This window comes from Salvelinus namaycush, chromosome 19 (assembly GCF_016432855.1).
Source record: "Salvelinus namaycush isolate Seneca chromosome 19, SaNama_1.0, whole genome shotgun sequence".
NCBI classification, from domain to species: domain Eukaryota; kingdom Metazoa; phylum Chordata; class Actinopteri; order Salmoniformes; family Salmonidae; genus Salvelinus; species Salvelinus namaycush.
In genome coordinates, this window is record NC_052325.1 from 4,523,480 (window position 1) to 4,667,658 (window position 144,179).

General features: G+C 43.8%; 6 protein-coding genes and 1 pseudogene across 15 annotated transcripts; 3 read left to right on the forward strand and 4 right to left on the reverse strand.

Annotated features, from left to right (window-relative positions):
* The first annotated feature begins 7,231 nt into the window (after positions 1–7,231).
* LOC120063714 lies at positions 7,232–10,610 on the forward strand. Its single transcript, XM_039014009.1, has 3 exons — positions 7,232–7,280; positions 7,426–7,939; positions 9,645–10,610. The coding sequence occupies exons 2-3, from the start codon at positions 7,493–7,495 to the stop codon at positions 10,356–10,358; spliced, it is 1,161 nt and encodes a 386-aa protein (XP_038869937.1). The 5' UTR covers positions 7,232–7,280; positions 7,426–7,492; the 3' UTR covers positions 10,359–10,610.
* Positions 10,493–15,645, reverse strand: LOC120063713 (potassium/sodium hyperpolarization-activated cyclic nucleotide-gated channel 1-like). Its single transcript, XM_039014008.1, has 10 exons — positions 15,303–15,645; positions 14,868–15,054; positions 14,057–14,161; positions 13,796–13,939; positions 13,431–13,592; positions 13,252–13,345; positions 12,963–13,090; positions 12,651–12,797; positions 11,343–11,580; positions 10,493–11,032 (listed from the first exon to the last, which is right to left on the reverse strand). The coding sequence occupies exons 1-10, from the start codon at positions 15,485–15,487 to the stop codon at positions 10,857–10,859; spliced, it is 1,566 nt and encodes a 521-aa protein (XP_038869936.1). The 5' UTR covers positions 15,488–15,645; the 3' UTR covers positions 10,493–10,856.
* Positions 15,646–24,599: 8,954 nt separating this feature from the next.
* On the forward strand, positions 24,600–35,056 carry LOC120063715 (annotated as a pseudogene).
* Positions 35,057–38,498: 3,442 nt separating this feature from the next.
* Positions 38,499–43,933, forward strand: LOC120064077 (popeye domain-containing 2-like). The gene is made up of 4 exons (XM_039014416.1): positions 38,499–39,380; positions 41,129–41,237; positions 41,339–41,959; positions 43,492–43,933. Exons 1-3 carry the CDS (start codon positions 38,884–38,886, stop codon positions 41,909–41,911), a joined length of 1,179 nt encoding a protein of 392 aa, XP_038870344.1. The 5' UTR covers positions 38,499–38,883; the 3' UTR covers positions 41,912–41,959; positions 43,492–43,933.
* On the reverse strand, positions 43,861–52,001 carry LOC120064076 (phospholipase A1 member A-like). Of its 6 annotated transcripts, none has more exons than XM_039014413.1 (14): positions 51,870–52,001; positions 51,576–51,740; positions 50,347–51,433; positions 49,876–49,948; positions 49,422–49,635; positions 49,075–49,252; positions 48,844–48,952; positions 47,732–47,833; positions 47,411–47,503; positions 46,448–46,633; positions 45,898–45,987; positions 45,605–45,713; positions 45,308–45,463; positions 43,861–45,083 (listed from the first exon to the last, which is right to left on the reverse strand). In XM_039014413.1, exons 4-14 carry the CDS (start codon positions 49,943–49,945, stop codon positions 44,993–44,995), a joined length of 1,398 nt encoding a protein of 465 aa, XP_038870341.1. In that variant the 5' UTR covers positions 49,946–49,948; positions 50,347–51,433; positions 51,576–51,740; positions 51,870–52,001; the 3' UTR covers positions 43,861–44,992. The 6 variants fall into 6 exon arrangements, with proteins under 6 accessions (XP_038870341.1, XP_038870339.1, XP_038870342.1 ...); XM_039014411.1 differs by having other exon boundaries at positions 49,422–49,638; XM_039014414.1 differs by having other exon boundaries at positions 46,448–46,615; positions 50,339–51,433.
* A 2,490-nt stretch (positions 52,002–54,491) lies between these two features.
* LOC120064078 (kelch-like protein 9) lies at positions 54,492–66,127 on the reverse strand. Of its 2 annotated transcripts, none has more exons than XM_039014418.1 (9): positions 65,996–66,061; positions 65,175–65,251; positions 64,635–64,974; positions 58,537–58,669; positions 58,012–58,208; positions 57,032–57,854; positions 56,812–56,925; positions 55,529–55,737; positions 54,492–55,255 (listed from the first exon to the last, which is right to left on the reverse strand). In XM_039014418.1, exons 2-9 carry the CDS (start codon positions 65,240–65,242, stop codon positions 54,968–54,970), a joined length of 2,172 nt encoding a protein of 723 aa, XP_038870346.1. In that variant the 5' UTR covers positions 65,243–65,251; positions 65,996–66,061; the 3' UTR covers positions 54,492–54,967. The 2 variants fall into 2 exon arrangements, with proteins under 2 accessions (XP_038870346.1, XP_038870345.1); XM_039014417.1 differs by having other exon boundaries at positions 54,589–55,255; positions 65,175–65,228; positions 65,996–66,127.
* A 6,270-nt stretch (positions 66,128–72,397) lies between these two features.
* Positions 72,398–77,401, reverse strand: LOC120064079 (hydroxyacid oxidase 2-like). Of its 4 annotated transcripts, none has more exons than XM_039014421.1 (8): positions 77,271–77,401; positions 75,129–75,281; positions 74,844–74,995; positions 74,290–74,573; positions 73,737–73,961; positions 72,942–73,100; positions 72,784–72,853; positions 72,398–72,651 (listed from the first exon to the last, which is right to left on the reverse strand). In XM_039014421.1, exons 2-8 carry the CDS (start codon positions 75,257–75,259, stop codon positions 72,596–72,598), a joined length of 1,077 nt encoding a protein of 358 aa, XP_038870349.1. In that variant the 5' UTR covers positions 75,260–75,281; positions 77,271–77,401; the 3' UTR covers positions 72,398–72,595. The 4 variants fall into 4 exon arrangements, with proteins under 4 accessions (XP_038870349.1, XP_038870350.1, XP_038870347.1 ...); XM_039014422.1 differs by having other exon boundaries at positions 75,129–75,299; positions 77,271–77,380; XM_039014419.1 differs by lacking the exon at positions 77,271–77,401 and adding an exon at positions 77,119–77,229.
* Between the last annotated feature and the right edge of the window lie 66,778 nt (positions 77,402–144,179).

The window sequence follows — 144,179 nt, forward strand, 5'->3', positions numbered from 1 at the left end:
GATCCTTGATGAAGTCCTGAGCACTCTGGGGCAGGTTCTCAGACTGGGGCGAAGGTTCACCTTCCAACAGGACAACGACCCTAAGCACACAGCCAAGACAACGCACGAGTGGCTTCGGGACAAGCCTCTGAATGTCTTTTAGTGGCCCAGCCAGAGCCCGGACTTCTCTGGAGACCTGAAAATAGCTGTGCGGTGACGCTCCATATCCAACCTGACAGAGCTTGAGAGGATCTACAGAGAATAAAATAAACTCCCCAAATACAGGTGTGCCAAGCTTGTAGCGTCATATCCAAGAAGACTCAAGGCTGTAATCGCTGCCAAAGGTGCTTCAACAAAGTACTGAGTAAAGGTTCTGAATATTTATGTAAAGAAGGTATTTCAGTTTTTTATTTTAACCTGTTTTCGCTTTGTCATTGTGGGGTATTGTGTGTTGATGAGGAAAACAAATAATTTAATCAATTTTATAATAAGGCTGTAATGTAACAACAAAAAGTCAAGGCCTACTCAAAGGATGGTCAGTAAATGGGACCTCACTCAGTAGTGTCGAGTCATTTGGGAGGTTTATGGTAGGGAATGTCATTGTAATTCCGATCAGGTATGGGCCTGTGACAGGATTTTATACATGGCGCTGGTACCTACTCCCTGCACATGCTCCAGCCTCTTCAGCTCAGTCAGACACAGGAAGAACATGGGGGCTTTGGTGCCCACCCCCGTGATCCTCTTCAGCTCCTCCATCAGAAACCCTGCAGGGCCTGCATTATCACCTGAGGCAACAGAGTCCCAAAATACATTGCTGTGGCACTGTTGATCTTCTGAATGGCCTGGTTGAGACTGGACAGAGGAATCTGTCTCACGTAACTTGGAATACTTCTTGTCACCATGGCCAGACACCGCCCTGGAGGGAAGACTTTCTGACACCATGGCCTGACACAGCCCTGAGAGAAGACTGACACCATAGCCAGACACCGCCCTGGAGGGAAGACTTTGGGCCCTGGAGGAATGACAAAAAGAGAGCAGAGGTTTGACTAGTAAATAAATCTATTGGAATTGGTAATGGTGTAACTCTTTTTAGGATATGTTATTAATAAATCTATTCTACTTTCTTGTTGGCATTATTAGAGTTTACCTGTTCTTCCCTGTTGCTGTGTGGAGGATTGAAGGTATGTAGTGTGGCTGAACTACTGCTGTGGGGAGTTTCTTGCTCTGGGAAATGAGCTGTGAGATGAAAGACACAACCCATCATCAGAACCAGTCAGCACAGAAGGTAAAATCACATCTCTCTAAAAGCCCACTTGGTAGTACAGACACTGAAGCCCTTTCACCCCTATCTGTGCACAGGAAAGGCAGTTCCCACATCGTCTACTCCACACTGACTTCCACAAGTCTCCAGTGCACTCACCTTAAAAAGGTCCTGTGTGACAGAGCTTAGGTCCGGCATCTCGGGAGTGAATGGCTCGGGGTAATCCCCTCACCCGCAGGGTACCCAGGTTGAATGCCTGGGTGGAACCATCCGGCTCCAGGACTGAGGGGGCTTTACTGCCCCATGCTCTGCTCCCCACGGGCTCCACCACCACCCCTCTACAGTCAGGGAGAGAAGAGACAGCGAGGCAAAATAGATACTCAAACGTAACTATTACTATAAGTAAGCACTCAGGTGACTTTATAGCAGTTTCAGCTTACAAAGGGCAAAGAGTTGCCCAGAAAGGACTCTAGGCTTGGCATCTCTGGTGTAGATTTTTTCCACTGTACATCCAATGATCGAGATCTCTGGCACATTATATAACCAGGCTTGATTGGCACCTCTATTGGAGGTTGGAAGTTCCAAGTGATCTTGTTCTTCATCTGCCTGTGTGTGTCTCACCCTGCAACATGACAGTTACTCACTATATTTGAGTGCAATTTGTAGTTTTGTCTATGGTCCATGCCTCCATAAATACATAAACAGACATGTTGACAGACTGACAGTAATACACATCTTTCTGGTGCTAAGGAGCCTGTTGATGTACGGGATCTCAAATACTGGGACCTCAGTGTGGCTTGGGTCACTCTCTCCCTGCAGAAAAGGGGACGTGGACAGACTTTGATCTTCAGACCTGGGGTGAAATAAAATGTATTCACATGCTTATTACAAACGGACAAAAATGTCACATAAAAATGGTCCCAGGCAGTGTCAACATCGGGAATCAGACTTACTCTATCAATACTATGGTGCAGATCATGTAAGAACGCTTGCTCATCAAACTGTCTAAAATGTATTTTAAAAATATAACAGGGTTTGGCGTTGGTAATTTTTCTATTTCTAACACAAGCTTTTGCACAGCGATCACTCACATCATTACAGAATATCCCAGTCGATGTGTATTTGTGAGGGCTATTCGTTAGAATGGCCAATAGTGTTAATTTTTTAGGTGCTCTGGGATTCGGTCTTGTAGGAGCATTAATTAATTGTGCGAGAGTCACACAGTTCTGTAAAAGAGTCCGATACAGATGTAAGCATGGTTCAGTTCAAATCTCATAAAATAATGAATTCAGAGTCATTTAGCTTCTGTAGGACAGAGTTTAGTGCGTCTCCCGAAGCCGAGGGCGGTCTGTAGCATCCGACTACAGTGATGTGGTAGTCCATATATACAGTTGAAGTCGAAAGTTTACATACACTTAGGTTGGAGTCATTAAAACTCGTTTTTCAACCACTCCACAAATTTCTTGTTAACAAACTATAGTTTTGGCAAGTCGGTTAGGACATCTACTTTGCGCATGACAAGTCATTTTTCCAACAATTGTTTACAGACAGATTATTTCACTTATCATTCACTGTATCACAATTCCAGTGGGTCAGAAGTTTACATACACTAAGTTGACTGTGCCTTTAAACAGCTTGAAAAATTCCAGAAAATGATGTCATGGCTATAGAAGCTTCTGATAGGCTGATTGACATCATTTGAATCAATTGGAGGTGTACCTGTATATGTATTTCAAAGCCTACCTTCAAACTCAGTTCCTCTTTGCTTGACATTATGGGAAAATCAAAAGAAATCAACCAAGACCTCAGAAAAAAATTGGAGACCTCCACAAGTCTGGTTCATCCTTGGGAGCAATTTCCAAACGCCTAAAGGTACCACGTTCATCTGTACAAACAATAGTACGCAAGTATAAACACCATGGGACCACGCAGCCGTCATACCGCTCAGGAAGGAGATGCGTTCTGTCTCCTAGAGATGAACGTACTTTGGTGCGAAAAGTGCAAATCAGTCCCAGAACAACAGCAAAGGACCTTGTGAAGATGCTGGAGGAAACAGGTACAAAAGTATCTATATCCACAGTAAAATGAGTCCTATATCGACATAACCTTTTAGGCTGCTCAGCAAGGAAGAAGCCACTGCTTCTAAACCGCCATAAAAAAGCCAGACTACGGTTTGCAACTGCACATGGGGACAAAGATCGTACTTTTTGGAGAAATGTCCTCTGGTCTGATGAAACAAAAATAGAACTGTTTGGCTATAGTGACCATCGTTATTTTTGGAGGAAAAAGGGGGAGGCTTGCAAGCCGAAAAACACCATCCCAACTGTGAAGCACGGGGGTGGCAGCATCATGTTGTGGGGCTGCTTTGCTGCAGGAGGGACTGGTGCACTTCACAAAATAGATGGCATCATAAGGGCGGAAAATTATGTGGATATATTGAAGCAACATCTCAAGACATCAGTCAGGAAGTTAAAGCTTGGTCGCAAATGGGTCTTCCAAATGGACAATGACCCCAAGCATACTTCCAAAATTGTGGCAAAATGGCCTAAGGACAACAAAGTCAAGGTATTGGAGTGGCCATCACAAAGCCCTGACCTCAATCCTATAGAACAGTTGTGGGCAGAACTGAAAAAGCGTGTGCGAGCAAGGAGGTCTACAAACCTGACTCAGTTACACCAGCTCTGTCAGGAGGAATGGGCCAAAATTCACCCAACTTATTGTGGGAAGCTTGTGGAAGGCTACCTGAAACATTTGACCCAAGTTAAAACAATTTAAAGGCAATGCTACCAAAAACGAATTGAGTGTATGTAAACTTCTGACCCACTGGGAATGTGATGAAAGAAATAAAAGCTGAAATAAATCATTATCTCTACTATTATTCTGACATTTCACATTCTTAAAATAAAGTGTTGATCCTAACTGACCTAAGACAGGGAATTTGTACTAGGATTAAATGTCAGGAATTGTAAAAAAAATGGAGTTTAAATGTATTTGGTTAAGGTGTATGTAAACTTCCGACTTTAACTGTACGTTCACTTTAACCGCAAGCAATTCAAAATGTTTGGCTTTGGTCATCGAGAGAATTTCAGGTGTTAAACTTGGATTTGACAAATTGCGACCCCTCCTCCTCTACTCATCCGATCTAAAAATTGTGTACCCATCAATAGAAATCGAGTTATGACACAGATTTCCATAGCCAAGTTTCTGATAAAACCATTGTCTGCATTTGTCGTATTGGCCCATATTCTAAATCATGTCTATTTTTGGAAATAGACTTCTGACATTAACATGCAAGAGGCCAAAACCTGCTCTCTTTTTAAAATCCTAGGGAGCCGGTAGAGATTGCATGGTATATACCGGCCCAGGGTTTGGTCCCACACTACAAGAGATCAATAATAAAAGCATAACAATATATCTCAGTTGTCCAATGCGTGAGGACTTGGTGGAACCAGCACCATTGTCCATTTTTTGAGATTTGGAAGTATGCCATCAAGTGTAGGTCCACTTGTGTTTGAGAGTGGTGCAATTGCAGAGAGAGATCAAGTTCCTGGTGTTAGCAAATTGTTGGGCATAAGGCGAAGATAATTCACTCACCCATTGATCATTCAGTCTAATTAATCCAGGATGGCATTGAGTAAAGAGCAGGCACAGTAACAGATACATAATGCTGGTTTTTAGAGGTCTTTCAGCACAGGTGTACAACGATCAGTAGACGTTGTGTAGAACGACAGATTTTCCCACGGCACCATCCGGTTTTCCAATCTGGCAACCGCTTCTCCGTAGCAGGCCTTGCGAGCATACAAACGTTCCTGACTCGGCCCGCTCCAACTCCAAAAAAGTGTCGTCTACAGTTTACGAGAGGCCCGAGGCTTTCTCAATGCAGCCTTCTCAGTCAAAATTCTTTGTACAAGAAATTTTTGTAAGATAAAGATCTCAAAATAAGTTATATACAGCATCCACATTCACATCAAAAGTTTGCTTCTGTAAACAGGTTCAGGGTCATTATAACATAACTCTTAACTCTGATCTCAAGGATCAGACTGACTGATTGGCTGCCATCTTGGTGTTTTGGGCATGGCCAGGACCAGAGAGGCCGGAGGGAGGGTCATCATGGGCGTGGGGGCCTCAGCGCTGGAAAACACTGCTACAAATCAGTGTAAAGTTCTAATGTACCCTCTTCAGGTGGATCTCCGACAGGTCGAAGTTAAGAGAGCTGGGAGATGCGCATGGGGTCAATGGAGGGCGGAGGAGGTATCTTCAAAGGGGTCACTGAGGGGAGGTGTCCCTCCTTTCCTGCCTCTTGGTCCTCCTCTACTCCCTAGGTGTCATCCTCTTTCTCTGAAGCTTCTGCCTCCTGGCGGTTCGGCTCTGAGCGAGAAACAAAATCTCCAGATAAACCAGCGGCGTTCAGGAGGGGAACATTTTAGATATAAAGTTAACCAAATACTGAATAGTTTGGACTAAGTGAAGTGTTAAATAGATACTTTTTTACCTGTCTGTTTCTGTGTGTTCTTAGGTGCTTTGTAGACATATTTTTCATAGTGTCTCTGTATATCCTCTGTGGTCCTCTGGTTCAGCACCATACACATCTTTATGAAGCTCATCACCTCATTCTCCTTTTTTTTTTAAACCTTTAACTAGGCAAGTCAGTTAAGAACAAATTCAATGACGGCCTAGGAACAGTGCCAACTGCCTTGTTCAGGGGCAAAACAACACATTTTTACCTTGTCAGTTCGGGGATTCGACCAACGCTCTAACCACTAGGCTACCTGCCACTGCCTGTTGGCGCATCAGCTGCTCCTTCACCTGGCCCTGGGCATGCACAACAAGCCAGGTATGTAAATCATTCTCTAAATATGTATACCAATGAATCACATAGTTATTATTAACTACAAGCAGATCATCAGGTGCCACATTGAGGGTTACATTGAGGCCGCTGACCTCCGAGTGCAGCTCATGCAGAACTCGCACTGCACCCTCAGTGCTATGATCTTAAACAGTTTTACAGAACGTTACACAACAAAGTGACAATACGGTAGAGGTGGACTGACTCTTCTTCTGCCATACACCTATCAAAATGGTTCTGATCCTACATTTGGCCTCACCTCTAACCAGTGGAACATTCATATAAATTAACTTACATCTAGTTTCAAAGGTCTTTTGGCAGACCGCCTGCTTATCGGAGACCAATCTCGTCATTATATAGCTACTGTATTTTTGGTGGAAGTCTGTTTCATACATTCTTCGTCGTAGTTCTGGTGTGCCTGCTAAAGACCGGCAGTTTCTATCTTCACGGCTAGGTTTCGCAGCGGAAAAATTGCCTACGAGTCAATTTGTTAGCAGATGTGTTTCTAAATGTAGTATGGTTATCTTGAACTGCAATTTAAACAACTTTCGCTGGCTGTTTACATTCATACAAGTTGGCACAGGAATTTGGCGCCACTTCCGGAAGTAGTTTAAGTATTTACTATTCAGGACTTTCACCACCGAAGAAGAGAATGCATCTCGAGCTAAATGCAAAACTGCCACCTACCGGCTTCACGATTAAATACATTTAGTTACAGAATCAAATCAAATCAAAGTTTATTTGTCACGTGCGCCGAATACAACAGGTGTAGACATTACAGTGAAATGCTTAGTTACAGGCTCTAACCAACAGTGCAAAATTGTATTAGGTGAACAATAAGTAAAGAAATAAAAACAACAGTAAAAAGACAGTGAAAAATTAGAAATGAGCAAGATAATTTTTTAAGAGTTCTGTGGTGGACTGACAATATCATCATGAAGAAAAACTTTAAAGGCAAGAGTTCATAACACACTTCAATATGAACATTTGTAACATTCATGAAAAAATGTCTATCCATCTATTCATTTGCAATAAACTCACTTCCTTTACTTATAACCCTCTTTAGCATGAGGACGATTAATAGAGCTAGGAGGTGGAGGAACCTTATCAGATCGCTGATTATGCTGGAGAGTGTATAAATACTGAGGAAACAGTGAAGGTCACCACAGACCTGACGAATAAACATTCTGACTGGTGAGTAATGGTATACGCAAGTTTACATGTTAATCTGAATAGCATAAGTATTTACAGAAGATTATGGTTGGTAGATATTGGCTTTCTGTATTGACTACACTGGCGTATTGGCCTATAATGAGATCTATTTCTCTTGATTCCTCAGCACCAGAATCAGCCGGCTATTTCACACTTAACAGATATTTAGTAAATAAAACCATTTAGTTGTAGCGATGGCAATGTTTGGCAAGGTGCTGGAGCCGGTGGGCTACATGCAGACCATGAGGACCCTGGTGGAGGGCATCTGTACCTACCTGGGTGGCAGTGCCTCAGCTGAAGAGACAGACCTGGCCAGGAAGAACCTGGACTACATAGACCAGGAGCTGGCTGCTGCAGGGCCGGGCCTGCTGACCGACCAGGAGGTCCATCGGCTGGAGGATGATCTGGCCGTGGTCTATTACCAGCTGGGCGCGGTCGTCAGGGCCCAGTCTGAGTTCACCAAACGGGAGACAGAGGTGTTTCTCCAGTATGTTCAGGAGCACCGGCTGGAGAGGCAGCTGACGGCACTCCACAGCCGGCTGATGGGGGTGTCGATCCTGACAGACCAGCCGACCCTGCTGGAAGAGCTGGTCCAGAGCCGCAAGCCCAAACGCTGGGAGATGAGGGAGTTCTGTGTCAAGGTCAGTGGGGGTCAGGGAGTGGTCAGCCATCAACACACAATGCCCAACAGGCAACAGAGGTCATCATGTTACATTCTAAATTTCTCTAACAAATCACATTCTTTGGTTTACCAAAATTACCCATGAAGTTCAAAGAACAAAATTGCTTGCCTGGGCACCATGCCTTATCTGACTGTCAGACTAAAAAAGTTTGTAAATAGACATGAAGCTAATGCTTTTCTACACTCTTAGAAAAAAGGGTTCCAAAAGGGTTCTTCGGCTGTCCCCATAGGATAACCCTTTTTGGTTCAGGGTAGAACGCTTTTTTGGTTCCAGGTAGGACTATTTTGGGTTCCATGTGGAACCCTCTGTGTAAAGGGTTCAACATGGAACTGAAGAGTTCTACCTGGAACCAAAAAGTGTTATTTAAAGGGTTATCCTATGGGGACAGCCAAAGAACCCTTTTAGGTTCTAGATGGCACCTTTTTTTCTAAGAGTGTAGCCTACTTCCAGATCTGGCACTCAGCCAAATGATTTTACCCCTAAACATTTTACACTAAAATAGTCAAAGTTATTGGTTGTGTGTTTATTCAAAATAGATAGTGATAATTGTAATGCAGTTGCATATACAAAGTTCACCCCTATCTTTTCCAACACTTGGTACGTCACACTGAAAAATGTATTCCTCTGCTAGTGAGCAGAAAATGTATGTGGAGAGACAACCTTATTTCACCTTGCGAGAAATACAAACACATCTGTTATGTTAACCTTGGATAACTTATCAGTCACAAACATTGCAGCAAAATGTATGATGTATGAGACTGATTAAATACAAGCTATTTTGGGCACTGTGTGATCTTGAAGGATTGTCCCAGCCCCTGCTGTTGAAGCAGATTTTTTCAATCATATACATTATCGTGAATATTGATGAGTGAGAAAGTTAGACACAAAAATATCATATCCCCCCGCCCCCCAGTGTAACCTCCCCTTTTATTGTAATGGTGAAAGGTCTTGGGGGAATGATGTGTGCGTCTAACTTTCTCACTCAACATTAGTCACAAATTCATTCAGAATTATCTGTAATCATGGTAGCATCCACATTAATGTACAAGTGTTTAGAAACATTGTAATCTTCTTTACAATAAAAGTGACACAAAACATTATTTACCGTTAATTTCTATTGGGCACAAAATAATCTGAAACACAATCAAATCAAACTGCAAATGCGTCCAACAAATTGAGAGTCACAAGCTTGAAGTGGTCATTGCGGTCTCTGAATATGGGATCAAACACTTAAAGTAGTGAAAAGTTAATACACAAGTGAATTTGTCCCAATATCTTCGGTCCCCTAAAATGGGGTGGCTATGTACAAAAAGTGCTGTAATTTCTAAACGGTTTACCCGATATCGATAAAAATACCCTCAAATTAAAGCTGTCAGTCTGCACTTTAACCTCAGTCAGTGTATGATGTCAAATCCAAAGTGCTAGAGTAGAGAGCAACACAAATGTGTCTCTGTCCCAATACTTTTGGAGCTCACTGTGTATAACTCTTTGCTATGCCTCTCCAAATGCTGATTCTTCAAGATGCAGTCTGTTCAGCAAAGTAGACCACCAGTTATCTAAGGGGAGCAACACTACTATTATTTAATCTCCTGAACATGAGTCACATAGTCATAGCATAGAACTTGGGTTTTGTTATATCAGCCTCTCTTCCTTCCTCTTGCAGGTGAATTTTGTTCTAGGCACGGGTCTGCTGTGCCTCTTCACCCAGGCCTTCCTTACGGGCCGAGATCAGGCCCTGCTGATGAAGACCTGGTCTGAGCGCATGGGTGCCCTCTACAGGAAGATGAAGACCACTGGGGGTCGCTGTTCGGGCTACTTCCTACAGCAGGCGGAGGAGGACGTGCGTCAGCAGCTGCAGGAGGCCATGCAAAGCCGTTCAGCCCCCGAGGAGGCGGCAGCCGGCATCCTAAAGACACTGGAGAAGAACTACGACTGGCTGCGCTGGGCCGTCATGGTGCACCCTGCCATGGGGCCCTTGGAGGAGGATGGGGGGGAGGGCCGGGGGAACACACTACAGCCCAACCACTTCTTGTCCGTGTCATCTGAGGCACCATGCCCTCATGTGGTGGCCTGCTACCGTGACACGCCCACATCGCTGAACAAGAGCCACATCCACCAGCTGATCGTGGACCTGGAGTGGAAGATCCCCAACCCACCTCCAGAGGTGTACGCCGCCATCGAGGAGGACCCAGGGAAGGCCCGACGCTACCTGGCCTCTCGCATGCTGAAGAAGCTGCAGGAGGGGCTGGGCTCAGCGGTGGCCGTCCATGTGGTGCCGGGCAAGATGGAGATGAAGTGTAACTTCCCCCAAGCCTCCTACTACCTGTACGAGTACAAACATAGGCTGGCCTCAGGCACCTTGTGTGTGTTTGGATAAGAGAGAGGGGGCTGGCTAGTCATGCAGGCTTAGGTTCAGCTGCTGCATCTGCTGGGGCTGGGCACACAAGAATGAATTCACTACTTTAAAAAAACTCCAGATGTTCAGTCAACTGAAACTATGTTTCCCTTTTTATTTCAGCTGTTTCATAACCAAATAGACCTTGTTTTATGTAACTGACAGTTCTTCACAATAAACGATTAGAAAAACAAAACAACTATTTTAATCATTGCCTGTCCTGAAATACACTCTCAGTTAAAGCAACAATATTGTGTGGCATTTGGGATCCACCCAGATCTAGAGTATAACTATTAGTAATCCAGACTATGGGTTGTATGATGCACGGCTAAACATGTATATGTGGATTTGCTAAATTTGAACAAATAAATATTCATAAAATCTTTATACATAAAGTATAATACAATTTTAGACCAATCTACACAGTACCAAGTCTGAGCTACACTATACATAAGTGGTCACATAAATGGGCGCACTGCACTAGAGATGTATCACATCTTCCTTGTCCTGTTGTGCAAACTTTTCCATGTCCCTCCTTATGTCAGGGAAGCTCTGTAGAACCCTCTGGAAGCGGTCTGAGGACAGGGAGAAGAGCTGGCACGTGGTCAGAGCTCGCACCGTGGCCAAGCGCTTTCCTTTGGTCATGAGGCAGGTCTCTGTAAACCAGTAAGGCACAGAACACAATATGCATTTATTAAAATGCATATCAGATATGCCCACTGTTCCTTGTCATATCCTGCATAGTCCCAGGGATGTAATCAGCACAACCATATAGAACAGGAGAATAAGAATAACTTGTGTTGGGGGTTGGGTCTTTTTCAATTATGTAAGAAATGGATGAAGGATGAGGTTTGACTATCAGAATTTCAAGATTACCCAATCTCTTGTGTGATGGCCTGAATAGAATGATAGTCTGAACAAATGAATGACTGATGCTGAAATGAGCTACTCGAATGTGAGCCTGACCTCCAAAGTAGTCGCCGTCAGCCAGCTCCTGCGGGAAGGAGTCTGTTTCCACCAGGACCTGGCCGTGCTCGATGAAGAACATGCGGTCTCCGGGCGCGTTCTGGTGGAAGATGACATCATCCTCCTGGAAGACCTCGTGCTGAAACTGGAGGAGGACGGTGTTCAGGAAGTTGACATCTCGGTTCTGGAACATGGGTACGTTGTTCAGCAGGCTCGAACACATCACCGTCAGAATCTCCTGTATAACACACACACAAAGCTTTTCTTCAGATTGTTTCATAATAAAGTTGCACAACTAGACAGACAGATTCCACTATTAAACACAGCTGTAATAACCTAAGGAAATCACAGGTAAGTAGAATGTAGTTATGTACTTCATGTAGTTACGTACTTATACTTTCACAGAACAAAAATATAAACGCAACATGTATCAAGATTTTACTAAGTTACAGTTCATATAAGGTAATCAGTCAATTGAAATAAATAAATTAGGCCCTAATCAATGGATTTCAATGGGAATACAGATATGCATCAGTTGATCACAGATACCTTAAAAAAAGGTAGGGACGTGGTTCAGAAAACCAGTCCGTATCTGGTGTGACCACCATTTGCCTCATGCAGCGCGACACATATCTTTTGCATAGAGTTGATCATGCTGTTGATTGTGGCCTGTGGAATGCTGTCCTACTCCTCTTCAATGGCTGCGTGAAGTTTCTGGATAATGGTGGAAACTGGAACACACCGTGGTACGCGGCAATCTAGAGCATCTCAAACATGCTCAATGGTTGACATGTCTGGTGAGTATGCAGACCATGGAAGAACTGGGAAATGTTTTAGCTTCCAGGAATTGTGTACAGATCCTTGCGATATGGGGCTGTGCATTATCATGCTGAAACATGAAGTGATGGTGGCGGATGAATGGCATGACAATGGGCCTCAGGATGCATTCAAATTGCCATTGATAAAATGCAATTGTGTTCATTGTCCGTAGCTTATGCTTGCCCATACCATAACCCCACCACCACCATGGGGCACTCTATTCACAACATTGAGATGTAAACAAATCTGTGTACAAAATTTGAGAGAAATACGTTTTTGGTGCATATGGAACATTTCCGAGACTTTTATTTCAGCTCATGAAACATGGGACCAACACTTTACGTGTTGCGTTTATATTTTTGTTCAGTGTATATATTTTTTTTACATTTGTACATTATTATATAAGGACTGCCTAATGTAAAGTGGGACCTAAAGACACAGTCAATACAGAGAAGTTGTATAAAATAGAATAGAATATGACTGAAGTACCTCTCTCAAAGCTGAGGAGACTGAAATTAGAAAGTTCTTCTCGTCAAACCATCTCCCCCCATAGCGGGCCCCGTAGTACTTGTTGATGCGAAGCCGAAGGTCATTAGGAAGCTTCAAGAAAGTCATGTAGTCGTCTAGATGATTCATCTGTAGATTATCAGACATTATGGCCTTTGAATGACATGCCATTACAGTTAAAAGTGACATATCAATAGAGTTCCTTTCTTATGTGATCAAGTTTGAACCTGAGTCATCTGTGTTAGCTTTATGAGCTAAAGCACAGGCATTAAATCTCCATTACACTTAGAATACCTTGTTCTTGTAGGCCTTTGCTGCTTGGTCTACGTTGGTTATTATGGCAGCAGCGTTGGCCACCAGTACAGTGTACATTAGAGCCCCAGACAGCATACTGGTCATGACCACCCACAGCTCCACCTCATCTAGGGAGCAGAAAACCCAGTACACACAAATACAGTGTAATACTTGGCTATTAAACTCCACACACTCCAGTCTTGGAGTAGCATCAGTCTAATATATGAGTACGTATGAAAGACAATCTATTGTGAGAACAGAATATCATCAGATTATGAACAGTCCTTACTTGTTGGTGACTCTGTGGAGCCATAGGATATTTGAATCATATGAGAGAGAGCCCGAAACACTCCAAAGGAATACTTCTCACCAACCGTGGCATTCTGGAAAATACCACATTGTTTAGATAGGGTGAATTAACCCTTTCAATGCAGCTGAGACCTACATTTCAGTAGATGTGGGGCTTACCATCAGTTTCTCTCGTCTGACCCAGCAGTCTGATGGGAACTCCTCCAGCATCGGGACAAAGTACTGGATACAGCCGTTCCAGTGGCACAGCAGGAACATCATCATAAACAAAGACAGTATGCGGAAGAACAGCTGAACATACTCCAAGTTGGCATTTGAAACCTATCGAGAAAGAAACAAAGGAAAATTATTAAACATGATGCCACTAAAAATATTGCTTGGACTGCAAAGATAATCTAGATGTGTATGTGTATGCCAATCAAAAGCACTACCCCTGTACATGTTTGTATTGCTTCTTGGCCAAATGTATTTGTAGTACACGGTTTGACTTTGTGGGGATGTGCAGCATACATATCAGAACTTACCTTCTCAACTTCATTGAAGAAGCGGACAAGCCTGGAGACTCTGAGGAGCCTGACGAGGCTGATGATTCGGACAAACATGAGAATCCGGACCATTCTACTGGCTTTGGAACCTGAGGTGGAGGTGTCACTGTGGGATTGTAACTCCTGGGACAATAAAAATACACAAATACAAATACATATTTTAATTCCATGATCTTACATTAGACTGGAACTACTGTATAACAGCGTGATGCTGGAACAGTTGGAGTAATTTATCATTACCGCAATTAATAATATGTAGCCAATTGGGAATGCTGCAATCACATCTGGTATGAACCAACTCTTTAGGTAAATCACACTGATCTTTTTGATATCCAGGATAGCCACCTGTGGAATTGAATAACAGATAGTAGATGTTCAGGTGATTGATATTAATGATTGGCAGCATGCTTCAGACAAATTAATCATTCAACCATTCAACGGAAGCTAAATGTTTTGGGATTCTGGCCAAAATGAAAGGAGACAGTGATGCCATCCAGAATGTACGTCAGAAGCTATTAATAGAGAAGTGCATTAATATAAACTTGACAGGGTCGTCAATTGGCCAAACTTTCACATTAATATTTTAAACCAACTTGGCCTGAAACTGAAACAGCATAATGCACTAACTGGTTCTTGATCAGCCCCCTTATTTGCCCATTTCCTTTTTATCAAATAACAATGATCCACAGCCATGTTTCATTATGTTTCATCATCGGTGCACTCCTACTAAGCATCTTGGTCCTAAGTAAAGTTTGTGCCTGTTATTTTCTTGAGAGAATTTAAGATAAAAGGAAACCTAATCTATAAATAGTTATCTGTAAATTAATCTACTTCTCAGAATCTTTATCTTCCAAATTTGGAAAATTCCCTCTTGCAAATAACAGCTGCAGGCTTAGCACATGCGCCAGGGGTTCAGTTAATCTGGCCCCTTCTGTGTATTGAAACTAATACAGATAGGGCAAATTGGGATTGCATGCTCGTGGAAGGGGATTATAAAACTATCACAGATTGGGACTGGTCTGAAAATACAGTAAAGTCAGAGCCACGTTACCTCACTGTCCTCAGAGATGATACCCATTCGAAAATTCAGAGCCACATCCATCAGAAACAAAGTGTCTGAGAAGACATTGAAACCTTCCCAGCCCACTCCACTGTACCCGTCTAAGAAAGCTATCTCCATGGGGATCCCAATCAAGTTCAGGAATGTGATGGAAACCATACACATGATGTAGTAACTCCTACAAGACACAATAACAAAGGGTTTGCATATTAAAGACATGCAGACACGCAGTTCTTAGAAACACTGTTAGAAACACCCTTTAGTGTTTTCTTTGGCATATACCTAAGCTCTTTGCTGTCTTTGCAAACTTTGCTGTGTTGTGCTTTGACAGGCAAACAAAATGCCAAGACATACCCAAGGTCTAACTTGTTGTTCTAGGACAGACAAAATGCCAAGGCACCACAAACAGTAGTTAGAGAAGAATACCTTATGGGGCTGAATGGGTGGATGACCCAGACTCCACTCTGCAGCTGGCGTATACATTCCTTCTCCACAGCTATCTCGCTACCGTACACAGATAGAGATTGCCTGTTCAGCTGAGGCAGAAAGACACCTCTCCAACCACAGGTGCTGGCTGTGCGTCTGCCGACAGGGGCTTGGGAGTTCTCCATCCCAGAAGGAGCACACAGTTCCTCTGTTCAGCCGACCGCGCTGGCCATCCTTCCCTGGGCTGCTGAAGAGTCACGTCTAACTCTGTCTTTTTGGTCACAGGGTAATTTTCCATCACAGCTCCTGTGGCCGTGGCTTATTGAGGTGGTGTAGTGGGAGGAGAGTGGATGCCAGACCCCTCCCTCCCTCCCTCCATGGGAAACATATGTTTATATTGCCAAAGCAAGTGAAATAGATAAACAAAAGTTAAATATTTTTTTACAGTAAACATTACACTTACAAAAGTTCCAAAATAATACAGTTATTTCAAGTGTCATATTATGTCTATATGCAGTGTTGTAATGATGTACAAATAGTTAAAGTACAAAAAGGGAAAATAAATAAATATTGGTTGTATTTACAATGGTGTTTGTTCTTCAGTGGTTGCCCTTTTCTTGTGGCAACAGGTCACACATCTTGCTGCTGTGATTGCACACTGTGGTATTTCACTCAATAGCTATGGGAGTTCATAAACATTGGATTTGTTTTCGAATTCTTTGTGGGACATTTTTTTCTCTTCAGTATTAACCTTTCTCTTTCCAACACAAACCGAAGAGATGAAATAAGAAGATCATGACAATTTTTGTAAAGATAATATATACAGTATATATCTGATAATTACAGAGGCATAAATATCATACCACCCCAAAAATGTGAAATTACCCTGTTATTGTAATGGTGAGAGGTTTGCATGTCTTGGGGGTGTGATATTTGTGCGTCTAACTTTCTCACTCATCAATATTCACGATTCATTGAGGACTATCCGTAATCATGGTAGCATTCACATTAATGTAGAAGTGTTTAGAAACATATATTCTTATTTAGAATAAAAGTGACTACAAAATGACACAATACATTATTTACCATTCATTTCTATAGGGCACAACATAATCTGAAACACAACCAAAACAAATAGCAAATGCATCCAACAAGTTGTAGAATCACACACGCCAGGTAAAAACATGGACATTAGATTAAATTATCTATAATCATTAAAAAAAACATCAACACGGGAGGGGACAACTTGGTGGGGAGGTCTGGGGGTCCTCACATTTTTGGGGGCATCTAGGGCTCATTTCCTGCTTTTATACACAATCTAATATGACCCATTGCCCTTCTAGCCATCTCTATTTAGAACAACAAAAAGTAAGCAAAAATGCCCACAGTCATCAAGCTAAGTAAGAGATCGTTATTAAATATGTTTAAGTGATTGATGACAGAACTATATTTTTGTTCAGTGTAATTCCTATCATAGGCCTAATAGTACTGTAGACCTCTTTTTACTTGCACACAATATAGCTGGGTCATCCCGTCTTGCCTCTAGGGGTCCATTGCCCTGCAGCGCCCCAACCCAACACACCCCACTCAGCTTTAGGATCTTAGGGAAACATTCATTATTGGTTTCAGGTGTGTTAGGCCAAGGCCAGAGTGACAACCAACAGTGCGGCAGACCCCCAGGGCCAGGAATGAGCAGCCCAGCAGCTAAGGATTGCCTAACAGTCTCCACTATCAACATTTCCAAGCAAACAAAAACAGGGAGAAGGGAGAATCTTAGGACATGCTGAGATAAAAGAACATACTCTTTGTCAGAATTCAGCCAGCGTTCACAAGACCATAAAATATGCAAATAATGCCCCTTTTGTGTTTTAAATAAAATTAAATAAAATGTATTTATATAGCCCTTCTTACATCAGCTGATATCTCAAAGTGCTGTACAGAAAACCAGCCTAAAACCCCAAACAGCAAGCAATGCAGGTGTAGAAGCACGGTGGCTAGGAAAAACTCCCTAGAAAGGCCAAAACCTAGGAAGAAACCTAGAGAGGAACCAGGCTATGAGGGGTGGCCAGTCCTCTTCTGGCTGTGCCGGGTGGAGATTATAACAGAACATGGCCAAGATGTTCAAATGTTCATAAATGACCAGCATGGTCAAATAATAATAATCACAGTAGTTGTCGAGGGTGCAACAAGTCAGCACCTCAGGAGTAAATGTCAGTTGGCTTTTCATAGCCGATCATTAAGAGTATCTCTACCGCTCCTGCTGTCTCTAGAGAGTTGAAAACAGCAGGTCTGGGACAGGTAGCACGTCCGGTGAACAGGTCAGGGTTCCATAGCCGCAGGCAGAACAGTTGAAACTGGAGCAGCAGCACGGCCAGGTGGACTGGGGACAGCAAGGAGTCATCATGCCAGGTAGTCCTGAGGCATGGTCCTAGGGCTCAGGTCCTCCGAGAGAGAGAAAGAAAGAGAGAATTAGAGAGAGCATACTTAAATTCACACAGGACACCGGATAAGACAGGAGAAGTACTCCAGATATAACAGACTGACCCTAGCCCCCGACACATAAACTACTGCAGCATAAATACTGGAGGCTGAGACAGGAGGGGTCAGGATACACTGTGGCCCCATCCGATGATACCCCCGGACAGGGCCAAATAGGCAGGATATAACCCCACCCACTTTGCCAAAGCACAGCCTCCACACCACTAGAGGGATATCTTCAACCACCAACTTACAATCCTGAGACAAGGCCGAGTATAGCCCACAAAGATCTCCGCCACGGCACAACCCAAGGGGGGGCGCCAACCCAGACAGAAAGATCACGTCAGTGACTCAACCCACTCAAGTGACGTATCCCTAATAGGGACGGCATGGAAGAGCACCAGTAAGCCAGTGACTCAGCCCCTGTAATAGGGTTAGAGGCAGAGAATCCCAGTGGAGAGAGGAGAACCGGCCAGGCAGAGACAGCAAGGGCGGTTCATTGCTCCAGAGCCTTTCCGTTCACCTTCACACTCCTGGGCCAGACTACACTCAATCATATGACCCACTGAAGAGATGAGTCTTCAGTAAAGACTTAAAAGTTGAGACCGAGTCTGCGTCTCTCACATGGATAGGCAGACCATTCCATAAAATTGGAGCACTATAGGAGAAAGCCCTGCCTCCAGCTGTTTGCTTAGAAATTCTAGGGACAATTAGGAGGCCTGCGTCTTGTGACCGTAACGTACGTGTAGGTATGTACGGCAGGACCAAATCGGAAAGATAGGTAGGAGTAAGCCCATGTAATGCTTTGTAGGTTAGCAGTAAAAGCTTGAAATCAGCCCTTGCCTTAAAACTTCTTATAGCTGCAATCCCGGTAACGGGATCGATATGACAACAGCCAGTGAAAGTGCAGGGCGCCAAATTCAAACAACAGAAATCTCATAATTAAAATTCCTCAAACATACATGTGTCTTATATCATTTTAAAGGTAATCTTGTTGTTAATCCCACCAAAGTGTCCGATTTCAAATATGCTTTTCAGCGAAAGCATTACAAACGATTATGTTAGGTCACCACCGAACCACAATAAGCACAGCCATTTTTCCAGCGAAAGATAGCAGTCACAATAAGCAGAAATAGAGATAAAATGAATCACTAACCTTTGATGATCTTCATCAGATGACACTCATAGGACTTCATGTTACACAATACATGCATGTTTTGTTTGATAAAGTTCTTATTTATAACAAAAAATCTGAGTTTACATTGGCGCGTTACATTCACTAGTTCCTAAAACATCAGGTGATTTTGCATAGCCACATCATTTCAACAGAAATACTCATCATAAATGTAGATGATAATACAAGTTATACACATGGAATTATAGATATACCTCTCCTTAATGCAACCGCTGTGTCAGATTTCAAAAAAACTTTACGGAAAAAGCAAACCATGCAATAATCTGAGACGGCGCTCAGAACAATAGCCAAATTAGCCGCCATGTTGGAGTCAACAGAAATCAGAAAATACATGATAAATGTTTCCTTACCTTTGATGAACTTCATCAGAATGCAGTCCTAGGAATCCCAGGTCCACAATAAATGCTTGATTTGTTCGATAATGTCAGTTATTTATGTCCAAGCTACTGTTAGCTACAGAAACCCAGCCTAAAACCCCAAACAGCAAGCAATGCAGGTGTAGAAGCACGGTGGCTAGGAAAAACTCCCTAGAAAGGCCAAAACCTAGGAAGAAACCTAGAGAGGAACCAGGCTATGAGGGGTGGCCAGTCCTCTTCTGGCTGTGCCGGGTGGAGATTATAACAGAACTATGCCAAGATTTTCAAAATGTTCATAAGTGACAAGCATGGTCAAATAATAATCATGAATAATTTTCAGTTGGCTTTTCATAGCCGATCATTAAGAGTTGAAAACAGCAGGTCTGGGACAGGTGGCAGTTCCATAACCACAGGCAGAACAGTTGAAACTGGAATAGCAGCAAGGCCAGGCGGACTGGGGACAGCAAGGAGTCATCATGCCCGGTAGTCCTGACGTATGGTCCTAGGGCTCAGGTCCTCCGAGAGAGAGAAAGAAAGAGAGAAGGAGAGAATTAGAGAGAGCCAAGATTTTCAAAATGTTCATAAGTGACAAGCATGGTCAAATAATAATCAGGAATAAATGTCAGTTGGCTTTTCATAGCCGATCATTAAGAGTTGAAAACAGCAGGTCTGGGACAGGTAGGGGTTCCGTAACCGCAGGCAGAACAGTTGAAACTGGAATAGCATCAAGGCCAGGCGGACTGGGGACAGCAAGGAGTCATCATGCCCGGTAGTCCTGACGTATGGTCCTAGGGCTCAGGTCCTCCGAGAGAGAGAAAGAAAGAGAGAAGGAGAGAATTAGAGAGAGCCAAGATTTTCAAAATGTTCATAAATGACAAGCATGGTCAAATAATAATCAGGAATAAAAGTCAGTTGGCTTTTCATAGCCGATCATTAAGAGTTGAAAGCAGCAGGTCTGGGACAGGTAGGGGTTCCATAACCGCAGGCAGAGCAGTTGAAACTGAAACAGCAGCAAGGCCAGCAAGGCCAGTCCAAGGCTATGCCATTGCTTTCTTCTCATTGGTTCAAATTACAACTGTGTCAAAGAACTATAAACTCGTTCATAATTATCAATTACTCAATTTACCTTAAAATCAGTATCACAAATGACCTTAAATTCATTATCCAAATGGCCCTCCCATGAGGCTGATCAGACCACAAAGGAAAGCCAGGATAGAGGTCAATTGTCCTACCACCCTTACACAGTGGTGTTTCTTACTATATTAGACAAATTAAAGAAAAAACATCAAACATTTTCTACATGTTGTATCCCAGGTTCCCAGAACATTCCCTTTATCTAAAGAATTCACGTGTTTAATTAAAACTCATAAAATAAACCTTCTAATATTCCATATGCGTGTACCCCTTTAAGACATCGTCTCTAGGAAACAAGGAAATCTCCTCAAACCCAAAGGCTAAAAACAAACAAAACATTACATTTCCCGGCCTTTTCAATTTGGTAGAAACATGCCTCTATCTCAATCGCTCCCTTCAAGATTACAGCCCCAGAAAACATTCCAAAGAAAACATTTCCAAAGAGAGACAATGAAGCCTTCTTTTCCCAGGAAAACCACTTTGTCAGCATTCTAATTCCATTGTACTCCCTCCAATCATTAGTTTTAAATTTCCTCAATGGTCATATGTACTTAATTGAGCATGCACTACCCTTGGATACAATTCTTTACTTTAAATCTATGAAATTCCTACTACCTGACTAGTTTAGCCCAAGTTTGCTTTGCAGCATTAAAACCCGTTCGGTCTGTCTGCAAACCATCTCTCAAAATGCTTGATATGAATACCCTGCCATTAGACACCCACAACTGTGATTAACGTGCACTGTCCCTTTAAAATAAAATTAACTCAACCTGCAATCCCCTTTACCGACCTGACATGGTTCCACGTAATGGAAACAGATTATAATGTTTAGAATACATTAACTTCCTGTTCAAATTCACTGGTGTTACCTAAACAATCAAACCAAAAATCAATAACCGGGAACTATCACAAAACTTTTACGATTCAACTATTCAGACCTGAATCTCTTACAGCCAAATATAGCCCAGTGAGCGCGACTAACTGTCCTCTTCTTACCCGTGGACAAAAATATAACTTCTCTTCCAACAACGTTCTGCCTTACCGCTATCCTACTATTTAAAACCAAACTTTACAACTGTCCCTTCTTTCAGCTAAACCCTTATGAATTGTTCCAGCCTTAAAAGTAATATGTAACTCACCAAAATGTATAACCTACATCAGTCAATCCATAAGAATAAAAACACATTTCGATAGGCACAACTCTATCGCAATTATCTCTCCGTTATTATTTAGAATTCATTAGATTTAGGTAACTGTCTCTTTTATGATTCATTAATTTAAATACGAGGAGATCTGCATGGAGGAATGGGCCAAAATACCAGCAACAGTGTGTGAAAACCTTGTGAAGACTTACAGAAAACGTTTGACCTCTGTCATTGCCAACAAAGGGTATATAACAAAGTATTGAGATAAACTTTTGTTATTGACCAAATACTTATTTTCCACCATAATTTGCAAATAAATAAATAAAAAATCCTACAATGTGATTTTCTGGATTTTTTTTTCTCATTTTGTCTGTCATAGTTGAAGTGTACCTATGATGAAAATTACAGGCCTCTCTCATCTTTTTAAGTGGGAGAACTTGCACAATTGGTGGCAGACTAAATACTTTTTCCCCCCACTGTATATACTGTACTCTATACCATCTACTGCATCTTGCCTATGCCGTTCGGCCATCGCTCATCCATATATTTATATGTACATATTCTTATTCATTCCTTCACACTTGTGTGTTAAAGGTAGTTGTTGTTTATTTGTTAGATTACTTGTTAGATATTACTGCATGGTCGGAACTAGAAGCACAAGCATTTCGCTACACTCGCATTAACATCTGCTAACCATGTGTATGTGACCAATAAAATTTGATTTGATTTTGAATTTGTATACCACCCCAATAGATCCACAGACAATGCAATCGCCTGCACACTGCCCTATCCCATCTGGACAAGAGGAATAGCTATGTAAGAATGCTGTTCATTGACTATAGCTCAGCCTTCAACACCATAGTACCCTCCAAGCTCATCATTAAGCTTGGGGCCCTGGGTCTGAACCCCACCCTGTGCAACTGGGTCCTGGACTTCCGAATGGGTCGCCCCCAGGTGGTGAAGATAGGAAACAACACCTTCATTTCACTGATCCTCATCACAGAGGCCCCACAAGGGTGCATGGTCAGCCCCCTCATGTAGTCCCTGTTCACCCATGACTGCGTGACAACGCAGACCCCCAAATCAATTATTAAGTTTGCAGACAACACAACCGTAGTAGGCCTGAAGATCAACAATGACGAGACAGCCTACAGGGAGTAGGTGAGGGCCCTGGTGGAGTGGTGGCAGGAAAATAACCTCTCACTCAACGTCAACAAAACAAAGGAGCTGATCGTGGACTTCAGGAGACAGCAGAGAGAGCACGCCCCTATACACATCGACGGGACCGCAGTGGAGGAGGTGAAAAGCTTCAAGTTCATCGGCGTACACATCACTGACAATCTGAAATGGTCCACCCTCAACAGCGACTCTTCAACATCATGAGTCTGAAGAAATTTGGCTTGACCCCTAAGACCCTCACAAACTTTTACAGATGCACAATTGAGAGCATCCTGTCGGGCTGTATCACCGCCTGGTACGGCAACTGCAGTGCCCGCAACTGCAGAGCTCTCCAGAGGGTGGTGCGGTCTGCCCAATGCACACTGCCTGCCCTCCAGGACACCTACAGCACCCGATGTCACAGGAAGGCCAAAAAGATCATCAAGGATATCAACCGCCCGAGCCACGGCCTGTTCACCCCACTACCATCCAGAAGGCTAGGTCAGTACAGGTGCATCAAAGCTGGGACCGAGAGACTCAAAAACAGCTTCTGTGTCAAGGCCATCAGACTGTTAAATAGCCATCATTAGCCGGCTACCACCCGTTTACTCAACCCTACCCCATATACATAGACATGGTATAACTGGTCACTTTAATAATGGCTCACTAGTCACTTTAATAATGTTTATATACCGTACTGCTTTACTCATTTCTATGTATATACTGTATTCTATTCTACTGTAATGCCACTCTGACATTGCTCGTCCTAATATTTATATATTTCCTAATTCCATTATTTTACTTTAGATTTGTGTGTATTGTTGTAAATTGTTAGATACTACTGTACTGTTGGAGCTAGGAACACAAGCATTTCGCTACACCCACAGTAACATCTGCTAACCATGTGTATGTGACCAATAACATTTGATTTGATGGTCCTAAAGCACACGGGTGCTGCGTTGTGTATCACAGTGCAATGATAAAACTGGGGGGGACAAATATGCAATTTCACCTCCCGGTGAAAGTTGCGCCCCTGGTAGAAGCAAAGATGAGTGGAATGACTTACACTTGTCAATTTGTTGCAGCTTGGAAATTAAAATGTAATGTCCCAGAAATCTTAGCGTAACCATCAAAAACATACCTGGCTACGCCGTGTTGTATAAGGAAGGACACACATAAATCGGCATCCATGCGCATGAAGGCATAACAGCTAGCTAGCTAAGTATGTTACATAAGGATTATTTTCGCTAGTGTGTTGTTAAATATCTTCTCTACTGAATGTTTAATTGTGCTCTGCTCTTAAATAATCCAGTACGAGTGATCTTGACATACAGTATTACAAGCTAATGTTTTTCGAAAATATAGCTTTGTATGTTAGCTAACGTTAGCTAGATAACTAGCCTAGACATATAGTTTTGGTTCTAGCAGATGGCTAACTATGGGTTTGCAAGTTGAATTTCTACGTGATATTAAGTTGCCTATAATGTGACATCAGCTATAGGAAACTGTGTTTGTCTTTAGTTAAATAACTACCTACAATCACGATGTTGCCATCAATTTGGGAAGCTAGCAAATATATTAGGAACTGTTACTTTGTAACACATGTAACGTTAGCAGAGTATCTTCTCGTGTAAAGTTGGCCCCATTTTCACTCTGCATTCTATGATGGTCCGTTCTATCCGGGATCCTTGGGACATCCCTACCCAATTTTGAAGTTGACGCTTAATATGGTTAGGGGTAGGGACGTTCCAAGGATACGAGAGAACATTGACCGTTTTATGATGATGCCATGCAGCTAATCGCTTACACTGTTTATTTTACAGGCTGAAAAATGTCCTCCATGTCTGCTGCCAGCGTCGGGCCAATGAGGGCACAGAGAAGAAACCACTGAAACCCTGTTGTGCGTGCCCTGAGACGAAGAAAGTCAGGGATGTTTGGTAGGTTTACATGTATTGGAACTTGAATTGCATTATACTTGTAAAGTGAAAGTTTCTCGTGGACTGTCTTCTCTGGAGTATGCAGTTCAGTGGCGGTCTGTGCCGTTTATGATGAGGGAGGACGATTTTGTTTTTACACGAGCATGGGATTATTTCTATTACATCATGTTGGATGACTGTCATTCATATTCCATTCACCCAGTTCAATGTAACATCAATAGGTTTAGGCAACTACATGATACTCAAATTTTCCCTATACCCATCATGAGGTTGCTACAACCTGGCTTATGAAGGAAAGTTTACAACGTACACCGGTTGAGAGAGAAATTTGAGATGATAGTGACACACGGACAGACAGTGACACATTCAATACCGCCTTGCACACTCTTGCCTGCTTCTAGATTATCTAGGGTGTAATCATTAGTCCAACAGTTGCAAACAAGAGTTTCTATTGGACAAATGAGTATTTTTATCCCTGTTTCGTTTTCTTTTCCGTTTAAGAAACGTTTTTCAAAAGAATCAGAGGAATGAATACACCCCTGATCACGCATAAACACAGTTCACTTTCATAGCAGCCACGTTGTATTCATTCTTGCCTCTATGTACTCTACTCCTATCACCTTTTCCCTTCGTTTGTGAACTTCAATGAACAACACATCAGCTGTATGTGACCAGGTGAAAAAACATTTACAAGCCAAACCATGTCATAACCGCTACGTGCAGCCTACATCGTTGTCCCCATATTAGCTAAAGTAAAGTCCTAGTCAACATAGCTAATAGACCTAATGCGTTACTAAACCCTCTACAATCATGCAGTAACGTTAGTGTATAGTCAGTAAGCAGTTACACTGGCGGACCCCGGTGGCAATAAATTAATAAAACCAAGAACAGCTCTACTTGGTAGACTTCCAGTGTTGTGTTGGATAGTCATAGCCAGCTAGCTAACATGGCATTTGCTTGCTAAGTAAGTGAAACTGAAAGTGATAAAAAAAACTCCTTCATTTTTGAAGAAACACATTTGTTAACTCAAAAATTGTATTTCTCTCTCTTTGAGTCAACTACTCACCACATTTTGTGCACTGCAGTGCTAGCTAGCTGTAGCTTATGCTTTCAGTACTAGATTTTTTCTCTGATCCTTTGATTGGGTGGACAACATGTCAGTTCATGCTGCAAGAGCTCTGATTGGTTGGAGGACATCCTCTGGAAGTTGTCATAATTACTGTGTAAGTCTATGGAGGGGGGTGAGAACCAATAGCCTCCTAGGTTTTGTATTGAAGTCAATGTATCCAGAGGAGGACGGAAGCTAGCTGTCCTCCGGCTACACCATGGTGCTACCCTACAGAGTGCTGTTGAGGCTACTGTAGACCTTCATTGCAAAACAGTGTGTTTTAATCTATTATTTGGTGACGTTAATATAATTAGTATAGTTTTATCTAAAAAGGATAACTTTTTCAATATTTTACAATTTTTATGAAATTCACTGAGGAGGATGGTCCTCCCCTTCCTTCTCTGAGGAGCTTCCACTGATGCAGTTGCTGATGACAATTTCCTCTGTTTCAGCATCATTGAGAAGGGTGAAGAAAGTTGCACAGATCTCATCGAGGCACATAAGGATTGTATGAGGGCGCTTGGATTCAAGATTTAATATAACTCCATATAATAAGTGGTCGGTGAGTCTCAAATATGTCTATTGATCTTGCATGTCGTGACGCACAGCTCGAGTATTAATTTAGCCTCACTTGTAGTGCCTATGTTGTGAAAATAACATTCTGCCCGAGATGTGTCCCGTATCCTCAAAATGGCTCAAACGTCCTAGAAATCCTGTTAAAGCCAGTTTTCAGACAAGAACAACTCTGAGTAGATTTTAGGATGATGTTAAAACACTGCTCAGACACAAACTGAGCCAGGAATAAATCAACTCCCAAAACTTTCTCAGCTGGTAATCACAACAGTTTGAGTAAGGTACAACAAAGGAAAGCTGGTGATGATGCTCATTGACCAAGTGGCAAATGATGGGGAATAACCAATGATGAACAGTGCCTTCGGAAAGTATTCAGACCCTTTGATTTTTTCCACATTTTGTTACGTTACAGCCTTAATCTAAAATGGATTTTTTTTAAATACAAAAAATCCTCAGCAATCTACACACACTAGCCCATAATGACAAAGTGAAAACAGCTTTTTAGACATTTTTGCAAATGGATAAATATTTTTTTAAAGATACCTTATTTACAAAAGTATTCAGACTCTTTGCTATGAGACTCAAAATTGAGCTCAGGTGCATCCTGTTTCCATTGATCATCCTTGATGTTTCTACAACTTGATTGGAGTCTACCTGTGGTAAATTCAATTGATTGAACATGATTTGGAAAGGCACCCACCTTTCTATATAATGTCCCACAGTTGACCGTGCATGTCAGAGCAAAAACCAAGCCATAAGGTCGAAAGAATTGTCTGTAGAGCTCCGTGACAGGATTGTGTCGAGGCACAGATCTGGGGAAGAGTACCAAAACAGTTCTGCAGCATTGACGGTCCCCAAGCACAAAGTGGCCTCCATCATTCTTAAATGGAAGAAGTTTGGAACCACCAAGACTCTTCTTAGAGCTCGCCACCTGGCCAAACTGTGCAATTGGGGGAGGGTCTTGGTCATGGTCGCTCTGACAGAGCCCTAGAGTTCCTCTGTGGAGATGGGAGAACCTTCCAGAAGGACAACCTTCTTTGCAGCACTCCACCAATCAGGCCTTTATGGTTGAGTGGCCAGACGGAAGCCACTCCTCAGTAAAAGGCACATGACAGCCCGCTTGGAGTTTGCCAAAAAGCACCTAAAGGACTCTGAGCCATGAGAAACAAGATTCTCTGGTCTGATGAAACCAAGATGGAACACTTTGGCCTGAATGCCAAGCGTCACATCTTGAGGAAACCAGGCACCTTCCCTACGGTGAAGCATGGTGGTGGCAGCATCATGCTGTGGGGATGTTTTTCAGCGGCAGGGACTGGGAGACTAGTCAGGTCTGAGGCAAAGATGAACGGAATAAAGTACAGAGAGATCCTTGATAAAAACCTGCTCCAGAGCGCTCAGGACCTCAGACTTGGGTGAAGGTTCACCTTCCAACAGGAAAACGACCTTAAGCACACAGCCAAGACAACGCAGGAGTGGCTTTGGGACAAATCTCAATGTCCTTAAGTGGCCTAGCCAGAGCCTGGACTTGAACCCGATCGAACATCTCTGAAGAGACCCTGAAAATAGCTGTGCAGCGACACTCCCCATCCACCCTTCAGAGCTTGAGAGGATCTGCAGAGAAGAATGGGAGAAACTCCCCAAATACAGGTGTGCCAAGCTTGTAGCATCATACCCAAGAAGACTTGAGACTGTAACCTTACATAATGGGGAAAAAGTCAAGGGGTCTGAACTTTCAGAAGGCACTGTATATAAACCCCGGATTGCTGATTCTATGTATTGGCCATTTAGAGGCATTGAAGCCACTGGTCGGCCATATGACACTCCACAGTAGGGGCATAGGAATGAATGGAATTCTACAGTATTTCAATTAATTATTTCATGCACAAAGTTTTCACGTATTTTTGTTGTTGTAGTGGGCACAGTAACATTAGTAGTCTCCAAAAGTTATACTAAAAGGGGGGAAAGAAATAATCTCACAATATAATTTAAAAGTATGTATTAAACCTGTGTCTGTAATACAATTAATATTGCACAAACGAATGTAGACATTAATACATGCATTTATATAGCTTCCACTTTTTTTTTTTTTTTTTTTTTTTACAGTGGTGGGTGATTGCCAAGATGGAGACATGGTGGCATCAACACAGCAACCCCCCCCCATCAGTCATCTAGTGGGTATATACAGTGCATCCGGATATGCATATTCAGACCCCTTGATTTTCCCCACATTTTGTTACGTTATAGCCTTATTCTAAAATGGATTATTCTTTTTCCTTATCAATCTACACACAATACCCACAATACCCCATAATGACAAAGCAAAAATGGATTTTTAGAAATTGTTGCTAATTTATTAGAAATTAAAAAGTCAAATCACATTTACATACCTTCACTCTGCGGTCCATATCATCCCAAACCATCTCAGTTGGGTTGAGGTCGGGTGATTGTGGCCAATTCATCTGATGCAGCACTCCATCACTCTCCTTCTTGGTCAAATAGCCCTTACACAGCCTGGAGGTGTGTTGGGTCATTGTCCTGTTGAAAAATTAATGGTAGTCCCACCAAGCGCAAACCAGATGGGATGGCGTATCGCTGCAGAATGCTGTGGTAGCCATGCTGTATAAGTGTGCGTTGAATTCTAAATAAATCTCTCAGTGTCACCAGCAAAGCACCATCACACCACCACCTCCATGCTTCATGGTGGGAACCACAAATGCGGATATCATCCGTTCACCTACTCTGCGTCTCACAAAGACACGGCAGTTGGAACCAAAAATCATCAGACCAAAAGACAGATGTCCATTGCTCATGTTTCATAGCTCAAGCACGTCTTTTTTCTTATGGGTGTCCTTTAGTAGTGGGTTCTTTGCAGAAATTCGACCATGAAGGCCGATTTATGCAGTCTCCTCTGAACAGTTGGTGTTGAGATGTCTGTTACTCTGTGACGCATTTATTTGGGCTGCAATTTCTGAGGATGGTAACTCTAATGAACTTATTCTCTGCAGCAGAGGTAACTCTGGGTCTTCCTTTCCTGTGGTAGTCCTCATGAGAGCCAGTTTCATCATAGCGACGTGATGGTTTTTGCAACTGCACTTGAAATGTTCTGTATTGACTGAACTTCATGTCTTAAAGTTTCTCTCTGCTTTTTATTTTTTTTATTTTTTTTACGCCCCTTTTCTCCCCATCCAATTGTTAGAAGTTACTGTCTTGTCTCATCTCTACAACTCCCGTACGGGCTCGGGAGAGACGAAGGTCGAGAGCCATGCGTCCTCCGAAACACAATCCAAGCTTCTTAACACAGCGTGTATCCAACCCGGAAGCCAGCCACACCAATGTGTCGGAGGAAACACCGTACACCTAGCGACCTGGTCAGCGTGCACTGCGCCCAGCCCGCCACAGGAGTCCCTAGTGCGCGATGAGACAATGATATCCCTACCGGCCAAACCCTCCCTAACCCGGACGACGCTAGGCCAATTGTGCGTTGCCCCATGGACCTCCCGGTCGTGGCCGGCTGCGACAGAGCCTGGGCTCGAACCCAGAGTCTCTGGTGGCACAGCGATGCAGTGCCTTAGACCACTGCGCCACCCAGGAGTCCTCTCTTTGCTTTTTTGAGCTGTTCTTGCTATAATATGAACTTGTTCTTTTACCAAATAGGGCTATCTTCTGTATACCCCCCTACCTTGTCACAACACAACTAATTGGCTCAAACGCATTAAGAAGTAAAGAAATGCATTCCATGTGACTAGCTCATGAAGCGGGCTGAGAGAATGCCAAGAGTGTGCAAAGCTGTCATCAGGGCAAAGGGTGGCTTCTTTGAAGAATCTAAAATATTAAATATACACTGCTCAAAAAAATAAAGGGAACACTTAAACAACACAATGTAACTCCAAGTCAATCACACTTCTGTGAAATCAAACTGTCCACTTAGGAAGCAACACTGATTGACAATAAATTTCACATGCTGTTGTGCAAATGGAATAGACAAAAGGTGGAAATTATAGGCAATTAGCAAGACACCCCCAATAAAGGAGTGCTTCTGCAGGTGGTGACCACAGGCCACTTCTCAGTTCCTATGCTTCCTGGCTGATGTTTTGGTCACTTTTGAATGCTGGCGGTGCTTTCACTCTAGTGGTAGCATGAGACGGAGTCTACAACCCACACAAGTGGCTCAGGTAGTGCAGCTCATCCAGGATGGCACATCAATGCGAGCTGTGGCAAGAAGGTTTGCTGTGTCTATCAGCGTAGTGTCCAGAGCTACGCTGTGGAATTATTTCCTCCGACTCTTCAATGGCTGTGCGAAGTTGCTGGATATTGTCGGGAACTGGAACACGCTTTCTTACACGTCGATCCAGAGCATCTCAAACATGCTCAATGGGTCACATGTCTGGTGAGTATGCAGGCCATGGAATAACTGGGACATTTTCTGCATCCAGGAATTGTGTACAGATCCTTGCGAAATGGGGGCGTGCATTATCCTGCTGAAACATGAGGTGAATGCGGCGGGTGAATGGCACGACAATGGGCCTCAGGATTTGGTCACACTATCTCTGTTCATTCCAATTGCCATTGATAAAATAAAATAGTGTTCGTTGTCTGTAGCTTATGCCTACCTTCCCATACAATAACCTCACCGCCACCATACGGCAGTCTGTTCGCAACGTTGACATCAGCAAACCGCTCGCCCACACAACACCATACACGTGGTCTGTGAGGCCGGTTGGACATACTGCCAAATTCTCTAAAAATACGTTCTAATGATAAGCTGCAGACCACATTACCTACCGGGAGAGTTCTCATCTATATTCTTTGTAGGTGTTTACATACCACCACAGTCAGAGGCTGGCACCAAGATAGCATTGAATGATCTGTTTCCATCATAAGCAAACAAGAAAACGCTCACCCAGAGGCGGCGCTCCTAGTAGCCGGGGACTTTAATGCAGGGAAACTTAAATCAGTTTTACCTAATTTCTATCAACATGTTAAATGTGCAACCAGAGGGAAATTAACTCTGGACCACCTATACTCCACACACAGATATGCATACAAAGCTTTCCCTTGCCCTCCATTTGGCAAATCTGACTACAATTCTATCCTCCTGATTCCTGCTTACAAGCAAAAATTAAAGCAGGAAGCACCAGTGACTCGATCAATTAAAAAGGGGTCAGATGACGCAGATGCTAAGCTCCAGGACAGTTTTGCTAGCACAGACTGGAATATGTTCCGGGATTCCTCCAATGGCATTGAGGAGTACACCACATCTGTCATTGGCTTCATCAATAAGTGCATCGACGACATCGTCGACACAGTGACCGTGCGTACATACCCCATCCAGAAACCATGGATTACAGGCAGCATCCGCACTGAGCTAAAGGCTAGAGCTGCCACTTTCAAGGAGCGTTATACAAACAGGCAACGTGTCAATACAGGACTAAGATCGAGTTATTACTACACCGGCTCTGACACTCGTCGGATATGGCAGGGCCTGCAAACCATGACAGAATACAAAGGGAAGCACAGCTGAGAGCTTCTCAGTGACACGAGCCTACCGGACGAGCTAAACTACTTCTATGCTCGCTTCGAGGCAAATAACACTGAAACATGCATGAGAGCACCAGCTGTACCGGAAGACTGTGTGATTATGCTCTCCGCAGCCGATGTAAGACCTTTAGACAGGTCAACATTCACAAGGCCGCAGGGCCAGACGGATTACCAGGATGTGTACTGCGAGCATGCGCTGACCAACTAGAAGTATCTTCACTGACATGTTCAACCTCTCCCTGTCCGAGTCTGTAATACCAACATGTTTTTAGCAAACCACCATAGTGCCTGTGCCCAAGAACAGTAAGGTAACCTGCCTAAATGACTACCGACCCGTAGCACTCATGTCTGTAGCCATGAAGTGCTTTGAAAGGCTGGTCATGGCTCACATCAACACCATCATCCCAGAAACCCTAGACCCACTCCAATTTGCATACCTCCCCAACAGATCCACAGATGATGCAGTCTGTATTGCACTCCACACTGCCCTTTCCCGCCTGGACAGAAGGAACACCTATGTGAGAATACTATTAATTGACTACAGCTCAGCGTTCAACACCATAGTGCCCACGAAGCTCATCATTAAGCTAAGGACCCTGGGACGAAGCTCATCATTAAGCTAAGGACCCTGGGACGAAGCTCATCATTAAGCTAAGGACCCTGGGACTAAACTCCTCCCTCTGCAACTGGATCCTGGACTTCCTGACGGGCCGCTCCCAGGTGGTAAGGGTAGGTAACAACAAGCCACGCTGATCCTCAACACAGGAGCCCCTCGGGTGCGTGCTCAGCCCCCTCCTGTTCACTCTTGACTGCACGACTCCAACACCATCATTAAATTTGCCGATGACACAACAGTGGTAGACCTGATCACTGACAACAACGAGACAACCTATAGGGAGGTCAGAGACCTGGCCGTGTGGTGCCAGGACAACAACCTCTCCCTCAACGTGATCAAGACAAAGGAGATGATTGTGGACTACAGGAAAAAGAGGACCGAGCACGGCCCATTCTCATCGACAGGGCTGCAGTGGAGCAGGTTGAAAGCTTCCAGTTCCTTGGTGTCCACATCACCAGCAAACTAACATGGTCCAAGCACACCATGACAGTCATGACTCGGGCGGAACAAAACCTATTCCCACTCAGAAGACTGAAAAGATTTGGCATGGGTCCTCAGATCCTCAAAGGTTCTACAGCTGCACCATCGAGAACATCCTGACTGGTATGGCAACTGCTCGGCCTCCGACCGCAAGGCACTACAGAGGGTAGTGCGAACGGCCCAGTACATCACTGGGGCCAAGCTTCCTGCCATCCAGGATCTATACCAGGTGGTGTCAGAGGAAGGCCCTGAAAATTGTCAAAGATTCCAGCCATCCTAGTCATAGACTGTTCTCTCTGCTACCACACAGCAAGCAGTACCGGAGCGCCAAGTCTAGGTCCATTTACATACTACCTCAACTAACCGGTGCCCCTGCACATTGACTCTGTACCAGCACCCCCCTGTATATATTATTTTTTACTGCTCCTCTTTAATTACTTGTTACTTTTATCTCTTATCCGTATTTTTTGAAACTGCACTGTCGGTTAGGGTCTTGTAAGTGTTTCACTGTAAGGTCTACACCTGTTGTATTCGGCGCATGTGACTAGTAAAATTAGATTTGATCAGCCAGAGCAGTCCGGGCTCAGGTTTGGAATATCCATTGCAGTGTGTAGTGCAGACTAGTTTTATTTACACCATCCCAGCAGCTATCTTAGAAATATAACTTTGCTCTGTGCTTCTCCGCACATGTACTTCGTAGCCTGTAGGCTATGTATCATTTGATTTAGACCACACTAAATAGACTGTAGACTCACTTGATATTGCGTGCCCAGTGGAGAATCAGAGATGAGGGGCGGCATTGAGCACACATCGATAAACAGTACATCTATCTATCTATCTATCTATCTATCTATCTATCTATCTATCTATCTATCTATCTATCTATCTATCTATCTATCTATCTATCTCATCTTCTAATAAGCAATACATTCTAAAACACTGAGAAATATACATTTCATCAATTACGAATTACATGACCCTCCCCTGGACTAGATTAAAAAAACAAAATACTAAACCCTCCAGTTGACTGAAATTTAATGACCTTCCCACATTTTCCTCCAGGTACCAATTCTGTGAATTTCGATCCATCCCTATTCAGTAATAAACACTCCTGCTATTAGGTCATTTTAATCTACATTAAAATAAAGTTAAAGGTACAATATTCCGAAATCCATCTGCCATTTCCTGTTTGCCTAATTTCACTTTGACAAAACAAGTGTAGGTAGTCATTGAACCGTCTAAACCGCTGTGAAATATATTTTCAATAACCACAAATATAGTATTTTCAGCTGTTTTTTAAGCTGGTGTACAAAAGTAAAAGATGCAAAAACGAAACTTAAGGGAAGTATAGAAATAGCGCTCATGGAACAGATCTACCGATTTTTAGACCTGCTTTCAATGAGAATGACAGTTCTATAACTAACAAATTTTCTACTCTGAGATGCTTTGTGGATAAGGCCCCTAACTTCTGCAGGTTTTGCAGTGTCCTCTGTAAGTTAGCATTTTCTGCCTTTTTTCTGCTCAAGTTGATCAAGCTGCTGATGTCAACAGCTGTAGTGTTTGTGTATGTATAAGAGCAAATAACCTTTGGTGGTGCAGGGCTTGTTTCTCTTGGATTGACTTAAAGCAGATCAATTGGATTACATGTGATTTATTAAATGATGCTCGCAAGCAGTGATGGGGACAAGCTTGCATATTGGTAGTGTTGTTCTTTATTTTGATCAGAGTATTCATAACCTTGTCACATTGGATTTACAACATTTCAGATGGTCTGACTGCTATATGAATTGGTTTATATGTGCTGAAGTTGACGCTCCTCTGTTCTCCTTTTGCAGTGTGTCGTTGGTGGCCGGCTGTCCGGAAGGAGACCTGGGATATTTCTCTTGTTTGTATTTATACTGCAACCTGAATGAAAGATGTGATCGCTGCAAGGATGGTGTTCCACTGAGTGAAATGTGTTGGCTTAATGCTCAGATTTTCTGAATGATGTGAATCTTGTTCTGCTGATTAGAATTAAATATATGTCCTATGCAAAATGACTTTGTTTTTATATGGCAGGAGGAAACACAATTAAATTAATTGTATAGGTAGTGTTAAAGGGGCAATCTGCAGTGGTTACATCCATTTTTATACTTATAAATTAATCATATGTACCCATTGATTCTTGAAGAATATACAGTTGAAGTCAGAAGTTTACATACACCTTAGCCAAGTACATTTAAACTCAGAATAATAGTAGATTTATTTCAGATTTAATTTCTTTCATCACATTCCCAATGGGTCAGAAGTTTACATACACTCAATTAGTATTTGGTAGCATTGCCTTTAACTTGGGTTAAATGTTTCAAGTAGCCTTCCACAAGCTTCCCACAATAAGTTGAGTGAATTTTGGCCCATTCCTCCTGACAGAGCTGGTGTAACTGAGTCAGGTTTGTAGGCCTCTTTGCTTGCACACACTTTTTCAGTTCTGCCCACAGATTTTCTATAGGATTGAGGTCAGGGCTTTGTGATGGCCACTCCAATACCTTGACTTTGTTGTCCTTAGGCCATTTTGCCACAACTTTGGAAGTATGCTTGGGGTCATTGTCCATTTGGAAGACCCATTTGCGACCAAGCTTTAACTTCCTGACTGATGTCTTGAGATGTTGCTTCAATATAGCCACAATTTTCCATCCTCATGATGCTGTCTATTTTGTGACGTGCACCAGTCCCTCCTGCAGCAAAGCACCCCCGCAACATGATGCTGCCACCCCCGTGCTTCACGGTTGGGATGATTTGCACTTTTCGCACCAAAGTGTGGTTATCTCTAGGAGACAGAACACGTCTTCTTCCTGAGCGGTATGATGGCTGCGTGGTCCCATGGTGTTTATACTTGCATATTATTGTTTGTACATATGAACGTGGTACCTTCGGCGTTTGGAAATTGCTCCCAAGGATGAACCAGACTTGTGGAGGTCTACAGTTTCTTCCTGAGGTCTTGGCTGATTTCTTTTGATTTTCACTTGATGTCAAGCAAAGAGGCAGTGAGTTTGAAGGTAGGCCTTGAAATACATCCACAGGTACACCTCCAATTGACTCAAATGATGTCAATTAGCCTATCAGAAGCTTCTAAAGCCATGACATAATTTTCTGGAATTTTCCAAGCTGTTTAAAGGCACAGTCAACTTAGTGTATGTTAACTTCTGACCCACTGGAATTGTGATACAGTGAATTATAAGTGAAATAATCTGTCTGTAAACAATTGTTGGAAAAACTTGTGTCATGCACAAAGTAGATCTAACCGACTTGCCAAAACTATAGTTTGTTAACAAGAAATTTGTGGAGTGGTTGAAAACAAGTTATAATGACTCCAACCTGAGTGTATGTAAACTTCAACTATAAATGCCCCCTGAGCTTAGTTGAAATGTACCCAACCAGAAACCAAAATATAAGATTGTTTACAAACATTGGAATAAAAACAAAGTAAATGTAAACCCTATATAGCCTCAACATGGTTAAAACACATTTTTATATCATGAATGGTCAGTCCTTGCGTACATAGTTCTAACTACATTTAAGAGTGATTACATTTTTCCAGCCCCATCCCTCAGCATTTTAGTGAAATGGGGACGAGATAAAAGCTTTGCTTCAACTGGGGATTGCCGTTTAAGGATGCAATACTGTCCTAATTTCATGCTGAACCATACCAACGCCATAACTATATACACATAGGCAGACTTTACTTCCTGTCACCCTCCAAAAACTTCCTGGTTTGAATGTCCTTTGATATTCTCCTTCCTGTTTGAGGCTGGCTTGTGACAGCTGCTCTCTCTGGTATGCACTTTGGCTTAAAATAACTTCTGCTCAAGTCAACACTTGGCATATCTGAATTCTTCTCACAACAAGGGCTGCGTTTACACAGAGCCCAATTCTGATCTTTTGCCCAATTATAAGCAAAAGAGCTGATCTGATTGGTCAAAAGACCAGTTAGTGAAAAAAAATATACAGTATATCTTAATTGGGCTCCCTGTGTAAACACAGCCCCAGGTGCCACTGTTCTGTGAAGTGCTGAGTACCTTGCAGTTTAGAAGCCTGCTTGCTAGCAATGGACTTGAAGTTGTAAGACCTGATGCTTGCTAAATATGCGAACATAATGAGCAGTGATATGGAGGTCATTCAATGGCCTATGCGCTGCAAAGGAGCCAAGTGCTTAATGGAAATGTAATGAGCGTTGCCAGTGTCCCAAATTCTGCAAATAGATTGACGTAGGTATTTTAGGCAGTTAACAACCTGGAATGTACCAACTGCAGAAATCTTCCCAGCACAATTTGTTTCTTGGTAGTTTAGGACAAGTATCTGTGATACATCTTGTTTTTGTGTCCTGCAGAAGAATGTCATTGTAATATACTAGCAGAGAGAACACTGAGAACACTGAGGCACCCTTTCCCTGGCCCAATGCCTTGTATGGACTTCATGCCATGCCAGGGAACCAGCCCTACACTGTGACCTTTCCAACTTATCTGCTGCTGCAGAGGGCGGGAGCTACTCAGGACTGCCATGTGAACAGCCGTTGCTTGACTGATGTCTTTGATAAACACTAGTAAAGGAGATAGTATGTGTACAGTACGAGAAAGATGTGAGTGGGGGCATAGCCTACACACCTTGTATAGAGTCATTAGACAAGTCTATATGATTCAAAGCACCTGTGCTTTTGAAGCAAATGTAACTTTCAGTCCAAATTTTTTGTGAATCTCTAAGACAACACACACACACACCAGAATCATGTGTGGCTTTGAATATATCCCAAGTGGTATGATATCAAAGCCACTCACTTCACCCTGACCTCTATTCCAGTGACACAGTCCCCTTAGAACAGTGTCTGACTGGTGGGGCATGGTGAATCTTTGAAACCCGACCTACACTGTAATTCTACTATTTCAGTATTTCTAAATATGCACCCAGCAGACCCACTCTCTTGGCACCACATTGAACCAGAGGTTTAGGGGCCAAATAAGTATTCTGTTAAAAGATGGTTCCGTTTTGGCAGAAGGGAGAGTTTTTATTGGTGTGACTTACCTGGAGGCATGACTATAGCCTCTCTCTCTCAATTCAATTCAAGGGTCTCTCTCTCTCGCTCTCTCTCTCTCTGTCACTTGTTATCATCTCGCTCCTCCCTCTCTATTTTTCTCTCTCTCCCCAGCAGTGTTATGATAAGTAGTTGGTCTGCTTTCTGTCTGTGGCTTTCTACTCCTTGGGTTTCAATTCCAAACATGGTTATCCTACTAGGGGTCTGTCTCCCCTCTCCCTCTCTCTCCCCTCTCCCTCTCTCTCCCCTCTCCCTCTCGCTCCCCTCTCCCTCCCTCTCTCTCTCTCTCTCTCTCTCTGCTGCCAACTGTGAGCTCTCCAGAGTAAGCAAATGGCTGAGGGAAATAGAGAGAAAATCAAGAGACAGACACAGCAAAACATAGACGGGGAAAAGAAGGGATGAGAGGGTGGGAGAGACGCACAATGTGAGGAGAAATCCATTCCAATCATGTTTATGGTGTAATAACTGAAGCAGGACAAAGAAAATCTGTAGTCCGGCTGTACGTAAGAGGGCAACAGAGCAACTTTTGACAATTCATACTATTTTTTGCAACGTTTTCTCTGTTTTGACAATACCTTGATTGAACTTTTAAGAAATAGACCAACTACAGTGACAACTTTTCAGACTCACTGGTAAAGCAACAACAACAACTTGAGGCTTGAGTGGAGGACAAACTTTTTCTTCCAGCTTTGACCTCAGGTAGCGTAGTAAACTTTGGAATATTCTGAGTGTAACTGTTTTTTTGGAACTTATTGAACAACTAGACAGTTTTGTTTGGAATAACAGCCTCCCTCCACCATGAGTGCAGACAACTCCACCCTGTTGGAGACAGTTTTCTACGGCCATCCACCATGTGATGGCTGGACCAACAACACAGAGGGAGCCTTCTACCACCTGGGCAACACCGTCTTGTTCCTGGGGTACATGGGGGGCAGCAGCGCCTACGGCTCCCTGTTCATCTTTGGTTTCATGACGCCTGCCTTCACCTGCCTGGCCCTGTGGGGCTGGATGACCATGTGTGGGGTGGACGTGTTCACCTGGAACCTGCTGCTGCTGGTGGCCTGCGTGTTCCAGATTTGCCACCTCATATACAGGCTGCAACAGGATGGCTTGGCCAACGAGGAGCTGTCGGCCCTCTACTCAGCCATCTACCTGCCCCTGGACGTGCCCGTACAGGTGTTCAAAGACATTGTGGGGGCCTGTGAGAACAAGGTGCTGGCCCTAAGAGTAGAGGAGACGTATGCAGTGGAGGGCAAGACGCCCATCAACCAGCTATCCTTTCTGCTGTCAGGGAGGTGAGCGAGAGGAGGGTGTCAGTTCTAATGTCCGTATCATACCACTTAGAATGCATGATCAATAGTACATTACTTAATTCGTTCTTGGTAGTATGTTACTGGAGATATTGGAACAGACCTGAGTCTTGTTTTAGTTGAGTTGCTGGAGGAACATGGCCAACTGCAGTTTAGTTACATTGCTGTAGGTAGATTGCAATTGTCAAGAAGTAGAGTTAGTGTTCCCAGTGAATGTTCTTCTCTTAGCATTTTATCTCTTGATCTGTCTGTCCAAAAAAAACAATGGCTTAGACTAGAGCTTATGGAAACCTGAGTGAGATATATCACTTACCAACAATATAATTAAACACAGAACACTTTCAAGAGGTCATGTGTCCTTAGCAGTGTTGGGGAAGCTACTCTGAAAATATAGTTTTATTACCTCACACTGGAAGAAGATAAGCTACACTGAAGCTACCCTTAAGAAAAACATATCTTACTTAACTGAAGTTACTAGTTCACTACATCCAAACTACTTCCTGAAAAATGATCATATCTAAATCTGAAATGTCATAGACTACAAATTGCAAGAACAGATCACTCTGGAGTCAGATGTTAACATAATGTCTAATTTAGCCTATTAAACACAAAAAGTTAAAATTAGGCACAAAGTGTTTCAAGTGAGAATTAGGCATGTCTGATGATGAAAAAGAACGGACATTCTTGACTACTTCACCCACATTTTATTTTAGCTAAAATAAAGTACTGTGTAATTCCAGTAGTTAGCTACACCACTACATGGCAAAAAATGTATTACCTACTGAAAACACTACCAAGATTTTAATTTAGTTCAACTACCACCATGCTCCTGCAAAATGTAATGCAATTACTAGTTGAACTAAATGTAATTCACTACTCCCCAACACTGGTCCTCAGCAGTGACTCCATCACTTCTTTGCTTTTTGGCTAATATCAGGTTTAGTGTGTGTATCAAGTGTGTTGGGATTGGGAGGGTATGGTTAAAATGTCAGAGCCCCAGACGTTGTAAAACACAGAGTATTTGTGTCACTGACTCACTGTAGTGTACTTGCTCCCCTTAGCGGCAGACAGCTGGGTCAAATACATAATGTCAAAAACTTTATTTTCAAGTATTTGAGGTGTGCTTGATTTAGCTCATGTGTGACTATTCCATTGATTCCATTGTACCGGGCAAATTAAATCAAGTGCTGTTCAAGAATTTGGAAGTATATGATGTATTTGACCCAGGTCTGGCGTCTGCTAAAGTGTTGTGATATTCTAAATATTTTTTGCTCTCCTTAGGTTGTGTACCAACACAGTTAACTAACTCCTCCTATACGGCCTCTAAAATGAATGGTTCATTAAAGGTACTGACAGCTATGTGAGTGCAAGTCAAGTTTATAACTTCAGGATAGCTAATTATTATCATATGCAAATAACATTTGGTGTCATAAGATGACATCTGTTGATTGATTCAAATGAATACCATCAACATTAATCAGACATGAAAGAGCACTGTTGGAATGTCTGTGATTTATAAACCAAGAATAGATGTTTTCCTCTGTCTATGTTTAACTTGGATTACTTCCCTGAGTGTTGAGGTTAAGGACATAGATATTCATGTTAACTTGTTTCAAGGTTTTGGATCATACCTAGTGATGTGTGTATTCTCTTTCTTCTCTCATTATCACCTATCCATACTTTTCCCCCTCTCCTCTCTTACTAACCTTGCCCTTTCCTGCTCTCCCTGGTAGGATCCGTGTGTCTCTAGAAGGACAGTTCCTCCATTACATCTTCCCACTCCAGTTCCTGGACTCTCCTGAGTGGGAGTCTCTCAGACCCAATGAAGAGGGGAACTTTCAGGTACTGGATGGATTCTCGTTAATTCATTCATTCATTAATTTCTGAAGCTTTAGCCTTTTCCTTCACACTTACCCCTGACTTTTGACATTCCTAACCACCAGGTGACCCTGACGGCGGAGACGGACTGCCGCTACATCTCGTGGCGCCGGCGCCGCCTTTACATGCTGCTGTCCAAGGATCGCTACATCACCCGCCTCTTCTCCGTCATGCTGGGCAGCGACATTGCCAACAAGCTCTACTCACTCAATGATAAGCTCTTCGCCAAGAGTGGTGTGCGCCTCGACATCCGCCTGCCCAGTCTCTACCATGTCCTGGCCCCCTCACCCCCGGGCAGCGAGGGTGAGGTCTGTAGCGGCAGTGGTAGTGCAAGGGACCGGGTAGACCCAGTGGAGCAGCAGGAGGCAGCAGTGGTGGATGTGGACCCGGTGCCAGCCTACCAGAAGTCAGAGCCTCCAACACCCCCGACCCCACGGCTGCAGATCCAAGAAAAGTCCCCCAACCCATCAACTGCAAGCCCCCGCCAACCCCAGGGCCCACACCCCCAGCGCCAGCCCTGGCCCTCAGACATGGAGATGCTCTCTGGTGAGGACTCCACCAGCCTGGTCCTGGAGGACTTCGCTGATATGACCGGGTCCTTAATGGATTATGGGAGTGAGAGGGATTATTTGAGGTAGAGGGCAGGGTGCTGGAGCTAACACACTGGGCCACTACTTAAGCTACATGTAAGTACACCTGTGTGCAGTGAGAGGGTGGGCTGGGGGGGTTTGTGTGTTTTGCTTGCTGTGTCCACACTCTCACTAATCCAGTGTTAAAATGGCAATGCCCTGTGTTAAAGAACCTCATTTCAACTTTGCAATTATTTAAGTGATTTTCTGTTTGTTTTCACACATATTCCATCTATCTTATGCAGAGGCTATGCACTGCTTGCGCCTTCGCTTTTGAAAATGATATGAATGTTTAGAGAGTGAGTTAGTAAACTTAATACATTTTTTGGTCAAAATGAATGAGCCTGAAGGGAAGAACATTAGATTGACCAAAGAGTTGGCAGAACTGGGACACCTCGCCTCTTGGGTACCCACTCAAGTCTCTGAGGATTGTTGTTATAAAGTTTACCTCCACTCCATCTCAATGGAAATCTGAAGCCTCAGGAGCTCTACCCCCAAAACTCTTGCTGGTCTTATTCTCTACGTTATACTGTATATGTATGTACAGTATATTACAGCCTCTCCACCACTCCTCTTCCGGTATGTGGCATGCCCTCTTGGTAGCTGGATGTACTGTAGAGTGTGTATGGAGAGTGTGTTTGTTTAGCTAGGTTAGTTAGACTGTACTTTCTGTCTGGATTCCAAAGCTTGGCCAGATGAAAGACAGTGTTGTACACAACAGTTTACCTGAGGGTGACCCTGATAGCTTATGTTGGTTCAAACAGATGGGGGTACCATCTGTATATATGTTGGAGGTTTGTAGTTTGGACCAGGATGTGGAGACAGCAGGGTGGGAGGCTGGCAATCATCTGTGTGTTTTTCTCTGACAGAGACAATGATTAGAGCCTGCTGGAAACTGGGGATATCCTGGCAGTCAGAGATCCAGTGCCATGCCATTAATCCACATGCCTACCCACTACCCCCTCCCTTTCCCCCCTATCCCAAAATCCTCCCTGACCCAACCGGGGGCAGATCGTGCTTCGGGCGGAGGAGGGAGAGGGGGGCAGGAGGGGTGTTGGATTCCAGGACAGCTGCTGGGTGCTTGGTGGAGGGCTCTGGCTCTGCTGTCATTGTAAAGGCTGCTGCTGACCTTCAGATGCAGGCTATGGTCAGTTAGACAGTGGCTACGGCAAGCAGGGGAATGAGAGGGGTGAGGGTTTGACAGGGGTAAGGGATGAGAGAAGGGCGAGGGATGTGGGTCATGTGAAAGCAGAGACCAGCCAGGCTCAGAGAACAGCCTATCACTCCAATGTCATTGTGACATCACAGGTCAGTAGTTCCTCCATCTCTCACTGTTAACCAGTTGTCAGGAATGTGAGGACTATGCCGGTGTAATTCGACCAATGGGAACGTTTGTTGTGAGATCATGTTGCAACCTTACACTATACTATATGTTCAGCTGTAATGCGTGATACATATCATTTAGGCGAAAATTAAATACTCTCTGTACTTGGACAAGGTGAATATGATCTGCTTGCCTGCCATAAGGAAGGTTGTCGTAGTAACAGTTATGCTTGTTTTTTGACAGATGTTCTCTGTTTATTCCACAGGAGGGGAAACCGCTGGGACTCTACCAATGCGATACCAGAGAGGAAGAGCTCCTCTGGCTCCCACTGACACCCCTAAGCTGTGATAGTTTTACCAAAAGTGCAAACAGTTCCAGGTTGTCTTTATTACAGTCATGCTGTGCAGCTTATAACACTATCACAGAATGTTTATGCATATCTATAGCATTTTCCTGAGAAGACCAGTGGAACTGCAGGAAAGACAACCTGGGATATAACTATCACCACTGTCCTGGGTGGAGTCAGGCCCACCCAACACCACATCCCAGTCTCTCACCTAACATTATCTCACTCCTGCAATGTCATCTGTGCATGACAATAAAGGAGAGAGTGAGACTCTGGACACTGAACATAATTATGTTATAAACTGAATTTATTAGTTAATGTCACAGAAAAGAATGGTATTCTCTTTTTATTATGCCACACATCTCCCATTCATCTGGATGGAAAGCCGTTTGAAGTGGAGATAGGATTATGCTATTATGATTCCACATTAAACTAATCATGTGCATTAGATTTTTTAACAGCCGGGGTTGGGTTGGCTAGCTAGGGGCATGTTAATCTTGTTTGTTTGTGCAGACATAATCTGAGAGAATAATGTTTGACTGAGAGCATGCTAAAAGGGTTTTCTCTTCATACATACATATTTTCAAATCATGATTCCAAATTTAACAGGCAGACACACACTTCTGCATTTTGTCTACATGCTTGTAAACGTGAGATGTCTCACACATTGTACATTTAGTCAGAAAACATAGAACAGGAGTATTTTGTTTTTGTTGTTTCCCCCCCAAAATGTGGGCCTACATATACATAATGTGATAAACATGTATTTTCATGGGGCCAATCTTTCTCCATAAAGTTCTTGGTGAAAATGCATTGACTGTCATTTTTTCATCTATGTCTCCTCTCTCCTCCATCCTCAGTCAGAATAAGATTGAGTCTTCAAGTTTATCATGACGAGGTATTCAAACTCATCACAATTTGAACACATTGCTCACCTCTGCTTCTGAGAACTGTTTTGCTTCAACAGAAGCTCTTATTAAGAAAGTAACATTCAGCTGCATCGGAATGATTATGTACAGCAATACTAATGCTATTAGAAAATACAGAAGAAATGTAACAATAAGAAAATTGTAGCATAGTCTAGCTGTAGGTGGTCCATCAGTAACATATGAGTGTGTGAGTGTGTTTGTATGTATATTTCCAACAGGAGCTATTGGCTGCATGTGTGTGTGTTTCTGTGTGAGCTGGAAACAGGCTGCGTCCCAGTAAAACTCTCCTAATTTCCTTTCCTTCATGCCTAATGATAAGGACAGGATAGGCTTCCTCCTTACTGCTTAGACCTATCAAAGCATTCCACATCATTGATGACAAAGGAAAGGAGACGAAGAGAGGATGCCAATTCAGAACTATTGGGATGTTGACACAGTGAAAGAAACACATGTTGGTGCATAGGTTGTGTGTGTTCAGGACATAAGGGTTCTCAGTCATTCCCACACAGCTGCACAAAATCATGGTTCCACGGAGATCCTCGTCTAATGTCAATCTTCTTCACACACAACGACCCCACTTCTCTGAAAGAGCAACAGACGAGAAACAGTGTCATATGCACGCACAGGTACGCACACACAGACGTGTGTGTGTGTTGTGTTGTGTTGTGTTGTGTTGTGTGTGTGTGTGTGTGTGTGTGTGTGTGTGTGTGTGTGTGTGTGTGTGTGTGTGTGTGTGTGTGTGTGTGTGTGTGTGTGTGTGTGTGTGTGTGCGCGCGCGTGTGTTAAATAGATGAAAGGACATATACCCGACAGAGGGGAACTCTGATATACAGACAGACACAAAGTGGATGTCTCCCTGTCTGTAGAAGCGTGCTCCAGTGTTCTTCAGCTGAATGGAGTCTATCTCACACAGTGGCACCAGGTGGGCTATCACCCTCCTGTAAACTGTACCGTCTGTCTCTCTGGAATACACACACACAGCATGACTGTTACTGAGAATATAATCCATGTTTACGTATCATAAAGTGAACAGCTGTGATTCATGCTGCTGTCAAAATATTTGTTTTGTCTCTAACTTTGAGGTTAGAGGTTGTTATACCTACAGCCTGAGTCTGTGCTCTGTTTCAGGAAGTCCCCTGGTTCTTAGGGTCACCTGCACCTCAGCAGTCTTGTCCAGGGGGGATACCTCCAGCTGCACCAGGATGTGATGGGCTGAGGGGGAGAGGGTGGCGGAGGGGGACGGAAAATAAGTTTAGCATCATCACTTCAAATATTGCTTTATTTAAGCATTCAACTGTGGGGTGAAAGTAGTGGTGATGTGTCATGAAAATTCAACAATCTTCTGCTGGACAGTCAGTCTGAGATCACGAGAGGTAGGCTAGATGCAGCTACTCACCACAGAAAGGAGGTGCAGAGGTTGTCAGGAGGAAAAGCTTCTCTTGTTGAGGAAGAGGAGAGGCTGTTATACCGCTGTTCTCCAATAACCCTGAAACACACAAGGACACATGGATGTACAAAAGACAGAGAGAGTGAGATGTAAAGTAGCCCTTCCTATCGCATCTATGACAGATGAAAGGTCTCCAGACTACATTAACCTCTTTGTCTGTATACTGTACGTCTGTAACTGTATCTGCAGTGCCAGTGGCCACAGTGATACTGTAAGTGGACACCAGACCAGACGTGACACTAGCTAGGTCAGACAGAAGCCCTATCTCTCATTGAGTGAAACCTGATTAAGGTGAAAATGGAAAGTGTGCTGGGAACTTTTAATATGATTAGGCCTATTCAAAATATCAAAATATGAACATGATGAAAATCATTTACATATAGCCTACTATACATGTATGAAGTGGCTATTTATATGTTTTACATTCCCATGATCAAAGTACTCACAGACAACAGGTTGGTTAAGTTTTCAGGAAATTGTGTCATGTTGATAACCCTACCTATTTGTGGACATGTGCCATTGAAGACACCTTGGCAGCCTAAACAGCGCCCCTTGAGGAATTCCTCATAGCTGGAACAAGGGATGCCAGTCAGTGGGCAGGTCCCGTTCAGTGCGCTTATGTAGACGTGGAGCGCCCTCATGTGGTCACAGATCACATAGCCATACACTGGAAAGTAGACAAGAACTGACAACAAACGAAGAGGCTCAGGTAGCCATCAGCTTACCACCAAATATATCAGCTTGCTAGCAGTGAATGTTAGTGCTTAGTTGACAATGACATGTCTGAAGTTTATGTAGGCATATCATACTATCATACACATGACCAGGGGCATCATGGACGTTGTATAATATAGCATTTTTCAAACACCTGAAACAGATTTTTCCTGCAATTCAGAGACATAATTGTTATAATTGATTCTATATGAAAAAATATATGTCTATTTTTTTGCATATCTAAGCATACCTCTTGAGGTGTTTGTATCCATCTGACTGGTGGTTCTTATTTTTTAAGAAACTAAATATACTTCTCTTCATCTCTGCTAAAATCTGGGTAAAAGATTGAAAGGAATGTGAGTCTTAGTCAGTACATTTAGTTATTTATTGCTTTTCTAAAGTCTACCAACCTTGCCAGCAGGCATGCCAGCTAAGATAGTTAGACACGCTAGCTACTCTAACTTGATTGATAGCCTGAAATGGCTTCTCGATAGCTAGTTATCAGGTTGGGAGATTGTGAACCTATCTGGTCTAGCTAAATCCAACTTCATAAAATTGCTAGGTGGGCTAGTAGTATTACAAAAAAATAAAAAAATAAAGGAGAAATCTGAGGGAACATGTGCCCCTGTGCCTCCTATGGGTATGACGCCTCTGCACAGGCTTCTTTGCCAATTGTAGTAGGATGTGCTCCTCAATTTAAATAATATTACACCAATTAAACATTTTGTCGGCAAAAGCACACACTTACTTGACTCAAACCTTGAGCGTGCACAACCTGCCTGGTCCATCCCGCCATTCAGGAAGAAGTCAGCATGGCCAACAGGGATGGAGATACCGAAGTCTGAGAGAAAATATAGACAAATGGCTGATATCAGGAGATTGTCAGGTAAGCAGTGTTGTTGGGGTGCAGCCAACCTTTGTGTAGTGACTATGACAGAATTTCCGAGGAACTAGACCTACAACAAAACAGAACACACTAGCATCCAAGCTAGCCCAATAACCAGCAAACGAGGTGGAAAGATAATAGCAGAAATCTCTTTGCAATAACATTGTTTGTGTGTTCTCTTACAGTCAGAGTCTGTGTGGATGGCCTCCACAAACAGTGCATCTGAGGGGTCAAGACGGTCAAACGTGTCGGCTCCCTTAAACATGGGTCCAGCTGGGTCCAGACCTACAGGAGGAGATACAGACAGAGCAGTGAATGACTGAGATGAGTGAGTGATAGGCTACAGCAGAGATGGGAAACTTTGATGGGGTTGGGGTTCACAAAAAATCTGAACTCATCGTGAGGGGCTGCGGTGGCTCGTAGGTCTGCGTACGCACATTCATACAGAGCCATGCAAGTAAAACATTTAAGCGGTCCTCCTCTTGCTAGCGGTTTTAGAGTTAATTTCCTGCAATTCTACTCATTTTGCCATGGGGCAGTTTTACAGCAAAAAGAGGGTGCATATGGCACACACACACAGTCTTGTACAGCTAACTTTATTGGGACATAATTCAATCCCATTCAAAATCATATGTTCTCTAACCCCTAACCCTAACCCTAACCTTAACACAAAAACCTAACCTTAACCCTAAACCTAGCTCTTAACCCTAACCCTAGCACCAATTCTAACCTTAATCCTAATCCCCCTAGAAATAGCATTTGACCTCATGGGGACAAACAAAATGTCCCCAGTTGGTCAAATTGTTGTTTGTTCACTATTCTTGTGGGCACGCACGCACGCACGCACGCACGCACGCACGCACGCACGCACGCACGCACGCACGCACGCACGCACACACACACACACACACACACACGGCTGTGAATTACTGCACCTAAACATTCAGACTACTTCACATCACAAGGCTGAATGCCTCTACTCAGACAAAAACACCAGAGATAATGTGAAGACAGCAATTGTATGCATTGTTGTGCCATTGTGTGTCCTCAGAAGGGTAACGTCTCCATCGTTCACAAATTCAGAGCAGCGCTTTTCAGTGTCTGCTGTTGTTGTTTTCTGAAGCGTGCTCTCTCTTTCTCTGAAAGCCTCATTCATTCCAATTGGCAGAGATGAAAGGGTGAGTGACTGCCCTGCTTTGTGGTGACCAGTCGTTGTCTGGCCCTGTAGAGCCTTGTTCTGCAGACAGTAGGGGCCCTGTGCAACTGTTACTGGGTCAGACACAGATGGAGCTCACCTGTGATTCTCCCTATCTCCCCCTTGAACAGGGTCCCCACGAATCCAGACACGTGTGCCCCAAGGCTAACCCCAATGAAGTGAAATGACTCCAGTTTGCATCCATGGTTCTGTGAGACAGACATCAGTTCTACGTTATTTTCATTACTTTTAAATTAATTTGCTGTTGGTCAGTGAACATTGAGATTGCATTTATTAGTATGTAAACATAAACAAATGAGTAGGCCCTGACCTGGAGCTGGTTGATGAGGACAGATATCTGGACGGCCACCTCCTTGTAGTTCTCCACCACCAGGTTGTAGGCGAAGGAGGCCCCATAGACCCAGTCCACCACCACCACATTGGCATCCTGCGCCCGCAGCAGAGCCTGGGCCAGCTGTTTCACCCAGGACGGCTTACTGCCCAGAGCCCTGGGAGGGGGGAAGGGGGGAGCGAGATAGCTTATACGTTTTATATGTAGATCTCCTTGCACTTTATATGTGCCCATCAGCATAACTTCTCTCTCTATCTCTCTCACCTCTGTAAAGAGAGTATGAAATTACTGTGTCAAGTTTTTGACCTCCCTCCCCTTCTCCTCACCTGTATCCATGGACAATGATCTTGGTGGGTAGGGAGGAGTTGAAGTAGGAGGCGTTGTTGCTGAGGGACTCCTGACTGAAGAGGCTGGCACAGTCTGTATTCTTGCGTGTCAGGAGTAGGTATTGCACCTGTAGCTTGCTGCCCGGCTGACGGTACTCCAGCCAGGTCGTGTTGTTGAAGTCAGCACATTCTGATCTGGACTCCTCATCCTCCCCTGCTGGTTCAGAGGAGAAATGTCCATAAAGAACCTTGATGAAAACAACACCACCAACAACAACAACAACAATGACAGATGCACCATTTGCACAAAAAATAATGTTTCACAACAGAGTTATTTACATACAGTGAAGTGGCATATGCTATAATAAATATGCTTAGAGCAAGGATAGTGTTTATTCATTACATGAAAATGTATTAGGAAGAAGCTTCTGCAATAGAGATGAGTGGTACTTACCTACTGTGGACGTGATGTAGAATGCTAAAATACTGAGAAAAGTTTCCGCTGTTTTCAGTTTCCAGCCCATTCTCTTGAAAGAAGAATGTCACGAATGGTAAACTGTTCTGTAGCTTTACCGCTTAGGTTGGTGAACTGTGCCTCAGATCCTTAGCTTTGGAAAAACTATTTTCCCTACCAACAGTGCTTGAAGTTATGCAATGACTATTTAATAGTACTGTAGTTCACTTTGGATCTAGAAATGCCATTTAATCCTCTACTGGTCAACAGTAACCTCAAACAGGGCAGGAATCTCCTTAAGAGAATTAAGTCGAACAAAATACGTTATTTCACAATGCCTGCCATTGAAATATTAAGTTACAACATCTGATTACAGTACAGAGATGGGGGGTTGGAGGAATTTCCTTCCCTGCTTTCTCGTAAAGCTCAGCTGGCACAGTAAACTAGGCTTATGAAAACATACCCACATACCCATGTACCCCTCCTGCTCCAGTCGTTGGTCGGTGTTTTGCTTAGGACCCAGTGCTTGGTCAAGTGCTTAGTCTGTATGGGGTTGGGGGGGGGGGCACTGGACGAGGATCCATGACCTCACCGATGATCAATGCCTGTTTGTTTTCATGCTGGACTCTGGCCATCTGGGGGTGACACTCACTGTGTTACATGGTGATAAGCTACATTTCAGCAATGGATGACCAATTCTACCGTTATACTAGTCCATGTGAACATAGAGATGGACCTGCAAATGTAATCTGTCACACAACTTTAACATACACATTTACAGACCACTGTAATAATGATTATAAGCATGGACCAGGGGATGGTCAGCTATAGGAACAGTCTTACAGGCAGGGCCTTGGGCAGTTATTTAGCCTTTATTCACTTTCTTCTTTGGGTAACTGGGATGCCAACCAATCCATGGTCCACTTGCGTACCTCCTCCCAGCTATACCGGGGGACGTACCCCATGTCCCTCTGAGACCTCCGATAGGTGAAGCTAAAGGGCATGTTCAGCATGTTGAGGAGCTGCCGGTTTATGGGCGGGTACCTGAAGCCCAACGGCGACAATACAACACGGTTAAAGTCAAAATAGCTGATGGGCGGCGTGTCGTCTGAGATGTAGTAGAAGTTCCCTCCGATGGAGCCCCTCCGCTGGGGGTCTCGCAGGGCGGGCGCGGGCGGCCTGGAGGTGGGCCAGTGCTGCGTTCCCCACGTACACATGGTTCACCTGTGCCTCCGGGTGGGAGGTACGGTACAATACGTCCCTGTTCGGAATCCCGTCGCTCATGTGGTCCAGCAGGAATCGTCAGCACTCTCCGTAGATGTACATTGGTCTGAGGGTGCAGGTGGAGCCCCTCGCCCTGGGCTTGTAGTGTGACCCACTCAGCTTTCTTTTTGGTCCTGCAGTAGGGGGAACTTTATGGAGCACGTGTAGGGGGTGTTCTCATCAACGCTGATGATGGGGTCTCCGTTGGCATTGGGGCCGGCCACCTCAATGCTGCTGGTGTAGATGAAGGACGCCACGTTTTCCTGGATGTACGTCTACAGAAGGACCTGGGTTCCTGAGGAAGAAATTAGATTAATGAGTATATTAGCAGGGTCAATTCAGTTTTCAAGTGCAGTTCAAGTATTTGAAAGTATTGGACATTTCACTCAGGACTGCTGCCAATCCCAACCCAATATTTCAGTGAAACTCGACCATACCTTTGACGTTGACTCCGTGGATCTTGCTGTAGTCCACCTTCTCGATGACATCTATGAGGGACGCAGTGTGGTAGACCTGCGATGCTCCCTTACACGCTGTCCTCAGCAACTCACTGTCCCTGATGCCCCCCTCAAACACACTCACCACAATGTCACCTCTGACCTCTAACAACAAACAGAGAAGAAAAAAACGAATCAGAGAAGAAACAAACCAAATAAAAATGTTAAAATATCAATATTTACACCAACCCTGGTAGGAACGGAGAACAAAAGGAGAGCTGGTACAGTATTTACCTTCCAGAGACTGTATGAGTTGTGGTCGGACATGCTCCGGACTTGGTCCCCACTCCAAACCAATCACCCCACTCTATTATCCCCCTCTGCGACAACCTCTTTTTCTAGCCTGCGGGAATGTGCTGGAAGTGACGGTAACTCTGCCACTCTGGGGCGAGAAGTGAGGCAAGTTCTAGAGGCAGGCAGACGCGAGAGAGGGAGAGAGCAGGGACATTTTATTCAACCAGTATCTGCCAGGGATGGCCACCAAGGCTGCTGGCCCCAGACCAGCCAAGGAAAACAGTTTGCAATGACTTGAAAGTCAAGACGACGTCTGCCAGATGACTAACGATTCGCTTTGCTCTCCCATTGACACAGTGATGAACTGATTCTGGTCAGAGTAGAGTCAATACGCTGCAGATTTAGTGGCTGGGTTTATTTTGACAGGCTTGGCCACTGATTATTAATGTGGTCTATAAAGCATCTGCAGTATATTCACCCTAACAGTGTCATTTATTCTATATCTGAGTAGCATATGTTGAAGTGGTTTCATCCTCTCAGAAACTGCCAAATGTATGTGATTGCAGCTGGTTTTGTAGGGTTTTGAACATATTAAGATTCCAGGGTTACACACTGGACATGTCTTATAATGAGAGGCTACAATATCAATGATGTATATAAACCCCGGATTGTTAACAGTATGTATTGGCCATTGAGAGGCTTTGAAGCCACTGTCCGGCCATATTGGCACTCCCAAGTAGGCACAGTCCTCCATAGGAATTAATGGAATTTCAATTAAATGTTTCAAAGATAAAATTACATGATTGTTGTAGTGTGGAAAGTAACAGTACTAAAAAAATACTTTAAGGAAAATGTTTTTATATATACAGTGCCTTCGGAAAATGTACAAACCCCTTGACTTTTCCCACATTTTGTTACGTTACAGCCTTATTCTAAAATGGATAAAATTATATTTTATTAAAAATAAAAAACAGAAACAGAAACACCTTATTTACATAAATATTTAGACCGTTTGCCCCGCCCCAGAACTTTGGGCAAACAATCACACCGCTCCAATGGAAAGGAACTGTTGTCAAGTCCCGAAACCTCGGAAAAGCTTACGTTTAAATCGCATGAAAGCAAGTGAGGACTATGGCAAAAACTGAGTTTTCTTTAAAAAATAAATATTGAAATGGCTAAATAATTTAACAGTGCACCAGGAGAACTTGCTACTGTGATTCCTGAAATACAGAGCCTGTTGATGAAATTATACTTTTGTTACATCGTTTGCTAGCTCAGCTGTTTAGCTAGCTTTCAGTCTCATTGGCCACCAAACGTTGCTAACGCTAGCTAGCCATTTAATATAACTTGGCTGCAGTCCAAACTCAAAGTAGACAGCCCTCAGCCCTTGAATTGCCTTTTACATCGTCACCGCCGAGTGTACCTTACTAAATGTCCCTTGCCCAAGCGATGATCGGAGAGGCAACATCCTTGGTGCTTAAACACAACCAACCTAAAGTTATTAATGTACCGAGCAAGCTACAGTTAATCATAGCTGGCTAATTAGTTTAATAGTTTGGTCATTTATTCCAATAAATGTTATAATTCCCCAAAATATGTTTATGAAGCTAGTTATGTATTATAGGCTCCTCACTATGAGACTAAGCCAATTTCCCAACTCTAAAATCAATGTCATCTATATCTTTTAGCAAGCTAGTATCATCAAATTAACTGACATCCTGAAAATGCAGCTCTGTTGATTAAATTTGACACTTCGCGGCCACCGGAGTTTGACACGTGACTACAGTTTGCATTGAATGGTGGGTCATATCAACACCAAAAATGATCAAAGTTCTTCACTTCTTCAAGCTAAATCGAGGGGGCAACTTTTGTGAATTGGACCATAACTTAATATTGTAGTCGAACTGCATCTGGTTTCGATGGGGATTGCCTATAGGGAAAGTGACAGGCAAGAGGGCTGAGTGGGTAAAACATTATGTTTGGACTGCAGCACTTGTTTTCTCAAAATGTGTTTGCTAGCTAAGTTAGCAATGTTATGAATACAACACCCATCTGCTCTAGACATCAGGATGTGATTTGAGAGCACCAGTTGGCTCCAAAAGTGGTTATGGCTTTGACTGCCTGCTGGCAGTGAATTCAGAGCCATTCAGCCATTCAGTGTAAGATCTTAATTTGAGCCAGTTTGCTACAGCAACAGGAAATGTGAATTAATATGTGAATTCTAATTAATGGATTTATTTTGTAGGGGTTGATACATTTTTTGTTAGGGCAAATCAAGTCTGTCATTTGAAAGTGGAAATTACAAACTTTAAAAGCCTTTTTAAACCTCAAACACACTACAAGTTTGCATTAGCTGCTGTACAGTAAAATTATTAGCAATAAAAGAGTGATCAATTTAAGATCCTACATCGGTAGTTATATTACAAACATAATTGTACCATGTTCCCATGAAGCAATTGTAATGACAGTCCACCACAACATACCTAAGAGTTTCCTGGTTAGCTATGGGTAGTCTGAGTTCAATTCCAGTGTGTATTAGAAACACAGTTTGAGATCATTGTGAGAGGATTTTGCCAGTGGTTGAATGGGGAATTGGGCTTCCCGGGAAAAGGTTGTCAGAGGTTGCAACAGTAACCAAGAAGGGCAGAGACCCTAGACTAGTAAGTGGGTTGACTTGTTAGATTGTGTGGTGTCTGTTTAGTATTGAAAAGTATGATGATTAATAGTATGCATTTTATTTTCATTATTCATTCATATACAATACAAAATACTCTTCCAGCAATAAAACATAATTCAAGCCATAACTTATAGTTTGAAAATACATTGTCAAAGTAAAAAACATATTCTCCATGAAAAGGAGCTTTTTGAGAGGTGTTTCACATTAAAGAGCAAAGCAGAAGTCATTCAGATATGAAAATAATTCCAACACAAAAGACACAAAGATTACAAAAGAACAGTCAGTCAACCAAATGTACGGATATATTAGAGAAATGCTACTGCAGACGTTCGTTCCACTTCTCCCACAGTTCAAGCTTGCAAAAAGGTCAAATTTTTCAGCATCACAAACACAGAGAGGCTAAAGCCATATGTCCTTGCTCTCAGTTCTTGGCAGTGTCCAGTGGGCACTCATGCATCTGTCCGTCGTCCACGGCACCCTCAGGTAGGTGCACAGTCATGGTGCAGGCCCGGATCCCGCCCAGTGGTTCTAGCACGTTGAACACCCGGTCCCACTCGTCCTTCTCTGGGTCGTAGCGCTGCACAATGTCCACCATGCATCGGCTGTTCCAGGAATAGCCCCCCACTACATAGATCTGGCCCTGGAACACGGCCACCCCCACATCACTCTGGCCCCATGGCATGGCTGCCACCACCGTCCACTGGTCCACCTGGGGGAAGATATAAAACACAGGTCTTTGTTTTGGGACAACATCATAATAAGATCTGAGCTCTGATTGGCTAGCTGCCTCACAGAATTCCGCTTTTCTCCCCTAATTTAATTTGTTCCTTGTTTGGTCATCATTTTCGCCCAAGCCAGAAAGCTCCTGTGACATGTGACCATCAAAGTCAGAACAGTTAGGATAAGGGTAAGGTATCAAGAAAGTGGTCAAATTGCTTATCATATTGTTGGGACCAAAACTAAGGCCTGTGCCATGCCTTACCTCGGGGCTGTAGAACTCACAGTCCAGTACGTCATCGTAGTCACTGCTGCCCCGGAAGTGGTTCCCTCCCATCACGTAGAGCCGGTCGCCCACCGTGCACATGCAGTGAAGGCCACGCAGTTCCATCATGTCGGCACGGTAACTCCATGTGTCAGTCTCAGGGTCATAACATGACAGCTCCTTCTGGAATGTGTCTTGTGTGATGCCACCTGTTGGATCAGTGGATTGACATTGGTTTTATTAGATAGATACCATGAAAACATGTTTACTAAAATACAGTTTTATGTGTACAAACTAATATCCTATGGTTTTAATAAGACAAACATTTCAATCCATCCATTACATTTTCATCTGACGTGGAATACACCACAGTCAGAGAGAGTTCAAGGGGAGGGCAGTGTAACTTTGGTACTGTAGCATATGTAAAGGATGGACGTTGAGAAAGAAAGAGTGACGGTGTAGGGGGCTGAACTGTGAGGCAGTGGTCGGGTGCTCTTCTACCCACATGATCAACCACCAGCATATAGTGGGGCAGGAGCAGTAGGGCCCTAGTGTGAAAAACAGACCGTTTGGGTCTGAACAGGAAGGATGTGGTCTGGTGCTGTGAGCTGCAGAGAGCTGTGACCATTATTCCATTACACCATCCTCAACATGTCCCCACGCCTCTGATGGAATCCACCTACTCTTTGCCATACCATCCCCACTCAGCCTTGGGCTCAAACTACTTAGCCACTGCTTTGTAACTTTAACACTTGGATGCTGAAATGAATGCAGATAAAAAATAATACATTTTCTGCATGGACTTTTTAAAGCATCTGTTCAGAATAAGCTGTTTTCTGGTTGTCTCCGCGAGCATAAAATCGACACAATTGCTCTTCAGAGAGCTGTGGTTAACCTACACTCTGACCCATTTCAACTAAAGGTCTTTGTGTTTCCTGGCCCTCAATCCCATATCTACAACCTCTGTTCTCAACATGAGAAATTGGTTTCTACTTCAAGGTTGCTAGGAGACCATCATAGAAATCGACCAAGATGAGAATGATAACGGTTCAGAGCTACTATGTTATGTTAAAGTCTATCAAAGCTGTTAAGCGCCGAGAGTGGATTAAAACAGGTCAACAACACATCCTTTGTTTGCCTGAATACATTAACTGAAAACCTCTCCGTTCTGACTGAGCTGATTGCATCAGGACAGCAATCATAGTCAATTCAAGCCTTCACGTTGTAGGTTTTAACTGTTTGGTGAGTTTGTATTCTAACTGTTAGTGGTCTGAGAAACTTACCTGAGACATACATCAGGTCACCATGGACTGTCCCAGCATGCCCGTAGTGGGGGTCGATCATGGGTGACACGAACATCCACTCATTCTTTCTGAGGTTGTAGCACTCCACGGTGTCTAAAAGAGTAAAACAAACGTAAATTCACTCAATATGCACCTTAAAGATCACTATTTCTCTGTAACAGATTGCAGTAAAAACATCTCCAGTACACTAGTGCCCCACCGATCTCTCCTGAAGCGTTCCTGCCCCCAACAGCATACAGCTTCCCCTTCAGGGCGCTCAGGTGGAAGAAGGTTCTCTTCTCATTGAGCGAGGCTACCTGCAGCCAACGGTCAAAGCGCGGGTCATAGCGGTAGACGCTGTCCACCGCTGTCTTGCCCTTGGTGTCGTAGGTGCTCTGGCCGCCCACGATGTAGAGGAAGCCCCCGAGCAGAGCCACGCCGTGCTGGTAGCATGGAACCTCCATGGGCCTCAGCGCCCTCCAGTGGCCGCTCTCCTCATCGTACAGCCTCAGCTCCCTGCTCACCACCAGCTGTTGCCGCATCACCCCACCCAGTGCCAGCAGGTGTGTGGCGTCGGACCGGATGCGCGTGCGCTCTGTCTGTAAGGAAGGTTGGAGGAAGGGCATCATCTGGTAGTTGCTGGCCTCTAGCAGGAGGTTTACGCAGGCCGTGTCCGAGCGCATCATGGCTGCCCCGCCATCGTCGTGCCCCTCGTCCTCCTGGGAGATCTCGAGCAGCTCCGTGGGGGTCATGAGGGGGAAGCGGACGTGGCGCATCAGGGAGTAGGCGGCGGTGCGGCGGGTGGGAGGGTCGTGGTCCAGCCAGGAGCGGGCGATGCGGTACAGCTCCATCTCAGAGAAGCCCTTGAGGCTGTCGCTGGCCAGGGCGTTGGCTAGGCTGGGCTCGGAGAGCTGCAGGTAGCGGCCAGACTGCAGCAACGCTGACAGGTTCTGACAGACAAACTTCCCAATGTGGGCCTGCACGTCCTCCAGGAGCAAGTCCCCGGCAATGCGCTCCACCTCCACACAGTTATCAATAGTGATCTACCACACACACAGGAAAACAGACACGACTGGATGAACTTGTGACAGGTCTCCTGTCTTTACATTGGCCATGCTTTTCACTGTCTCTTCAATACACCCATCCAGCACATCCACCTGTTCATTGTTTCAGTACCGGTAAGTAACCTGATCAACTCACCTCAGTGCTGAGCAGCTCGTTGCAGAAGCCGAGGACGGGGAGGACTTGTAAAAAGTTGGCAGCCTCCAGAGTGTCCTGCAGGTTGGCCATGCTCAGACTCAGCCGGGATGTGTAAATGAACTCTATGATGTTCTTCAGACCCGTCTTGCTCACACCATGGAGCTTAATCTCCCTCATCTCCTGCTCTCTCATACCCCCTAGAGAGAGAGAAAGAGGAAAAGTGAGAGATATGGAGGGTGAATGCTGTTACAGTTAATGATGTAAGAGTGCAAGAATTTTCAAACATAGTTTGAAAATGGTCTGAGTGGACGTGATGAGAGCAAATACTGTAAGAGAGAGACTTTTCATAGGCTCAGCCCTAAAAAACTCATCTGTGAAAAAATATGACTTACTTACTTACTCGATGACTGCTCTCGATCACACATTGTGAAACAATCCCCATTGAAATATACTAGCATATTGAAATATATTTACATATTGCACATATTGAAAAACCTCATTGAATGTTATTTATCACAGACTAACCAGTGAACATGGCTTTGAAGTAGTCGCAGGCGGAGGCCATAAGGACTCTGTGTACTGGGAAGGTGTCACTGCTGTCCCCAGGCACTAGGATGACATCACACAGAGTCTCATCACCTCTGAACAACTGAAACCCCTGAAAGGAAGAACAACATTAATTTTACATCTATGGTTTGGATCCCCTTCAATGTCTAATGGTGTTGGCCACCATATTTTTTCTCTCTTAATGATATACAGTACCAGTCAAAAGTTTGGATACACCTACTCATTCAAGGGTTTCTAGAATAATAGTGAAGACATTAAAACTATGAAACAGCACATATGGAATCATGTAGTAACCAAAAAATTGTTAAACAAATCAAGATATATGTTATATTTGAGATTCTTCAAAGTAGCCGCCACCCTTTGCCTCGATGACAGCTTTGTACACTCTTGGGATTCTCTCAACCAGCTTCACCTGTAATGCTTTTCCAACAGTCTTGAAATAGTTCCCACATATGCTGAGCACTTGTTGGATGCTTTTCCTTCACTCTGCTGTCCAACTCATCCCAAACCATCTCAATTGGGTTGAGGTCGGGTGATTGTGGAGGCCAGGTCATCTGATGCAGCACTACATCACTCTCCTTCTAGGTCAAATAGCCCTTACACAGCCTGGAGGAGTGTTGGGTCATTGTCCTGTTGAAAACAAATGATAGTCCCACTAAGTGCAAACCAGATGGGATGGTGTATCACTGCAGAATGCTGTGGTAGCCATGCTGGTTGTGTGCCAGCAATCACAGACAGTGTCACCAGCAAAGCACCCCCACACCATCAGACCTACTCCTCAAAGCTTCACGGTGGGAACTACACATGCAAAGATAATCCGTTCACCTACTCTGCGTCTCACAAAGACATGGCGGTTTGAACAAAAAATCTCAAATTTGGACTCATCAGACCAAAGGACAGATTTCCACCTGTCTAATGTCCATTGCTCATGTTTCTTGGCCCAAGCAAGTCTCTTCTTCTCACTGGTGTCCTTTAGTAGTGGTTTCTTTGCAGAAATTCGACCATGAAGGCCTGATTCACGCAGTCTCCTCTGAACAGTTGATGTTGAGATGTGTCTGTTACTTGAACTCTGTGAAGCATTTATTTGGGCCGCAATTTCTGAGGCTGGTGACTAATGAACTAACTCTGCGTCTTTCTTTTCTGTGGCGGTCCTCATGAGAGCTAGTTTCGTCATTGCGCTTGATTCTTGAGTTTTTGCGACTGCACTTGAAGAAACTTTCAAAGTTCTTGAAATTTTCCGTATTGACTGATCTTCATGTCCTAAAGTAATGATGGACTGTCGTTTCTCTTTGCTTATTTGAGCTGTTCTTGCCATAATATGAACTTGGTCTTTTACCAAATAGGGCTATCTTCTGTATACCACCCCTACAACCCCTAACTGATTGGCTCAAACGCATTAAGAAGGAAAGAAATTGCACAAATTAACTTTTAACAAAGCACAACTGTTAATTGAAATGCATTCCATGTGACTACCTCATGTAGCTGGTTGAGAAAATGCCAAGAGTGTGCAAAGCTGTCATCAAGGCAAAGGGTGGCTACTTTGAAGAATCTCAAATATAAAATCTATTTTGATTTGTTTAACACTTTTTTGGTTACATGATTCCATCTGTGTTATTTCATAGAGTTGATGTCTTCACTATTATTCTATTTTCTATTAATGTAGAAAATAGTACAAATTAAGAAAAACCCTTGAATGAGTATGTGTGTCCAAACTTTTGACTAGTACTGTATATATCTTTTTCACTCCAGATACAAAATTATACATAAGTACAACAGCATATAGACACACACAAACAATGACTACATCTTATCTGCCCTGACCCGGATGCTCACACCCCCATCCCCATCCCTAGTTATTGTTTGCCACTTGGCCTTAAATTGTAACAATTTGTTTTTCTCGGTTGCCCATGCTATTTCAATATTTCAATAATAAATCATTATATTTTTCCATTGTGTTAAGGATAGCAGATTGGTTGATTTCTACGTTTTTAGACGAGTGATGAGAAGAGAATCGTCCACGCCATTGGGTATCTCACTACACCCTCATATGCCATGTCTTGAAATATGCAGACAGATGGATTACAAGTAAGTTTACATTGTAATACTTCTGACAGCCAATTTAGAATTTGTGAATTTTGTCTCTTGCATAATAAATTATACACATTAGTTTATACTGGATTAAGTGTACATTTCTGTAACTTAGTTAGTTATGCTCCAACTTTCCCTCCATCTTGTGCCAACATCCGTTCTTCTTAAATCTTGGTTCCAATAGATTATATTTTTTTCTAAGAGATTGTAGTTGGATGAGCTCCCTGCAAGGTTTTGTATATCTTCCCTATCATATGGACATTCTTTTCTGACTCAACTAAGATTCCCTCCAGGTTGCTCTGATATGTAACTTTTAACTTTTATTTGAAACTACTTTTTACTTCTGCCATGAAAATAAATTTATTTCCTATTACCAAGTAATTTCCAGGTGGACCAATTTATCGGTGAATTGTGAAAAGCTATCCAAGGATTGTTCCATAAGGTTGTGTTTTTAGGGAGTGATATTGTTCCTGTAGAATACTTTTAATTTTCTTCCATATTGTTATAATGTTCTTAACTACAAATTTGTTAATCTTCTTAGCTTTATCCTTTGAAAATAGATAGGAAAATGGTTCTGGGGATGAGCATGCGTATCTTCAATATGTACCACTTGTTCCTCTTGTTCCTCTTTAAATATATGTCGCAAGTAGAATAGTTGGGTAGCAAATTGATACAATTCCAAGTCTGGAAGGTTAAAACCACCTTCAGACTTAGGAAGATGTAAAACTTTCCTTTTTATTCTATGAATTTTATTTGCACATATAAAGTATGTTTATGACCGAGTGTACTTTTTTAAAGAATGTCTTCAGTGGGGTAATTGGTATTACTGAAAATAAATACAAAAACTTTGGTAGCCGTGCCATTCTAAAGAGTTTTATTCTACCTGTAAGATTTCTGGGAAGTTTATTCCATTTAATTAGATCTGCTTTCATATTGTTGAGTAATGCAATAAAGTTATCTTTATATATTTGTTGTTTGTTGTCACTTATTAAGCATCCTAAGTATTTAATATTTTTTTGTGGTCCACTTAAAGAATAACTGTAGATCGTTAGTTTCTTTTTCCTACTGCCATTATTTTGTTTTATCGACGTTCATTTTATATTCTGAGATTTTTGAGTCGTCTGAAAATATCTTCAGCAAAGGGTGCATTGAGTTTTCAATATTGGTCAGGTATATCAGGAGATCATCTGCAAATAAGATAGTTTATATTAATTTATATTTACCAATACTGACACTTGCTACGTTTGGGTCCTGTCTAATTCTTTCTGCAAGCGGTTGTTCAAATGCCAGTCAAACAGGAGGTGGGAGAGGGGACATCCCTATCTTGTGCCCCTTTCTAAAACAAATTAATCAGACTGTCACGGGTGTGCGTACCTGTAGCGAAGTCAGGTGCAGGAGAGCAGAGAGTTGTGAACAGGCGTACACTTTATTTATGCAGGAGTAAACAGCAAACGGACGCAACAAACGGTGTTGGAGAACCATATGCTTTTTTCCCCATCATGGAGCCCGTGGACATTACATGCTGCTCTTTACTAGTATAGAATCAAAGTTAACCTTATCTTTTCTGTCTATCATTTAAGAACCAATTAAAACATTTTAGCATACATGACATATGAGGGCGGTGGGCATTCCATAGAATGGGAGGATCATAGTATAAATACATAGTTATTGTATACATTACATATACAGTGTGTGGGCATGTGGGCTGAGCAGAAAAAAAAGAAAGAAAACCTGCAAAGTATGTATTTTTTGCGCAGGCTCCTCTCCTAATGTTACCCCCAAAAAACTGTGGATACATACATTGTACATACATTTGAATAAAGACTGCCACTTAAGTACTGTGGTTGGTTTGTATTACGTTATAAATTAAATTATAGTGGTTGGTGGGGGTCTACTTAGGGTGAGTGGGTCCTCCGAGAGACTGAAATGGGATGAGTGGAGGCCCCACACACACCTCAGAGAAGTATCTGATGCCCTCCCAGTCACCCAATCCCCTGGATATGGCCCCTCTACATTCTCACCAATAACCATCATTAAATCTTAGTTGTAAATACAAACAAGGAATAATAATGATTCGACATCCTTTCCTAATCTATCCAGAACTCTTATTAATTTTACAACAGGTTTACAAGTTATAAAAAAACAAATACAATGACATTGTAGTATAATTCCTTTCTTCTCTTTCTCCCAATCCAAATCCAACACAACACACAACATATATTCGATGCCTCCGCATACCCATCCTTCCTATACATATTCATATTCACCCTCCTTCACTCTCCCATTCATATGGGACACCAGTTGAGGCTGATGAGGGGAAGACGGCTCATAATAATGGCTGGAATGGCGTGTAATGGATGGAATGGAGTGAATGGAATGGTATCAAACACATAAAAAATATGTTTTTGATACCATTCCATTTACTCCATTTCAGCCATTATTATGAGCCGTTCTCCACTCAGCAGCCTCCACTGACAAACACATACCCACACATACACCCACTCACACCCTCTTGCACACACACACACACACACACACACACACACACACACACACACACACACACACACACACACACACACACACACACACACACACACACACACACACACACACACACACACACACACACACACACACACACACATCCATAGAATAATTATTGACAATTATTAACTTACATGCTGTATTCACACTTTTATATTGTCTTTTCAGTGTCCATGTATCTCATTGGCATTGGCTAATTCTATCGTTACTTCCTAGAGAAGAACAATTACTTGGGGACAATAGAGTCTAGATTGTATTGGGTGGAGGGGGAACGAATATTGTCTCAACTTACGATAAGCTGGTCTTGGGCATCAATGTATGTGCTTATCTGTTTATTCCGCTTCTGCTTCTCCTCAGGACTGGTCTCTCTCTCTTCAACTGGAAATGTTTCCTGCAGCCTGTTCACGGTACTGCCGGGAATCGGAGTTGAGACTTGATTTCTTTTTCCTCCAGTGACTGTCTGATTGGAATGAATTGCCTGTGTTTTTTCCTAAGCCTAGCAGACACGTCCTGGGCGAATCGAATGGACTGGCCCTGGACCTTGATCTCCTTTCCTCCCTGTGCCCGCAGAATGTTGACTTTGGTATGATAGTTCCACAGCTTAAAGATTACCATGCGAGGGTATTTAGAGTTCTTCTGCTTCATGCAGATCCGATGGCATCGCTCCAGATCTTTCGGTGATTCATCCACACCAAGCTCCTCCAATATCAGCTTGATCACGTAGCTGGAAAGGTCCCCTTTTTCCTCATCTTCCAGTAGGGACAACATTATCATATTATTTTGTCTCTATCTGTTTTCGAGCTGAACCAGTCCATCTTCTAAAGTTTACACCTTTGTTTCCAGAAGGCCAATTTTGTTGTCTTGTTCGTCCATGTGCCTCTCCTGTATATGCATATCTGACACGATAGAATCTACTTTCATTTCAAGCAAATCTACTTAATTTTTTTGGTGAGCATTGAGAGCATTTTAGCTATGTTTTCCTGGATATCCTTCAGCTGTTCGTTGCTCTAATTTGCATCTCCAAGTTGTTCTTTGTCTTTACCTCTAAGGGAAGCCAAGGTTTGTCGGATTCGAGTCTCAGCGTCACTTTACTCACAGATTGGTTCGCTGTTGTGTATTACAGGCCGCTCACTCTCTCCCGTTTGTTTAGGGATATTCTTGATCTATCGATTTTAAAGGCTTAATTTAAACTATGCTGTCTGGCTTCTACATATAATCACAGTTTTGATGGTACAAAACAGAATAACTATCTCCACATGTATCCTATTGATATATGCATTTGTTGGACACCATTCAGATAGATTACAAAAATAATCGGCCTAGGATCCTAATACATCTTGACAACTTTCCCAGCTAAGTAATAACCCCAATGAACCTTTCATAACTCTGGCTGGTGTATGAGCGGTGTGGTTGGGTTGTACCTGTAGGACTGCGGTGCCATGCTCATTGCTGCTGAACATCCTGGTTAGAGGCCTTGGAGGGAGGCTTGGCTTCAGGTTGATATCAGGGGGTTTCGGGGGAAGCTCCAATGGTTTAGGTGCTGGGTCTGGAGGGGTTGGAGGGTTTGGTGTTGGGGGAGTGGGTCTGTCAACTGGGGCCGGAGCTGGGGCTGGGGCCGGAGCTGGGGCAGGAGATGGTGCTGGGGGTTGGACAGGTTGGGGTGGAAGTCTGGGGGGCTCTCTAAGAGAGCCTCTGCTCCCCAGACGAGACAGTCTCCTGTGAAGCCTTCCCGGCCCACTCTCCTTCTCCTCACCACTGCCCCTGGAACACAAAATAATAGGGGTCGTTGCTGTATCATCTTCAGCTACTGTAGTAGTTTAGTCCACTGCTTGGCAGCTCACATTGCAGTTTACTGAAGCAAGTACATTCTAATATTGATTGTTATGAAATATACAGTATTTAGTCACTATAATCTACTATTAAATTACCTAAAAATGACCCCAAAAATTGGATCAGCCTACCCCATATCAGTTGGTGTGTCGCTGGATTTCCTGTTGCACCTCTGTGAAAGGTTCCTAAACGGATGCATAAGACAGCACTAAAACAGGGCAGGATTAAATTGATGTCTGGTCTGTCAGTACCAAATCATTTGCTGTTTTCTTTTTCAGAGCCTCTTCACTCTGAACAAGCTACAAAATGGGAAATGAAACTGTTGAGTATGTCTTTGTTTTATATGTAGGTTGTCTGGTAGGCAGTATGACTCACTTAATCAACAGGCCCAGGGAACATATGCAGATGTGGGGCTTTCCTGATAACATTGTTACTATACTATGTGTATTTGCTGTAAATGTTAATACATTGAACTCCTGTAACTTAACTCATTAACTTCTCTATTTTAATGGTGTTGTCCTCAACTTGATTATGTTGCAGCATCTCATATTTCTTAATTTCTTTAATTTTGGGGATTTGTGTGTATTGTTTTGTATTGTTAAGTATACTGCATTGTTGGAGCTACAAACAGAAGCATTTCGCTCCACCTGTGATAACAGTTTCAAAATACGTGTACGTGACCAATACAATGTTATTTGATTTATCGTGATATAGTGTTGTTTCAATACTTCCACATTGGTTGATGTTTCAAGTGGATAACAGTAGTGTTTATAAGATCTAACTCAGTAGCCTCTGAACACTGAACTTATGCTTCACTTCGTATTCATCATTTGTGTTTATATTCTTTATTTTGGGTCATGGCAGTTAGTTCCTGTGCAAGACTGTACTCTATATCAAGTTTACAAACTTTACACCCGCATTAACATAAATGATAGGAAAGGAAGGAACCTACCTCGAAGCTATTCTTTTCAACAGGTTCTCCTTAACCGAAAGGCCTTCTTCTGACATATAACCAACATACAGCAATCTATTCAATTCTTTACAGACCACTAAATGTCTCCTTGCAGCAGCTGGATGCAGAGTGGAACTGTTATGTAGAATGGGGTAAGCAGCAACACAGTCAGTTTCTCACAGCTAACCAAGACCTCAGCCACTTCCTGTGTCAGTTCTCTTTCTCTCTCTTTTTGTTCTAGCCCTCCCCACTCTTATTGTTACACATTAGTTGTTGTAAAGACAGAAGCATACAATGACTTCCCACTGGGCACAGACTTCAAATTAACATCTATACCACGTTGGTCCAACGTAATTTCATTGAAATGACATGGAAACAACTTTGATTCAACCAGAGTGTGCCTAGTGGGTTTTTGCTCATCCTTTCAGTCCCTAGAGTCTGCTATACTTCTCTAGTGTCAAATGTGGCACGGTACTAAGATGTCATATCTAAAGAAATGTCAATTAAATTGTAAGAGGAAACAAATAACATACACCATCAAATATTTTAGCATCAAATAAAACTAAATGAATGACAGGAGGCAGAAAGTTTTTTTTAAATATATTTGATTCTCAAAGTGGTTTTACAGTAGTTCTCATCTCATTGTGTCTCCAGGGTTCTGAATCAAATCACGCTGTTGTTCTCAGAGGATTAGGAACTGGAATGCCAAATAGCCCTGTTACATCACTCTATCAACTACACTCCTCTCGCTTCCACCTCACCAGCCAGAACAGTTATTACAATCAAACCAGAAGGGATCAATCATTTCACCCTTGTAACGGCAGTCTAAGTCGTCCTCCTCCTCAGACGAGGAGAGGCGAGAAGGATCTGAGGACCAATGTGCAGCGTGGTAATTTTCCATTATTTAATTAACACAAAACAAGACACTATACAAAATGACAAAACAAACTAACCGTCACAGTCCTAGCTGGTGCAGACAAAACACAAAGACAGGAAACAACCACCCACAATCCCCAACACAAAACAAGCCTCCTATATATGATTCTCAATCAGGGACAACGATTGACAGCTGTCTCTGATTGAGAACCATATTAGGCTGGACACAGAAACAGACTAACTAGACACACAACATAGAATTCCCACCCAGCTCACGTCCTGACCAACACTAAACAAGCAAAACACATAAGAACTCTGGTCAGGACGTTACAGTACCCCCCTCCTGAGGTGCGGACTCCGAACGCACCCCTAAAACTCAAGAGGAGGGTCTGGGTGGGCATCTGTCCGCGGTGGCGGCTCCGGCGCAGGACGAGGACACCACTCCACCACTGTCTTTGTCCCCCTCCTTAGCGTCCTTTGAGTGGCGACTCTCGCCCACGACCTTGGCCTAAGAATCCTCCCCAAGGCCCCCACATGATTTAGGAGGTAGCTCAGGACAGAGAGGTAGCTCAGGACAGAGAGGTAGCTCAGGACAGAGAGGTAGCTCAGGACAGAGAGGTAGCTCAGGACAGAGGGGCAACTCCGGACTGAATGGCAGCTCCGGACTGAATGGCAGCTCCGGACTGAATGGCAGCTCCGGACTGAGTGGCAGCTCCGGGCTGAGTGGCAGCTCATGACTGAGTGGCAGCTCATGACTGAGTGGCAGCTCATGACTGTAGGGCAGCTCATGACTGTAGGGCAGCTCATGACTGTAGGGCAGCTCATGACTGTAGGGCAGCTCATGACTGGAAGGCAGCCCATGACTGTAGGGCAGCTCATGACTGGAAGGCAGCTCATGACTGGAAGGCAGCTCATGACTGGAAGGCAGCTCATGACTGGAGGGCAGCTCATGACTGGAGGGCAGCTCATGACTGGCTGGCGGCTCTGGCAGCTCCTGACTGGCTGGCGGCTCTGGCGGCTCCTGACTGGCTGGCGGCTCTGGCGGCTCCTGACTGGCTGGCGGCTCTGGCGGCTCCTGACTGGCTGGCGGCTCTGGCAGCTCCTGACTGGCTGGCGGCTCTGGCGGCTCCTGACTGGCTGGCGGCTCTGGCGGCTCCTGACTGGCTGGCGGCTCTGGCGGCTCCTGACTGGCTGGCGGCTCTGGCAGGTCCTGACTGGCTGGCGGCTCTGGCGGCTCCTGACTGACGGACGGCTCTAGCGGCTCCTGACTGGCGGACGGCTCTAATGGCTCGGGACAGACGGGCGGCTCTGAAGGCTCGTGGCAGACGGATGGCTCAGATGGCGCTGGGCAGACGGATGGCTCAAATGGCGCTGGGCAGACGGATGGCTCAGATGGCGCTGGGCAGACGGATGGCTCAGACGGCGCTGGGCAGACGGATGGCTCAGACGGCGCTGGGCAGACGGATGGCTCAGACGGCGCTGGGCAGACGGATGTCTCAGATGGTGCTGGGCAGGCAGGCAGCTCAGACGGCGCTGGGCAGACGAGCAGTGCAGGCAGCTCAGACGGCGCTGGGCAGACGAGCAGTGCAGGCGGCGTTGGGCAGACGGCCGACTCTGACCTGCTGAGGCGCACAGTAGGCCTGGTGTGTGGTGCCGGAACTGGTGGTACCGGACTGGAGACACGCACCTTAAGGCTAGTGCGGGGAGCAGGAACAGGGCACACTGGATTCTCAAAGCGCACTATAGGCCTGGTGCGTGGTGCCGGAACTGGTGGTACCGGACTGAGGGCACGCACCTCAGGGCGAGTGCGGGGAGAAGGAACATTGCGTACAGGGCTCTGGAGACGCACAGGAGGCTTGGTGCGTGGTGCCGGAACTGGAGGCACTGAGCTGGAGACACGCACCACAGGGAGAGTGCGTGGAGGAGAAACAGGGCTCTGGAGACGCACTGGAAGCCTGGTGCGTGGTGTAGGCACTGGTGGTACTGGGCTGGGGCGGGAAGGTGGCGCCGGATATACCGGACCGTGCAGGCGTACTGGCTCCCTTGAGCACCGAGCCTGCCCAACCTTACCTGGTTGAATGCTCCCCGTAGCCCGTCCAGTGCGGGGAGGTGGAATAACCCGCACTGGGCTGTGTTGGCGAACCGGGGACACCATGCGTAAGGCTGGTGCCATGTACACCGGCCCGAGGAGACGTACTGGAGGCCAGATATGTTGAGCCGGCTTCATGGCACTTGGCTCAATGCTCAATCTAGCCCGGCCAGTGCGGGGAGGTGGAATAACCCGCACCGGGCTATGCACACGTACAGGAGACACTGTGCGCTCTTCCGCATAACACGGTGTCTGCCCGTACTCCCGCTCTCCACGGTAAGCATGGGAAGTGGGCGCAGGTCTCCTACCTGCCTTCGCCACACTACCCTTTAGCCCCCTCCCCCCCCAAGACATTTTTGGGGTTTCTTCACGGGCTTCCAGCCACGCTTCCGTGCTGCCTCCTCATACCACCGCTCCTGGGCTTTAGCTGCCTCCATCTCCTCCCGAGAGCGGCGATTCTCTCCAACCTTAGCCCAGGGTCCTTTACCCTCCAAAATTTCCTCCCATGTCCAGGAGTCCTGTGTAGTTGGCCGCTGCTGCTGCTGTCGCTGCCCGTTGCTACGCTGCTTGGTCCGAGTTTGGTGGGTGGTTCTGTAACGGCAGTCTAAGTCGTCCTCCTCCTCAGACGAGGAGAGGCGAGAAGGATCTGAGGACCAATGTGCAGCGTGGTAATTTTCCATTATTTAATTAGCACAAAACAAGACACTATACAAAATGACAAAACAAACTAACCGTCACAGTCCTAGCTGGTGCAGACAAAACACAAAGACAGGAAACAACCACCCACAATCCCCAACACAAAACAAGCCTCCTATATATGATTCTCAATCAGGGACAACGATTGACAGCTGTCTCTGATTGAGAACCATATTAGGCTGGACACAGAAACAGACTAACTAGACACACAACATAGAATTCCCACCCAGCTCACGTCCTGACCAACACTAAACAAGCAAAACACATAAGAACTCTGGTCAGGACGTTACAACCCTCAACCTTTTTTGACTGATGGATCTCTGTTGGCCACTGATTTAAAAGCAAATTCACCTTCACAATTCACTTACAGTGCCTTCAGAAAGTATTCACAACCCTTGACATTTTCCAAATTTTGTTGTGTTACAGCCTGAATTTAAATTAATTCGATTTTTTTGTCACTGGCCTCCACACCATACCACATAATATCAAAATGGAATCATATTTGTAGAATTTTTTGCAAATTAAGCATGGTGAAGTTATTAATTACACTTTGGATGGTGTATCAATACACCCAGTCATTACAAAGACACAGGCATCCTTCCGAACTCAGTTGCCGGAGAGGAAGGATACTGCTCAGGGATTTCACTCTGAGGCCAATGGTGACTTTAAAACAGTTTAATGGTTGTGATAGGAGAAAACTGGAAACTGGAGGATGGATTAACAACATTGTAGTTACTACACAATGCTAACCTAATTGACAGAGTGAAAAGAAGGAAGACTGTACAGAATAAAAATATTCCAAAACATACATCCTGTTTGCAACAAGGCACTAAAGTAATACTGCAAAAAATGTTGCAAAGCAATTCATTTTTTTCCCTGAATACAAAATGTTATGTGTGGGGAAAATCCAATACAACACATTCAGCGTTTTTCAGGATAAAAGATTTACGGAATGGAGCTAAGCAAAGTCAAAATCCTAGAGGAAAACCTGGTTCAGTCTGCTTTCCACCAGACACTGGGATATTTATTCACCTTTCAGCTGGACAATAACCTAAAACACAAGGCCAAATATATACTGGAGTTGCTTACCAAGAAGACAGTGAATGTTCCTGAGTGGGCAAGTTACAGTTTTGACTTAAATCTGCCTGAAAATCTTAGGCAAGACTTGACAGATCTTGAAGAATTCTGATAAGAATAATGGGTAAATATTGTACAATTCAGGTGTGCCAAGCTCTTACAGACTTACCTAGAAAGACTCACAGCTGTAATCGCTGCCAAAGGTGATTCTAACATGTATTTACTCAGAGATGTGCGTGTGAATATTTATGTAAATTTGATATTTCTGTCACGCCTGCTCCCGCTTTTCCTCCCCTGGCGCTCAAGGGGCCAGGCTGCCCTGCATTACGCACTCCTGCCACCATCATTACGCACACACCTGCCTTCCCTCGTCACGCGCACCAGCGATTACTGTACTCACTTGGACTCGATCACCTGTTTATTACCTCCCCTATATTTGTCAGTTCCCCGGTGCGGCATTGATTGTAGTCTGTCTTTGTGTCTCCCAGTTCTGACGCTGTTCCTTTCCTGTTGCATGTCCGTTCCTAATTAAATGCCAACTCCCCGTACCTGCTTCTCTTCTGCAGCGTCGTTCCTTACAGAATGCAGCCGCCATCAACTGAAGCATCGGTGAGTGCTGGCGGTTCGGTTGGTGGTGACGTTGGGTCCGGGGGTTGGCGCTGATGGAACCGGGGGTGCTTTAGCTGGGTCGTTGGGCTTCCATGCCCTAGCCGGCTCGAGAGGTATCCTTGCCCAGGTTGGCTCGGAAGGCGCATATCCCACGTCACGCTTCAGCCGGATCATCGGGCTCCTACGCCTCAGCGGGATAGACAGGCTCCTATGCCTCAGCCGGCCCGCCAGGCTCCCACACCTCTGCTGGTTCATCGGGATTCTACCCCCAGCCGGCTTGTCCAGCCCCTGTGTCTCGGCCAGCCCGTCAGGCTCGCCCAGGTGGGACGCTGAGTGGTGCCCCTAGAGGAGGGGGGGTACTGTCACACCTGCTCCCCTCTTCCCCCCCTGGCACTCTAGGGCGTCAGGATGCCCTGCATTATGCACTCCTGCCACCATCATTACGCACACCTGCCTTCCCTCGTCACGCGCACCAGCGATTATTGGACTCACCTGGACTCAATCACCTGTTTATCACCTCCCTTATATTTGTCAGTTCCCCGGTGCTGCATTGACTGTCATCTGTCTTTGTGTTTCCCAGTTCTGACGCTGTTCCTGTCCTGTTACATGTCCGCTCCTAATTAAATGTCAACTCCCCGTACCTGCTTCTCTTCTGCAGCGTCGTTCTAAATTTCTTTATTTAGTTTTCACTACATTTTCAAAAAGAAATCTAAAGGCATGATTTCACTTTGATATTATTGTGTAGATGGGTGAGAGAAAATATATTTATTCCATTTTGAATTCAGGATGTAACACAACAAAATGTGTAATAAGTCAAGGGGTATGAATATTTTCTGAAGGCACTGTACTTTAGTCACTGTACTTTAGTCACCATATTCTCATCAGAGACACAATATCAGGCCTCTCTCACTCATAGATGGGTTGACAGGGGGCTGGCAGCCATTGAAAGTTAGGAATATCTGAGTGAAAAACATATTTTGTTGGTTATATCATATGGAAGATGCTTATATTTAAACATGTCTGGTTATTTTTTCACAAGAACTAAGGTAGCCATATTGGATAAAACTATTCAAATTTATTATGATTTCAGGATTTATTTGATTGATGTCAGATTCAGTTTCAGTTCATTATGATTCACATGAGATGTTTCCCTTTGTTGTCCCAAATTCTGGTTTAATTGGAAGTTCTATTGATTGAATGGATAGCGCTGTATTGCTTTCGTCAAGCTGGTTCTGGCGCCCCCTGCTGCTAAGTCACAGTTTGGAGAACTGGATGAGGTTCCTGTTGATCTCAGCCACGTTCCTGCACCCTAAGGGAGGAAAGACCAACAAAACATTAGTGTTGCAATGTTATGAGGTTGAGGTAATGATAGCTAAGCAAGGGGTTTTAATCTCAGACTGGAAAAAATATGATTATGTAAGAAGTTTGGTTCCTTACTCACCAGACAGAGCCATTGACAGACGGAACTCATCGTTGAGGATATGTAGTACCTCCTTCAACCCCTCTTCACCCTGAAGGAACAAACACAGGCAGCAAGACAGTTTGTTATTCTCAGTGTGTCAAGTTAATAGTTTGATCACACACAATGTTAATTGTTACCTTATAGGCGAGGCCCCACACGGCCGGCCTGCCGATGAACACACACTTGGCTCCCAGAGCTACAGCCTTCAGCACATCACTACCAGTGCGGACACCCCCGTCCAGATATACCTCGATCCGCCCCTGCACTGTGTCCACAATCTCAGACAGGGCATCTATCTGAGTGGTAGAGAAGAAAGCAGAGGAAACTTCCTATGGAATATTAACAGTATCATTTAAAACAACTGATATTCAAATCAACATTCTATGATGTGTGGACCTCCAACCATCTTTGTGTTACCATTTGAAAGTGAATATTTATATTGTATTCCCTTTTAGTACATTTATCAGCCAAAACATGACACCCACCCTGTATTCAAGAGCATGCTGTATCTAAACCGATGGCTGGCACAACACAAACACTTCAGATTATGTAAAATAGGTTCTAGGCTAGGAAATAAAAAAAAGTATAGAACAGTTTGACAACCCTGTTTCTAAGATTTTCAATGATAACAAACTCAACTGTTTATCTTTTCCAGTGATGAGGACACGGACGTCTCATGGTATGGTGGGTTTTGCAAAAAGGGTCAACTTTGAGCACATCTATCTCTTGAATGTGTTGACATTCAGGTCCAAAATTTCACTTCTGACCACATGTATGAAAAGGGGTGTGATCAAAAGTGATTGAAATCAAATGGAATGACCCTGTCCTTTAAAATCAACATTTCATAAACAAAATGGTGTTTGGCTTGCTGACTGTAGGATCAAATAGAGGTGAGATGATGATGAAGTGATATACTCTGTGCCCATTCTTACTGTGGCGGGCCCTCCGTCCAGCTGGCGTCCTCCATGGTTGGACACGATGATGCCCTGGACGCCATGCTCCACGGCCAGCTCAGCGTCCTCCTTCGTCAGGATGCCTTTGATGATGATGGGCAGGCGGGTGAGAGACTGCAGCCAGTACACATCCTTCCAGCTGATGGAGGGGTCCAGGGTGTTGGCAGGGACCCCATACTCCTCACCCGCAGGACCGGCAGCCTCCTACAGAGGTAGTCAGAGGGACACCCACTCAGACACGACAGACGCATACAATACAGAACACAATACAATACAGGAGACAGTACAGTACAGAACAAAACACATACACACAGAAGGAGGCCTCATGGGAAATACATTAGTTGGATTATTCTTAAATAATTCTAGAGCAGCTACTGTCTCTCTACTATGGCACTATGGGCTGGTTTCCCAGACACAGATTAAGATTCTCCATTGACAGTGTTTTTTAGTCCAAGACTAGACTTAATCTTTGTCCAGGAAACCATCCCTATATGATTTTATGGTAAAAATCATTACTGTTAAAAATATTGACCTGGAAGACACCGTCAAAGTTCTTGACCTTGAGGTGTGGCGGGAGCTTGAACTGGTTGCGTATATCGTTGCGGCGCTTCCCGGTGTAGGGCACGTCGACGGTGAGGACCAAGGCCTTGTAGCCTAGGGCCTCCACACGGTGAATGATTGATTCAGAAAGCTTTCTGTCCCGGTACACATAGAGCTGGAACCAGCGGTAGCCGTTAGGTGCTGCAGCTGCGATCTCCTCCACAGAGCAGGTGGAGTAGGTACTAGTGATGTAACATGTGTTCACTGCCTCCGTAGCTGAGGAGAGAGAGAGTTTCAAGTAGAACATACTTTTTTTTTTGCACAAGTATAATACAGGAAGGCACAATTTATTTACACATGCATCAGGGAAGGGGGGATTGGGGGGCAAGTGTTTAAATTGTGCAGTATTAGCAATAGTAAACAAGCACAATAGTAAACAAGAGAAAGAGACTTTGAGTGGACCACCCCTAGGATACTCAGTGACAACAAAGCTATTGGCCTAAAGAGCTCAACCTCTACAGCTGTTAAACCCCTCCTAGTCCTCACCCCTGGCGGTGGCCATCTCTCCCTCATGCCAGGCCAGGCAGTGGAAGGCAGTGGGGGCGATGCCCACAGGGAAGCTGATCTCTGTGCCCTGCACCGTGGTCCTGGTGTCACTCACAGACACGTCCCGTAGAATCCGTGGCCGCAGACGGATCCTGGGACCGAGACAAAGTGATTATTTTGGATCTTCCAAGCACTACTGTTTGAGGTGTGCTGTTATTGAGTGATGTTAGTGACTGACATTGAATCGTGGGTACTGTAGTTTGCAGGATGGGGAGAGGTACTTACCGTTTGTAGGCCAGCAGATTGTCATCCCTGGTGCAGCACTCGTCTGCTCCGGCTGCGTAGTAGTCCCATGTGGCCTTGGAGAGGTGCTCCTTCGCATACTCCTCAAAGTCTGTGAGACATACCATAGCCATCTCAGCACAGCAGGTCCCCTCTCTGTAGGATATATGATCACTGTCAGGGACAGCAATTGTAAAGAAATGCTATCAATATGTCAATTACACTATCAGGTAATCCTGTATTAAAAGCAGAATGAATAAATACCTATGGCATTTGTGGAGATTTAACATAGTAAAAATACTGTTCTTTGTTGTAAGCTGAGTTGTAAATTGTGCAATTTAAACGCATACAATAACTGCAAACATCTTCTGGTGCATATTTTACACAAATACAGCAATACATTCAGTGGCGTCACCAGAACCTGGGGGTGTCATGTATACTCCCTCTCCGGCGCTCTAGGTCACGAGGCTGCTCTTTACGCACACCTGTCACCATCGTTATGCGCACCAGCGACGTCATCAGACTTACCTGGACTCCATCACTTGCCTGATTACCTTCCCTATATATGTCACTCCCTTTGGTTCCTTCCCCAGGTGTTATTGGTTCTGTTTCATTTTCATGTCTGTGCGTTGTTCGTGTTTCTTGTTTTGTATTATGTTTAGTTTATTTATTAAATTATTCACTCCCTGAACTTGATTCCTGACTCCCAGAGGGCTAGTGCTGCGTTCGTAACCAAGAAGAAAGTGGAAATGTAACACATACGACTGGTAAAAATCCACTTGAATGGTCCTCCATGTAGACAACTCGTCTATCATCCTGAACTCCCACTTCTCCCACATGCTGACCTGTGATTTCACCTACTAAGGAAATTAACTCGATAACAAATGTAACAACAAAACATTATGTATAAAAAACAATCTATTAATATTAATTACAAGCATGATAGTTGTACTTTTAGTTTATGGTTTACGCAGCTTTTTGGCCATTAGCCAATCGGCGTTTCTCAACGAGTTCCAAGCATGTGAATGCATCCAACTGGTATTTACGACTTCACAACTGGTAAAGTCTTTGGCTACGAACGCTGCATTAAGCCCAAATGATTTTGGGATTGGGATGTTCCTGCATGTGGGAACACCCCGAGCATCCCATTGGTTACTGCATGAACACCCCCCCTTGAGCATCCCCTTCATTCCCCCCACTCCCCGAACAGGCCATCTTCATACTTGTGTGACACTTTGATGTTCTGGATTTTCCCTGATTGTCTATGTGATTATTTGTTATCAGCCTGCTGTGTACCGGCGTCCTAGCTAGCTAGCACATGGTGTCCTTCACTCCTGTCTGCCAACACCTGACCTCACTGTTGTTACGACATACCTGTGTCCTAGCTAACTAGCTACCGTTGTCATCACTGCCTATTTTTCTTATGTAAGGTTTATCGGCGGTTGGCAACCAACATTATTGTGCATTAACTCCACCTACTGTACTGGAGCGTCCCCACCTCCCATCTGTGTACCGGAGTCCTAGCTTAAAAATGGACCAAAAATATGTATAAAGAGGGGTTCCTGCAGATGCAGGAATGCCCACATGCAGGAACACCCTGAATTGTGGATTGCAATTAACCCTTCTCAATAAAACTAGGCTACACTGCATTACAAACTGCATTGGAAATACAGCTGGGCTTGGATCTGTGCGCACATGGAGGACCTCAAATTACCCAAAGAAAATTAAGGACAAAATGCAAAACTAGCCTACTTGTCAACACCAGTTTTTTTTTTCATTTGTAAAAATGTCTACTGGACTAGCACAATACTAAACAATTACCACGACAGAGCAAGAAATCTACACAATACATTTGTTATCCAGAAAACATAACAGTGCAGTCACTTTCATCTTTTTTCCTTATCAAACAAAATTATTACAGTAGCCTATAAATCTCCTTTCCTTCAGTTGAGTAGCGTAACTAGTTTACCACGTTAACAGACTATGTATTCACCTAGTAGTTGTCATTTCACGAAATGACAGCAAAAAATGCAACACACGCGGTAACGACTGAACACAGACAGACAGAGGGCGGGGTAAAAAACTCCAAAAAAGAAACATAATTTATCGATGCTACAAAAGTATTAGGGGAAAATATAGGCCTACCTTCTCACACATAGGCTATGGTGAATGATAACACAAATTGCAACCCTAGCAAGCCCTAAAAACCAGGCAACTGCTTATTCTGAAAAGAGCTCTGTAAAAGTGTTAACAAATGGTTAACAGTGCATCTCTCATCTTGGCAGTGTTGTACTATGAACTCCATTAAATATTAACCGTTTTCAAGAGACTAAGGCCATCTTAGTCCATTTGAAAACACCAACGCACCCAAACACATTTTAATTGGCCTAACCTGAGAATGAACCTCATAACATCATAACGGATTGTAATTTTAGTAGATGTCAACAACATTTCATCAATCCCACTTGCTTCAAAATACATTTAGGTATTGAGTTTGAAGGATCTACTAATATCATTCTGTATTACTCACCACTCTAGTCCTTATGACATCAACTCCATTCTGAAATGTCTGGTGTCTGACGATGCAGCTCATAGTTAGTTCTATTCCTATTGTGTGATTGTATGCTTTTGTGTGACTTCAATAAAACTATCACAGAGATTAACACTGACAGTGAGTGTGACCCCGCAGAGGCTAGAAATGTGCTGATGCCACAGTGATCCATAGAGGGGGGGGGGGGGGGGGGGGTTGCACATTACATACTACAGCACAGATGGGGAAATACATACTAGGCCTACATTTAAAACACACAGAATGTGGCAAACAGCAGCATGGTCAGTAACACAAAGCACTACAGTAATAGTACTGTAACAGCAGGGTGGTCAATGACTTCTATAGACCACACATCACACACAAAAACTTGCAGCGTCACTGTAGTCTACATACCAAATGATCACAGGGTTGTCAGTGACACCTCAGATATAAAACTGCCATAGGTTTATCTTTGAGTTTGCCTGACTGAGATTATTATTCTACAGTTTTTTCTGAGTATACTGTATGTGACTGTATCTGACCCGCTGACCTGAGCAGCCATCCATGGAGAACCACTCACCGATTACAGCTGGTGCCCGTAGTCTCTGAATGGATTCGATAGCTCTAAAATAAAGTCAACCTCAAAAATAACAATTCCAAAAAACGCAAATCATAAAACTCATTCATGTTTTTGTTGTTGTGCAGAGTGTTTATCTTTTGGCCTGTACGTCTCCAATACTATGGTTGATAACAATGTGATCTATGAACACTTGAGGGCAGTGCAATACTGAATAAAAGTATTATACACAGAACTGTTCAATCTCAACCTGTATAATATCCCAGGCCATCACACATTCAGTGAGAGAACATGACATGTACAGTACCTAATGCTCAGCAAGTATACTGAATTTCCATTCAAATGAAAATGGCCATTGACATAATACTATATGTCAGATGCATAGGGGCCTACTGTAAAATGCATTGTGTTGAATTTAGATTAGTTTAGATTAGTTGTTCAAACAATGATCAAACTATTTCTGATCAATTCTGTCTTCTTTAGAATGTGCAAGATAGACTTGCATGTAATGTTCAGATCCGACCAGGCCTATGTTAACGTTTCTCCACAAATAACAGTTGAAGTAAGATGAACACATACATTTTAGCCTTTGTCCTATAGATGATGAATGTTAAACTACCTACAGTACCTCTCTACATCTGTCAATGTTGGTCATTTATGCGGTCTCAACATTGTTACGATACATTTCTAGAAAAGCAGCTGTGTGTATTATAAGTAAATAAACTCGATGGAAATGTGCAAAAAAAAATCTAAAATAAAATTACATTTTGACTATTTATTTCAAGATTTGGTTTACTGAAGATCACACAATGTAAATTATTATGACTTCAGATGTTTTGATATTAATCAAAGAAAGCAAAGCTACATATCAGTTTCCAAAAATAAATAGGCAGTGATGGTGTTATTGAGTAATGTACATCGGAATTATGCCTACAGTCTCTCTCTCTCGCTCACTCCCTCTCCTCTCTCTCCCTAGCTCTGCTGTGTTAATTGGCTGTAGGCCTAACTGATATAAAAAGGCCCTGGGGGCAACCACAAACAAGGAAAATATGTGAGGTGTCTTACCTTGTCCTTTACCCTGACCTGGTTTTCTCTCGTAGCCTGTCAACTCTCATGTGACACCTGTGCAGGGCAGGACAGTGTCAGGGGCAGGGCAACTCTAGCTCCACACCCTCCCATTGGGAGAATCCCTTTGATACCGCCCCCCACTGCCCACTCACACACACTGGCTCAACACTAGCCTCCCCTGTCAGCAGTATCTGTCCTTGAGCAAGGCACCTAACCCTAATTGCTCCTGTAAGTTGGTCTGGATAAGACTGTCTGCTAAATAATGTAAAAACGTAGGAGTGAGTAAGGCGACAGTCATATTGCTCACCGAACGGTGTGTGTGCATGTGTATCCTGGATACAGTCGAATGTTTACCGCTTTTTGTATTCTTGATTAATTATAATCTTCGTCTTGTCATGTGTACAATAACCCATTGACTCTAAATCATTACTGTCAAAGTCCTGTGGAAATGTCCAACTTATTTTCCAAAGGACTTTGTACACCCACACATACATCTTTTCATTACATAAAAAGGATGGAGTAGAGAGACAGAGAGAGAGAGAATTTTTTTTATTGACAGAGAGCGAGAGAGAGAGAGATAGATAGATAGAGAGTGAATTCAATAAATGTCACAGCGTCTGAACTTGCCACGAACGTAACAAAATGCCATGAAACGTTGTTCAAGCGTTCTAAAACAGACGTGGGTGCAGTGGTGCTAAATTAGATTTTGTCTCTCTATTCCATTACTACTTTGGAATTTGATTTACTCCTAGTAAATTTATCTGCTGCAGTAACAGAGCTAGGCCTCTTAAAACAGCTCTTTGTAGTGTTTTATTTGGTTTAAACTCAAAGACTGAAGGTGCAGGCCAGGGGCTTGAGTTGAGGCTGAGACTGGGACTGGAGACTGGAGACCCTTCCAAGGGCCATGGGGAGGTGGCTCTGTTACCTACTCTAAGTGAAGTGTGAATTGTGTTAATCCACAGCTGGCTCTGATGCCTATCACTGTGTCTATCTCACTCCCACTCCTCAGACTTGTTAGTAGAGGACGGGAGAAAACCTCTACCACATGCTGCTTCTCCCTCAGGCTACGGCTCGGCTAGCCCAGAACATGTGTGTTGGATTGTTAGGGTGTTATCCTGCCCTGGCTAGCATTCACTACTCTTTTTATATCTAAGGCTCTCTTTTTCTCATTCTGAGACTAAATAAATTACATAGGTGTGTAGTCTCAGGTGTTTGGGTCTCACTGTTTCGTTCCACCTTGCATTGAGGCCATAACGCTGGCTGCTGATCCCAGTCCTTAGCACAGGGAGGAGCAACCTGTATGTTTGGGCTCCCGAGTGGCGCAGTGGTCTAAGACACTGCATCTCAGTACAAGTGGTGTCACTGCAGTACCTGGTTCAAATCCAGGCTGTTTCACATCTGGCCGTGATGGAGAGTCCCATAGGGCGGCGAGCAATTGGCCGGGGTAGACCGTCATTGTAAATAAGAATATGTTCTTAACTGACTTGCCTAGGTAAATAAAGCTTACAAAAAAAATGTGTGGCAGAGTTGCCACCCAACAGATTATGAACTGAACTTGTTGCTTACTACACTGAACAAAAATATCACGCGTTTGTTAACATCCCTGTTAGTGAGCATTTCTCCTTTGCTAAGATAATCCATCCACCTGACAGGTGTGGCATATCAAGAAGCTGAACAGCATGATAATTACACAGGTGCACCTTGTGCTGGGGACAATAAAAGGCCACTCTAAAATGTGCAGTTTTGTCACACAACACAATGCCACAGATGTCTCAAGTTTTCATGGAGCGGACAATTTCTATTTGTATTTGTATTTATTAGTGATCCCCATTAGCTGCTCTTCCTGCAGCAGCTACTCTTCCTGCGGTCCGAAAACATTAAGGCACTTACATTACATATAAAACAAAAGATAAAACCGTACATCATATAACATGATTACACTATAATGCAAAATGTATAATACCACCATACAACAATCTTACAATGTATGTGTTTGTGTTTGTGTTTGTAGAGTGAGTGTGCTAGCGCTTGTGTGCGTATGCGTGTGTCTGTACCTTTGTGTGTGTCTCTTCACAGTCCCCGCTGTTCCATAAAGTGTATTTTTACTTGTTTTCTTATCTGATTCTACTGCTTGCATCATTTACCTGATGTAGAATAGAGTTCCATGTAGTCATGGCTCTATGTAGTAATGTGTGCCTCCCATAGTCTGTTTTGGACTTGGGGATTGTGAAGAGACCTCTGGTGGCTTGTCTTGTGGGGTATGCATGGGTGTCTGAGCTGTGAGCTAGTAGTTTAAACAGACGACTCGGTACATTCAGCTTGCCAACACTTCTGACAAAAACAAGTAGTGATGAAGTCAATCTCTCTTCCACTTTGAGCCATGAGAGATTGACATGCATATCATTAATGTTAGCTCCCTGTGTACTTTTAAGGGCCAGCCATGCTGCCATGTTCTGAGCCAATTGTAATTTTCCTAAGTCCCTCTTTGTGGCGCCTGACCACTCTACTGAACAGTAGTCCAGGTGCGACAAAACTAGGGCCTGTAGGACCTGCCTTGTTGATAGTGTTGTTAAGAAAACAGAGCAGCGCTTTATTATGGACAGACTTCTCCCCATCTTAGCTGCTGTTGTATCAATATGTTTTGACCATGACAGTTTACAGTCCAGAGTTACTCCAAGTCGTTTAGTCAACTCAAATTGCCCAATTTCCACATTATTCATAAAAATATTTAGTTGAGGTTGAGGGTTTAGTGAATGATGTGTCCCAAATACAATGTTTCTAGTTTCTGAAATATTTAAGACTAACTTATTCCTTGCCACCCATTCTGAAACTAACTGCAACTCTTTGTTAAGTGTTGCTGTCATTTCAGTTGCTGTAGTAGCTGACGTGTATAATGTTGAGTCACCCGCATACATAGACACACTGGCTTAACTCAAAGCCAGTGGCATGTCGTTAGTAAAGATTGAAAAAAGGAAGGGCCTAAACAGCTTCCCTGGGGAATTCCTGATTAGTTTTTTTATTTAACTATTCAAGTCAGTAAAGAACAAATTCTTATTTACAATGATGGCCTACACCGGCCAAACCCTAACCCAGATGTCCCTGGGCCAATTGTGAGCCGCCCTATGGGCCTCCCAATCTCGGCCGGATGTGATACAGCCTGGAATCGAACCAGGGTCGGTAGTGATGCCTCTAGCACTGAGATGCAGTGCCTTAGATCACTGCACCACTCAGGAGTCCATAAATGATTCTACCTGGATTATGTTGGAGAGGCTTCCATTAAAGAACACCCTCTGTGTTCTGTTAGACAAGTAACTATTTATCCACAATATAGCAGGGGGTGTAAAGCCATAATACATACATTTTTCCAGCAGCAGACGTTGATCGATAATGTCAAAAGCTGCACTGAAATCTAAGAAAACAGCCCCTACAATCTTTTTATCATCAATTTCTCTCAGCCAAAAAAGTAGTTATTTGTGTACGTGCTGTGCTTGTTGAATATCCTTCCCTATGAGCGTGCTGAATGTCTGTTGTCAATTTGTTTACTGTAGAATAACATTGTAGTATCTGGTCAAACACACATTTACGGAATTCAAAAGTACTTATCTTTCATAATTTGGTCAGATATACTTGGATGTGTAGTGTCAGCGTTTGTTGCTGGCATGTCATGCCTAAATTTGCTAATCTTGCCATTGAAATAAATCCTTACAGTAGTTGCCAATATCAGTGGGTTTTGTGATGAATGAGCCATCTGATTCAATGAATGATGGAGCCGAGTTTGCCTTTTCTCCCAAAATTAAATGTAAGGTGCTACAAAGCTTTTTACTATCATTCCTTATATAATTTATTTCTGTTTCATAGTATAGTTTATTTTTATTTAGTTTAGTCACATGATTTCTCAATTTGCAGTACGTTTGCCAATCGGTTGGGCTGCCAGACATACTTTCCATACTTCTTGCCTCATCCCTCTCAACCATACCATTTTTCAATTCCTCATCAATCAAAGGGGTTTTATCAGCTTTTACAGTCATTTTCTTAATGGGTGCATGCTTATTAGTAACTGGAATAAACAATTTCATAAATGTGTCAAGTGCAGTGTCTGGTTGCTCCTCATTACACACTACAGACCAGCAAATATTCTTTACATCATCAACATAAGAATCACTACAAAACTTATTGTATGACCTCTTATACGCTATATTAGAACTTCGGTTTTCCTAGATATGGCTACTAAATTGTGATCAGTACGTCCTATAGATTTGGATACTGCTTTAAAGCAAATTTCTATAGCATTAGTAAAGATGTGATCAATACATGTTGATGATTTCATTCCTGAGCTGTTTGTAACTAACCTGGTAGGTTAACTGACAACCTGAACCAGGTTGCAGGCACTGGTTACAGTTTGAAGTTTGAGTGGGCAGCTTGATGAAAGCCAGTCAATATTTTAATCACCCAGAAAATAAACGTCTCTGTTGATTTCACATACATTATCCAGCCTTTCACACATATTATCCAGATACTGACTGTTAGCACTTGGTGGTCTATAGTAGCTTCCCACAAGAATGGGCTTTAGGTGAGGCAGATGAACTCATAGCCATATTACTTCAACAGTATTTAACATGAGATCCTCTCTAAGCTTTACAGGAATGTGGTTCTGAAAATAGAGCGCAACACCACCCTCGTTGGCATTTCTGTCTTTTCGGTAGATGTTATAACCATGTATTGCTACCACTGTATCATCAAAGGTATCATCTAAATGAGTTTCAGAGATAGTCAGAATATGAATGTAATCTGTTACAAGCAAGTTATTGACTTCATTAACCTTATTTCTTAGGCTACATATGTTAATATGGCTATTTTTAACACTTTTCTGGGTTGCTGTTATGCTGGTGAATGAGGACCCAAAAGCGACTTAATAGAAACAGAGTCTTTATTCCAGTCTTAACAAAACACGATACTCCTGGATATTATCTTAGGTAAATCCAAAACAGGAAAACTGAAATCCTCTCGTCAGTAGAGAGGAACGACTGGAGACGCGACCACAGACTGCAGGTCGCTTCGGGAAGGCACAGGCCGTAGCTGACATAGACACCTGCTCACACGCAGCATCTGAAGAAGGCAAAAACACGACAGGGCGGAACAAGGACACAGAACAGCAAACATCAAACAAGGATCCGACAAGGACAGAAGCGGAAAACAGAGGGAGAAATAGGGACTCTAATCAGAGGGCAAAATAGGGGACAGGTGTGAAAGAGTAAATGAGGTAGTTAGGAGAATGAGGAACAGCTGGGAGCAGGAACGGAACGATAGAGAGAGAGAGCGAGAGAGGGAGAGAGGGAGGGGGAGAGAGAGGGATAGAAAGAGGAAAAGAACCTAATAAGACCAGCAGAGGGAAACGAATAGAAGGGAAGCACAGGGACAAGACATGATAATCAAAGACAAAACATGACAGTTGCTTGATTGTTTTTAATGATTTACTGGGAAGCTTATCAGATGTAGACTTGCTCATGTTATTTATATTGGAGCTGATAGTGCGCGGTGAGCTGCACACAGTGGACTTCCGACGTCCAAACACACTAAGACAGTCGTGAACAGGGCACGACAAAGCCTATTCCCCCTCAGGAGACTGAAAAGATTTGGCATGGGTCCTCAGATCCTCAAAAGGTTCTACAGCTGCACCATCGAGAGCATCCTGACTGGTTGCATCACTGCCTGGTATGGCAACTGCTCGGCCTCCGACCGCAAGGCACTACAGAGGGTAATGTGTACGGCCCAGTACATCACTGGGGCCAAGCTTCCTGCAATCCAGGACCTCTATATCAGGCAGTGTCAGAGGAAGGCCCTAAAAATTGTCAAAGACTCCAGCCACCCAAGTCATAGACTGAGACAAAACAGAGGACAAAGGCGTAGGTACCTCCGGATCCGATCTCGAATTGGAAGCCCCTAAGGAAGAAGGCGCCGAAACCTCTGTATTCAGGGCTGCAAAGCCATTTCTGGTCTATGTCTGATCCGGGCTTAACATCTCCAAGGAGGCACCTGTTACCAGAGGACGCTTTCTTTGACTTCCACAGCAAATTACATATCTCCATGGCTGGTTTGTTGAGTCGAGAACAGGAACATCCCCCAAATCATCCAGCAGCATCCTACTACCTCCATTCTCCAGGGAAGGTGGAGACCCTTTCGGGAAGGGATCCCTGCAGAGTACCAGCCAGTCGGCTGTGGAGAGCTGAAACGGCGGCGACACTTCCACCAGACCAGAGCGGCGTCCGGCTACTGGGGTAGAAGAAAAATAAAAAGTAGGCAGGCGTGGATTTCCCAGTAGCTTGTGTAGGTTTGCTACTTGTTTGCTAAGAGTAGCCACTTCACCCCTGTAGTCCTCTACAAGCAAATAGTTGCTACATTAATAGTACGGGCGGTCCACATTGTCCCGGAATGAAGAAAAGTAAACACAGCTCCTGCAGTGTTGAAAATGTTCAATAGCGACCTGCATTTGAGACTGCCGAGCCAGCTAGGCTAGCTGGGTTTCCATGTCTCTCTCTTTACATGGAATCTAGTGTTCACAGCAACTGAGCCCAACTGAGCCGCGGGATTCCCCCCCCTCCAAAAAAAAGTATATAAAATCTTTACAAAAACAATAAACCGAGGTCTCTCGTTCAGCGTTCAGCGTTAAACAACATACAGTACCAGTCAAAAGTTTGGACACACCTACTCATTCAAAGGTTTTTATTTATTTTTACTATTTCTACATTGTAGAATAATAGTAAAGACATCAAAACTATGAAATAACACATATGGAATCATATAGTAACCAAAAAAGTGTTAAACATATCAAAACATATTTTAGATTTTAGATTCTTCAAAGTAACCACCCTTTGCCTTGATGACAGCTTTGCACACTTCTGGCATGCTCTCAAACAGTTTCACCTGGAGATACTTTTTCAACAGTCTTGAAGAATTCCCACATATGCTGCTTTTCCTTCACGCTGCGGTCCAACTCAACCCAAACCATCTCAATTGGGTGGAGGTCGGGTGATTGTGGAGGCCAGGTCATCTGATGCAGCACTCCATCACTCTCCTTCTTGGTCAAATAGCCCTTACACAGCCTGGAGGAGTGTTGGGTCATTGTCCTGTTGAAAAACAAATGATAGTCACACTAAGTGCAAACCAGATGGGATGGCTTATCGCTGCGGAATGCTGTGGTAGCCATGCTGCTTAGGTGTGCCTTGAATTCTAAATAAATCACAGACAGTGTCACCGGCAAAGCACCCCCACACCATTACACCATCACACCTCCTACTCTATGCTTCACGGTGGGAACCACACATGCGGAGATCATCCGTTTACCTACTCGTCTCACAAAGACACGGCGGTTGGATCAAAAAATCTCACATTTGGACTCATCAGACCAAAGGACAGATTTCCACCGGTCTAATGTCCATTGCTCGTGTTTCTTGGCTCATGCAAATCTATTCTTCTTATTGGTGTCCTTTAGTAGTGGTTTCTTTGCAGCAATTCGACCATGAAGGCCTGATTCACGCAGTCTCCTCTGAACAGTTGATGTTGAGATGTGTTACTTGAACTCTGTGAAGTGTTTATTTGGGCTGAAATTTCTGAGGCTGGCAACTCTAATGAACTTATCTTCTGCAGCAGAGGTAACTCTGGGTCTTCCTTTCCTGTGGTGGTTCTCATGAGAGCCAGTTTCATCATAGGGCCTGATGGTTTTTGCGACCGCACTTGAAGACTGCACTTAAAATGTTCCGTATTGACTGACCTTCATGTCTTAAAGTAATGTTCGACTATCATTTCTCTTTGCTTATTTCAGCTGTTCTTTTCATAATATAATATATTTATATAGTCTTTTTTACCCCTTTTTCTCTCCAATTTCGTAGTATCCAATTGGTAGTTACAGTCTTGTCTCATCCCTGCAACTCCTGTACGGACTCAGGAGAGGCGAAGGTTGAGAGCCGTGCATCCTCCGGAACACAACCCAACCAAGCCGCACTGCTTCTTGACACAATGCCCACTTAACCCGGAAGCCAGCCACACCAATGTGTCGGAGGAAACACCGTACACCTGGCGACCATGTCAGCGTGCACTGCGCCTGGCCCGCCACAGGAGTTGCTAGTGCACAATGGGACAAGGACATCCCTGCTAGCCAAACCCTCCCTAAACCGGACGACGCTGGGCCAATTGTGCACCGCCCCATGGGTCTCCCGGTTGCGGGCCGGCTGCGACAGAGCCTGGACTCGAACCCAGAATCTCTAGTGGCACAGCTAATACTGCCTCCCGGGAGGCCAAGTGGCGCCCTCGGGAGGCCGAGTGGTCTAGCCCTATTTGGTAAAAGACCCTAATTGGGCTTTTACCAAATAGGGCTATCTTCTGTATACCACCCCTACCTTGTCACAACACAACTGATTGGCTCAAACGCATTAAGAAGGAAAGAAATTCCATAAATTAACTTTTAATAAGCCACACCTGTTAATTGAAATGCATTCCAGGTGACTACCTCATGAAGCTGGTTGAGAGAATGCCAAGAGTTTGCAAAGCTGTCATCAAGGCAAAGGGTGGCTGCTTTGAAGAATCTCAAATATAAAATATTTATTGATTTGTTTAACACTTTTTTGGTTACTACATGATTCCATATGTGTTATTTCATAGTTTTAATATCTTCACTATTATTCTACAATGTAGAAAATAGTAAAAATAAAGAAAAACCCTTGAATGAGTAGGTGTGTCCAAACTTTTGACTGGTACTGTACATCACACTCAATTGGCATGGTGACTGCAGGAATGTCCACCAGAGCTATTGCCAGAGAATTGTTCATTTCTCTACCATAAGCCGCCTCCAATGTTGTTTTAGAGAATTTGGCAGTACGTCCAATCGGCCTCACAACTGCAGACCACGTGTAACCATGCCAGCCCAGGACCTCCACACCTCGCTTCTTCACCTGCGGGTTCGTCTGAGACCAGTCCCCTAGACAGCTGATGAAACTGTGGGTTTGCACAACCAAAGAATTTCTGCACAAACTGTCAGAAACCGTCTCAGGGAAGCTCATCTGCGTACTTTATCGTCTTCACCAGGGTCTTCACCTGACTGCAGTTCTGCGTCATAACCGACTTAAGTGGGCAAATGCACAACTTCAAGGGCCACTGGCACGCTGGAGGAGTGAATCCCGCTTTCAACTGTACTGGGCAGATGGCAGACATTGTGTGGGCGAGCGGTTTGCTGATGTCAACGTTGTGAACAATACCCCATCGTAGCTGTGGGGTTATGGTATGGGCAGGCATAAGCTATGGACAACAAACACAATTGCACTTTATTGATGGCAATTTGAATGCACAGAGATACCGTGACGAGATCCTGGCCCATTGTTATGCAATGTTATGCAATTCATCCCCCAACATCATGTTTCAGCATGATAATGCACGGCCCCATTTCGCAAGAATCTGTACACAATTCCTGGAAGCTGAAAATGTCCCAGTTCTTCCATGGCCTGCATACTCATCAGACATGTCACCCATTGAGCATGTTTGGGATGCTCTGGATCGTGTTCCAGTTCCTGCCAATATCCAGCAACTTCGCACAGCCATTAAAGTGGTGTGGAACAACATTCACAGGCCACAATCAGCAGCCTGATCAACTCTATGCGAAGGAGATGTGCCGCACTCCATGAGGCAAATGGTAGTTACACCAGATACTGACTGGTTTTCTGATCCATTTTCTGCCCCAACCTTTAAGGTATCAGTGACCAACAGATGCATATCTTTAGTACCAGTCATATGGATTAGGGCCTAATTAATTTATTTCCATTTTTGTTTATATTTTTGTTCAGTGTAAATTGTGAGGGGAAAAGTTTGAACAAATGATGGTGAAATTGCAGGACAATAAAAGTTCCTACAAGTTTTACTTTAATAAAGTAAATCAAATGGGATTCCTGTTTTCAGAAGGCATCAATCAAAACAAACACGTTATACAGAAATCCACAATGCATTGACAAAAGGTGTAATGCATCTGTTACACAGGCACAGATATACAGTATGTGTTGTTTCTCTTTTTTCTACTGTGAACAGTAGCGTGAAGAAACCCTAATATGAACACATGAATGGCTGTTCATGTAATGTAGTGGATGAGTGACGGATGTCTCCAGTGTTTGACATTTGGGAGCAACTGGGAGCGAAACTCACATTTTAACTGACAATGAGCCTTCATGATTCAATTAATTCTCTACTGTATTATCAGGCCTCTCATCTACAGTATGTCTTACTGCAGGGGAGACTTTATACTGCTCCCTAAGCTGTCACCATTTTTTAAGGTTGGTTCAGGTTGGTTTCAGGATTCTTTTCATGTTCTTGTGCTGAGAAAGGTTCATCAGTGGTGTTCAGCACTATGGACAGCTCTCATGTGGGACAAGGGGAAACAAAAAAATTGCTCTGGCCAAAAGTAGTACAGCATACAGTATTTCGTAGTGTGTGTGTGTGTGTATCTGTGTGTGTTTGTGTGTGTGTGTGTGTGTGTTTTCTCAGGACTGTCTGTCTGGTCAGTTTGTGTCCTGTGTGTTAATGCCGTCTGTGGAGGCTTCCCTGTTACTTCGGGTAGTTTTACACGAGAGCCAGAAGACCACAGTCAGGGCCAGAATCTCTCTACCCCACCACTCCAGTCTCTATACTGGATATACAGTGCTTTCGGAAAGTTTTCAAACCCCTTAACTTTTTCCACATTTTGTTACGTTACAGCTTTATTTTACAATTGATTCAATTATTTTTTCCGCTCTTCAATCTACACATAATATCCCATAATGACAATGCAAAAACAGGTTTTTAGAAATGTTGACTAATTTATTACAAATAAAAAACTGAAATACCACATTTACATAAGAATTCAGACCCTTAACTCAGTACTTTGTTGAAGCACCTTTGGCAGTGCTTACAGCCTCAAGTCTTCTTGAGTATGACGCTACAAGCTTGGCACAACTGTATTTGGGGAGTTTCTCACATTTTTCTGAGCACATCCTCTCAAGCTCTGTCAGGTTGGATGGGGAGTATCGCTGCACAGCTATTTTCAGGTCTCTCCAGAGATGTTCGATCGAGTTCAAGTCCGGGCTCTGGCTGGGCTACTCAAGGACATTCAGAGACTTGTCCCGAAGCCACTCCTGCGTTGTCTTGGCTGTGTGCTTAGGGTCGTTGCCCTGTTGGAATGTGAACCTTTGCCCCAGTCTGAGGTCCTGAGCACTCTGGAGTAGGTTTTCATCAACGATCTCACTGTACATTGCTCCGTTCATCTTTGCCTCGATCCTGACTAGTCTCCCAGTCCCTGCCGCTGAAAAACATCCCCTCAGCATGATGCTGCCACCACCATGCTTCAACGTAGGGATGGTGCCAGGTTTCCTCTAGACGTGACGCTTGGCATTCAGACCAAATAGTTCAATCTTGCTTTCATCAGACCAGAGAATCTTTAGGTGCCTTTAGGTGCCTTTTGGCAAACTCCAGGCTTCAGTCTGGCCACTCTACCATAAAGGCATGATTGGTGGAGTGCTGCAGAGATGCTTGTCCTATAGATAACTATAACGATAACTATAACGATAACTGTAACTATAGATCTCTGTCAGAGTGACCATCAGATTCTTGGTCACCTCCCCGACCAACGCCCTTCTCCCCCGATTGCTCAGTTTGGCCGGGGGGGGGGGGGGGGGGGGGGGGGCAGGTCTAGGAAGAGTCTTGGTGGTACCAAACATCTTCCATTTAAGAATGATGGAGGCCACCGTGTTCTTGGGGACCGTCAATGCTGCAGAAAGGTTTTGGTACCCTTCCCCAGATCTGTGCCTTGACACAATCCTGCCTCGGAGCTCTACGGACAATTCCTTTGACCTTAAGCCTTGGTTTTTACTCTGAAATGCACTGTCAACTGTGGGACCTTATATAGACAGGTGTGTGCCTTTACAAATCATGTCCAATCAGTTGAATTCACCACAGGTGGACTCCAATCAAGTTGTCGAAAGATCTCAAGGATGATCAATGGAAACAGGATGCACCAGAGCTACATTTCGAGTGTCATAGCAAAGGGTCTGAATACTTATGTAAATAAGGTATTTATGTTTAAAACCTGTTTTTCGCTTGGTCTTTATGGGATAATGTATGTAGATTGCTTAGGTTTTTATTTTATCCATTTTAGAATAGGGGCTGTAACGTAACAAAATATGCAAAAGGTCAAGGGGTCTGAATACTTTCCGAAGGCACTGTATAGACCAGATCTCCCTCATTGTATTCAATGAAGATCTATTTGTCTGCTTCTCCCTTTCAAAGTGAAAGTCTAAAGCCAACCATAAACCTCACAGGACTTCTTACCTTAGTCCATTTTTTTACTGGGGTGAATATTTTTGCTTGCTTCTAGAGACAGACAAAATCAAAGCAGACATGAAAGACATGGAAAAGACATGACGACACGTGACTCATTATAACTTTGTCATTTGTTGTAAATATCCTGGAATGAATCTGTCAGATCATCCAAAATCAATCAAATTTCAACATTATTTTATTTAGTATGCCTATGAAATAAGAGCACGATAACAGCACTCCAACTCTTTCTCTCTCTCTTTCTCTTCAACTTTCCAATACTTTTCATGTTGTTCGGGCTAATTTAGGAGCTTCAAGGTCAATCAGTTGCTGCTGAAATCAGAATCTACTGTGACATCTCCTCTAATCAACTCTCTGTGTACCTCTCCACTCCACTCACATATTATGCAAATTACTATACGCTATACTGGCCAATTAGAATCAAACCCAACTTCTGATTCAAATTACTCATTGGCCCTCGGCTTCCTCATCTGGGAATATGCAAAGGACATCATCACAAGTCAAATCAAAATGTGTCACATGCGCCGAATACAACAGGTGTAGACCTTACAGTGAAATGCTTACTTACAAGCCCTTAACCAACCATGCAGTTTTAAGAAAATACCACAAAAAAGCAAGAGATAACAAAAACAAATAATTAAAGAGCAGCAGTAAATAACAATAGTAGGGCTATATACAGGGTGGACCGGTACAGAGTCAATGTGAGGGGGCACCGGTGTCAAGGTAATTGAGGTCATATGTGCATGTAGGTAGAGTTATTAAAGTGACTATTCATAGATAATAACAAAGAGTAGCAGCAGCGTTCCAGAGGGGGGAGGGGCAATGCAAATAGTCTGGGTAGCTATTTGATTAGCTGTTCAGGAGTCTTATGGCTTGGGGGTAGAAGCTATTTAGGAGCTTCTTGGACCTAGACTTGGCGCTCCGGTACCGCTTGCCGTGCGGTAGCAGAGAGAACAGTCTATGACTAAGGTGGCTGGAGTCTTTGACAATTTTTAGGGCCTTCCTCTGACACCGCCTGGTATAGAAGTCCTGGATGGCAGGAAGCTCGGCCCCAGTGATGTACTGGGCCATACGCAGTACCCTTGGAGGCCGAGCAGTTGCCGTACCAGGCAGTGATGCAACCCGTCAGGATGCTCTCGATGGTGCAGCTGTAAAACCTTTTGAGGATCTGAGGACCCATGACAAATCTTGTCAGTCTCCTGAGGGGGAATAGGTTTAGTCATGCCCTCTTCAAGGACAATGTGCTCTGTGCTTAGAAAAGTACTAAAAACTCAATCAAGGTCAGATTGTTATATCCCAGATGTACTTGTACAGGTGACATGTGATGTGCTCCGTTTGTCTGAATCTGTCTTTTTTGGTCTTGACCATTGACGCAGTCTCGAGTCAAGGTTTGACTGCATCAACTTTAGTTTATTTGGCTCAGTATCTTGGCTAGTCTTGGATCTTTAGTGCTTAAGCTGGAGCTGCCAATATTTTCTAAACTCTGACTACATCTGAGAGAACACAGTCATCTGGGATATAACAATCTGACCTTGATTGAGTTTAGTCCTTTTCTAAGCACAGAGCACATTGTCCTTTCATTCTGTCATAGTCTAGTATTTGTATTTCTTTGGCTTTATACTGTATTAATAACCTTTTACTGCAGTGGGCTAGATCAGGGTCACAAAGACTGTTTCTTGGTAGTATTAAACAAATCTACTGTGAAACAAAAGTATATGCCTCACAGACATGGTTATGTTCTTACAAAGAAGAATAAACCTGCACCATGTCAGATATATAGTTGAAAAGTATTACATTGAGTTTGTATCCCAATATTACACTTTATATACATCACAGAAGACTGAAATATAACAAAACCGTTTGACATAGAAACACCAGAGTTTCATTTAAAAAAAATATATATAACTATGAAATTATGAAAAATATTAATAACATTCCACCCATGAGGCCATTAGAGGGCGATTTGGTCATTTGACAGCAGGAAAAGGGTGGAGGTACAAACGCATCAATCTCCAGCACAGTTCACGTGTTGCGATGTGATGTTGTGTGACAGTAATTCATCGCAGGGCTGAGCAAAAACACAAATGATGAAAATCCGCCAGTCAATTTGTTACAGCTACACACAGAGACAGAGAAACACAATTTTTCAGAGCCCAATCACACCCACGTCTCCAAAAGTATATTTAGCTCAAAGAGGCAAAGGGAAGTAAATATTTTTACTGGGTTTCTTTCTCCGTTTAACGATACGCAGCAGATGTGGAAGGGAGGGGAGGCGGGATGCATGGGAACCCCAGCTTTCCTGATGGCCTTGTTAGTGACAAACTAATGAGAATGAACCAACTAGACCTGTGACCTTTGCTGACGGGTCATAGAGGCCATGAGCCCACTCTCCGAGGGTGTCTCATTGGGGGGGGGTTTAGAGTTTTGTCCCCTCTAACTTTCAAAATAAATTAGACAACAACTGTTTTGTTATGAAGACAAATCTGTTGTGCTGCTTTGGGTTCAGTGGTGGAGTCGATGTTTTTGTGTGTGTGTGAACCAAAATGTGCCCAAATCCCACACTCCAGCTTTCACCCGAAAGCTGTCAATCACCTTTAATGCTAAAAAGATGAGTGCTCACATGCTGCACGCTACTCACTCACACGCTACAGGCCTCGGTACAGCCTCGGAAACACACCGATCTCTCCCCTCCGGAAAATAAAACCAGGGTGACAGAGACAAAAGCATATTTGCCAAATAAAAAGTGGCGCCGGATTAGCTTTACACAATTTTCTGTTTTATTCAACAAAGCATAAAATCCCCCAAATCAGCAATATCAGATGGCAAATCGAAAACATGAGCGTTAAAGAGTGTTGGAGGAGGGACCTGTGGAAGGATGAAGTGTTGTGGTATGGTTTACCGTACCCAGACAGAGAAGGGGTGTTTCATTTAACCACTGGGTTAGGAACAGGCTTCCCAACGCTGTCACACAGCCAGGAAGGAAGGCTCACCCTCAGCCTTCACCATAAAACAGGCAGCCAGCAGCAGCCTGCGTCAGGACCACTGGGGGTGCAAATGAGAGTGGGAGAGATTTAGCAAGGCTATGCCACGTTGCTTTGTTGAAACACATCAGCACTCTTGGAATGAATATGAATTTGAGCTTGTTTTGAGTTTCACACTCTAAACATGGTATTGATGAGTACATGAACCCACATGTGCATTAGCAGAGTGAGAATTACACCGTGACATTCAGGGGGGTCTCAAAACATTTTTATGGGCTTAAGTTACGGCTAGACGTTCCGCTAGCGTTTCGACAACATCCGGTGAAATTGCAGAGCGCGAAATTCAAATTAAATTATTAGAAATATTTAACTTTCATAAAATCCCAAGTGCAATACACCAAAATAAAGCGTAACTTCTTGTTAATCCAGCCACCATGTCAGATTTCAAAAAGGCTTTACGGCGAAAGCAAACCATGCGATTATCTGAGGACAGCACCCCATCATACTTCAACCCGCCAGGCGCAACACAAAACTCAGAAATAACGATATAATTCATGCCTTACCTTTGAAGATCTTCTTCTGTTGGCACTCCAAAATGTCCCATAAACATCACAAATGGTCCTTTTGTTCGATAAATTCCGTTGTTATATCCCCAAAATGTCAATTTATTTTTGTTGCGTTTGATTCAGAAAAACACTGGTTCCAACTCGCCCAACATGACTACAAATGAGCTAATAAGTTAACTGTAAACTTGGTCCAAACTTCCCTAATACAACTTTAGGTATTTTAAAACGTAAATAATCAATAAAATTTAAGACGGAATATACTGTGTTCAATAGCGGATAAAATGAAAGTGGAGCGAGCGCCAGGTCGCGCACCCCAAACAAAACAGTACACTTGGCCCGACCCTCAGAAAGGAAAGGGCTACTTCTTCATTACTCAAAAGAAAAACATCAACCAATTTCTAAAGACTGTTGACATCTAGTGGAAGCCATGGGAACTGCAACCAGATGCCTCAGAAATCTAGATTCCCATAGAAAACCAATTGAAAACACAGTCACCTCAACAACAACAAAAATTCCTGGATGGTTTGTCCTCAGAGTTTTTCCTGACAAATAAGTTCTGTTATACTCACAGACATAATTTTAAGTTTTAGAAACTTTAGAGTGTTTTTTAAAATTCCAAATGCATATCCTAGCTTCTGGGCCTGAGTAGCAGGCAATTTACTTTGGTCACACTTTTCATCCGGACATGAAAATAGTGCCCCCTAGCCTGAAGAGGTTTAATAATGAAGACAGAATTTAACGGTGAATTACCTTTTAATGTGGTGTGAACACAACCAGGAAAGGAAATAAACTTTTTGGTACACCAGCCACTGTGGCAGGTAGATACATTTTTTTAATGTTTTCGCCATAATTACAACAACAAAAAACAAAACAAAACAGATGAGTATGCTTTCTAGTGTTTTTAAAACAAGTAAATAGGGCATATTGCTTAATTTCATTTCATTTTTGTGTCCTGCATCTTTTTACCAATGAACAATATGTTAAAATAAATAATTTAGATACAACAGTAAAAACAGATCAACAGTTCTACTACTGAGCATCAAGAATCATCAAAGTGCCTTCCCAGCCACAAAATGCTGAGGGCTTATTTATTATTATAGTTCAGGGCTCTAAGCTGACATGTTTTACAAAGAGTAGACTACACAATGTGCTCCTAAGTAGAAATGTCAAAGCACACAAATCTAGTAGAACAATTAAAGTATTTGAGTGTTTTAATGATAAGAAATTACTAAAAGTTTATGAATAATATTTTTGGGGTGTGACCCATGCTCAATCAAGCACCATCATTGGGTGAGACAAAAATGTTCAGCTGCCCCTTAAAACCTTTACTTAATACCCATCCCGGATCCGGGAGCATCCTCATCAAAAAAGCTGACTAGCATAGCCTAGCCTAACGGGACAGGGATATCATATAATATAATTTTCATGAAATCACAAGTCCAATACAGCAAATGAAAGATAAACATCTTGTGAATCCAGCCATCATTTCCGATTTTTAAAATGTTTTACAGCGAAAACCCAATATGTATTTCTATTAGCTAACCACAATAGCCAAAGACTCAACCGCATATTTTCACCATGTTTCTACCGCATAGGTAGCTATCACAAAACCGACCAAATAGAGATATAATTAGTCACTAACCAAGAAACAACTTCATCAGATGACAGTCTTATAACATGTTATACAATACATTTATGTTTTGTTCGAAAAATGTGCATATTTGAGGTATAAATCATAGTTTTACATTGCAGCTACCATCACAAATAGCACCGAAGCAGCCAGAATAATTACAGAGAGCAACGTGAAATAGATAAATACTCATCATAAAACATTGATGAAAAATACATGGTGTACAGCAAATGAAAGATAAACATCTTGTGAATCCAGACAATATTTCTGATTTTTTAAGTGTTTTACAGCGAAAACACAATATAGAATTATATTAGCTTACCACAATAGCCAAACACACAAACGCATTTATTCACCGCAAAGATAGCTTTCGCAAAAACCAGCAAAAGATATACAATTAATCACTAACCTTGAACAACTTCATCAGATGACAGTCTTATAACATCAGGTTATACAATACACTTATGTTTTGTTCGAAAATGTGCATATTTAGAGCTGCAAACCGTGGTTATACATTGTGAATATGTAGCAACATTTCCCCAGAATGTCCGGAGCTATTTTGGACACTCACCTAATCTGACCAAAGAACTCATCATAAACTTTACATAAAAATACTTGTTGTATGGCAAATGAAAGATACACTGGTTCTTAATGCAACCGCCGTGTTAGATTTAAAAAAATAACTTTACCATAACATACAGCTTGCGTTATTACGAGACAGCGCTCACCAAAACGGCGGAGAATAGGAATCAACATTTTCCACAGAAATACGAAATAACATCATAAATTGTTCTTACTTTTGCTGAGCTTCCATCAGAATGTTGTACAAGGAGTCCTTGGTCCAGAAATAAATCGTTGTTTGGTTTTAGAATGTCCTTTTCTTCTGTCGAATTCGCGCCACAATGCTAGCCAAGGTTGATAACGTTCCCATCTTCTCTCGACGCAAACGGAAAACTCCAAAAGTCCCAATAAACGTTGAATAAACTGATAAAACTCGGTTGAAAAAACCTACTTTACGATGTTATTATCACATGTATCAAATAAAATCAGAGCCGGAGATATTCGCCGTGTAAACCGAACGCTTATCAGAAGACAATGTCGAGGTACTTCGCGCGCAGGTAGACAAAGACAATTCCTGACCTGCCACTCCAAAAGCTCTCATTCGACCTCAGATCAAGCTAGACACCCCATTCCACCTTCCACTGCCTGTTGACATCTAGTGGAAGGCGTATGAAGTGCATGCATATCGATAAATATAAGGCAATTGAATAGGCAGGCCCTGAAACAGAGCCTCGTTTTCAGATTTTTCACTTCCTGCATGGAAGTTTGCTGCAAAATGAGTTCTGTTTTACTCACAGACATAATTCAACCAGTTTTAGAAACTTCTGAGTGTTTTCTATCCAATAGTAATAATAATATGCATATTGTATGATCTAGAAAAGAGTACGAGGCCGTTTCATTTGGGCACGATTTTTTCCAAAGTGAAAACAGCGCCCCCCTATTGACAAGAAGTTTTAAGGGACATGCCATTACCGTGGTAACTTGGGCTGTCTGTGATGAAAAAAATCTCCATGCCAAATATTTTTATAACTAGCCCAAGATACAACAGAGCCTGTCATTTCCAATGGGAGCAAATTAATTATGGTGGGCAGAACAATCAAGGAGGTGGGCAGAGCCAAGCACAAGCTAGTGAAATCGTATTGGCATGTTCTAGCATATTGCCATTAGGGAACGACTTCTCTCTGAAGTATGCATGTGCAATAACTCAATTCGCCCTTGCACTCCTAAACAACACCATTTTTTAAAACTTTGGCAAAGGGTAAAGTCTAGAACTAGAATCAGTTTGTTACAGATTCTAGTTTTGAAAGCAGAAAACTGTATGGAGTTCAAATGTTTCATTGATGAGTAAATTAGCAGCATGTCGGCCAAAATCCATCTCGCTTCACTCTCCCACTGCCGAACACTGGGCTTCCTCTCATTACCAAATTTGGTAGTGAGTGGAAATGCCAACTGGATGTTTCACATTTATACATCCGGTGAAGTATCTGTCTCATTGTTCTATCTGATGTCTTCTTAGCAGCAGAAAGTTGCAGCAAACTCAAACTAACATTGAGAAATAACCTAGCGTGTGAGGTGGAAGGCCTCGTCAAATGATGAAACTGCCACTTCCCAGCCTTGACAAACAGTTGGTTATCCAGGAGGCGTTCGAGGACTACTCGGATGTGAGCGATGTGATCCTCCAAGGTAGCTGAATAGATCAGGATGTCGTCGATATACACGAGCACCTGGCGTCTGAGCATGTCCTGGAAGACCTTTGATGAATGCCTGGAACACTGATGGCGCATTGGCTAAGACAAATGGCATCACCAAGTACTCGTAGTGACCAGACATCGTGCTAAAAACGGTCTTCCATTTATCCCCCCCGGATGCGGATGAGATTGTAAGCACTCCGCAGGTTTAATTTGGTAAAGAACCGGGCCCTGTGGAGCTGTTTGATGGCTGCCGGCAGGAAAGAATAACTGTACTTGGTGGTGCTCTCATTGAGTCCTCTGTAATCAATACACGGGCGTAACCCTCCATCCTTCTTGACCATGAAGAAGAAGCCTGCAGACGCAGGAGAAGTGAACGTGCGGATGAAACCTTGTTGGAGAACCTCATGGATGTACTCCTCCATGGCCTTGGTTTCAGTCACCGATAGAGGGTAGATGCATCTGTGCGGGAGCGCAGAGCCTGCAAGCAGGTCGATGGCACAGTCCCAGGGGCGATAAGGAGGGAGACAGGTAGCGCGGGTTTTGGAAAATACCTCCCGCAGGTCCTGGTATACATCCAGGATGTTGGGCTGAAGGGCAACCACAGGACTCTCAACCGACATGGAACCACAGTGGATGGGAAGGCAGGTCCTCTGGCATTCGGGTGCCCAGTCCTTGATTTTTATCCTCGACCATGAGATGGTGGGGTTATGGCTTTGAAGCCAAAGGAGGCAGAGGATGATCTTGTGAGCTGGTACACTAGAGATGAAGGGAATGTTCTCCTGATGGATGGACTCCATGTTGAGGGTGAATGGTTTGGTGATGTTTGTGATGGTCCCGGAACCTAATGGCCGAGTATCGAGGGCTTGAACCGGGAAAGTAGAGCGGGTATGAGGTGATGTTAAGAGACGAGGCAAGGGTCGGGTCAATAAAGTTCCCCTGCGGCACTGGAATCCACTAACGCTGTAGAAACAGTACATGAGGGACAGTCAACTAGTGTGATCGACACCAAAAAGCGTTTGGCAGAATGTGATGAAGGGATACTCACACCTGCCCCAGGAGGTGGAAGATCACGTGATCGTCTCTCTGCTCTCGTGGATCCCGAGCTGGGACGTACCGGACACTGCTGGAGCCCTACATGACCACAATCGAGACATAGCCCCAGCTGTCTCCGTCTGCGTCGCTCCACTGCGGGTTGGTGTGTGACCTCTACCTCCATGGGTTCAGGCTCTGATCTAAATCAAAATCAAATGTATTTATATAGCCCTTCTTACATCAGCTGATATCTCAAAGTGCCCTACAGAAACCCAGCCTAAAACTCCAAACAGCAAGCAATGCAGGTGTAGAAGCACGGTGGCTAGGAAAAACTCCCTAGAAAGGACAAAACCTAGGAAGAAACCTAGAGAGGAACCAGGCTATGAGGGGTGGCCAGTCCTCTTCTGGCTGTGCCGGGTGGAGATTATAACAGAACATGGCCAAGATGTTCAAATGTTCATAAATGACCAGCATGGTCAAATAATAATAATCACAGTAGTTGTCGAGGTTGCAGAAAGTCAGCACCTCAGGAGTAAATGTCAGTTGGCTTTTCATAGCCGATCATTAAGAGTATCTCTACCGCTCCTGCTGTCTCTAGAGAGTTGAAAACAGCAGGTCTGGGACAGGTAGCACGTCCGGTGAACAGGTCAGGGTTCCATAGCAGCAGGCAGAACAGTTGAAACTGGAGCAGCAGCACGGCCAGGTGGACTGGGGACAGCAAGGAGTCATCATGCCAGGTAGTCCTGAGGCATGGTCCTAGGGCTCAGGTCCTCCGAGAGAGAGAAAGAAAGAGAGAAAGAGAGAATTAGAGAGAGCATACTTAAATTCACACAGGACACCGGATAAGACAGGAGAAGTACTCCAGATATAACAAACTGACCCTAGCCCCCCGACACATAAACTACTGCAACATAAATACTGGAAGCTGAGACAGGAGGGGTCAGGAGACACTGTGGCCCCATCCGATGATACCCCCAGACAGGGCCAAACAGGAAGGATATAACCCCACCCACTTTGCCAAAGCACAGCCCCCAAACCACTAGAGGGATATCTTCAACCACCAACTTACCATCCTGAGACAAAGCCAAGTAAAGCCCACAAAGATCTCCGCCACGGCACAACCCAAGGGGGGGGCGCCAACCCAGACAGGAAGATCACGTCAGTGACTCAACCCACTCAAGTGACGCACCCCTCCTAGGGGCAGCATGAAAGAGCAGTAATAGGGTTAGAGACAGAGAATCCCAGTGGAGAGAGGGGAACCGGCCAGGCAGAGACAGCAAGGGCGGTTCGTTGCTCCAGAGCCTTTCCGTTCACCTTCACACTCCTGGGCCAGACTACACTCAATCATATGACCCACTGAAGAGATGAGTCTTCAGTAAAGACTTAAAAGTTGAGACCGAGTCTGCGTCTCTCACATGGGTAGGCAGACCATTCCATAAAAATGGAGCTCTATAGGAGAAAGCCCTGCCTCCAGCTGTTTGCTTAGAAATTCTCGGGACAATTAGGAGGCCTGCGTCTTGTGACCGTAGCGTACGTGTAGGTATGTATGGCAGGACCAAATCGGAAAGATAGGTAGGAGCAAGCCCATGTCATGCTTTGTAGGTTAACAGTAAAACTTTGAAATCAGCAAGCCAGTGTAGGGAGGCTAGCACTGGAGTAATATGATCAAATATTTTTTGTTCTAGTCAGGATTCTAGCAGCCGTATTTAGCACTAACTGAAGTTTATTTAGTGCTTTATCCTGTTTGGGGTGCAGCCCGACACCGGTACACTTATGACAACATCCAGCTCAAGTGCAGGGCGCGAAATTCAAAAGATATATTTTTTAAATATTTAACTTTCACACATTAACAAGTCCAATACAGCATATGAAAGGTACACATCTTGTGAATCAAGCCAACATGTCCGATTTTTAAAATGTTTTACAGGGAAGACAAAATATGTAAATCTATTAGCTAACCACGTTAGCAAAAGACACCACTTTTCTTACTCCATCAGTTTTTTACTCCATCAGTAGCTATCACAAATTCGACCAAATAAAGATATAAATAGCCACTAACCAAGAAACAACTTCATCAGATGACAGTCTGATAACATATTTATTGTATAGCATATGTTTTGTTCGAAAAATTTGCATATTTCAGGTATAAATCATAGTTTACATTTCAGCTACAATCAGAAATTGCACCGAAAGCAGCCATAATATTTACAGACACCAACGTCAAATACCTAATTACTCATCATAAAACATTTCTGAAAAATACATAGTGTACAGCAATTGAAAGACAGGCATCTTGTGATTCCAGACAATATTTCCGATTTATTAAATGTTTTACAGCGAAAACAAAATGTAGCGTTATATTAGCATAGCCACAATAGCCAGAAACACTTGGGCGCCAACGACCAGTTCACATGCACGACAGATATTAGAAATAGCATCATAAAATGTTTCTTACTTTTGGTGATCTTCCGTCAGAATGTTGGACAAGGTGTCCTTTGTCCAGAACAGTCGTTGTTTGGATCTGGAACGGCAAATTTCCCTCTTCATTTAGCATGGGCACTTGCCAAGTGCTACGGATCTCTCCAACGTCAACAAAGTCAGAGAACGGAACACGGCAAAACTCCCGAAAAAATGTAAATAATCTGATTAAACTATATTGAAAAAACATACTTTACGATGATTTGGTCACATGTATCAAATAAAATCTAAGACGGAGATGTTAGTCATCCATAACGAGAGCAAAACAGAAGGCAAATCCATGTCCTCTTTCGCGCGCTCCAGAAACAGGAAGTGGACGGTCACGTCAAACAAAGAGCTTTAATTCCACCTCAGACCAAGATAAACACGAATTTTTTTCTCTCACCGCCTCTTGACAACCAGGGGAAGGTGTATGAAGTGTATGTAGACTCTTACGTATCATGCCCATGTATAGGCAGGAAGTTGAACAGAGCATCGATTTCTGACATTCCACTTCCTGGTCAGGAAGTGTGCTGCAGAATGACTTCTGTTTCACTCAGAGAAATAATTCAAACGGTTTTAGAAACTAGAGAGTGTTTTCTATCCAATAGTAATAATAATATGCATATTGTACGAGCAAGAATTGAGTACGAGGCCGTTTGAAATGGGCACGATTTAACTGGCTACTCAATACTGCCCCTTGCAGCCATAACAGGTTATCCGGGTAGCCGGAAAGTAGAGCATTGCAGTAGTCTAACCTAGAAGTAACAAAAGCATGGATACATTTTTCTGCATCATTTTTGGGCACAAAGTTTGATTTTTGCAATGTTACGTAGATGGAAAAAAGCTGTCCTTGAAACAGTGTTCACTAGGGGGGGGGGGGGGGGGGGGGGAGTGTTCACTAAGGGAGGGAAAGAAGTGATGAGATGCCGACGCTCCCGAAGTAGGTTCTCGAGATGGATGGCCATCGCCATGAGTGCATCCAAGGAGAGGTTGTCATCTCGACAGGCCAGTTCTGTCTGGACCCCCTTTCGCAGTCCTCTTCTGAATAACGTATGAACCGCCGGCTCATTCCATCTGCTGGATGCTGCTACTGTCTGGAAGGTGAATGCGTGCTAGTTGTCCCTAGTTGTGCCAGCTGGTCGTGGTGTTGACGAAGAAGGTATCCCTGCTTATCGACCGTCTGGGAGATGTTCTGATTTCCTGCTGCTTCCATTTTGTAAGGCAGTATTCTGTAACGTACATGCTGGGAGTCGAGAAGCAGGTGCAGGTGGTAAGTTTAATATAACAACGAACATGGAATGATACAACGTAGGAGTAGCGTCTTGACATGACACACAGAAGCAATACTGCCTGGGGAAGGAACCTAAGGGAGTGCCAAAAAAAAGGGGGAGGTAATAAGTGAGTTAATGGAGTTCAGGTGTGCCTCATGATGAAGCGCAGGTGCGTGTAATGATGGTTGCCAGGACCAGTGGTTAGTAAACTGACGACGTTGAACGCCAGAGGGGAGGAGCGAGAGTAGACATGACACCATGTATTTTCCAACCCTGAAAACAACCAGTCATGATGTTTTCATCAGATTATCAAACAAATCACTTTAAAAAGTAGGTTACCTGTGCATGTTCATCCCACTCCAAAATAATCCAAACAGTGCAATGCATGTACGCTCGCACCATCTGATGAATGGAAATATACATCTGTTTACAAAATACCAAACAATGTGCCTAACGACATTCAGTGATTGCCATTGATTAGACCTACATTAATGCTACATTAATTGATGCGTCTTGCTGACAAATTGACCTTTTTTGTAGCCTGAAAGTAGGGACACCACTGCAACTGTCCCGGTAAAAACAGGATGGTCACCCTAACACACATGGTCAATTTACTAGACTACAATGTGTAGGCCTATTACCTTGAACTTCAAATAAGCCTACCGATAGCCAGTGATGTAGTGGTACAAAAATTGGTGGGTAAACTCTGATTGCCGATCGCAGTGGAAAAAGTTATGCTCCCTATACTTTTAATGATTTTTTTCTGAAAAAGGTGGGTAAACTGCATTGGCTTGCGTTTACCCTTTACTATGCCTACACCACTGTCGGTAGCCTACCCTCTCAGCCAAGGCAGTTTTACACACATGAAGACACACAGAACAGGTAGCTTACATTCAATATAATACATGAGTTGAATCAAAACATGTTTACATCCTAGTTTTAGAGTTGTCCATAATTCACGAGTTGAATGCTTGGAGTCTTCCCAGATCATGTGACATAAAACACCACCTTTCTTTCCTTACATTAATTACATTCATGACAGTGTTATTTGTCATTATTAAGCATTTGACAATTGAATTAGAACATTGAACTTAAACCCTGTATGTCACGTATACACAGGGAGTCAGGAAGCAGGTGCAGAAGGAGAGTTTAATAACAAAGGTGCAAGGCAAATGAACAAAACAGGAGATGCGTACTGAACATGAAAACAAACTAATACTGCCTGATGAGTGAGGCTACTGAGGGCTAAATAAAGGGAAAGTAATCAAGGTGATGTTGAAGTCCATGTGTGCGTAATGATGGGGAGCAGGTGTGTGTAATAATGGTTGCAGGGCCGGTGTTTAGTCAACCGGCAACGTCGAGCGCTGGAGAGAGGGAGTGGGAGTAGGCGTGACACTGTATGATTCCTGAATCTTGGCGATCTCGGAAAGTGCTCTGTAAGTGGACATCACAGAGAACACCAATACGCCCTCACACCTGAAAAACAAAGCAGTGAGTTCTCTAAACAGCTGACTGACAAAAGCAAAAAATGATAAATCAACAGATAAATCTAATGCATTGGAATAAAGGCTATTTTTGTATCAAGGGCGCAAGGCAAACAACTGGAAAAACGATCAGGTACAAAGGAACATCTATGCGTTTAAAGGAACTCAGCCGAAATCCAGCACTACTGAGTGGACAGCGCTTTGGACAGGGAGACGGTTTGTGCAGCCACATAGAATAAATAGTTTAAACCATGGCAGAACGGTGGGGGTGTTCGTTTCATTTGGAAGCTTTTATTTTCATATTTAGCACAGTAAAATATATTTACCACTGCATTTAAACAAATAGAAGATTGGTTAAATTAGCATTATTTAGAGACACCCCCCCAAGTTGTACTTTTGTTGCATTTAGGGGAGCTAATGTCTCATTCAGGGGAGCTGAGCCCCCCCTGGATCCCCCGTAACTCGTACCCTGTGCATTAATGCAGTGTAAAAATATACTGTATATATTCTTGACTTATCCCAGAAAAATTGGTATCTGTATTTGATTAAATATCAGTCCCCTGTCAGTGGTCTGGTGTGTAACAGCTGGATAGCGAAAGATGGCGCTGACAGGTTAACATACTCAGTAGGGATATTCTCTCTATTTCTCTCTTGTTCTCTCTCTCTCTCTCTCTGGGGTTTCCTTCTCTTCTCCCTCTGTGTTAAGCAGATCTACCTGGTCAAAACTCCCCTAGGTCTCATACAGTACAGTTCAGTCAATGTTCCTCACCCCTCCACCTCACCACCCCATGTCTCACTGACAGGTGAGGACATAGTTCCTGCAGAGAGAAAGAGTGTGCACGTGGCATCAGGTTTAACAAGCTGTCACTAGGCCTTAGAAGATGGAAAAATGATGATGGTGTGTGTGTGTGTGTGTTTGGGTGTGTGTGTGTGTGTGTGTGTGGGATGCTCCAGAACACAGGAGAGAGGAGGGAGACCTGTTTCCAGTTAAAATCAGAAGCTCCCACAACAAAGGAATCGGCTGGGGGAGTCGTAACGAGAGGAATATCATTTTTCTTGGCCTCTGTGATCTGCCACTCTAGTGTTTCACTTTCAAAGGGCTGCTCGCTGGCAAACGTCCTCAGCGCTGCATCTTTGGTGGAAGGAAGGAAAGCTCACATCAACTCCTCCCTGTTTTTCCAAAGAAGAGGAGAGCGGAGACATGAAGAAAAAAAATCTAATTTACTCCTCATATTCAGCCTGGCCTGGTCTTGGCTCAGGCAGAGAGGATACTGGGGTAATCCTCAGATGAAGTGTTTAAGGCCACTGGGCTCTTTGTCTGGTTAAGATGTCTTGGAAGATTCCCCTCCTCAGACTCAGAACAGACAGAGATCAGATAAACAGACAGACGTTGGGTGGTTGGTTGGAGCCCTCCGGGGTTCAACGCTGCAGTAAGTCAGGTGTGACCTCAGCTTCCGTCTGTCAGAGCCCACATCAAGGTTATGTCATTATCATAGAAATAGAGTCGCTAGATGAGTCACTAACTTTCACTGTTGCTCTTCGACAGATTCCTTCTTACTATGCATTTAGTTCTTGATAATCAGCACCAATCTAGCTAGTCCATTTTTATACTGTGGGTAAATGTTGAATGTCTTCATGCTTAATCAAATAACTGGACTTCAGTCTCGTTAGGAGGGAGTGGGGAGCTCATGTGTTGACCAGATCTGAGGTTTTCCATTGGATTGGTATTTATGAGGAGAAGGAAAGCGTCTTTGATAGAGAGCTTCTTTATTGCTCCTCTAGAGCAGAGATACTCATGTCCTGAACCTCCTGACTCTTCCCCTCTATCTTTATTTTCATTAAACACTTGGTTACCCAGCTAACAATTGTAGGGAGAGGGAACGTTTTTGTTGTTACCTGTAGTGCTGAGCAATTAACCAAAATGTTGGTTTCTTTTCGGTTTTTAATAACTAATTGACCAAAGTCGGTTCAATTATTTTAATTCCAAAAATTAGCTAGAAAGCTAGACAAGCAGTCATCATCATGAATCACTTCTACAGTCTACTGGCAAATCATATGAAGAGAAATTACAGATAAAACATATCAGTGCTCATCAGCCGTTGGACATAAACATTACACAACAAGTTGGAAATCGCAAATTCAACAATATGTGGTTTGGAAGGAATCGTCGGCTAACTGCAAGTGTTGCAAATAATCACTAGCCTGCTATTCAGCGGAGTGGGTGTGTGTGGTCCAAGTCTGGGTTTAAGGGTCTCTTTCCAAGCTTAAAATTCTAAACATTCAACACCATGGGCCTGAAAAGGTTGAATACATTGACCATGCTGTCAATCCAGCATGATTGCTGCTGCATTCAAAACAACTGGAAACTCAGAACTTGGAAATCTCAGACTTCAGTGAGTTCAAGACAACTGGGAATTCTGAAAAAAACTATTTTCGACTGGGAAAATACGTTTTGAACGGTCATCCAACTCAGAATTCCAAGTCGGTAACTCTGGCCTCTTTCCAGAGCTCCGACCTGAAGATCACTGACATCATGATTCGACCTTGTTTTTTTTCAGAGTTCCCAGTTGTCATGAAAGCACCATAAATCCAGAGAATTACATTATTTGATGACAAAGTTTGATGACAAAATGTGCCCACAAGAAGAACCGCCATGCCACCTTCTGTTCATGTGAGCACAGCACAATAAGGTGAGTCCAAAAATGTATTGTATGCTGCTGCATAAATTATCTAATATGCCAAGGAGATATGTACACTGTAGCTAAGAAAGTAATACTAAGTGTATGTTGTGTAGTAATCTGTTAGTAGCCCATGTGCCTCACCCTAATAATTTGGTCCCTTTCCCCCTCATAACTTAGCCTACTGTTCTGACTTGATGGTGCACATGTAGCCTATAGCCTGTTTTAGATAAATGCAATAATTTAATATTGTAAGAGCTTTCATTGTCTGCTTATATGCACCCTTAATTTATCCTACAGCCCTGACTTGGTGTACAGGGAGAATACTTTAAGAACGGACCATGTTCTGAATTCTGTGCTGAACAAATAGTTATATTGACTACGTCCATCCTACCTCACTCATTAATGTCTTAATGGAAATTATGGATTGCCTCTTATCCGCTCATTGCCCCCTTATGCCATAGTTTGTACATCTCAATTGTCAGTAGAAACCACCTTTTTTTAACCTCTATGGGATTGGTGTCCCTCCACCGGGATGGTTGAGCTAATGTGATTAGCATGACGTTGTAAGTAACAATAACATTTCCCAGGACATAGACATGTCTTATATGGGAAGAAAGCTTATATTATTGTTAATCTAACTGCACTGTCCAATTTACAGTAGCTATTACAGTGAAGAAATACCATGCTATTGTTTGAGGAGAGTGCACAACAACAACAAAAAACCTCATCCTGAGGGTCCCAGAGATAAAATGCAGCATAGTTTTGTTTGATAAAATTCATTTTTATTTTCAAATTTAGGAACTGGGTTCTACAGTTTGAACCCCTGTTGTGTCTGACTCCTCACCCACCCCGCCCGGCCATCTAGATGTGTGAAAGTTAATGTATAAGCTAATGATCCATCATGTCTGACATTCCTGGGAGTGTGTAAACTTAAATGTAGTATTACCATATCATTTTTGTATGTTCTCTATAGCTATGTACTTAAAATGTATCAATCGACCAATTCGGCACATTTGGGCAGACTTGATACAAAATATTGTCCAGTATTGCAATGCTTCACTGGAACAATCTGAAACTTTGCACACACACTGCTGCAATCTAGTGGCCAAAGTCTAAATAGCGCCTCAACTGCAATATTACATTATGGCCTTTCTCTTGCATTTCAAAGATGACGTAAAAAAAAATAAAGGCATGTTTTTTGGATTGTATTATGTTTTACCTGATCTATATATATTCTCCGACATTATTTTCATATTTCCACAAACTTCAAGCTGTTTACATTCAAATGGTATCAAGAATATGCATATCCATGCTTCAGGTCCTGGGCTAAAGGCAGTTAGACTTGGGGATGTCATTTTAGGCGAAAAAGGTTCCAATCCTTAAGAGAGCAAGTCAGCCATATCAGTTAGTTTTAAAAAAAAGGCAGTAACTTTTTTGCTGCCAGACAAGGCTCTGCTGATAGCCAGGTGTAGCAGTGGTAAGGATTCACTCCATGGTGCTGAAAAGAAAGCACTGCTGTTGGGACAGCTTTATGTAGGCCCTAACAGTTTGTGGGCACCGTTTGTCACCGTAAAAAAAAAAAAAAAAAACTTTATATAACCCTGTAGGCTAGTTGAGAACAAGTTCTCATTTACAACTGTTTTAGTGCAATTCATGTATTGTTTAGTATTGTGTTGTGTAGTGGCTTTGCTGGCATGCATCTAAAAAGATATATGTTTAGTTTTCCCCACCAAGATTGACATGCTAAATTCACCACTGCATCTAATTGATTGATAATTGTTATTTAGCAGTCTTAAAAGTATGCCTTATCTAATTTGAAGAACTTCTGAAGTAGTGATTTCGTCAGATGGCTGGCAGCTAGTCAGCTAGACTAGCCTACTAGCCTGAAGGATGACTCTTTGGGGAGAGCAGATATAGATTGCTGGCTGGCTGGCTGGCTGACTGCTACTGCCTGAGCAGAGATGAGAAGATGACTTGGAATTAAATATTAAGTAATCAAATAAAAAATAAAAAATGATATACACAAGAACCAAAATATTTTATTAAAGTAAAGTAATGTGAATAAATGATGGTTAGAGCCTAATAAGTGATAGTAATGGGCAGTGACTACCATCAATTGTTTTATTCTGGGTTTTTACAGCATTGAACCCCCATAATGCATTTATTGTTTAAAAAAATTCTAAACCAAAATTGAAAACCATGATTATTTTTCTAAAATCTATCCGAAACCGACCTCAGAAAGCAGTAGTAGCTCAGCACTAGTTACCCGTAATGTTCCCGTTATGTTTAAGCGTCCAGTTTTCCGTTAGTTAGGCGAACCTATTTAGCATGTTTTGGCGTTAGAGTTCCTTTAATGTCAAACAGAACTTACCCAGAATGTGGTTACCATGTTCTCAGATAGTACAATATAAATGTTCAAGACACGTTTCATGGGACGTTGCAAAAACATTAATAAGTCTAGTTTTCTGAGGGTTAGGAAAATATTTTATCAACGGCACACCAAACATACACAGAACATGGTTGCCATGTTCTAACAATATAAGATATTAATGTTCTAGACACGTTTCATTGGAAGGTTGCAAGAACATTCTGTCCTGGTCCCCTAGAGGTTTTTGTCTAGTTCCTGGCTTGTTCCGGGGACGTCCATAAAGATGTTTTTATGTTGCCTGATGGACCCAAAGAAACGTTCTCCCTCCCAAAAAAGTACACATCACCCCTTGTTACTTTTGCCGAGCCCATCAAGGCCCTGATTGGTGAACCACAGATCCATTCACAGCTCTTTGCCTGTTGTCAAGGTTAGGGACATCCACACACACAGTGCTTTTAACATACAACCATGTTCTGTGTATGTTTGGTGTGACGTTGAGGCAGTATGAAAACAAATACTTAATTGTTTGAAACCTGAACGTTTTACATCAAATTATGAGGCATGATTTACCTTGCTTCAAAGTAAAATCCAACCATAGAAACATGGAGGCATTTATTTTATAAAGACTTCCACATGCCATTGAACCAGTTGCCTATTTCTCTCATGTTCTATTGGTTTACAAATCAACATTCTTTCATTGTACAGTAGCCAAAGGCACAATCCTAGTCATATTAGAAACCCATGCTAGTTGTTGCATCTTTAGATCTTCCCTCTTTCTACATTTCTAACTGATATTTTAATCTCTGTCATATGAAACCTCTCGCAGGTGGGGTGTGATTTTGACAACAGTGTTTCCCGTTAATTACATTATGGAATGAACATTTGTGCGCAGCCTTTTAAGCTAATCGTTCTGATGTGTTGCATCAGACTCATTGCTTTAAAACATTTAAAAAAAATGTAGCCTAGACCTACTGGTTCTATGAGTTTACGATCTATCATCCCACAACTGTCCTTTCTCGCACAGAATGACAAGCTGACCAGTAAAATGGGTAAACTTTTCTGCTATGGGGGATAGTAGATTGACAGGCTAGTGATGTTGCTGTTAGTTACTGGTCTTGTTGATGAGGAAAGTAAATGTGGACAGTTATTCTAACATCTTCAAAGTGTACATTAGAATTCAGTAAGAAGGACGGACACATGCCATTGCAACCTCGAGTTGTACGTTTTGTTAAGATTAATAACAATAATCTAAATGTGATTTCTGTCATTCTGAGCATCGTGGGTGGACACCCTAATCAGGGTACGCACCCAATGCATATGGGAAATGCTGCCGGTCAAATGTCCGGTGCCATATTTTCCTATCGGAAACCCTGACATGAATGTTCTTTCAATGTTCCCATGAAACGTGTCTAGAACATGAATATCTTATATTCGGAGAACATTGTAACCATGTTCTTTGTATGTTTGGTGTAACGTTGTTGGAATATTCTCCTAACCCTCAGTAAACTGGACACTGGAATGTTTTTGCAGTGTTCAAATGAAACATGTCTAGAACATTACTACTGAATATTCTGAGAACATGGTAACCACGTTCTGGTAAGTTCTGTTTGACATTAAGGGAATGGTCTCTTGGAAACAGACCTAACACATCACTGGAACATTCCTATGTAAACCTTAGGTAATGACCTAATGGGGACGTTCTCTAAAGAGTGAGAGGTGGTGTGGACTGGACCAGAGAGGGTATGCGAGGGTATCTACCAGACTTCAGACTTGTTTCATATTTTGACCCTCTCTCTCTCTCTCTCTGATCCTCTCCTTATCTTGGGCTCCATCTCAGTCTGAAACCTTGACGGTAAACCTCACAAAAGTGTCTGATACGCCAGTAAAATCTGGCAGCTTCACATTTGAGTTTTTTTCAGTATTCTCAGATATAAATGTGAACACCTCATGCTGTGCTGAATTGGTAACTCTGGTAACACACATCTGTAGAGCACATTGAGTATCGGGGTGCTCGGCTGCGTGTGGACATCGATCTGCCTCAGGAGCCTGTCAGGCATGTGTGTGTCAGTGTGTGAACTGTATTTGGGAATGTGCTGTGTGTGTGTGTGTTTTTTTGTTTAACTATACTTGTGGGTACCAGAAGTCCTCACAAGGATAGTAAAACAAGGAAAATTAAGACAAGTGGGGACATTTTGCCAGTCCCCACAAGCAAAAATCATATTTAGGTTTAGGGGTTAGGTTTTGGGTTACAATTAGGGTTAGGGCAGAATTAAGGTTAGGGTTAGGGTTAGGCATAGTTTTAGGGTTAGGGATTCAGGTTAGGTTTAGGGTTAGGGTTATGGTTTGGTTAAGGTCAGGGTTAGGGTTAGATTTAGGGGTTAGGGAAAATAGGATTTTGGATGGGAATCAATTCTATGGTCCCCACAAGGATAGCAATACAAAACGGTGTGTGTGTGTTTTGTTCAACTGTTGAGATGCAGCTGCATTCCTACTCCCAGGCATCTCTCTGTTTTTGTAAAAAAAAGGTCAAATTAACAAGTCAACACGTAACCTAAGGCAGGAGACCAATCCCAAATAATTTAGACAGAGAGCGAAGGAGAACCACCGTGAGAACCCCTCTCTCTCCCCAGTGTCCCCCTCTATCCTCCCCTACTGTAACACCTCGCCCCTCCCTTCCCTCCCCTACTGTCCCCCCTCTCCCAAGGGGGTGACCCACCAGTGGTGAGGAGAAATTGTGAAGATTGGAGCTGGCACCTCACACACTGCGAGAGCTCCACGGGGAAGAGGCCCTGCCCCGGGCGGTCTGTGCCCAGTAAGGGTTAGCGATTGTGGGGGAAAGGGGACCTGGCAGCTCCACTTCCTCTTGGCTCTGTGGAGGAGGCCTAATTAGTGCAGAGCCTACTCTCAGCTTTCCTCGGATCTGGCCTGGCTGGATTGATGGCTGGGAAGATGCTGCAGCATTAAGAGACTGACGAGGAGGATGCAGAGAGAGAAATTAAGACCAGATGAGAACCAAGGAGGAGAGGGAGACAACAAATATCATCAGCGCTGATAATCTGTATCTATTCCCAACAGACACTCCCTAACTGGTCTCTGTCAGCATTTTATGCTGAACATAAATGTAAATTCAACATGCAACAATTTCAACAATTTTACTCAGTTACAGTTCACATAAGAAAATCAGTCAAATGTTAGAGAAATGGACATCAAATTCTCTGGCAACAGCTCTGGTGGATATTCCTGCAGTCAGCATGCCAATTGCGTGCAATTGGCATGAGACAATTTTGAAGATGCTCCAGAGAAACATACAGGAGCAATTAGGGTGCCTTGCTCAAGGGCACATAAACATAGCCTTGTCGGCTCGGGGATTCGAACCAGCAACCTTTCCATTACTGGCCCAACGCTCTAACAGCTAGGCTAACTGTGGCGACTTTTTATTGTGCCCAGCACAAGATGCACCTGTGTAATGATCATGCTGTTTAATCAGCTTCTTGATATGCCACACCTGTCAGGTGGATGTATTATCTTGGCAAAGGAGAAATACTCACTAACAGGGATGTAAAACAATTTATGCACAAAATATGAGAGAAATAAGCTTTTGTGCATATGGCACATTTCTGGGATCTTTTATTTCAGCTCATGAGACCAATACTTTACATGTTGCGTTTATATTTTTGTTTAGTAGAGATTGATAATTGAAACATCAGCCCACACAAATCCAGCCTGCTTTTTGGAGAATACCAGTTTAGGGCTTAGTTTAGATGTTACACTGATGGTGGTGACATGCTGATCCACTGAGCTGTGTTGTGGACAGGTTCCAAAGACACTGTGCTGACTCTCTCTCTCCATTTCTGTCTCTGTTCCTCTGGTGTTGATTGGAGAGGTAGAGCAGAAGCTGTGGAGGGGTGGAGGTGTAGATAGGATGGGGGTGTAGATGACTCGGTCCAGTTTTTGGTCTCACTTTCTTATCTCCTGTCTACGATCTGGGCCTGTCATCTCGAGTGTGTGTGTGATAGCTGGCAGTTTTCCCCTCGCTCCCCATCAATGCCCTGATTGGTCTTTCCTGGCGCTGACACACACATGGGGGCTTTGAGGTTGGCGGTCCACTACAATCAGCAACAAACACAGAGCTGACCTACTCTCCCAAGACTAACGCAGGACTGCAAAGAACATTTGGCCTACTGATCTGCTCGGGGAGAGGATTGAACATTAAACCAGAGCAGTCTGAAGAGTCAGAAAGAGCAGCAGAGGCCCCAGAGGAGGCTACACAGAAGAGGTACAGTACAGCACAGCAGGCCTCTGGACATGGCTCAGATGGAAAAAGCATGCAGTGAGCAACTAACAGTAGATAAAGATTCCTCCTGTTCTGTTGATGGAGAGGCCAGAGCCAGTCTTCCCCAACTACAGCTCCCACTGGGGGAAGCTCTTGCTATGGCTGACTGAAAGGTGATTGGGTGTAACACGAGTTTGCTTGCCTGAGTGTTTTTAATCAGTAACAATGACACTGATCGGTTGGTACGAGAGGAACACAGAAAAACAGAGTCAACCTGAAGATAGACTGGTAGAGTTATTGACCACATATGATAAGAGGAAGAGAGAATGCTAAAGAATGAGAAGAGAGAGAGAATGGCGTTTTTCTGAGAGCAGGAGTGAGGTAGAGAAGGGAGGAGGAAAAATAAGGAATGTAGAATTCTTGAAAGCTTCACTCTCAGAAAAAGTTGGACTGACTCAGAACTTGCTTGTATGGGGGCATACATATATGCTGTAAGTGTTCTTTCTCTCTCTATCTATTTTTCTCCCTCACATCAGATTTTTAAAGCTATGATAAATACTTTGGCCAGGTCCCTCCCCCTCGCTGTGCACAAAGCAGAGAACTCTCCCTCTCTTTCTCTAGGTCTGGTTTACATTTCTGGAAAATGAAGAGGTTGTGAAAAGGACAAACTCATGACTTGTAAATCCATTATTGTTTGGGATATAACTGAGATCCATCTTTAATAGCTCTGTTTGTTTAAGATATACTCTCAATCCCCCACTACATAATCTCATTCGCCGACCAGGGTTAGCTGCACAAATAAATACCGTAATGGATCCCATCATATAGAGAGAGGAAGGCAGCGACGGCACCATGGTCCAATCTATTCCAGATGGCACCAATAGATCGCATTATTTACATGTACTGTATTCGGTTTCCACGGCAACTCGGCTCCATTTAGATGGCTGCTGACCCGATTCCTCTTCTTCAAGGGCCCTTGATTAGCGGGATCGAAGATGGTTTTCATGGAGGGATGGGACTGCTGATGCGCAGATGTAGTGTCACACGGACGCACCTTCTCTCGAATACAGTACACCCCTCCTTCCCTCACACACACACACACACACACATACACACACACACACACACACACGCACACGCACACGCACACGCACACGCACACGCACACGCACACGCACACACACTTTCCCTCCCTATGATATTCAATCCCCCTTAGTTGAGAACACATTAAAGCCTGATCATTCTGTATCGTTTCCATTAGCGTAGCATGCCTCTGCTTCGCTCACCCGTAAACTGTGGTCAACGTTGGAACTCATTACCCTATCGCTCTCTCAGAGCTGCCATGGATGGTGAACTCTCTTCATGACACTTAATTGTTTCTCTCTGTCTCTTCTGCTCAGGGAAGAGCCCGGTGGATCGGGCCCTGCTCTCTGAGGCACTTCTCAGTCTGGCCACTAGGCGGAGGCCTTCACGCAGGAAAGATACCGTCTGCTTGTCCAGTACATAGGCCTACATGTATTGGGAACGCCACATATTGTGTAAAGGTTTTACTCGTGATGTGTTTACTCTGTTCAGTAATAACATTTAATATTTTTGTGAAAATAATGATTTTGTAAAATGTGAATACCACTTGAATATATGGTGCATTACAATATATATACAGTATATCTTCTGCACTATTTGGGAATTTATAAAAGCTGTTATTTTTCACTATCTGAAGTGGATGATTGTTTGACATTGCTATAGTTGCAGTAGTGTTCTGCCAAGGCTTGCTCTCTGCCTCTGGCATGGAGTCAAGGCTTCAGCCTGCTGGCACATGCATCCCTCCTAGAGAGGAAACCTGCAGAGGAAATGTGACATTACTGAAGAGAAGACAAGCAGAGAGGACTTAGGTTGTAGAAGTCTGGTAGGCCTACAATATGTCTCTGCTTTTATGACCTGACTATCTCTATCTTACTCATGCTGCCAGAGAATATATCTGAAAAAGATGTGTGTGTTTGTTTGTGTATATTGAAATATTAAATGGGTAATATCTTTACCTTGCCCTCTGATAGGCTGATAGAACCTAACCTTTAAAGTTTAGGGGTGGAGGTGGTTGGATTTGGGATTGATGCTGTGTTCACTTGCCATTTGGAACTAGGAAACTCAGAAATGTCTGACTTGCTAACTGGTTGTAGATATACAAGTACAGCATTCAACCAGTTAGCAAGTCGGAAATGTCTGTGTTTCCTAGTTCCGACTAGCACGTGAACACAGCATTAGTGTAGGACTACAACATTCGGACAACCCCAGCCAGTAGTGTCAGGAGAGACCAGCTGACCAATCAGAACCAGTAGAGGTCCCAACCTCTCTCTCCTCTTTAAACGAATTAAACTATAACATTATTAAATGTCATACCTCCATGAATCAAATAAATCACCACTCTAAAGACAAATACATTATTCAGCCGTAAGACATGAAGTGACTCGATTAATTGGGAAAATCAGGAAATGTAATTATTGTTAACGTTTTTGCTCAGGCTGCTGTGGGCAAGGTGGACAGTAAGCAAAGGCAGTCTGTTCTGATCCTCGGGCCAGAGGGTGGTGGGTGTGAATCCCTTGTGAGGTGAGAAGCTGTTTAACCTGAGGTAGGACCCAGCTGAACAAACGGCTGGAGGAATGTGGGAGATGTCTGAAATACTAAGTGAATAGAGTCAATGGGTAACATATAGTCACATTAGAGGATGTGGGTTACAAAGGCAGGCAGGCTGTTAGGAAGCACCACTGCTGAGACCAAGCAGATGTATAGGATCCATTTCTCTGTTTCCCTTTCTGTGAGAACACGATCCCCCTATCCGTCAGTCGTTCTGAAATGTAAAAGGGCTGGTTTCTTCCGCTAGCTGACACTTTCCTGGTTTTAAAGAGAGGGACCGTGGCCAGTTATGATTGATAGACAAATCTAAATTATATAATTATTATATAAATTATGAATACATTTTCATTCACTTATCTGAGACCATAATGTAGTTGTTAATCAAGTATTCAGTCAACATATTAAATACTTTTGTCACGTTCTTCGTCCTCCTCGTTTGAGGAGGAGTAGGAGATATCGGACCAATACGCAGCGTGGTGAGTATTCATATTTATTAGAATACTTTCAATAAAGAACAAAAACAATAAACTGACAAAATAAACGAAGACGCAACAGTCCCGAAATAGTGAACACTAAACACAGGAACACACGAACAGGAACAATCACCCACAACCCACAATACAAAACAGGCTACCTAAATATGGTTCCCAATCAGAGACAACGACTAACACCTGCCTCTGATTGAGAACCATATCAGGCCAAACACATAGAAACAGACAAACTAGACATACAACAAAGAATGCCCACTCAGATCACACCCTGACCAAACAAAACATAGAAACATACAATGCAAACTATGGTCAGGGTGTGACAACTTTGCTAAGAACATAGCAATAGAAAAATATATGTTTAGTGTGATCATGCTTTTTGATTAGACAATTTCAGTTTGGTATCTATATTTTGCACAAGTAATTTCTGAAAATGAATATTATCTTTGCAAAAATATTCGTGCAAATACAAATTTGCTCAAATGTTGTGTCCATTTTACTAATTTGAGATGTTTTATTTTCAAAAGAAATGTAATAAATAAATATTTAGAGCAAAATTGAACAGAAAACTAACAAAGTCAAAGCTTCAGACTGAATTTTAATTGAAAGAACAACAACCTGTGAACTTGTGACTTTTAGACAGAAACATAAACAACAACGCTTGAGTTGATGATCGTGTTAACTAATGATCGTGTTAACTAATGATCGTGTTAACTAATGATCGTGTTAACTAATGATCGTGTTAACTAATGATCGTGTTAACTAATGATCGTGTTATCTGAAATGTTTACAGTTGTTTTAAAAACCTGTTAATCTGGGAGCAGTCATATTTAGGATATGAGTAGAAACTCCAGCTGGGGCAGGTATGCCTGGACTCCTCTACGCTTCATTATTAGAGAGAGAACCATAAACTAAGCAGCCTGTAAAAGCAGCCAGCAGATCCTGTGTCTCAGAACCATCTGTTGTGTGCTGTAATTTTCCAGCTAATTACATGCCAGTGCTGGAGGACTGTAGGACTCTTTCTGTTGTTGGCAGTGTTTGTCGGGCCTAAGCCTACTAATTTTCTATGAGAGTTTTATTAGTGATTGGGCACATTAGAAACCTTGAGAGAGAGAAGCAGAGGCAATTGCAGAGAGCGACAAATAAGTGTCCAGACAGTGACCTGAAATTTGACAGAGATTATTGACCTCATATCCAGTGTTAATCATGTGTTTGGGCCTTAATGCGACTCACTGTATTTGCCGTCTCCTATACTAGCCCAGCAGGATGTCAGACCTTAACAAACATTACCACAAAGGCAGATAAGAGACTGTGTGTTTGGTTCTCGGCAAAGTCAAAATACTTAACACACTTTACTCCCGCAAGAATCTGATCATTACGATGTCACTTGACATTAATCACCGGTGCTCCATGCAGCAGTCTCCTAGGACTTGACCCAACAACCATCTGGCCCCAAATCCCTGAGCCATGACTGCAGCTGGGCATCCATCTGACAGCTGGTCGGTCCTCACTGGTCCCCCTCGCTCCACTCCCCTCCACACACTAACACCAGGTCTGTTTTCAACATGGAGAATGTAAAGAGATTACACCAAAATTAAATGCAAATTGAAATTACAGGGTTTGGTGCAGAGAGAGGGAGGAGGTTCCAGGGCTATGAGGACTTCAGTGTAAAGCGATACCCTTCCTAGACTGAAGAGCAACGTGCTGACAGCGATGGGCCCCACAGCATATATTACATATAGGGTCGCACAAACACATGTAAACACACGCATGCACACGTGCACAGACAAACACATGGAAATACACACAAATGTTACTACCTTAAAACAGTCTCCATCTTGATTTGTGCTTACTCATGAACATGAACCATGAACCAGATGATGCCAGACTTTTGCACCAGGTGAGCTTGGAGCAGGTAACGTTCTAGGGACCAGTTAAATTAATGTAGATATCATAATCTTGTTAATTAGTTGTTATTAATTAATCATGAATTAACCATCACTAATTAATCTAGATAATTGCAGCTGAGACTTTTCTGTAAACTGACGGAGTGTTTTGAACATCTGTATAGTGAAAAAACGTCTGAACTTTCCTTCACTCCCTCTCTGACTTTTAAACTAGAGAAAATGAGATGTTATAATGTTGAGGGTGTTTGTTTTTAGCAACCCTTGAACATACACATACACACACACACACTCCTGCTAGTACACACTGGATTACTGACACTTGAGGGAACAGTGTTTGCAGTGTTCTGACGCTTCATCAGTCATCAGGTTGTGAGAGAGGCGGGCGATGCTGTCGTCATTGCCGCCCTCCACCATGTGTTAATACAGGGTAATGATTTAATCATCAGAGACATATAGGCTGAGCCAAAGTAAACCCCATTCTCTAGCTGGGCTCGACCACAGTCCCTCGCTCCATGCAGAGTTCATTCACTGTGTGTGTGTTTGTGTGTGTGCGTGCCATGCAAGGCTGTTTAGCTACAATCTTGTAAAAACTATTTTATTTTTCCCCCCACATTATTGAACCCACTGTCACCCAAATTGAGTTTGGCTCTGTGGAACCCAGTCTCAGCGTGGATTCAGGGAGACTTCACATCTAAAGAGACAGTCATTATTTTACTGCATGGACACTAAATTAATAATGTCAGTCTGATTAATCCTGGTCCTCAATTGTGGTCAAATCAGGAGAAGTCTCGTTCTACTAGCATCAGTCGTTTTCTGATAAACCCGAGCATTGATTTATGCAGGAGGCTGGCTTTGATTACGCGCTAACTGACATGTAGTCATCCCCAGACCTTTGATATTGTGGAGATGAGTAGCGAACACACACTCTTGTGTGTTGTCTTGATCCGACTTGACACTTCCTCTCTTGTAGAAATAGCTTTCATGGAAATTCACATCTATTAGATAGGCTCATAGTCTTAAATCCCACTAGAGAAAACCTACTGGACACAAACTGGTTGAATCAATGCTATTTTCACAATATTTCAACAACGAAATATACCTAAGGACGATATATCAACGAGGAAAGGTCTTTGGATTCACGAAATGTCACCAATGTAACCCATTTTTCGAACACAATGGAAAACAGGTTGTATGTTTCATTTTCGGTGTAGACATGCTAACATTAAAGTACCTGCTCACTCATTGTATAATTAATATATACCTATACAAAAGAGATGTTACGGTGCTGTCTAGCAGGGTTCTGAGTAGCAGTGAGTCCCCCCCCCCCCCCCCCCCCCCCCCCCCCCCCCCCCCCCCCCGCCGCTCTGTCAGCACTACAACAGACAACAAGACAAGGTGCTGAAATAGACCCCCCTCAGGGACCCCATACCCCCCTCCCTCTTTTCGTTCTCTCTCTCTCTGTCGCTCGCTCGCTCGCTCGCTCGCACACACACACACACACACACACAACACAAGTGAGAGAGAAAAAGAAAGAGCCAGAGAGTAAGAGAAAGAGAGACTATGACTATCTCTCTTGCTTCATGGCGGTTGGTTGATGTCCAGGCCCAGGTGACCCCTGGTCGTGTGGTTGGTGTTCTGGTGTCAGTCACATCCGATGCTGCCTGTGACAGAGATAATTCACTTTAAGCCCCTCTCTGTCAGGCCTGGGGGGTTCTAGCCCAGTTGCTCTGCTCTGCCTGTCTCTCTCTGCTGCCTGCCTGCAGGCTACAACAGACAGACAGACATGCTGCTGCTTTAATAAAAGCCAGACCCTCCTCAGGGAAGAAAACATTGCTTTACACAAAATACTTTAGTGCAAAAAATGTTTATTATCCTTCCAGAGACTTTCACTCTAAGAAAATAATAGAAGGAGTTTGGGGAATGTTCCTGCAGGCCTTACGCGGCCGGCCCATAGAGGAACCTTCCATTAAATAAAGCAGTGATATTCATTTTTTTTCTGACCTTCCCAGCCCCCTCCTTTTCCTCAATCCATCCATCCATCCTTCCACTCATCTGTCCATCCACTTGGGTGGCGGATACCCCGTGGTCTCAGCCGGCCACAGTGTCAGAGGGGAGAGCCTGTCTTTCAGTGTCAGGATACAGCCGTGTCAGGGATCCGTTGATCCACACTGAGGCCAATACACAGCGCTGCAGAGCCCCAGGCCCCAGGCCTCCCAGCCCAGTCCCACGGTGGGCCACTGCCTGGCTCTATTATCACAGGTGGGCCGTCGGTCGCCACCACCCTGCCCATTCTTTCCTCAGCTCAGGAGGGGTGGTCAACAGGTCTCTGGCCCAATACATATGCCTGGACAAGGGGGTAGGCCCAAATACATAGCCTTTTGGAAGGGGATAGGGCCCCAACATTGCCTATTGAAAAGTTGGTGATGGTCATGGAGGAGGGTGAGAAGTCGAGTCGTGGAGGATCAAAAATAAATCCCCCAAATGGTTGTGTGGTGAAAAGACAGACAATTAGTGATCTGTGGAGAGTGATGAAAGGGTGAGGCTGTCACTCATCGAGCAGGCAGCTTCTCACCGCTTTTCAGCAGGCTGTTGGACAGGCAGGAGGGGCCTCAGGAGATCCGCTGACTCCAGCACAAAATGGTCCTTGTTGTTTTTCCCTCCATTTTCCACAGATGGACTGTCTTTCAGAATTAAATTGAAAAGTCTGCAAAAATTCTGTAGATGGCAATGTACAGTACACAGTCAATGAAGGAAGGCCCAACCTCCATACATTTACTTAAACTCAAATTTGACTTGGGTGCTAATTTAACAAACCATGTGTTAGAAGAAGAGAGGAGGGCAATAACAAAAAGAGGGGATAAAACAAAACCCTCCTTCCCTGTACCAACAGAGATGAAGTGGAAGAACCTGCAGACACACGTTGATACAAGGGGATGAAATTCTTATTGAGTGAGGGAGGAGGAGAGAAGAGTAGAGGAGGAGAGACCAACCTCATGTGGGTGGCCAGGAAACGGGGGCTAGAGCGGGAGAAATGGTAGAGCAGGAGAAACCGGCTGATCTACACCGGGCCCATCACACACACACACAAACACATATACTCTAGCAAAGCGCATGCCCCGCCCACCTGAGGATCTGTATTTTTCAGTCATCTATTTCCTGTGTTTGAGGGTTGCAAAATCCACTTGTCACTTAAATCTCACTGGATTGATTGCTTTCATTTTACTCTTGCAACTCTTTCATGCTCCTGTGGTGCCTGTCGTTTTTTCCCGTTTACGTGACGACTGCGAAAATTGTTTTAATGTCAAACATCCTGGTAATGGCTGAAATGAGAAGATTTTGATATAAGTTAATTTATTGTGAAAGTAATCATTTAATACAGTTGAAATGTTTACAATTTATATGCTCTGAAATTAAAGCAACTTCCAAAAACGAACACTTCGACTATAGTGATATTCGCAAACAACTTTAAGTATGTATAGAATAGATAGGTGTAATCTAGAGCCAAGCCTGTTGATTTTTAATCTGAGGGTATCCTGCTATTGACACATTTGTTAAATTATGCAAAAGAACGTGACAACAACAGTAATTAATGAGGTAGTCTCGACAGTGCAGGTGAGTGCAGGAGGCCTAGACAGAGCAAGTTGTTGGTGGTTGCAGCCCTGTTCCACCCCGTTATGTTAATTTATTCATATACGCAAATTGTGTAAATTAGGCACACATACAGTTGAAGTCAGAAGTTTACATACACCTTAGCCAAATACATTAAACTCAGTTTTTCACAATTCCTGACATTTAATCCTAGTAAGAAATCCCTGTCTTAGGTCAGTTAGGAACACCACTTTATTTTAAGAATGTGAAATGTCAGAATAATAGTAGAGAGAAATATTTATTTGTAACGGTAGTCTTTGTCCTCCTCTGACGAGGAGTAAGAAATGTCGGACCAATACGCAGCGTGGTGAGTATTCATATTTATTAGAATACTTTAAACAAACAAACAAAATAACGAATAAACTAACGAACACGAAACAGTCCCGTATGGTGAACAAACACAGAAACAGGAACAATCACCCACAAACCACAATACAAAACAGGCTACCTAAATATGGCTCCCAATCAGAGACAACGACAAACACCTGCCTCTGATTGAGAACCATATCAGGCCAAACACATAGAAATAGACAAACTAGACAAACAACATAGAATGCCCACTCAGATCACACCCTGACCAAACAAAACATATAAACATACAAAGCAAACTATGGTCAGGGCGTGACTGTCACGTTCTGACCTTTATTTCCTTTGTTTTTGTCTTTATTTAGTGTGGTCAGGGCGTGAGTTGGGGTGGGCAGTCTATGTTTGTTTATCTATGTTTTTTTATTTCTGTGTTTGGCCTGATATGGTTCTCAATCAGAGGCAGGTGTTAGTCATTGTCTCTGATTGGGAACCATATTTAGGTAGCCTGTTTTGTGTTGGGTTTTGTGGGTGGTTGTTTTCTGTCTTTGTGTGTCTGCACCAGACAGTTCTGTTTCGTTTTTTCACATTTGTTGTTTTTGTATTTTGAGTGTTCACCTTCATTAAACAAGATGAACAATTACCACGCTGCACCTTGGTCCTCTTCTTCTCCTCCAGACGACAACCGTTACAGTGACATTATTTCAGCTTTAATTTCTTTCATCACATCCCCAGTGGGTCAGAAGTTTACATACACTCAATTAGTATTTGGTAGCATTGCCTTTAAATTGTTTAACTTAGGTCAAACGTGTCAGGTAGCCTTCCACAAGCTTCCCACAATAAGTTGGGTGAATTTTGGCCCATTCCTCCTGACAGAGCTGGTGTAACCGAGTCAGGTTAGTAGGCCTCCTTGCTCACATGCGCTTTTTCAGTTCTGCCCACAAATTTTATATCGGATTGAGGTCAGGGCTTTGTGATGGCCACTCCAATACCTTGACTTTGTTGTCCTTAAGCTATTTTGCCACAAATTTGGAAGTATGCTTGGGGTCATTGTCCATTTGGAAGACCCATTTGCGACCAAGCTTTAACTTCCTGACTGATGTCTGGAGATGTTGCTTCAATATATCCACATACTTTTCATTCCCCATGATGCTATCTATTTTGTTAAGTGCACCAGTCCCTCCTGCAGCAAAGCACACCCACACTATGATGCTGCCACCCCCATGCGTCACAGTTGGGATGGTGTTCTTTGGCTTGCAAGCCTCCCCCCTTTTTCCTCTAAACATAACAATGGTCGTTATGGCCAAACAGTTCTATTTTTGTTTCATCAGACCAGAGGACATTTCTCCAAAAAGTACAATCTTTGTCCCCATGTGCAGTTGCAAACCGTAGTCTGGCTTTTTTTATGGCGGTTTTGGAGCAGTAGCTTCTTCCTTGCTGAGCGGCCTTTCAGGTTATGTCGATATAGGACTCGTTTTACTGTGGAAATAGATACTTTTGTACCTGTTTCCTCCAGCATCTTCACAAAGTCCTTTGATGTTGTTCTGGGAATGATTTGCACTTTTGCACCAAAGTACCTTCATCTCTAGGAGACAGAAGGCGTCTCCTTCCCGAGCGGTATGACGGCTGCGTGGTCCCATGGTGTTTATACTTGCGTACTATTGTTTGTACAGATGAACGTGGTACCTTCAGGCGTTTGGAAATTGCTCCCAAGGATGAACCAGACTTGTGGAGGTCTCAAAAAAACAATTCAGAGGTCCTGGCTGATTTCTTTTGATTTTCCCATGATGTCAAGCACAGAGGCCCTGAGTTTGAAGGTAGGCCTTGAAATACATCCACAGGTACACCTCCAATTGACTCAAGTGATGTCAATTAGTCTATCAGAAGCTTCTAAAGCCATGACATACTTTTCTGGACTTTTCCAAGCTGTTTAAAGGCACAGTCAACTTAGTGTATGTAAACTTCTGACCCACTGGAATTGTGATACAGTGAATTATAAGTGAAATATCTGTCTGTAAACAATTGTGGAAAAATTACTTGTCATTCACAAAGTAGACTTGCCAAAACTATAGTTTGTTAACAAGAAATTTGTGGAGTGGTTGAAAAATGAGTTTTAATGACTCCAACCTAAGTGTATGTCAACTTCCGACTTCAACAGTAGCTATATTTTAATACAAAATATATGTTTTAAATACTTATACCATTAGAAAATGTATACATGAGAAATTTCTAAGATAAAAAAATAAAAAATCTACTATAGGCCTACCGCTGGCCAATTGGATGGCTCAGATGACCATGTCTGCAGGAATGTAGCGGGCATAAAAGAAAGCTACAGCAAAGTTTAGATCTCAAAACCATGACTAGAGAGAGACTGTCAATGAATACAGCAAAAATATGGTGGTTTTATGAGTGAGTTTATGTTTAAGTTCTTACTCAGCACTGTCAACACTTTGTATTCAACACTTTTATAAGGCATACAATGCGCGTTCTTCCTATTTCCACTCAGCACTGCAGCAGTAATGAATGAGTAGGAAAGTGTATCTCTAGCCTTGTATTGTTGTTATTATTAGCGGCTTGTGTCTTTTTTAATATCAATGAATATTTCACTTTCTCTGTTCATAGGAGTAACAACATGAATTTGTGCATGAGGCAGAAATAATGCGGTGCAACTTGAGGTTCACCATCAGCTGGAGGATGGTGTCCCTTTTTGGTCAGTGTCAGTGGAGGAAAGAGAGTTTGGAGGGATGTTGAGAGGCGGACCCTCACTCTGCTGCTCTCTCCCTCCACTGAGACTGACCATCAGATGAAGGCACCATCAGCCCAGCAAAAGTATTTGAATGCATGCTCACTCAGCTGTGCTTCACAAGTAATACAACAACGGATCTTCTACCGGTGTGATCATATAGCCTACCTCAAAATGGCCCAAACAACAATGAATTCATTGGCTGGGCAATTCAAGCAAGGCCAATATGCGGTGATAATGTATTGGGCCTATAGCTTACTGCACAAACCTCATTGCTACAATGCTGTTTTTAATTGGTTAATGTTGCACAGGCTTACGTTTAAAAAAAAAAATCTGAGCGGCAGATCTCGGGCATGTATTTTGACTCAAAGTGATTTTGAATCAGAAAAGGTTGGTGACCACTGTTCTAGAGTTTCCCTGTTAACACTATCAACGCTTCCCTTTACTGTAGCAATTAGGATCGAATCAATGCAATATTAGCCACTTTCAATGCAACATACCAAAACAAAACTTTACATAGACCGATGTGGCATAAACCAACAGACCACTACCATATATGGATCTGTGCCATTTACTTTGAAATGGACTGTGTTTACAGCATGAGCAGTCATGAGTACTGTAGATGCGCTTGTTATGAGGTCAAAACGAAGGCTGCATGTTAGCCATGTGTGCACATTTTGTTCATATCCTTCGCTAGTTAGTCAGTTATTAGCCCAGTTATAGATCATTTGTAGTCAGCAATAAGGGAGTGATTGCTTCCTACAAGAGCACAAAACATGTATATTTTGAAAAGCGAGTCAGGTAAAGAGCTTTTATGTCTTAAAGGGGTAGTGTTGTATTTTGAGACAGGTTTGAATAAACTAAGTGACCAATAGTCAGAGGGTAGCATAATTTGAATGATTCTCTATAATAATTGTATGGGAAAAACAATGCATTTTATTTTGTAAAGTGGTTTCTTGCATCAAACAACGCAACCACATTTTCAGTCACTTCCTTGTCTGAAGGACAAGTGGATAAAAAGGTTCATGTCAAGCCATGCATGTTTTTTTTTCAAAGGTCTCATGGATTGTAGGCCTACGTTGAACACCACACATTGGCTGCTACGATTGGCTGAATGATAGAACAACTATTTCCATGTTAAAATGTTATGGGATGCATTTTCTCCATTGTTTTTGATAGTAGGCAATTCTGGTAGGCCTAGATTGTGATCAAATAGCCACAGTAGCCTACATGGCCACTGTTAAAACTGTAACTTAAAGCCTAGATCTTCAGTGTTCACAGTAAACACGCACTGGAAGTTGCACAGAACTTTCACAACATTTAAGTTTGTGCTCAGCAGACCTGAAATTTTCCCCAGTGCCAGAAAGAATTTAAGGGAACATTGGTTTAAAGTATCTGCATCCATTGTCCAACTGCTGCATTTATTAGAATTGTTTTTAAAACCTTTTAACCATTTTGATGACCATTGCTATACACACATATGCTGCTAGCCACACAAACCTCAAACCCAGATGGGAGAGGATCCCCACAGAGACCTTGTGCATTAGGAGCTCCGCGCCTCAGGAACTAATAATGAATATGGAATGATATTTGTGCAAATACAACCAGATGCAAAGGTGGGGAAAACCAGGAGCAGATGTTGGTTATGGGGACAAAACAAGGGGTCTGAAGTGAACTCTGAGGACTCAGAGGACCGAGTGTGCCCTCCAAACATGTGAAATCCAATCCGCCTCGGTGTATAATCATATCGCCCTGGTAATGAGGGAGGTATGGAGCAGAGTTCTTCAGCTGCAGCTGCTGGGGAAGGTTTAGGACCTGGCCAGACACAACACCAACCAATTAGACATAGGTTTCAGACAGAGAGGAAACCACACGTCTGTCACACAGCTATTCATGTGTGTAAATATGGTAGGAGGATAGCGTAAACTAAAGCATAGCCTATACTGTGCCTACCCAATACACAAGAAAAATGCATGCAAAAGACAAACAACATTCAAAGGAATTGAAAATATCATAGGGTTTTTACATAATACACGGTTTTTGTTCATTATCAAATATTTTTTACCACAGTCATAGGAATCATACAAATAGCCTGTGTTTATTAAAACGTTTATCATTAAAGGGCTCAATTGTATTTTTTAACCATTAAATAATTTAATGGCTCAGAAATAATTATATTATTGTCTACAAACATTTGCTGTCTCCCCATATCAAAGGGATAGACAAATTGAGCGTAGGTTAGCTTTTCTGAGCGATGAATGCGGATTCACTGTTTTAAGTATACTGGGTTTGAGTCTTCATGCCTTTGTGATCAAGCACATGGTTTGAAAACGGAGTATAGACCAGATATCCGGGAATAATTACACCACAGGGCGTAGAATGTCCCTCGAGGAGGCAAGAAAGAGATTTTGAATGGGAAAAGTGGAATATTTTCAGAAGGAGTCGGGTAATTGGTTAAGGGAGGTGGATTAAGGGAAAGAGAGATGAGGTTGAAAAGACTGAGGGAGGCAGAGGATGGGTGTGAATTTGTTGAAGCTAGCAATAACAAGGGAGAGTGTATGTTGAGCAAGATTGGTGTCAAGTTCAAACAGAGTGAGCCAGACACCAGTTCGAGTTCTGGAGGTAAAATGAGGAGGAAGGTGTGGTGAGGAGCTCGGAGCCTGAGCCTTGCATTGATGGACATGGTTATAATAGAGATAACTTTGGTCCAGTGGGAGTGAGATTTTTGAAGAGGGTGGATCCAGGCCTTTTGGCTGATCCACGGGTGGTTTTAGTTTGGGTTGAAAACCCAGGTTGGGTGGGTCCTGTTCAGTTGGTAAAGGTAACATGAAGTGGACTTGTGATTTTTGTTTGTGTTTCTTCAGATCAGAGAGAGCAGGCCCTCGGAACGACTCAAATTGGGGAAAGATCTTTGTCTTGCTTTGCGCTTAGGTGCAGGGCACCATTGAAGGGAGTGATTTCTGGGGTAGCATTAGGTGTGGAGGTGGAGCAATTGAAATTGAAGATTCCTGTGAAGCTTGTCGTTTGGTGCGACGCAGACCCGGCGGAGGGAGTGGTGAAACGGAGGTGGCACATTCTGTTATTTTGAGCTCATATTTTTTTTAATGGAAAAACGCTTTTTTTTAAGGCTTTACCTGACAAAGTAATGTTAGGATAAATTAGTTATACTGTTAGAGCTTTTGTGCCGAATCCACTGTGATGTTATAGGTGTCACGTTTATGGGCATGTCACAGCAGTGTGTAGGAGGGAGATTTCAAGATGTGGGAAGTTTGCAGGAGGACATGGGACAGAGGAATGTGTCGTTTCAGCGAAAAAGTTGTGTGTTTCAACTGTAGGGGTACCTATGTTGCTGTGGATCGGAGGTGTCCGGTGCGAGAGAGACAGGTTGAGGTGGCAAGGGTCAGAGTAGTGAAGAAGGTACCGAGGCTGAGGCAGTGAAGAAAGTAGAAGATGGTGGATCAAGGGTGAGGGATTCTGAGAGGATCCCTGTGAATAGTAGATCTGTGCCAAAACAGAGGGATTGGCCAATGTTTCAGTAAGGTTGACTTCTTAGCGTTCATAGCAATGATTATTAACTGTACCACAGAGATGGAACGTAAGTGGTGGAAAAAGTATCCAATTGTCATTCTTGAGTAAAAGTATAGATACTTTAATAGAAAATAACTTAAGTAAAAGTGAAAGTCACCTAGTAAAACACTTATTGAGTAAGTCTAAAAGTATTTGGTTTTAAATATACTTAAGTATCAAAGCCAAATGTAATTGCTAAAATATAGTATCAACACTAAAAGTAAAAGTATAAATAATTTCAAATTCCTTATATTAAGCAAAGCAGACGGCACCATTTTTTTGTTTTTAAAATTTACAGATAGCCAGGGGCACACTCCAACACTCAGACATCATTACAGATAGCCAGGGTCACACTCCAACACTCAGACATTATTTACAGATAGCCAGGGTCACACTCCAACACTCAGACATTATTTACAGATAGCCAGGGGCACACTCCAACACTCAGACATCATTACAGATAGCCAGGGGCACACTCCAACACTCAGACATTATTTACAGATAGCTAGGGGCACACTCCAACACTCAGACATTATTTACAGATAGCCAGGGGCACACTCCAACACTCAGACATTATTTACAGATAGCTAGGGGCACACTCCAACACTCAGATATTATTTACAGATAGCTAGGGGCACACTCCAACACTCAGACATTATTTACAGATAGCTAGGGGCACACTCCAACACTCAGATATTATTTACAGATAGCTAGGGGCACACTCCAACACTCAGATATTATTTACAGATAGCTAGGGGCACACTCCAACACTCAGACATTATTTACAGATAGCCAGGGGCACACTCCAACACTCAGACATTATTTACAGATAGCTAGGGGCACACTCCAACACTCAGACATTATTTACAGATAGCCAGGGGCACACTCCAACACTCAGACATTATTTACAGATAGCTAGGGGCACACTCCAACACTCAGACATTATTTACAGATAGCCAGGGGCACACTCCAACACTCAGACATCATTACAGATAGCCAGGGGCCACACTCCAACACTCAGACATCATTACAGATAGCCAGGGGCACACTCCAACACTCAGATATTATTTACAGATAGCTAGGGGCACACTCCAACACTCAGACATTATTTACAGATAGCCAGGGGCACACTCCAACACTCAGACATTATTTACAGATAGCTAGGGGCACACTCCAACACTCAGACATCATTACAGATAGCCAGGGGCACACTCCAACATTCAGACATTATTTACAGATAGCTAGGGGCACACTCCAACACTCAGACATTATTTACAGATAGCCAGGGGCACACTCCAACACTCAGACATTATTTACAGATAGCCAGGGGCACACTCCAACACTCAGACATCATTACAGATAGCCAGGGGCACACTCCAACACTCAGACTGTCACGACTTCAACCGAGGCAGGCTCTCCTTCCCGTTCGGGTGGCGCTCGGCGGTCGTCGTCACCGGCCTACTAGCTGCCACTGACTCTTTTTCCTCCCCCTCCTTATGTGTTTATTTGTATCACCTGTGTTCAGTTAATTGTTAATTAGTGTGGCTTTATTAGTCAGCCAGCCCGTACGCTTCTTTGTGCGGGATTGTTTCATTGTGGCTTTTGGATTTCGGGAGTGGATGTTATTATTGTGGACTGGGTTTGTTTCTCGTGTCGTTGGACCGTTGTGTGTGACACCCAGTACGCCCGTGTTGGCGCATCCGGATCCCTCTTTAGCATTCATAGTGGAGGTGGACGCGTCCGAGGCTGGGGTGGGTGCCGTGCTATCACAGCGCTCGGGTACGCCACCAAAACTCCGCCCCTGCGCTTTCTTCTCTAGTAAGCTCAGTGCAGCGGAGCGTAACTATGATGTGGGGGATTGGGAGTTGTTAGCGGTGGTCAGGGCTCTGAAGGTGTGGAGACACTGGCTTGAGGGGGCTAAGCACCCTTTTCTCATCTGGACCGACCACCAGAATCTGGAGTATATTCGGGCAGCTCGGAGACTGAACCCGCGTCAGGCAAGGTGGGCCATGTTTTTCACCCGGTTTAGGTTCACGTTGTCCTACAGACCCGGTTCCCAAAACGTAAAGGCTGACGCACTGTCTCGCCTTTACGACACGGAGGATAGGACCACCGAGCCCACTCCCATCATCCCCGCCTCGAGGCTGATAGCGCCAGTGGTATGGGAGGTGGACTCGGACATCGAGCGGGCGTTACGGGCGGAACCCGCGCCTCCTCAGTGCCCGGCGGGCCGTAAGTACGTACCGCTTGGTGTTCGGGACCGACTGATTCGGTGGGCTCATGTCCTACCCTCCTCGGGTCACCCTGGGGTGACGAGGACAGTGGGGAGCCTTCGGGGAAGGTATTGGTGGCCTACCTTAGCTCGGGACGTTAGGGTTTATGTCTCCTCCTGTTCGGTATGCGCTCAGAGTAAGGCTCCTAGGCACCTTCCTAGAGGGAAGTTGCAACCCCTTCCCGTTCCACAACGGCCATGGTCTCATCTGTCCGTGGACTTCTTGACCGATCTTCCCCCTTCTCAGGGAAACACTACGGTTCTGGTAATTGTGGATCGGTTTTCTAAGTCCTGCCGTCTCCTCCCGTTGCCCGGTATCCCTACTGCCCTACAGACTGCGGAGGCCTTATTCACTCACGTCTTCCGGCACTACGGGGTGCCGGAGGACATCGTTTCTGATCGGGCCCCCCAGTTCACGTCCCGAGTATGGAGGGCGTTCATGGAGCGTCTGGGGGTCACGGTCAGCTTGACTTCCGGTTTTCACCCCGAGAGTAATGGGCAGGTGGAGAGAGTGAACCAGGAGGTGGGTAGGTTTCTGCGGTCCTATTGCCAGGACCGGCCAGGGGAGTGGGCGAGATACATTCCCTGGGCCGAGATGGCCCAGAACTCACTACGCCACTCCTCTACTAATGTGTCCCCCTTTCAGTGTGTGTTGGGGTACCAGCCGGTCCTGGCACCATGGCATCCGAGCCAGACCGAGGCTCCTGCGGTGGAGGAGTGGGTACAGCGCTCCAAAGAGACCTGGAGGGCCGTCCAGGAGTCCCTTCAACAAGCTACTAGGAGGCAGAAGAGGAGCGCTGACCGCCACCGCAGTGAGGCTCCCGTGTTTGTACCGGGGGAAAGGGTCTGGCTCTCGACCCGAAACCTACCCCTCCGCTTGCCCTGCCGGAAGCTGAGGCCGCAGTGTGTAGGGCCCTTCAAAGTCCTGAGGAGAATAAACGAGGTGTGTTATCGATTAAAACTCCCTTCCTATTATCGTATTAACCCCTCGTTTCATGTGTCTCTCCTCAGGCCGGTGGTAGCTGGTCCCCTGCAGGACGGTGAGGTGCCGGAGGTCCCTCCCCCCCCTCTGGACATCGAGGGGTCCCCGGCGTACACGATACGGGCCATTCTGGACTCGAGACGCCGGGTGAGGGGCCTGCAGTACCTCGTGGACTGGGAGGGGTACGGTCCGGAGGAGAGGTGCTGGGTACCGGTGGAGGACATTTTGGATCCATCTATGTTAAGGGATTTCCATCGCCTCCATCCGGATCGCCCCGCGCCTCGTCCTCCGGGTCGACCTCGAGGCCGGTGTCGGCGCGCTGCGGGAGCCGCGCGTCAGAGGGGGGGTACTGTCACGACTTCAACCGAGGCAGGCTCTCCTTCCTGTTCGGGTGGCGCTCGGCGGTCGTCGTCACCGGCCTACTAGCTGCCACTGACTCTTTTTCCTCCCCCTCCTTATGTGTTTATTTGTATCACCTGTGTTCAGTTAATTGTTAATTAGTGTGGCTTTATTAGTCAGCCAGCCCGTACGCTTCTTTGTGCGGGATTGTTTCATTGTGGCTTTTGGATTTCGGGAGTGGATGTTATTATTGTGGACTGGGTTTGTTTCTCGTGTCGTTGGACCGTTGTGTGTGACACCCAGTACGTCCGTGTTGGACATTGTGTTTGCAAGTTGAGTATTAAAAGACTCAACATATTGAAGCTCTGCTGTTCCTGCGTCTGACTTCGCACCTCCCGACACTCAGAGCGTTACACAGACATTATTTAGAGATAGCTAGGGGCACACTCCAACACTCAGACATTATTTACAGATAGCCAGGGGCACACTCCAACACTCAGACATTATTTACAGATAGCCAGGGGCACACTCCAACACTCAGACATTATTTACAGAAGATGCATTTGTGTTTAGTAAGTCCACTAGAACATAGGCAATAGGAATGACCACGTTTTCTCTTCACAAATTTCCTGCTAAGCATTCAAAATGTAATGACTAATTTGGGTAGTCAGGTAAAGTGTAAGGAGCAAAAAGTACAATATTTTCTTTAGGAATGTTGTGACGTAAAAGTTGTGAAAAACATACATAGTAAAGTACAGATACTCCAAAAAACGACTTAAGTTGTGTATATTTTTTATTTTTCCCGGTTCCCTTTTCCCGTTTTGTATAACAAAGTGCAATGGATCTATATTATAGTTCAGCTGGGGGCGGTAATGCAACATATTGGATGCCAACCACAGTTAAACCCCACCAAAGGAGAAGAAGAAGCTAGGCTACAGTAGCTGAGTATTATTTTTATTGCGCTGTTCAAATCGTCAAATCAAATCAAAATGATTGGTCACAAACACATGGTTAGCAGATGTTAATGCGAGTGTAGCAAAATGCTTATGCTTCTAGTTCCGACTGCAATAATATCTAACAAGTAATCTAACAAATTCCCAACGACTACCTTATACACACAAATGTAAAGGGATAAATAAGAATATGTACATATAAATATATGGATGAGTGATGGCCGTGCGGCATAGGCAAGATGCAGTAGATGGTATATAATACAGTATATACGGTACATATGAGATAAGTAATGTAGGAAATGTACACATTATAAAAGTGGCGTTATTTAAAGTGACTAGTGATACCTTTATTAAATCCATTTATTAAAGTGGCCAGAGATTTGAGTCTGTATGTTGGCAGCAGCCACTCGATGTTAGTGATGACTGTTTAACAGTCTGATGGCCTTGAGATAGAAGCTGTTTTTCAGTCTCTCGGTCCCAGGTGTGATGCACCTGTACTGACCTCGTCTTCTGGATGATAGCGGGGGAACAGGCAGTGGCTCGGGTGGTTGTTGTCCTTGATGATCTTTTTGGCCTTCCTGTGACATCGGGTGCTGTAGGTGTCCTGGAGGGCAGGTAACTTGTCCCTGGTGATGCGTTGTGCAGACCACACCACTCTTTGGAGAGCCTTGCGGTTGAGGGTGGTACAGTTGCCGTACCAGGCGGTGATACAGCCCGGCAGGATGCTCTCAATTGTGAATCTGTAAAAGTTTGTGAGTGTTTTAGGTGACAAGCCAAATTTCTTCAGCCTCCTGAGGTTGAAGAGGCGCTGTTGCGCGATCTTCACCACGCTGTCTGTGTGGGTGGACTATTTCAGTTTGTCCGTGATGTGTACGCCGAGGAACTTAAAACTTTCCACCTTTTCCACTACTGTCCCGTTGATGTGGATAGGGGGGTGCTCCCTCTGCTGTTTCCTGAAGTCCATGATCATCTCCTTTGCTTTGTTGACGTTGAGTGAGAGGTTATTTTCCTGACACCACACTCCAAGGGCCCTCACCTCCTCCCTGTAGGCCATCTCGTCGTTGTTGGTAATCAAGCCTACCACTGTAGTGTCATCTGCATACTTGATGATTGAGTTGGAGGCGTGCATGGCCACGCAGTCATGGGTGAACAGGGAGTACAGGAGAGGGCTCAGAACGCACCCTTGTGGGGCCCCAGTGTTGAGGATCAGCAGGGCGGAGATGTTGTTTCCTACCTTCACCACCTGGGGGCGGCCCGTCAGAAACTCCAGGACCAAGTTGCACAGGGCGGGGTCGAGACCCAGGATCTCGAGCTTAATGACGAGTTTGAAGGGTACTATGGTGTTAAATGCTGAGCTGTAGTCAATGAACAGCATTCTTACATAGGTATTTCTCTTGTCCAGATGAGTTAGGGCAGTGTGCAGTGTCGTTTGTGGACCTATTGGGGCGGTAAGCAAATTGGAGTGGGTCTAGGGTATCAGGTAGGGTGGAGGTGATATGATCCTTGACGAGTCTCTCAAAGCACTTCATGATGTCTCCTGACCCCTCCTGTCTCAGCCTCCAGTATTTATGCTGCAGTAGTTTATGTCTCGGGGGGCTAGGGTCAGTTTGTTATATCAAGAGTACTTCTCCTGTCTTATCCGGTGTCCTGTGTGAATTTAAGTATGCTCTCTCTAATTCTCTCTCTCTTTCTTTCTTTCTTTCTTTCTTTCTTTCTCTCTCTCGGAGGACCTGGGCCCTAGGACCATGCCTCAGGACTACATGGCATGATGACTCCTTGCTGTTCCCAGTCCACCTGGCCGTGCTGCTGCTCCAGTTTCAACTGTTCTGCCTGCTGCTATGGAACCCTGACCTGTTCACCGGACATGCTACCTGTCCCAGACCTGCTGTTTTCAACACTCTAGAGACAGCAGGAGCGGTAGATATACTCTTAATGATCGGCTATGAAAAGCCAACTGACATTTACTCTTGAGGTGCTGACTTGCTGCACCCTCGACAACTACTGTGATTATTATTATTTGACCATGCTGGTCATTTATGAACATTTTAACATCTTGGCCATGTTCTGTTATAATCTCCACCCGGCACAGCCAGAAGAGGACTGGCCACCCCTCATAGCCTGGTTCCTCTCTAGGTTTCTTCCTAGGTTTTGGCCTTTCTAGGGAGTTTTTCCTAGCCACCGTGCTTTTACACCTGCATTGCTTGCTCTTTGGGGTTTTAGGCTGGTTTTCTGTACAGCACTTTGAGATATCAGCTGTTGTAAGAAGGGCTATATAAATACATTTGATTTGATTCGATGATGACAGAAGTGAGTACTACGGGGCGATGGTCATTTATTTCAGTTACCTTAGCTTTCTTGGGAACAGGAACAATGGTATAGAGGGATTGATTGAATATGTCCTTAAACACACCAGGCAGCTGGTCTGCGCATGCTCTGAGGACTCTGCTCTGGTTTTCTTTTTGTAACCCGTGATTTACTGTAGATCCTGCCACATAAGTCTCGTGTTTGAGCCGTTGAATTGCGACTCTACTTTGTCTCTATACTGACGCTTTGCTTGTTTGATTGCCTTGCGGAGGGAATAACTACACTGTTTGTATTCGGTCATGTTTCCAGTCACCTTGCCATGATTAAAAGCGGTGGTTCGCGCTTTCAGTTTTGCGCGAATGCTGCCGTCAATCCACGGTTTCTAGTTTTGGGAAGGGTTTAATAGGGTACAACATCTCCGATGCACTTGCTAATAAACTTGCTCACCGAGTCAGTGTATACATCAATATTGTTGTCTGAGGCTACCCGGAACATATCCCAGTCCACGTGATCGAAGCAATCTTGAAACGTGGAATCCGATTGGTCAGAGCAGCATTGGATAGACCTGAGCACAGGCGTTTCCTGTTTTAGCTTTGCCTATAGGATGGGAGCAAAAAAATCATGGTCAAATTTGCTGAAGGGAGGGCGAGGGATGTCACGCCCTGACCTTAGTTCCTTTTTTATGTCTCTATTTTGGTTTGGTCAGGGCGTGAGTTGGGGTAGGCATTCTATGTTTTGCATTCTATGTGTTGTATTTCTTTGTTGTTTGGCCGGGTGTGGTTCTCAATCAGAGGCAGCTGTCTATCGTTGTCTCTGATTGAGAACCATACTTAGGTAGCTCTTGCCCACATGGGTTTTGTGGGTAGTTGTTTTCTGTTTTGTGTCTGCACCAGACAGGACTGTTTCGTTTTGTTCCACTTTTGGTTTTTGTTTCAGTGTTCAGGTTATTAACTTCTTATGGCTGCAGCCCGATGCCGGTACACTTATGACAACAGCCAGCTCAAGTGCAGGGCGCGAAATTCAAAATATATATTTTTTAAATATTTAACTTTCACACATTAACAAGTCCAATACAGCATATGAAAGGTACACATCTTGTGAATCCAGCCAACATGTCCGATTTTTAAAATGTTTTACAGGGAAGACACAATATGTAAATCTATTAGCTAACCACGTTAGCAAAAGACACCACTTTTTTTACTCCACCAGTTTTTTACTCCATCAGTAGCTATCACAAATTCGACCAAATGAAGATATAAATAGCCACTAACCAAGAAACAACTTCATCAGATGACAGTCTGATAACATATTTATTGTATAGCATATGTTTTGTTAGAAAAATGTGCATATTTCAGGTATAAATCATAGTTTACATTGCAGCTACAATCAGAAATTGCACCGAAAGCAGCCATAAAACTTACAGACACCAACGTCAAATACCTAATTACTCATCATAAAACATTTCTGAAAAATACATAGTGTACAGCAAATGAAAGACAGGCATCTTGTGATTCCAGCCAATATTTCCGATTTATTAAGTGTTTTACAGCGAAAACAAAATGTAGCGTTATATTAGCTTAGCACAATAGCCAGAAACACTTGGGCGCCGACGACCAGTTCACATCTACGACAGATATATGAAATAGCATCATAAAATGTTTCTTACTTTTGCTGATCTTCCATCAGAATGTTGGACAAGGTGTCCTTTGTCCAGAACAGTCGTTGTTTGGATTTAGAACGGCAACTTTCCCTCTTCATTTAGCATGCGCACTAGCCAAGTGGCACGGATCTCTCCAACGTCAACAAAGTCAGAGAACGGAACACGGCAAAACTCCCGAAAAAATTTCAATAATCTGATTAAACTATATTGAAAAAACATACTTTACGATGATATGGTCACATGTATCAAATAAAATCAGAGCCGGAGATAGTAGTCGTCCATAACGGCAGCTAAACAGAAGGCAATCCCACTGTCCACCTCGCGTTCCCAAGAGTACCGGAAATGAGGGACACGTCATACAAAGAGCTTGTATTCCAATTCAGACCAAGATAAACACGAAATTTCTTCTCTCACAGCCTCTTGACATCCAGGGGAAGGTCTATGAAGTGCACGTAGACTCTTACGTATCATGCCCATGTATAGGCAGGAAGTAGAACAGAGCATCGATTTCAGACTTTCCACTTCCTGGTCAGGAAGTTTGTGCCAAATGAGTTCTGTTTGACTCACAGATATAATTCAAACGGTTTTAGAAACTAGAGAGTGTTTTCTATCCAATAGTAATAATAATATGCATATTGTACGAGCAAGAATTGAGTACGAGGCCGTTTGAAATGGGCACCTTTTATCTGGCTACTCAATACTCCCCCTGCAGCCCAAACAGGTTAATAAAAATCATGAATACGTACCACGCTGCACCTTGGTCCTCTTCCTCAGACGAACGGCGTGACAGGGGAGGACTTTGTATGCGTCACAGAAGTTAGAGTAGCAATGGTCCAGAATGCTACCAGCTCATGTCGTGCATTTGATATGCTGATAGAATTTAGGAAGCCTTGTTCTCAGATTAGCTTTGTTAAAATCCCCACCTACAATAAATGCAGCCTCAGGATATATGGTTTCCAGTTTACATAGAGTCCAGTGAAGTTCTTTCAGGGCCGTCGAGATATCTACTTGGGGGGGATATACATGGCTGTGACTATAATTGGAGAGAATTCTCTTGGGAGATAATGCGGTCGGCATTTGATTGTAAGGAATTCTAGGTCAGGTGAACAAAAGGACTTGGGTTCCTGTATGTTGTTACGATTACACCATGAGTCATTAATAATAAGGCATGCACCCCGGCCCTTCTTCTTACCAGAGAGATGTTTGTTTCGGTCGGCGCGATGCATGAAGAAACCGGGTGGCTGTACCAACTCTGACAACATATCCCGAGTAAGCCAGTGAAACAGAGAATGTTACAATCGCTGATGTCTCCCTGGAAGCCAGCTTCTGCCCTCATTTGGTCCACCTTGTTGTCTAGAGATTGGACATTGGTGAGTAATATGCTCGGAAGCGGCGGATGGTGTGCTCGCCTTCTAAATCTGACCAGTAGGCCGTTCCGTATGCCTCTGACCGCGTTGTTCAGGTTTGGCCTCTGGGATTAGATCCCATGTCCAGGGTGGAGGTCCGAACAAAGGACCCGCTTTGGGAAAGTCGTATTCCTGGTCGTAATGTTGGTAAGTTGACGTCACTTTTATATCCAATAGTTCTTCCCGGCTGTATGTAATAACACATGGGATTTTCTGGGCGAACAATGTAAGAAATAATACATAGAAAAACAAATTACTTCATAGTTTCCTAAGGACCTGAAGCGAGGCGACCATCTTTGTCGGCGCCATCTTGCTAATCAATCTTGCTATTCAATGGCCAGTGGGAGCCCCGTAGTTCCTGTCACGTTCCAAGATGGCGCTGCCCATCAGGGGTAACGTGAAATATCTCCTTAAATTCATTCAAAAGCATCATTCTCCAAGAAGAATATTCTGCGCTGGAGAATGTGTGTAGAGAAAGGTATTGTGTTTCAAATGCACATTTACTGTAGCTATGTGTTTTATTGTTCTTAGACCAGGAGAAAAGAGTAGGGTGCTAATGTTAACAGCTCAGGTTCATAAAACAGTCACTGCTAGCTGATACAAGCATTCCTGGCTTGTTGGGGAAATGTAGCTCTGATTTCTAAACAAAATGTATCATTATTGATTTGTTCAAGTGTACAATCAACCAGTGGCGATTTTAGCATGTCAATCTTGGTGGGGGGGGGGGGGGGGGGGGAGTGGGAATGCATGCCTGAAAGCCACAACACAACACTAAACAATACATTAATTGCACTATAACGGTGATAAACGGTGCCCACAAACTGTTTACAAAAACTTCTGTCCCAACAGCAGAGTCCCAACAACAGTCCCAACACCTTACCACTCACTGCTACACCTGGCTATCAGCGAAGGCTGGTCTGGCTGCAAAACAGTTAATTCAGCCTCATTTACTGCCTTTAAAAAACATAGCTGATATGGCTGACTTGCTTAAACAAATGTGGCTTCTGCTGACAATTGAGATGTACAAACTACGGCATAAGGGGACGACAAGCGGATAAGAGGCAATCCGTAATTCGATTAAGACTTTCATGACCGAGTTAGGATGGATGTAGTCAATATAACTATTTGTTCAGCACTTTTGAATTGTACAGCGACAGAATTCAGAACATGGGCCATTTTTACAGTGTTCTCCCTGTGCACCAAGTCAGAACCGTAGGATAAATAAAGGGGGCATAAAAGCAGATAATGAAAACTCTTACAATATTCAATGATTACATTTCTCAAAAACAGGTTATAGGCTACATGTGCACCACCAAGTCAGAACAATAGGCGAAATTAAGAGGTGAAAATAGACCAAATTATTAGGGTGAGGCACATGGGCTACTAACAGGTTACTACACAACATACACTTGGTATTACTTTCTTAACTACAGTATACATATCTCCCTGGCATATTACATCATTTATGCCGCAGCATACAATCAATTTTGGACTCACCTTGTTATGCTGTGCTCACATGAACACAAAGGTGGCATGGCGGTCCTTCGCGGGTAAATTTTTTCATCAAAATTTGTCATCAAAGTCTGGCATTCTCTGGATTTATAGTGCTTTCAAGACAACTGGGAACTCTGGGGGGGGGGGGGGGGGGGGTTGATGTCAAAGGTGTGTACGGGAGGCGAAGTCAGGTGCAGGAGAGCAGAGTGTAGTGAACAGGCGCACTTCCGTTCGGTAATTCCGTTCCAAAATACACAGCACATATAAACAATAACGTGCCAAAAACACGGAACATGACAAAAGTAAAGCGCCTGACAATAATCCACAATACCAAACAAACAATTACACACAAAGACATGATGGGAAACAGAGGGCTAAATTAGGGAATGAAAACCAGGTGTGTATGGGACAAGACAAAACAAGGAGAGGAGCCGACTTCGGCGGAAGTCGTGACAGTACCCCCCCGTGACACGCGGCTCCAGAGGCACGCCGACATTGGCCTCGGGGACGACCCGGAGGACGAGGCGCAGGGCAATCCGGCCGGCGACGGTGAAACTCCCGCAGCAGTTCAGGATCCAAAATAACCGCAACCGGAACCCAGGACCTCTCCTCCGGACCGTACCCCTCCCACTCCACGAAGTACTGAAGGCCCCCCGCCCGACGCCTCGAATCCAGGATGGAACGAACGATGTATGCTGGGGCCCCCTCGATGTCCAAAGGGGGTGGAGGGACCTCCCGCACCTCAGATTCCTGGAGCGGACCAGCCACCACCGGCCTGAGGAGAGACACATGGAACGAGGGGTTAATACAATAATCAGAGGGAAGCTGTAATCTGTAACATACCTCGTTCACCCTCCTCAGGACTTTAAATGGCCCCACAAACCGCAGACCCAGCTTCCGGCAGGGCAGGCGGAGGGGCAGATGAAGGGTCGAGAGCCAGACCCGGTCTGCCGGTGCGAATACCGGGGTCTCACTGTGGTGACGGTCCGCGCTGGTTTTCTGGCGGTGCGCGGCTTGCTGGAGGTGTACACGGGCGGCCTCCCATGTCTCCTCCGCGCGCCTAAACCAGTCGTCCACCGCAGGAGCTTCGGTCTGACCCTGATGCCACGGCGCTGATTGAGACCCCCAGACGTTCCATGAACGCCTTCCAAACTCTTGACGTGAACTGGGGACCCCGATCCGACACTATATCCTCAGGGACCCCGTAGTGCCGGAAGACGTGAGTAAACAGGGCTTCCGCAGTCTGTAGGGCCGTAGGAAGACCGGGCAGAGGGAGGAGACGACAGGACTTAGTGTTTCCCTGTGAAACAGGAAGATCTGTTAGGAAATCCGCTGACAGATGTGACCAAGGTCGTTGTGGAGTAAGGGATGTAACTTACCTCTGGGCAGGTGTCTCGGAGCCTTACACTGGGCACACACCAAGCAGGAGGAAACATAAACCCTCACGTCCTTTGCCAAGGTGGGCCACCAGTACTACCCAGTCAGACAGCGCACCGTCCGACCGATCCCCGGATGACCAGAGGAGGGAGATGTGTGGGCCCAATAGATCAACTGGTCACGGACAGCAGACGGAACATACATACGCCCAACGGGACACTGGAGGGGAGCGGGCTCTGTACGCAACGCCTGCTCAATGTCCGCATCTAGCTCCCACACAACCGGCGCTACCAGGCAGGAGGCCAGGAGTATGGGAGTCTGATCCATGGGCCGCTCCTCTGTGTCATACAGCCGGGACAGTGCGTCTGCCTTCTTATTCTGGGAACCTAGTCTGTAGGATAGGGTAAACACAAAACGGGTAAAGAACATGGCCCACCTTGCCTGACGAGGATTCAGTCTCCTCGCTGCCCGGATGTACTCCAGGTTGCGGTGGTCAGTCCAGAGGAGGAAAGGGTGTTTAGCCCCCTCAAGCCAATGTCTCCACGCCTTCAACGATTTAACCACAGCCAACAACTCCCGGTCCCCCACATCATAGTTATGCTCCGCTGGGCTGAGCTTCTTTGAGAAGAAAGTACAGGGGCGGAGTTTCGGTGGCGTACCCGAGCGCTGTGAGAGCACAGCTCCTATCCCAGCCTCGGATGCGTCCAACCCCAACAATGAATGCCAAAGAGGGATTGGATGGGCCAGCACGGGAGCCGAAGTAAACAGAGCTCTTAGCTGCCCAAAAGCCCTGTCCGCCTCAGCCGACCACTGCAACCGTACAGGACCCCCCTTCAGCAATGAGGTAATGGGAGCAGCAACCTGGCCAAAACCCCGGATAAATCTCTGGTAGTAATTGGCAAACCCTAAAAAGCGCTGCACCTCCTTTACCGTGGTGGGAGTCGGCCAATTACGCACGGCTGCAATGCGGTCACTCTCCATCTCCACCCCTGATGTGGAAAAGCGATACCCTAGGAAGGAGACGGCCTGCTGAAAGAAAAGGCACTTCTCAGCCTTGACATACAGGTCATGCTCCAACAGTCGTCCAAGTACCTTGCGCACCAAGGACACATGCTCGGCGCGTGTAGCGGAGTATATCAGAATGTCATCGATATACACCACTACACCCTGCCCGTGCAGGTCCCTGAAAATCTTGTCTACAAAGGATTGGAAAACTGATGGAGCATTCGTCAACCCGTACGGCATGACGAGGTACTCACAATGCCCTGTGGTGGTACTAAACGCTGTCTTCCACTCGTCTCCCTCCCGGATACGCACCAGGTTATACGCACTCCTGAGATCCAGTTTCGTGAAGAAGCGCGCCCCATGCATTGACTCAATCGCCATGGCAATAAGAGGTAGCGGGTAACTGTACCTCACCGTGATTTGATTGAGACCTCTATAGTCAATGCACGGGCGT

What these genes read in the sequence shown, in the direction of transcription:
- LOC120064076 (XM_039014409.1), bottom strand. An exon ending in TGGCACATGTCCACAAATAG is followed by an intron (nt 45,988 to 46,447) that starts GTAGGGTTATCA and finishes TGTGTGTTTCAG; the next exon opens with GGTTATTGGAGAACAGCGGT. An exon ending in ACAGAGCACAGACTCAGGCT is followed by an intron (nt 45,464 to 45,604) that starts GTAGGTATAACA and finishes TGTGTATTCCAG; the next exon opens with AGAGACAGACGGTACAGTTT.
- LOC120064078 (XM_039014417.1), bottom strand. Translation starts at nt 66,051, where the DNA reads ATGTCAGAAGAAGGCCTTTCGGTTAAGGAGAACCTGTTGAAAAGAATA. An exon ending in GAACGCTTCAGGAGAGATCG is followed by an intron (nt 56,926 to 57,031) that starts GTGGGGCACTAG and finishes TTACTCTTTTAG; the next exon opens with ACACCGTGGAGTGCTACAAC. An exon ending in GTGAGTTCTACAGCCCCGAG is followed by an intron (nt 55,256 to 55,528) that starts GTAAGGCATGGC and finishes ATCTTCCCCCAG; the next exon opens with GTGGACCAGTGGACGGTGGT.
- LOC120064079 (XM_039014419.1), bottom strand. Translation starts at nt 77,225, where the DNA reads ATGTTTCTTTTTTGGAGTTTTTTACCCCGCCCTCTGTCTGTCTGTGTT. An exon ending in CGTGAAATGACAACTACTAG is followed by an intron (nt 75,282 to 77,118) that starts GTGAATACATAG and finishes TATATCCTACAG; the next exon opens with AGAGGGGACCTGCTGTGCTG. An exon ending in TGTGGGGCCTCGCCTATAAG is followed by an intron (nt 72,854 to 72,941) that starts GTAACAATTAAC and finishes TTGTTCCTTCAG; the next exon opens with GGTGAAGAGGGGTTGAAGGA.
- LOC120064077 (XM_039014416.1), top strand. Translation starts at nt 38,884, where the DNA reads ATGAGTGCAGACAACTCCACCCTGTTGGAGACAGTTTTCTACGGCCAT. An exon ending in TCCTTTCTGCTGTCAGGGAG is followed by an intron (nt 39,381 to 41,128) that starts GTGAGCGAGAGG and finishes TCTCCCTGGTAG; the next exon opens with GATCCGTGTGTCTCTAGAAG. An exon ending in ATGAAGAGGGGAACTTTCAG is followed by an intron (nt 41,238 to 41,338) that starts GTACTGGATGGA and finishes CCTAACCACCAG; the next exon opens with GTGACCCTGACGGCGGAGAC.
- LOC120063713 (XM_039014008.1), bottom strand. Translation starts at nt 15,487, where the DNA reads ATGGAGAACTCCCAAGCCCCTGTCGGCAGACGCACAGCCAGCACCTGT. An exon ending in CACCCATTCAGCCCCATAAG is followed by an intron (nt 15,055 to 15,302) that starts GTATTCTTCTCT and finishes TGTGTCTTGTAG; the next exon opens with GAGTTACTACATCATGTGTA. An exon ending in TCAGACGAGAGAAACTGATG is followed by an intron (nt 13,346 to 13,430) that starts GTAAGCCCCACA and finishes GGTATTTTCCAG; the next exon opens with AATGCCACGGTTGGTGAGAA.
- LOC120063714 (XM_039014009.1), top strand. Translation starts at nt 7,493, where the DNA reads ATGGCAATGTTTGGCAAGGTGCTGGAGCCGGTGGGCTACATGCAGACC. An exon ending in TGAGGGAGTTCTGTGTCAAG is followed by an intron (nt 7,940 to 9,644) that starts GTCAGTGGGGGT and finishes TTCCTCTTGCAG; the next exon opens with GTGAATTTTGTTCTAGGCAC.